The sequence below is a fragment of the Acipenser ruthenus genome, chromosome 19, assembly GCF_902713425.1.
Source record: "Acipenser ruthenus chromosome 19, fAciRut3.2 maternal haplotype, whole genome shotgun sequence".
Lineage (NCBI taxonomy): Eukaryota > Metazoa > Chordata > Actinopteri > Acipenseriformes > Acipenseridae > Acipenser > Acipenser ruthenus.
The window spans coordinates 18094945-18216840 of NC_081207.1; the positions used below are offsets into that span (position 1 = coordinate 18094945).

Genomic DNA, 121896 nt, shown 5'->3' on the forward strand with positions numbered 1-121896 from the left:
GTGTCTTATTACTATTCACTCTACCCCGAGGTGTGCACTTTTTGAGCAACACAACCAGTAAAGCGATAAACAGTTTGAAAGCCATCTTGTCTAGACATGGCATACCAAATGAGGTATTCAGTGATAACAGACCATAGTTTGCAAGTGCTGAATTTAAGAAGTTTGCTACAGATTGGAACTTTGTCCATACCACTTCAAGTCCAAATTTACTGGTGGAAAAGTCAGTGCAAACAGTCAAAAGAATAATGCAAAAGTCTAAAGACGGAGAGTGATTTGTACAGTGGTCTTGTGTATCGCAGCACACCACTAGAGGGCGTATTGTCACCAGCTCAACTTCTCATGGGCAGGAGAATAAATGGCAATCTTCCAATGAAAGAAGAACTTCTGAGACGGGAGAGATGGTGAGAGAAAACAGAGTGACGGAAACTAAAACAAAAGTTGTGCTTTGACAGAGGAACTGGCAATCTACCAATGTTGGAAATGGGAGATAAAGTCAAAATCGCTGTGACATCATCAAAGAAAACCAGCCAACATTGGAAATTCCTGTTGAATTTACTGTAATTACAGAAGAATCAACAATGAAACATAGATTGTGAAGATGAGAATTCTGGACTGAGCATAGCAGTAAGAAGATCAGCTCATTAAGTGAAACACCCAGGAAGACTGATAGACATATTAATAGACTTGCAAATAGTAAGGGATGTGCGTGGTAAAGGTTAATGATGAGTGAAGTGCTAGTGCAGCAGTGTGGAGTAGTGGTTAGGGCTCTGGACTCTTGACCGGAGGGTTGTGGGTTCAATCCCTGGTAGGGGACACTGCTGCTGTACCCTTGAGCAAGGTACTTTACCTAGATTGCTCCAGTAAAAACCCAACTGTATAAATGGGTAATTGTATGTAAAAATAATGTGATATCTTGTAACAATTGTAAGTCGCCCTGGATAAGGGCGTCTGCTAAGAAATAAATAATAATAATAATAGTAACCTCTCCTCTAAAGCGAGTAAATGAAGCGAGTGCTTTTGTTTAGGTACTGTCTAGTGAATTGGAAAATTTCTATGAAAGGTATACTTTTTATAAAAGATAAGTTGCTTAGTTAGTCAAGGGTAAATTAGATTAATTTTTAAAGGAAGGAAGATGTAATGATATGTGATTATTTGTAGGTGAGCCCTTGCATATCTAAGTACCAGTGTGGGAATTGGGAGACGGTCCCTAAGAAGGAGCCGAGTAGGAACATGGCCGTTTGTATGTGCATTATACAAAATAAATGAAGTTATAATTCAGTTCAGTTATTTATTGAACCCAGCAACGAATAACAACACGACAGTATGGACAAATATTTTTGCAAATTTACACAGTAAAAACAAAAATTCAAAAAATTCAAAGGGCATAATAGGAGCATGCTATAGACCGCCAAATTCAGACGCTGAGCAAAATAATCTGTTATACAATGACGTTCGAAATGCGTGTAGAAAAGGAGAAGCCATACTAATGGGGGATTTCAACTTCCCCCGTATAAAATGGGAGAACCCGGTGGGGACCACGACGGACGAAATTGAAATGGTGGAAATGACAAATGACTGCTTCCTAACGCAATTTGTCAAGGCACCGACTAGAGGGGAGGCATGCCTTGATTTAGTCTTTTCAAATAATGAAGACAGAATAACTAAAACAGAGGACAGAGAGCCATTGACAAACTCAGACCACAACATGGTCTCGTTTGAAATATTTTTTAAAACCCCAAAAGTAATGACTAAAGCTAAGGTTTACAATTTTAGAAAAGCAAACTATGAAGGTTTTAAACAAAGACTAACAAAAGTAGATTGGAGTAAAATAGAGAAAACATCCACAGAAAAAGCATAGCTGTTTTTTTAAAAATGTAGTACTAGAGGCACAAAACAATTACATCCCAAAAGTAGACAAATCTAAATCTAAAACAAAATGGACAAAATGGGTTAATCGATCAATTAAAAAAAATGTTGAGCGAAAAAAGGCACTTTACAAAGCGTTTTAAAAGGGACCAAAAACAAAGTACACAGAAAGAGTACTTGGAACTGCAAACACAAGTCAAAAAGGAAGTTAGAAAGGCCAAGAGAGAGATAGAAATCAATATTGCGAAGGGGGGCTAAAACCAATTCCAAAATGTTTTTCCAATATTATAACAGCAAGAGAACATTCAAAGAGGAGGTTAAATGTCTAAGATACAAATGGCAAAATCATAGATGAAGAAAAAAAATAGCAAATATATTAAATGATTATTTTTCACAGGTTTTTACAAAGGAGGACACAGACAACATAACATGCCCCACATGTCAACCTGTTCCTATCCAATTTTAAATAACTTTAGCATAACAGAGACAGAAGTGTTAAAGGGACTAGGAGCTCTTAAAATAAACAAATTCCCTGGGCCGGATGAGATCCTCCCAATAGTACTCAAATAAATGAAAAGTTATTTACAAACTGCTAACCAAGATCATGCAAGTCTCTTGACGCAGGGGTTGTACCGACAGACTGGAGAGTTGCAAACCTACCGATCCACAAAAAGGGAGACAAAACCGAACCAGGTAACTACAGACCAATAAGCCTGACTTCTATTATATGTAAACTTCTGGAAACTATAATAAGATCTAAAATGGAAAATTACCTCCATGGTAACAATATCCTGGGAGACAGTCAGCATGGTTTTAGGAAAGGGAGATCGTGTCTAACTAACCTATTTGACTTTTTTTTGAGGACGCAACATTAAAAATTGATAATTGCAAAGCAAACGACATGGTTTATTTAGATTTCCAGGAGGCTTTTGACAAAGTCCTGCGTAAAAGATTAATTCTCAAACTGAACGCAGTAGGGATTCAAGGAAATGCATGCACATGGATTAGGGAGTGGTTAACAGGTAGAAAACAAAGTACTGATTTAGAGGAGAAACCTCAAAATGGAGCGAGGTAACCAGTGGTGTACCACAGGGATCAGTATTAGGTCCTCTGCTATTCCTAATCTACATTAATGATTTAGATTCTGGTATAAAGCAAACTCATTAAATTTGCAGATGACACAAAAATAAGAGGAGTGGCAAACACTGTTGCAGCAGCAAAGGTCATTCAAAATGATCTAGACAGCATTCAGAACTTGGCAGACACATGGCAAATGACATTTAATAGAGAAGTGTAAAGTATTGCATGCAGGCAATAAAAATGTGCATTATAAATATCATATGGGAGATACTGAAATTGAAGAAGGGAACTATGAAAAAGACCTAGGAGTTTATTGCTCGTTTGATTGTTAGTAGCTTATTGATCCCAGAATCTCATCAAGCAGCTTCTTGAAGGATCCCAGGGTGTCGGCTTCAACAACATTACTGGGGAGTTGGTTCCAGACCCTCACAATTCTCTGTAGAAAAAAAAGTGCCTCTTATTTTCTGTTCTGAATGCCCCTTTATCTAATTTCCATTTGTGACCCCTGGTCCTTGTTTTATTTATTTTTTTCAGGTCGAAAAAGTCAGCTGGGTCGACATTGTCTATACCTTTTAGGATTTTGAATGCTTGAATCAGATCACAGCGTGATCATCTTTGTTCAAGACTGACTAGATTCAATTACTTTAGCCTGTCTGCATACAACATGCCTTTTAAACCCGGGATAATTCGGGTTGCTCCTCTTTGCACTCTTTCTAGAGCAGCAATATCCTTTTTGTAACAAGGTGACCAGAACTGAACACAATATTCTAGGTGAGGTCTTACTAATGCATTGTAAAGTTTTAACATTACTTCCCTTGATTTAAATTCAACACTTTTCACAATATATCCGAGCACTTTGGCCTTTTTATAGCTTACCCACATTGTCTAGATGAAGACATTTCTGAGTCAACATAAACTCCTAGGTCTTTTTCATAGAGTCCTTCAATTTCAGTATCTCGTATATGGTATTTATAATGCACATTTTTATTGCCTGCGTGCAGTAACTTGCACTTTTCTATATTAAATGTAATTTACCAAAACATCATTGAACTTCTCAATTAACTTACGCAGCTCTCTTTGCTGCTCTGGAAGTAACTGTCTCTGGTGCTAGGGGTCTCTGGACAGGGGCCTAAATCATCCTCTACTTCGCCTGGGGCTATAAATAAGGCCTCCCTTGCCTGCCAAGGCTTTACCAAATTCACATGATACATTTCTCGTTCATTACGGCGATCGGGCTGTTTAATTTCATAATTTACCTTTCCTATAGCCCGAATCACCTCATGGCCCCTGCCATTTAGCACAAAGTTTTGATTCCAAAGAGGTAAGAAGCAGCATTACTTTGTCTCCTGGTTGAAAGATCCAAATTTGTATGTTTTTATTGTAATGTTGCTGGTGCTGAGCCAATTTGAGATTCTCCTGGGACAAACGACCGACCAAATCCAGGCGATCTCTAGGTATCGAGGATGCCGCGAGACTGTCGGCCGTATAAGAGCTTGAAAGTGGAGAACTGTGCGGCACCTCTCTCACTGCAAAAAGGAGGTAGGGGAGAAGCATGACCCAATGTTTGTTTTTTACTCTTGGTTCACAAATTGTCTCGGCATTGGCTTTAAGGTCTGATCCACCAAACCATCTGTCTGTGGATGATAAACGGATGTCCTGATGGGACGTACTTTTATATTTTATATACTTGCTGTAACGTATTAGACAGGAAGTTAGTCCCATTATCAGTCAGTATCTCTTTGGGGATCCCCACTCGCGACATAATCTGCACTAGTTCTTTGGCTATTGCAGCTGCATTAGTGGACCTCAATGGAACTGGGTATCGCGTTGCATAATCTACCACCAAAAATAGATGCGTATACCTAGAATCAGAAGGTAGCAAAGGGCCCACTATGTCCATTGCAATGCGCTCCAAGGGAGTGGAAATAATTGGCAGTGGGATCAAAGGGGCGGGGCACACTCGACTCTGCGCTACTCTCTGGTAGTCTAGGCATGTGGCTACATGTTTCGACACTTCATTATTAAGCCATACCCAATAAAATCGAGCCAATATGCATTCCCTTGTTTTATCAGCTCCGAGGTGCCCCACAAAAGGGACATCATGCGCCATCTCATGACCTTGAGCCGAGAAGACGGGGAACCATAAATTGTTACAGGCTGTCCTGTGCCCGTGGCAAGGTTAACCCTATATAATAATTGCCCCTTGATTAATGAAGTGCGGATATACTAGCGCCCAAGCCCCATCAGTATCCTTGCCTTCAATAGGCCGGACCTGCTCCTAAGCGTGCACCAGTATGGGGTTGTTGCTTTGGCTCCACACTAGGTCCGCGCTTGAAGCACACGTCTAGTATATTGAGAGGGGCTGGAGTAGCCTCTGCCCTAGATGGTCCAGTAACCTCGCCTTCTCGGTCACACTGCGTATCGACTCTATTTGATTGGCGTTTGTTACAATCTAAGCATTCTCCCACCAGACCCCAGCCTCGTCTCATTGATGCTCCCTCCCATTTTTCGATCCGTCTATCTTTTTTAGTTTTTCTAGGACAAAAAATAAGGGAAAACATTTCAGCTTGCAAGGGACAAATATCACCAATCATTTCCCTTTTTCTGCCACGTTTACATGTGTGGCCATTAATTTCACTAATTTTTTTATAGTTTGTCCAGTCTTTGCCTAGAATTACTGGGTGTGGTGGCCTTTCTGCCACCCCTACTAAAAGGTGACGTCTCACCTATAAGTATACTTTTAGTGTGGAGTATGCCGCCGTGTCTCCATGGATACAGGAGATAGCCACCTGACCTTGTGGCTGCCACGACATACTGCCCAAGAGAGCTGTCTGAATTTAAGGTCTGCTCACACCCTGTGTCCACTAATGTGTGGGTTTTCACATTCCCTAAAACCACATCAACAATACAAGGCCCCTCCTGACCATTTCCCCTTTGTTTACCCACTTCTGATGCCCAATTACAAGCTGCCATGTCACACTCAAACGCAGATGGGCATAACCTGGAGTTGTGTCCCGGTTGCTGGCATTTAAAACAAGTAGGAGGGGTAGAGGAAGCAGAGGTTAAGTATCTGTACCGTTGCTGGTATTCCAATGGGGCAGGGACAGCAAATCTACCCCAGCTGGGGGCCAACCTTGGACTCCATGAAGGGGAGGTAAGGTTGCCCATTGGGGTCGGCGGTTTAGGATGCCTCGGTCCAGGCCCGGGTGGTGGTGGTGGAGCATAGAGAGGAGGAAGGGCTCAGCTTCTCCGTTGGGCTGGAGCGGTGAGTAGGCCGGTTTTGGTGGAGACGAGAGAGTCTTCGAAATCCTCAGCCAGTTTCACAGCATCTTCCAGGTTGTCGTGATTGTGGCGCTGTATCCATACCTGGGTTTTGGCACCGACCACATGGCAAAACTGCTTGATCAAGGAGGGCCCTAGCTGGCTCACCCAGAACTCCTTTGGCCAGGACGCGGTGGTAGCCAACTGCTCAGATTCTGTGTCCGTGCTTTTGGAGCAGTCATCATGGGTCCTGTTGGTGCATTGGGCATCATTGCAAGACTGACCCTCTCGATGAGAGCCGTGTACCGCTCCTCTCTCCGTCGTTCCTCGACCTCCTGTCTGCCACCCAGTGCCTCTAACAGCGCCGACAATGTAGCGTGATGCATCCCACTTCTATTCCCACTTGTGGCAAAGTGGTTTGCAGTGTGCAGGTGTAGTGGTGATGTGATTATGAAACAGAAGACGGACAACAAAGTTCGTGATCCAAACACGTTTTATTTTTATAATCATGGTCTGGCAACCACAAAGAATAACCCCAAGCAATACACAGCAATGTATATTGCATTGTTTCAAAACAACGGGTTGCAGTCCTGAAATAATAAGACACAGTTCTTAAATAATAAACACAGTAGAACACACACAAAGACACACATGTTCACAAGTCCAGAATAAGTGCTATAGTGCTTGTGGTGAATTGCAATTCATCCATGTACAATGGTGCAGTGTTGTCTGGGTTTAGAGCTGCTCTGTAGCGACAGCTCCGGATCGTGTTAGCTGTCTAATAACAAACAAGTAGATTTTTAGACACGACAAACAAAACACTCACGATTCCTCACAGTACTCCTTCCGGTTCAGCTTAACCATAACAAAGGAACAGAACACCTCGCTACGTCCCCTTTTGTACCATCAGTCATGCCCCCTTGGTTAGTGAGTGCAACCGTTTCTTCTCCAATCTGCGGTTTCCTCATCGCCTCCCTTCCAGGTCGATCACTTGGTGTACTGTAGCTCCGCCCCCTTTCTAGATGGCCGACTTCCACCTAACCCTGGGAATGAATTGTCAGGCCATCCAGTCCAGGGCACTCGGTTCCCTTTACACAGTGCCCTCACAGGGCAGATTCATAACAAAGATTCATTCTTTCTCTGTCACAAGAAATAATAAAAAAGCAAGAAGGATGCTTATTGGGGGCAATGTATAAAATACTGACTTGCCTGTCCTTTTATGAAATAGTTTGATTCATGATTTTTCCTCGCAAGCACATGTTGTCAGCACTTGGCTGCGATTGGTCAATCCACCAACAGAATCCAGAAAAAATCACTCCTGGATTCAATTTGAGCGATAGCGCTCTGTGTCCCCGCGGTACTAGAGGTATTGTCCTGCACTAATGTGTCCAACACCATGAAAGCAATGACAGCAATACAGGCGGCACTGCATCACGCCTGTCTGTCCTGGGCTTAAGTCGCTTTGGATAAATGTCCAATTAATAATAATATCTGCCCAAACCATCTATCCGCCATGATCAAGCTCTTCAGCAGTGTTAGTTTATTATTGAACAGAGAGGACTGGTTCCAAGATGGTAGATCCCACCAAAGTTTCCGTACACTGTGTTGTATGTGCTCCACTCGCTACCATTGCTGGTAGTGTCACCTGTCACTAAGCAGTGAATGCACTCACCCAGATGGCAGACAGAACCCTGTCACAAGCATTAATACCCTGAATCTTTCTAAACAAGGAATTTAGGGGAGCTCCCTAATAAAAGCTGACTCTCAAAACAATAATTGTGTGAATATAGTAATTGTTACAGCTGTGTACAATGGTATTTAAAACATGATTCTTTTATCCGACTTTTTACATATCCGCCTTTACTCTGATCCCACCGCAGTCGGATACGCAACGGACTACTGTACTTTTCTTCTAAAACTTTTAAAGTGAAGTTTTAATTAAAGCATCTTCAAAAAACACATTGAAGGCATGTGGCAATGTGCCCCACCCCTGTGTTCATTTCTGTGTTATATGTTGCATATAGTGTGTTAATGTTGGTGTATAGATATGGCTGCATGGGATATAAATGGGTGTGTGCAGCACGAGTTATTTAAAATGTATAATTGTGTTTAGGCACGGGGATTGCACTTCACTTCACGTGCATTTAAAGTATTTAATAATATGTGAGCACGGGGTTGCACAGAATTAGTTCACGTGCTGGGATTCAAGTGAATAATTAATTGGTAATTGAATCCCGGCACAACAGTATATATAGATGCATGTTTCACTCACACGGTGTTGTGTGTTCGGTGAGTGGAGAACGGGTGTGGAGAGGAGGTAAAAGAAACTAAAATAAGTGTTTAGACTCACGTATTTGTTTGTCTGTTCGTCCAGTTTGTTTAGTGTTAATCTGTTTTGTTTTGTCGATTTATTTTGGCCTCAAGTGCCGTGTCCTGTTTTCTGTTTAAACCTTTTATTTTGTTTAATAAACGTGCTGAGCGCAGCCATTGCAGCTCAGTTTCACTCATCATTACTGCTTCTGTGCGTGATTTTTTCTGGTCTGACGTCATCACTGCAGCTAGCCTGTCACAAGGCACCAGTCAAAAAATCAACTCCTACTTTATACCGTTCTCTATACTAACATGCTTTGAGTTTGCATGGAGAAGGTCACAAGATCATTTATGGAATCAGGAATCTCAGATAAACAGCTATGCCTAAACAACACTGCCCTATTCAAGCAAACTAATGATAGCTAAGTTGAAAAAGTTTGATATAAATGGACATTACGAGGTTTATTTAACAGAGCCAAACTGTGTTGTGGTCCTTTAAACATAAAACAATCAGTAGACTGTCGGCAAGAGAAAGTAGGCATAGCGAATTTCAATTAAAAAAACTGATAGTAGTTCTTTAAGGAATTAATTTTTTTAGATAATTAATTTGGAGGAGTTCTGAAGTTTACATAAGAAAATACTTATGACCGTATCCTTTTCTTTCTTTTACTTCTCGCTGAGCTAAGTGAATCTTCATCACATAGCTCAAATGGAGACACCATGGCAGATATATTGCAAAGCTACTGGCAGTTTAAACAGGTGATTTGTAGGTTGCCATAAGAAGCTGTTTTAGATGATCTGAAAATTTGCTGATCAGATGAAAAAGGGTTCAATAACTGTCATTTATAGAAAAGAAAGTGATTATCACGTCACCACTACTGAGATTTATACGTTTTGTGAAACACGTGTTAGATTCAGAGCTTGTATTCTACCCACATCCCAAATCATCCACAGATTCTGTATAAAGCACCATTTTTGTATTTTTGTATTGTGCTAATATCTCATAAACCCACATCTTTCATAACGCTTTGAGATGTGCATATTTGGTACGCAATTGTGTTCTATGATTCAAGGTCAACTGTGGATAACAGGAAAATGTAACCCTTTTGTGTCAGTAACTTTACAAAGCTGCCACCGCCAGTGTCACAGCCTCATATCCCAGAGATATATAAACACTGCCTGCTAAATGCATTGGTAACCTAATTGTGCCTGACATATTGAGGTAATAGGACTGATAGGACACTTTTGAATTGTTTTTATTTGGTACACACTGCCACATTGTTTCAACCTCCGGTCAAATCAATGACGTGACTATTGATCTTTGCTGTGGATTGCTTCAGAAAGATTCAATCTCTGAACCTTGAAGTATTTTAAACTCCAGTAATGCTTCATATTTGTTTTTTAATTGATTTTGATCTACACAAAATAAGACCCTAACCAATCTTCATGGTACCTTTTTATTATAACCAAAATTGCATTGTGAATGTCCCTGTAATGTCTGTTTTGCATCATGTTATCCATACTGTAAAATCCACCTGCTTTAAGGTAAAGATATATGGATAACTTAAACTACAGCAAGAAAGACTCTAATCAAAGTAATCTATGATTTATTGTATACAATTCTGATGCAACAGTCAATATGTGAGTCGCGGCTCTCTGCTGGTATTATGCCTCTGTGTGCAATCAGTGTCTTAAGATTAAATAATTTCTATCACAAGGGCAGTTAAATTTGAAGACTACAAACCTGTACTCACTCTGCAATGTACAGCATCCCATAATAAACGTGCTACTTGACTGTGACAGAGATCAAATAATTCTTGGAGTTAGATCTCTCTCCCGACCTGTGAGGGCGCTGTGTAAAAGGAACATGGCATGACAATTTATTTCTTAGGGTAGGTGGAAGTCTGTCATTTAGGAAGGGGGCGGAGCTACGGACCCAAACTCAATGACCCGGATGGTAAACGGCGTGGCATCTGAGGATTGGAGGAGCGGATATGCTCGTTAACCTAGGGGTCATGAGCGAGGGTATAAATAGGGGTCATAGTGTAGGTGATCTGTTCCTTTGTAAATGGTTAGAATAAACCTAAAAGGAGAAGAACCTGGGATTGAAACCACTCACCACTTTGCCACATTGACCTATAAGCACACATTCTTGATTTATGGTCTGTCTGGGTTACTTGTGTCTCCTATATCCTGTAGGATCCCAGTGCTGATATGAAGTAATTTGAAGTTGGTAATCTGAAAACTGGATTGTCTGAATACAGATTCGGAGAACCTGCAGTGCAATGTATTTTAAAATGGATACTGCACCTTTGGCTTTCAGTAGTGATAAAAGTAATTTCTTGTACCAGGTGTTAGTAATAATGATTTGTAAGTGCATTCGTATACTTATAATGTATAAGAGTTTATGGTAAAAAGAGTTGTGTGGTGGGTGTTTTTTTTTTTCCCCATAGGAGATATTTTTTGGTCAGTTTTTAGTCCTTTTAGAATTGAACCTGCACAGAGTTTATTTTCCTTTTATAATTGGTGTTGCTAATCTGGTAGAGCTACAAATATGCATGTACAGTATTAATCATGCTGACCTTTACAGAGAGGATGACTGTCTAGACAAAATACCTTTTAAATAAAGCAAACTTAAATAATTATACCATAGGAAAACGCCACATTTACTCTTGTCAGTCTAGATGATTGATGTTTCTGGTTATTAAGGTGGAAAATTAGGTTTAAATAATTCATATAATCCGTAAAGCCATTTGGGGTATGTATTTGTGTATTGTTTCCATGCAAATACATGTGCTGAAAATATAGTGCTTGAGACAGAGTGTCTTGAACAGAGCAGGCAAAATTTACAAGCTTGGCCCACAGTGACATGGGGGAGTTTTGTGTGTGGTTATTTACAATGCGCGTGCACGTTTGGGAGAACCGCTTGAGAGGATCAAGTTTGTGTCCAAAAACTGCAACTGCAACTGTAATGTATAGGACAATTTTTCATTTGGCTCGAGCACAATGTCTCGAGTAACATTAGAACACACATGGAAACTCCTCCATTGACACCTGAATGCAATTGGATTCTGACATGCCCCTGGGTGTGTTTAGATGAAGTGATGGAGCAGCAGGCTTATTCACAAGCTTTTCATGGCTTTCATCTCTAGAGACCAATAACACTTAGTTTAGGTGTCCATTTCTAAGTGATTTATAAACAATATAAAAAAAAAAAGGCAAACATGTAAAATAACTATTGCAAAACAGCCCATACAATTGATGAGACAGACATAGAAAGACAAACAGACTATATCCAGTCTAACTGATTATAAACAATAGCACAAAAAACAATGGCAAACGTATAATAGTATAATTTTTAATAACACAATTAATAACACATGTATAGATTGCTTATAATCACTTATAACGGATACCTAAAACTAGTGTTACCTAGAGGCCCAGGTTCGAAATTGTATTAAATTAGTGGTCTCAACTAGTGGTCTCAAAGAAGTAAACAAAAAACACTTGTTAGACCTACATCTGCAATAGATTTCCATGTGTTTTTTGTTTTGTGTGTAATTGTATTCAGACACTGAATTTTAAAGTAAATCTGACAACATTGTCAATCTCTTCATTTAAGTCTTTGTTTCATAATGTCCTCACTCGTTAATTGCATAGAGGCTACCAAAATATAGCCTGTAATATAAACACAAATGAGCTTGAGATAGAAGGAATTGAAATCACTGTGTGATTGTAATTACCGGTATTGTGTTTTTGTATCATTATATAACAATACCACTCAGCATGTTGTGTTCGAATAATACGAAAAAGTATTGAGAACACAAGCAGGTACTAAAAATACTGAAAAACAACAACAAAAAAAGGCATATATGAATGAGCATGTAAATTAGCTGCAATTCCTAGACATACAGTTTTTGTGGATTTATAAAGAAGTTTTTTTTTTGTTTGTTTTATAGCATTACCGTTTTTCTTCAACACACAAAAGGGTGCTAAAGAGTAAAGACCATGTTAAATAAGCTAGTTTTGCAATATACATTGCTGATTTTTAAATCTGTTAATTTTGCAATATACATTGCTGATTTGAAGTATTGCATTGCTCTTGTAAATGTATACCATGTTAAATGTGCAGTTAACTAACTTTTCCCACGCTTTACCATGGATAACCTTGGGGTTTCCAATGCTTTACCATGTACCAGGCCTACCTCTTTTCTGTTATACTACCAGGGGCGGCTCCAGAAATAATTCCCCGGGGGGAGTGTAGCCGAGGAGAAGATGTTGGTGTTAATAAGCTCTGACAACCTAGAGCAACCTCATTTTTGCTTTTGTAGCGGTTATCTCTGAAGTCATTTTCATGACTGAGCTATAATACATATACATACATTACTAATGTAGCTGATCCTGTATATTGTGCTGTGTTCTTGTCAGTGTTTTATATGAGAAAGGACTTTAATCAACACATGCTAAGTTATGCCATGCAAAGTAGACATGAGAAATAAAGACAGCATTTGTTAGTGAATTCATTTTATTACCTTATTAAACCAAAATTAAATGAAGAATAAAACACATTTATTGCATTTAACATTTGTATAAAATGTTTCACTGTGCAAAATTGCATATGAACTTCTGTTCAACTTTCCAGTTACAACAGAATTATGCGTTGGGAGTTAAAAAAAAAAAAAAAAACTCTGTGATGCCTGATTTATAAGTGTTGAGTGATAAAGCTTAATTAAAAAAAAACAATTGGGTGTAGGCTCTACAGAACAATAAAACATACTAATAAGCATTGAGTAAAACTGTTATATATCACATCCATTCTAATAATCCATTTTCAGAAAATGTATGCAGTAAATGTCCACTAATACTGGCAAAAACTTGAGGTACAATTTCCGTAAGTCTTTCAGCACTAAGGAGTTACACTACCCTAGGAAACAGTCCCCATACTGGAAAAAATTAAAACAGCCGTAGATATACACATAGTATATTAGATCAGTTTACTGCTATGTTATTTTTCCTAGACCTGTATACAGGTCTACAGTGTTGAAATAGTTAAAACTAAATAACTCACCTTGGGGCCATTTGATGCAAACTGTCCCTGGAATAAAAAAAAAAATGTTTCTACATTTTCAACTGAAATGCAATGTACTGCTACTGGTATCACTTTAAACAAAAAGAAAAGTGTTACAAGAATAGCGTTGCATGATTTGCCTTCATCGTTAAATGGATATCTAACTGAATAATGCTACACACATACAGTACACCCTCGCTATAACGAAAAAAAAGATAATATAAACACACGCTGTCAACATCGCAGTTTGTACGCACAGGATGACGCCTTTGCAGTCAAGGCAACTCTTTTATTTGGGTGGGGGTGGAAGTAATTTCAAAATAAAGCTTTTGCGAGAAATTCTTAGGTAATACAATACAACAGGTAAGCGGGCTGTCCTTCCACAAACAGTCAATCTAAACTGCCAAAGCAAAGGAGTACCTGTATCCGTGGGTGACTGCCTAGGCCATACTTAAAGTATCGCTTTACTGTCTCAAGAAGTTATACTGCAGTTAAGTTTCATAAGTATTGGTGTACTTCAGACAGAGACAGCTTCAAACCACACAGTCGTCGTATTGGAAAGGTTTTCTGTCACTGTGGATTGGACAGGGCCAGAACTCTTTCTGGTCTTCACAGTTCAATGCATGCGCTATCACAGTTACCATGGCAGCTTTTAGACAGAGGGTTTGTACAAGTTCAAATCTGGCCCTTTGACACAGAAGGCCTGACCTGCATGCGATAGTGAATGAAACGAAAAGCAGACTTAGAGACAGTTTATGAGCCATGGCTGTCCATTCCCAATGTGTTAAATCCATACATATTACCGGCCAGTGAGTCCCAGAGCAGGTTTTTCTTGTTTCAATGCTAGTGAATGTGAGAGGCTGGCACTTTGAATAAGCTGACAACAGGCTTCAGCATCATTATTCCCAACACCTGGTACAAGAAATGGAACTTTTAAATCGCTACTGTTGTACCTGAGGATAGGCACAGTGTATCTGTAGGTACATTTTTACTGTTAGTTTATATTGGGGTGTAAGATTCTCTTTGATTGCCTAAATATTTCAACTTTAGGATTAAACACATTTTAAAGTTTAACATATTGGGATTTGTTGTAACCAATACAAAAATATGATGGGAAGCTCTCAATTCCTGTTTTTATTTTTTATGATGCACAGTGGAAAGTCAATTATCTTAACTAATTGCGACCGATATCAGTTCATATAATCAAATTCTTTGGTTAAATCAAACATATATTTTAGACCTGGCATATTGTCCCTAACTGCAACATGTGTAGCAAATACCCATGGCTTACTCTAATAACATTAATTTGAATATATGTACTACTGTACTAATGTATAATACATGGGCAGTCTAGAACTGAGCAACACTGGAAAATGAGTGTTCTGATAACCAGTTTGTATAACAGAGGTTCGGATGATCGACTCTCCACTGTACTACAAAATTAACATGGCTCAGACTACACGTGTACAAAATCTATGTTCAGTATTGAATAAATAAACTTGCACTGTACACATTGTATATTTTACATGTTTACATTTGACAATTGCTAATACTATCAGTTTCGTTTGTATCTAAGGAGCTATATAACCAATGTCACCTATGCTGTGGACATTTCAGTTCTTAATTTCCTTGCATTTTTTTTTTTTTTTCAGTGGATGCAGACTGTCAGTGTTTTGAGTTGTCTCATGAGAATGCAACAGTACTCAATACAGTCAAAGAAAGGTATCCTCAAACCCTTTTGAATGTACTGCTGATGGAATTCAGATTCAGTTAAAGACTTTTAATTACCTTTTTTTTTGCCTAAGCCTCTTTGGTTACTAAAGTTACTTTTTTTGTTTTGTTACCATGGGCTGGTAAGAGTTCATAAAACAAACAGTGTTGTCTGCTGATTAGTGGTAATTTAGATTGCCATAGTAATGCTGTGTATGGAATTATAAACCTAACAGATCTCAGCCAATCACGTTCCATGTAAAGTTGCCCACATTCGAGGCTTGAAACACTCCAAAGTTAGTAATTGTTGAAGCACATGTTTATTAGTCATTAAACAGAAGATGATGCCAATCTAGAGGTTTATTGTCCTTTTAATAAGCCAGACATTTACAAATGATAATTAACATGTTTGAGTCGTGCATTCTTATGGAGATAATTAATATTGAAAAATATCTGGCTATTTACAGATTCATTTGTGATAGGAAACATGTGTCTTTTAATGAGTTTGTCTTAATTAGAAACAGGAGGAATTAATTGTTCTATGCTGATTTATTCCAGTCAAGCAACTAAGAAGTGAAAAACTATAAAATGTCTTGCATAACAAAGCTTTTTCCAGTTTGTATGTGCTTTGTTACACTTCCCTACAGCATTGGGTAATTAGTATTGCATGTTTCAATTACACTAGAGGCAGTGGGTCATTGTGCTGTGTGACAGAATAGGAGATGTACAAACCTTTGGAGATTTATGTTAATAGGTCTTTTTCTGAAATGGTTCATCATATGACACAGAAACAGTTTAATTGTTACTTTCCTCACCGTTGAGTGAGCTTTGTGGGATCATTCAATAGTCTCTAATCAGCCAATGTATTATCCTGTGAAGGTTACAGGACACTTCTCCCATCTGACACTCTGCTCCTGTATCTTTAATTATATCATGCTGAGAATGTTTTAGCCAGTCATCTAGCAGTGCTTTACCAGAGGACAGTGGCACCCAAAACAGTCCTGTGATCAAACAAGAACTCTGCTGCCCATTGAGTCATTACTGTACCATCTGTTACCAAAATAACTTGAGTACTTTTATATAAAACAGCTTGAAACTTGTCAAAGTCTAATGAAAACTAGGACCAAAACACAAAGTTTCTATTTTTTTTTTTTTTTAAATGGTTAACACTCTTGAGTGGCTGACTGTTTGCGCCAGCTACAGTAAAAGTAATTTATACTTGTTGTTCTGTAGCCTGTAATACAAAAACACCTTGTAAAGTACATCTATGGCCAAATGTTTGTATCACCTAGAATTTTAAAATTGAGACAGTTAAAAAAAAAAAAAAAAAAAAAAAAAAAAAAAATAGTATATGGACAACTACAAAGCGGTGTGTCGTTCAATAAGGCAAAATTAGTTAATTTTATAGGGTGATGCTAAAATTGACCATGGCTGTAGGTTCTGCATGTCTTTGCCAATGGTACACAAACATTGGATGGTCTGGAGTGTAGACAAATCATAGCTCTAAGGCGTTTAAAACTTGGCGTCTGTCAAACGCTGACTGTTGGCAAACGTGCAGCAATAATGACTGGTTTGTAATCCTTGAAGCAATGAAGTGAATGACTTTGACTTATCAGTTAAAGCTCTGAACCAATAATAGCACTGGCTACCATTCTTAAGCTTGCTGCAGATTCATTCAATTTTGTGCTCATAAGGGATTTTTCCTTCGGACAGTACCTACTGGATGCTACAGTAAACTTCATCTGCATGGTAACAGAACAAGACTGACAAAATGCATCTTGAAATACAGTACTGGTACAAAGTGTGATTTACAGCAAGAGTAGGTGTGGGGATTGTATTGTCCATTTTTCTTCCCTCAGACCCTTTACTTACTATATATCTTGGTGTCGCTGAATAGATAATCGTCTCCACATCAAAATATTTTAATTGGCAAGACATCTCATAAGTAGAATGGTACCCTGAAACGCTCTCCTTTTTCCAGAAAAGCAGTACAACTGGGGATGAGGAGTTTGCTGCCGGATAACTCGGACTACTTTCTCATTAAATATCTTGAGATCCCTGAAAATAATCGTTTTCTCTTTTAAAAATATGAAAACTTTTAATGAACTGTCTCTCTCAAGTGCTGTGGTACCCCAAATATGATCCATTTACTACCAATGCGGAATGACTGGGTATAAAATGTTCTTTTCATTTTACCATCAAATAGGTTTCTGTCTAAGGATTGCCAAGGAAAACACTACAATGAATATTGTACCAGTCTTGGCAGTCAGCATTCATTTTCTGGGTAAAATAGAGAACAAATACTGCACCCAGCATTGTTAGTAAATGAGTCATATGTAGAGTACAACTGAACTTGAGAGATTGCTCATTAAAATCCTTAGCATATTTTTAAAGAGGCGACAATTATCTATTCATGGATACCAAGATATTTAGCGAGCAAGTAATCCGAGTGGTTATCCGGCAACAAACTCCTCATCCCGAGTTGTACTGCTTTCCTAGAAAAAGGAGAACATTTTGCAGCATAGGGCAGCAGTGTGGAGTAGTGGTTAGGGCTCTGGGCTCTTGATAGGAGAGTTGTGGGTTCAATCCCAGGTGAGGGACGCTGCTGCTGTACCCTTGAGCAAGGTACTTTATCTAGATTGCTCCAGTAAAAACCCAACTGTATAAATGGAGAATTGTATGTAAAATAATATTCTGATTATAATTGTAAATTGCCCTGGATAAGGGCGTCTGCTGAGAAATTAATAATTTTGGGGTACCATTCTATGCCTTTCTTATTAAAATATTTAGCATATTTTTAAAGCGGAGACTCTTAGAAGGCTCCAATATGTCCAGAATGCTGCTGCTTGTATCCTAACAAGATCAAAATCTCGTGATCATATTTCTGACTTAACTTCTGTTAACTTTAGGATTGCTTTTAAAATTGCAATGCTAACCTATAAAGCTCTAACTGGCACTGCTCCTTCATATATTGCTGACCTGCTTACTCCCTATGTCCCTGCTTGCTGGTCTGTTGGTTGTCCCCAACTCCAGGCTGCGCATTCAGGGTGACAGGGCTTTTTCTGTTTAGACTTTGGAAATCCTTGCAAAATTATATTAACAGTTCAGACTCTCTGGAGTTTAAAACTTCTTTTAAAGACTTACTATTTAAAATTGTCTTTTAACTGTACACTGAAGTGCCTTGGGATACTTGCTATGAAAGGCGCTGTGTAAGTAAAATGTTGTTGTTGTTGTTGTTGTTGTTGTTGTTGTTGTTGTTGTTGTTGTTGTTGTCGTTGTCTATTCGGGGATACCAAAATATTTAGTAAGTAAAGGGTCTGAGTGAGGAAAAATGGGCAATGCAATGCCCACCCCTAGTCTTGCTGTAAATCATTTGTTTCAAAATTTTGTACAAATACTGTATATTCCAGTGAGTCTAATAATGATCTATGTTAAAACAATGTGTTTATTTATTTTTACTTTAGCACTAGTACAATAGATGGGGTTGGAAGAAGTCACCATGAACAAGGTTTTTAATGTAATAATGTCACAGGAAATGTACACAATAACTACATGATTAAAATGTGTACATACTGTGCCATCAAAAAGTATTTGCACACCCCCTGCTGATTTGCTTCTGGATAGATCTAGAGAAATGCTTGTTGTGATGAAAGCTGCTAGAACCGCTCTTTAATCACAAGTTACTGAGTATATCTCAATAAACATGTTCAGTTTATTTATCCAAGATCAAGAGTCTCATTTACAATAGGGTACTGTCTGGTTGTCTTTGTGCCACACATTATGACACTATACAGTGCCTAGTGAACTGCTTATCCAATTGTGATACATCTTAAAGGACATTCTTTAACACGTTACTGTATTAATAGTAGCTGAATGTGGTTGTAAATAGAGGTTGTCTAGTTGCTTGTTCAGTATATTAAATAATGGTGGGGACATCTAGTGGTCAAAGCTGGGGAAAAAAGCAACTGCAATACAGTGCTCAAAATTTATCATGGTTTTTGTCCTACAAATGAACTCAGGTGTAACAAATTATATTTAAGAAGTGTGTTGACCTTGTAATTTAGAAATATAACTATAGATGCGTTTCCTGTCAAATTTTATCATTAACAAAAAAAACAAACATACTTGGTGAAAAAAATGACAACTTCCTTTATTAAAAACAACCTTTTGTTGAGTTTTAACAGAGATTGTTGATTTTATCATAACCTTCTAATGCAAACATGACGTCTCTCTGAGCACAGTAACCAAGTGTGTAACTAACAAAATAAGTGTTTTGTATAGGTCTGAGAATGGATATCGTCTAGTTTCTTAAACCACCATTATCCCTAAGGTAACATTAGATAGTCCATATTTAGGGCTGTGAAACTAACCAAAGCTTTATTAGAGATTGTAATACATGAAGAGCATATCTTTATATACTATATGCCATAGAACTGTAGTTTTAGTCTATCCCAAAGCATTCAGTACAATTAAATAAAACCATTTACATTAATATTAAGCTATTAAATACCAGGACAAACACAATAGTTTCAGTAAATGCATTAAACTTTTATATTTTTTATATGAATTAATTTGGTAGCTTCAAATGTCATTTTTAATCGATTATTTACATTATTTTGAATTTGTTGAATGTAACCACTGTAAGGAGTTATCCAATATTGAGTGCTCATCATTTCTCCTATGTGTTTTTAACTGGCTCTGCAGTTGCTCTGAGCTTGCAGGTAAACTAGTTGAGTTGGTGGGGCCAGCAGAGTTGAAAGGTCCCCTTGTCACATGACTTGTATGGAATGCGGAATGTTCAGAACTGGCAGTTAGGATAGCCAAGCTCAGAACCAGTTCAAGACAGATGTTGTGAAAAATTGTAACTAGATATCAGAGCAACAGAACCCGGAACAGCTTACAAGGACTGCATAAATCATAAAAAAGGTAATGGAGATATAAAGTCAATTAAAATGACATTTGAAGTGGTAACTGCTTTGTATTTAACCATTCAAATTGTGTGGGGTGTGTGTTTTTTTTCCTATATGTGCAGACAATGTAATATTTCATCCTTAAAGTCTAATGGGAGACTTTCATGATCTTCATCCCTGATTTCTGTAGTACAAGGTAAATGACAAATAATGTTTCTTGGTATATGGGAGACAGAAATTACTCATTCAAGCACATTGATTAATGATAAATGGATTCATAATGAACAGTTATTTTGATTCGTTTCTGCACAATGTATTTATTTAGTTGTCATTTGACACAGTATTTTGTGTTCTGTATCTGAGTGTTGACCCAGAGGCAGCAGCATCTTTTATAAAATGCTACCACGTTAAAAGGAGGAGTAACCAAGATTTTCAAATCTTACTAGCCTAAACCACATTCACTGCCCTTAACTCACTGGGATATTTTGTTTTTTTTGGCTTGATTTTTAATTTTGGGATTGACGTTAAACAGATTTTTACAGTACAACAAAACAAAGCATCCCACTGCTGCATCTGCGAATCCACAGCCTGTCAGCTTGATTACAAATTCAAGGTAAATCTAGGTTTTAAAGTGTTGCTTCAAAGAAAATAAAAGAATAGTTTTTTGTTTTTTTTTTACAGGAAACCAGTTATTGAACTTGACAATCCTAGAAAATCTAAGTGTGTGTGGTTGATAAATCAATCAAAAGAAAGAACCAAAACATCTTCAGCACAAAAAAAAAGGACACCAGTGCGAACAAATAGTAATGCTATATGACATTCAAGAATGCAATGACTTTTTACATATTAACCTTAAATGTACCCTATCTTTTCTATTTAGTTAATATTTGTTTTCATAAGTTTGTGCTGCTAAATGATTGTAGATGTACTGTATTGGTGAAACCTAGGTTTAGTGTACTGTAAGTGTAATAAAACTCTACATTTCCCATTAAAAAAAAAAAAAACTCTTTGGGATATACAATTGCAAAGCCCCTTAGTCTTGGATGATGTATTAGTTAGACCATCTCAGATTTTAATTGTAAAGACAGGCGGTCTAACTAATGCATCCTCTTTTAAAAAAAGGTTTGACCCTTGTATATACCTAAATGTTACAACATGTATATTTGAATACCTGTATGGAGGAGGGATGTGAAATGTGCAGGAGTTGTTCCTTGTGTTCTCATAGCTTGGTACAGTAAAACTTTGCTTTAAGGCCACTTCTCAATTAAGATCACTATTTTACAGTCCTAATCTTTTCATATTGATGTAATGTAAAGTTCAATGCAGTGTTAACCAGTTAAATAAATTGGTTAAAACAATAACTTTTATAATAATCAATCTTACCGTATTATTTTGTTACAAGAAATTCTATTTTCCCTCATTAGTAAGGCCACATGTATATGTGCTTGTGACTGGGCTTAATACAGAGCCTAATCCATATACTGTACAGCTATGGACAAAAGTTTTGCATCACCATATAGAATGAACTCATTTACCTTCATAAAGTCAAATTAAACCTGATGAATAATGTTACTTTAACACATTGAATTATATACCGCTTTGTAGTTTTCCATATACTTAGCGAAAAACTGACAAATTAAAAAATGGGACATTTCAAAATTTAACATTAAATACTGTATTACTATTATGGCTTCCGGTAGACTTTTGCGTTATCATTTTGTAGTTTATTTGATTTATATAGTGTTAAATAAAAGATCTAAGCGATGGTTCTACATACATACACACACATACTGCTTATGAGCATCAACAATTTACTCAAAGCCTCCACTAGTGTTTTCTACTATTATAACAACCTTGACTTGCATAAAGAAGGAAAAACATAACATGAAATATCTTGTATCACTTGATTTTCAAGGTGTGGTATCCAAAGCATAATCAACAAGTACAGAGAGACATCATCTGTAACTGACAAACCCAGGACTGGAAGACCCAAAAACCTGGCTAACAAGGAATAGAAAGAAGACAAGCGTTGAATTGACAACAGAACTGGCAGAAGGCACAGGTGTCGTTGTCCATCCAGTCCAGAGCACCTTTGACCATTGTTCCATAGTCCAATTTCTGTGTTCTTGTGCATATTTTAGCCTTTTAGTCTTGTTCCCCTTTCTTAAGAGGTATTCTTACTGCAACACATCCTTTGTCTTGATTTCAAGAGTGACCTTCGTACTGTTGATTTGATGGACAACGACACCTGTGCCTTCTGCCAGTTCTGTTGTCAATTCAACGCTTGTCTTATGTCCATAGCTGTAGGTTTTGTAAAACGCTGCACTAGTGAAACACTGAGATTTTCAACACAGCAGTCATGCTCTGAAATAGAGTAAAGAGACACAATAGATTGCAGATTGCACTTCAAATGTCCGACTGGACCCTTTATTTTCATGCATAGCTTGGACAAGTGTGTAGTGGAACTTCTGTATAGATACAAATTAAATCCAACATTCATTCTCTCACTTTTTTATTTTATTTTGATTATTTACAAAATAATCATTACTTAATTCACCAGTCCTTCAGTTAGGTTTGGACATAGAAAAGTGCTGTGTTAGAACATAAATACACTACAAAAAAAAAAAAAAAAAGCATCTACACTACAACATTCAGCAAGATCTGTACAACACAGTGCAAGAGGTGGAAGAAAAAAGTTATTTCTTTTTTTTTTTCCAATTTAAAACAATCTGATCACTGACTTTTTCAGATGTGAAACTCATATGAAATGCTTTCTATATAAAATAAAGGTTATTTTATATAGTAACAGTCTAAAATATAAATAAAACATCTTGCAGAACAGGAAGATAAAACAGGTTCCTTTATAAATAAAAAAAATTATATGCAGATTTTATTTATTCCAGTCTTTTGCAGTAGATCAGTAATGAAAACATGTTCATTTTCTTGCGTTCTTAATCTCGGATATAAAACGCAAGTGTAAGGGTTTTGCTATATAATGACTGAGAACTTATTTGTTTAAATAGTATCATTTTAGTTGTGAACTGTAAATCAATACCAGAACACCCTTTGTTTCAGAAGGATTTAACAGAACCAGAATAAGGCTTTCTATACTACATCAACACTTATAAAGGAGTCAGTGACAGTTTTAACAGCGTGCCAAATTAACAAGCATACGGAAACAAAACAACAATATGCAATGTTTTTAAAGATACCCCTTACTCTGTGTGTGTTTCCACAATTGCTCCCCCCCCCCCCCCCCCGTTTTATGGAACAGATCATATTCGCATTACTTGCAGCCTTCATAAGGAATTCAAAAATGGAATTAGTCAAGTAGTCAAAACTATTCAATTTTCTGGCCACCAGTTTTCCAAACAAACTGGATTCAAGCAGACATGTTGAGTTTCCAACCTTCATCATCAACTAATGTAACACTGATGCCATGTGATCGCACAAAATTATAGATTTAATATGGCTGACTCCAGCCTTTTTTTTTTTTAAAATCAATGACTTTCACTGAAAAGTCTTTTCTACATATAAAACTGTGCCTTAAAAAGATAGGATGTAAAATATCATATTGACATATCTACTAGGTAGTTTATGTTTATAGGACATTTGTAAGTATTTACCAAAAAACCACAACAGCAACAACAACAACACTTTGAACTCTGTTATATTCATTTTCTATAAAATAAATATTTAGCCTTTTCTTTTAATTTGCTGGTAGTTTTCTTCGGGCAGCAAGAACAACATCTGAATTTAAGACTAGTCTGGATATCTATGTGATCACAGACAGTTTTGAATAAAAATGTAAATAAACTTGTTTCATTTTCTGTATACACTTACAGTATTTTCTAATTTAGCATTAATAAAAACACAATGATCTGTTTAGGAACACTTGTCACTGGCTGGTAAATAGCAACCCAGTGTTGTCAGATAATAGGACGGTCGAGGGAATGCATAGTTTAATTACCAGTGATTGACAGCAATTAGGCCATTGAGATGAATACCAATCTCTCCAATAGTTTACATAATTATTTCTCTCCTCAAAAAGGACAAAAAAATCACTATAACAAAAAAAAAAGCCTCCTTGGCTATATTAGGTGAGAAAATGCAGGACACAGATAATGCTGGTAAACCCTAACTTCAACACTCAATACACTCTCCATTATTCCATGACAGTTTGAAACCATAGAAGGCAGTGCACAAAGCTGTACTTGAATGTAGTTTCTTAGTGTAGACTTGTGAAGCCCAAAACTTGCACTCAAATCCTGGAAGGTTACTGTAGTAACAATAAAGTTAACAAGGGGAAAACAAAGAGTGCAGCCCAAACCCAAAACAAGTAACAGTCTAAGACCCTTACTGTGGGTCTCCCATTCATACCAGAGCCCTCCGTGCATGGACCGGGCTTCAAAAGTATTTTAAGGAAAGCGTGTGAATTTGGAGTACAGTCTGTGATACAGTTTAATACAAAAGTCCCTTTCGTGGATGTAGTGAAGGATTAGGAGGAACACGCTTATTTCACGTGTTCTGCACTGTGCGAAGAGCAGTAGTACTTCTTATGAGCTATAAATGTGGAGAGACTGCTGAACTTGATGTTGCACAAGCGGCAGTATCTATGGTTGCCATTCTGCACTGGGGAGACAATAGCCTTGGGTGAGGAGGTGAGTTTGTCTGCATGGAGAGGGGGTGTCACTGGTTTGAGTCTGAGGGCTTCAGACACGGAGGAGATGTTCACAGGAACAGCAGGAGAGATAGGAAGAACAAGCTTGAGTGAAACATTTGTCCCTCCTGGGCTTCCATTCAAAAGAGGAGACGCTGCATCGTTTTGTTCTCTGCCATTCAGGGTGCTCTTGGATCTCAGTTTTGAGGGGGATGTGGGGGTTACCCTTGGTCTTAGGGTAGGGCTGGCTCGGCTGCTCTCCTGAGATCTGCTTGGTTGTAAATCATCCTTCATATTGTTCTGTGCTGCATGTCCGAATGCATGCATAGTCAAAAGGAGACCATGCACGTTTTTGAAATGCTCTAACAAGTCCCCTTTGATGGCCCCATTGAGAGGACAATAGGGGCAAACAACCAGGGAAACATTCGGAGGAACCTGTAAGGCCTTCATGTTTGGAGACTGGTGCAAGTTCACTTCTGGGCTCAATGAACAACCACCAGGTAAACTAGTAGTGTTAGTGCAAGCGGTTGTTGGAACTAGGATTCCTGAAGCGTTATTTTCTATTTTTATTACCTTAAGGTCCAAATGTTCTTCAGGAACATCTGCATTTTCCAATACCCTTGATTTTGGTGAACTGGAAACGGCTCTTTTCATTTTTTGAAGCTGATCATGCGCCTTCTGCTGCAGCTGGGTTGCAGGACAGTAGTACTTCTTATGAGTTAGGTAGTTTTCCACGCTGTTGAAGCTTATGCTACAAGCTGTGCATTTGTGGTAGTCAGCCAGGGGTAGCAATGGAGCCACCAGTTGGTCTTCTTGAAGACGGGGTTTCTTGCTGAGATCAATGGGACCTTCTCCATCTGGACTGGAGCTTGGAGACGGGACGGCATTGCTCCCTGCTGTGGAGACAAGGGAGATGGGTATTGAAGGAGGTTCTAGTGGTCTCCCTACTAGGGCTATGGGCTCTTGCTTGATGCTTACAGGTGCAGTTTGGTTGGCAACTGCTTCATTCTGGGCCATGTGTATCTCGTACAACTTCCTGCGCTTTCTGGTGCGCACCGGCTGTGGCAGGAATGTCACTTTTCCAGATCTTGGCCTCTGGTGGGGTGGATCATGCCTTGAAGCACAGTAGTAGCGTTTGTGGACCATGTAGTTATCATGACGGCTAAATCGAATGTTGCAGGCCTCGCAGAAGGTCTTAGTAGGGTCGTCCTCTGCTTCTTCAACAGAGTTACAAGGGCTCTGGCTGCCCTCACTTACCCTGCTCCCACTCTCCCCTTCAGAAGAGGGGTCCTTCAGGCCAACTTCCTCCGTTTTAACCGCAACCATCTTAGCATCATTGCTGCCGGTGGTTGGTTCAGGTTCAGTGTCACTTTGGGGAGCCGAGGCAATCTGGCTTCCCGCAGCCGACGGAGAGCCGTGAGTGGCAGTGGCTGTCACTGTCACAGCCGCGCTGTCCTTCACATGCGGTACATTAACGGAGTTGTCACCCTGCTGGTGGCGGCCTGAGCAGTACAGCCTCTTGTGCACATAGTAATTGTTAATGTTGTTGAAGTTGATGTCGCACTCAAAGCAAGTGGCCCCTTTCTGGATGGGGGAGCCAGCGTAAAATGGTGGGACACCACCTTGTCCTTGTTTTAGTCTGCTGTGCACCATCTCTGACATTTTGGCAAGGATTTCCGAAGCCTGGGGAACAACGGAGGCCTCTGGACTAAACGTGTACTGGGGCAGAAAAACTGTTCCTTCAGGTTGCAAGGAGCCTGTTCCAAAATTCACTGGACTAGAGCCTGGGGTTGGGCTGGAGAGTTCGGTTTTCACCTTGACTGAATGCAGGCTCCGAGGAGAGGAGGTCCTGGAGGACCGATCACTTGCAGGGTTTGCCTGGCCCTTCTGCTCCATAGCGTCATCAGTTTCACTTTCGGATTCCGAGTTCTGGGCGGACTTTGGCTCCTCTTTAATTCTCATTGCTGTAAGAGCCTCTGGAGAATTGCATTGGCTGGGAGTTGCGCTATTGCCATTAGCTCTTGGGCTGGCAGAGTTGTAGTGCAATGCTGATGATGTAGCCCCTTTATCCTGCTCCTGCTCGAGGTGCTCACTGGGTTTAGGAGATTTCTGCAGCTGGACATGGCTCAGGTCACCCTGTGCTCTCCCTTCCACGTGTGCCAGTGCATGCTGCTGGAGGCTAGCAGGAGAGTCTGTAAGGAATCCACAAAGGGAGCACTTCACTGATGATGCAGGGTCCACCAAATTCAAACCTAGAATGGCAAAAGTGAAACAAATGAAATGGATCATGTTACAAAATGTCTCACTATGCAAATATATATTTTGCGAAAAAGAAGAATTCTATAATATTGCACACCCAGACTATTAACTATACTAGAAGAGGCAGACTCTTGAGGTGAAGTATGTTTTTATACAACCCATTTTTAAATTAAGTCAAGATAGCATTGCCATTTTGTAAACCCGGATTGGGAAGAAGTCATTACCTGCAGTTAACGGCAGGACTGGAAGTCCTGGACCTGGGGTATATACTTCACTTTTTGACCCTGGTTGGCACAACATATGATTGGTTACAAGATGGCTGTACAGAATATCTCTGGTGGTCGAGACAAATCCACAGCCATGGCATATACCTGGAAAACAAACAGGAGGGCATTGGAACATGGAATTCTAGAAGCACATAGAGATAAGCTTGGTAAAAAGGTTGAGACTAAAAACCTCCATCACTTAGTTTTCTTTGGAAATGCCATTCATTTGGAAAAAGGACACTCAAGTATACCTATTCCATTTTGAATATACACAATTGCATTGAATATATTGTATAAAGGGACACATATGTTAGATAATCCATATGAATGTGTATATTGTACATGTAAATAAAATATCAAAATTGGGCCTTTGAACAATAACTTCACTCAAAACTGTGGTCCACTATCACAGTCTAGGAAATAGAACTCCACTCAGAAAAATGTTACTATAGAAATAAAACACTTTTTTGAGAGACTAAATCCTGCAAATTCTTACATCGGTACATGCAAAAAATATTTTCCAGTCATATATTACCTCCTATGTCATGACGTTACCCTGCAGAGGCATCATTAGTACAGAGTAGGAAAAATAACCTATGGTTAAAATATATTATCTCTCAATAACGTATGCCTCTAAGGGTTATCTTTCTGTAAAGTTACTTTGCCCCGAAAGAGTTAAGCCCGAATTTACTATTGTAGGTTTCTGGCTAAAATCTAGTCGATTTTATTAAAAAAAATAAAAAAAATAAAAAAAAATCCATGTACTTTTTAGATCAATCGTTTTTTCTTTTATTCTCCTTGAATACATTTTAAACTGAAATAAACCAGTATTTTCATACGTGTAAAAAATAATTTCAGCTTGAAATAAAATATTGGTGTGACTCAAATTAAAATTACAAATGCATGCTCCTCGGCACTCAAAATTGGCAATGAAATGAGAAAATGAAAAACAAAATTGCCAGCCAGACATAATACACAACTTCAGTTTTTATAGGGATAGATTATGGTTGTCCTTGGCATTGTCACACTGCTTGAACTGCCAAGAAATGTTTGTCACTTCCATAGTTCTAGTTTAAATGTGTGTGAAAAATTAAATATTTTAAGGATCTCTTGTAAATTTACAATACCAAAAACATAACAAAACTGGATTTTACGAATTTTTTTTATTTATTTTAGTTTTCCCCGTGGTATAACAGAATAGTATTACAGCTACAGTAATGTACATTAAACAGCATGTGGTGTTAGTGGGTTTTTTTTTTTTTTTTTTTTACGATGGCATTTACAGGGGAAAGGGAAAGATAAGTGTACACACACACACTCGCACACCAAACAATCTTATTACATTTATAAAGTGTCCTTCATGTACAAGGATCCTAGGGCACTTCACAAACCATTAAGTAAAAAGTAGAAAAAATGTCTTTAACTTAACCTTAAAAAATATCAACTGTTTCTACACTCTGGAATAGCAAAGTTGGGGAAGACTTTGTAAGCAGCTAGCACTGATACACACATACACACAGATATGTTTTATCAATTCCCTACCGTTGAGTGTGTCAGTGTGGACTTTGAGGTGACGCTCGCAATTGGCCTTCGTTGTAAAGGCAGACAAGCAGATCAGACACACAAAGGGCCTCTCTCCTGAACAATACCAAACCAAGGCAGTCATTAGTTTTGGGTCGTGGTCTTTGGTCAAATCTTATTACCTCACACAAGAATGATTATTCACAAAGCAAAGTTGTAAATGTTATTAACTTACATACTATGTGCTAAAATGTCTTATTAATAATCCATTAAAGTGTTAATACAGCATTAAACATGTCCTTCTACCAGGGAATAAATCTTTTTGTAATTGGCAGCGGCAATGCAAAGTTGTTTGAAAACTGCAATCCCACTGCCACCTGTACAGCTAATGCACAGAAAAAAAAAGTTTAACTAGTTTAAATGTGTTACTACAAATCACCTGTAAAACATCTGCAGAATTATTACAGTTAACATGAACCTAACAAGGTAGAAATGTAAAAGGATTGCGCATTTATCCCTTGGTGTATCTCAATACAATGCATCCCTTTCCAGGATTACAGACAAACATATTTCAACACACATAACCCAAATAACCTTGAATCCTGTATAACCTTGAACTATGAATCAGTTTGCAATTGCAACCTTGTTGGCTTCAGTCTGGTCTTTTCATTTGAAGAACCTGCTCATCACTTGACCACTGTGTGAGTCTGTCCCATTCAGTTGGAGATTCTCTCTATTAGAAGCAGTTCCTTATGAAGGGCATTTTACTGTGTCTTACCGCTGTGAGTGCGCATGTGTATCTCCAGGGAGCTGGTGCTGGGGCAACTCTTGTTGCAGTGTGGGAAGGGGCAGACCCGCTCGTTGGGGTACGAGTCTTTGGGCTTCTCTGGTGGAGGGGAGGAGTTCTGCTTCTGCCGGCTGGCACAGTAATACATCAGGTGGGCCTGGAGGTTCCTTGCGCTCCTGTACCATATCCCACAGTCCTTACAGGGGAAGATGTCCTCTGGAATACATTTTTATTATTTTATTTAGACAGACCAGTCATAAATATTATAAAATGTCAGTTACCTGCTGTACACATCACCAGAAAATGACTGGCTATAAACCCCACGCTACAGGTGTCAATACCATGACCTGCATCCACAGTTAAAAACAAATGCTTATGCCTAGTTAAAGTGGCTCCCAAGATGTAGCCTTCGGTAGGTTAGACAAAAATGTGTCGGCTAAAATGTGCAACCATTGTACACAACTGTCCAGTATATTGCTATTTCTTTGTCAAACAAAACTAAATATTTTGCATCTGTTTAGAACTGAATTAACAGATGCACATTAGATGAACTATTTATCTTTTTTTTGTATTTCTAGTCTGAGAAACACAGTATATTAATTCCAGCTTTAGGCATTTTTCAGAAGCTTTTTGAAGGTTAGCAAAAGAGGAATGACAACCATTTTGAGATGCTGTCTGGCAGATCAGCAGTTAAAAGCATGGGTTGAAATAACATGCCCCTACACTAACACACTGCTTGAGGTCCTTGAATGAATTCAATGCAATATATATTTTGTCTATTGAGATTAAATGAAAGTGATATCTAATGCCGAATTCCCTTAAATGTTAAACTCAGTTTCTATTCTCTACTTTTCCGCTCTACGGACACTTTTAAAAAATATATATAGAAAAGACTCGGCATCACAGCAGGTTCTCTCCCGCACGAAATGCTCTTTGAGAAATGTAATTAAACACTAGGACCACAGCAAATGAATTTCTTTAGATCTATATTTGGTATTTTGAAAAAAGAAAAACATGTTTTAATAATAACAAGGGGAGACTGTACTAGCTTCTGTCAACCTGTATCGATATAATTAATGATACATAAGCTGCTCAAAGTCCCATCATAGAAAATGTGGCTCTTTAAACACTTAAGACAAAAGAAAGAACCTCCTGTGTATTCAGTATACCTGTCTGTACAATACAACAAACAAATAAGCAAACAAACAAACAAACAAACAAACAAGACCAACACACACCAATACTGACGACTGCTACATACTCAATCTGCAAAGATACAGACTATCCAGCTCTGTGTGGTAATGTATCAGTTTTATTTTCTAAATACTATCATCTTTATTTTAGTCAAACCAGGCACAGTTATTAATTAAAAAGTGATGTTTGAAGATTGGAAAACTGCAGTTTTACGTGCAAAGACCCTTTAAATGTATTATATTAGCTTAAAACATTGCTTACAACACATTCTGATAAGGATGTTGCCATATATTTATTGAAATTTGAACAAGTTTCCAGTCTTAGCGGTTAATATGCATGAAGACGGATGTCCAAATGAAAATGGAACTCTTCATTACTTGATTATTTCATAGGAAACCATTCTGAATATGTGATTTGTCATTTAAATTCTTATTGTAGTACATGAAATATACAAGATGGCCATTCATGAAATAACAGGGATATAGAAATATCAGTTACTTGTCAATATGTAGGCCGATGTTTAGGTTATACTACCACCAGGTGGATTCAATCTGGAATTACAAACTCCATGTTCAAGTGGGTTCAAATCTGATGGTAAGATTTGTTTTCTCTGACAAAAACTGTGAATATGTCTGTTTAATCTTCATCAATATTAAAACGTACTATTCTTGTAGTTAAAAATATTGCTTTTCAGGAAATACACTATTTCCCCCAATCAAAAAAAGGTAATGCTATAAAGGATTATATACGTTTCTTTTAGCATAGCATTTTACAGTAAATTAAATCAACAGAATGTTTCCTAAATGCAACATTTGTCAATTTAGCGTTAATGTAAGAATATTAAAATATTGTTTAATAAATATTGGCAAACTCACTGTTGACAACCGCAGTAGCTAGGATTGCTGCCATCCCGGCCTGCTGGGGCAGGAGCTGAATGTCAGGGTGCAGGGCTGCTGGGTAGGTGGACTCTGTCTTCAGTGGAGAGGACCCCTCCCCCTGACCAGACACCAGGACGGCCGTCACACTCTCCCCTTCCGGGATCACCTGACTCGTCTTACAATACAACTCATCACCTGCAAACACAACAAACACGCCGCTATCAACTGGCAAGCGGGTTCTGTATTACCCAAGCTTTACCTCAAGAGGGAGTGTCGATTCAAACCCTTTTTCAATACTAGCACCTCAGTGAACACCTTGATTGTATTGGTCAATCCAAGCACACCTCAGTTTGTTATTGGCTTTTTCTTGAGTGGTAGTAGCAGGCACCTCAGTGCTCCACAGACGCTTTAGCTAATACAATCAACCAAATATCATAATTTCAACATTAATCTCCTCCACACCAAGACAATGCAGTAAATTAATTCTCAACTATCATAAGTCGGTCATATCACTGAAAATCGCTTATAGAAAACCGATGCATTTACTGAGGTGCCAGAATTGAACATTTCTAAAGCATACCTCAAAGGGAGTTCATGAGTAGGGAAAACAGTTCAGACCATCTGTTTGGTCGTGGATAAGCAGTTGAATATGAAAATGAATGGTACCAAAGCTAGGAATTCAGGAATACGACTGGCCCAGTTTATGGTTGAGGCACTTGGTTTCGGATTGGTGCAACGTTTCAATTCTCAAACCAGACAAAACCTACCTTTGCTGTAGATGACGACATTTGCTGCTGTTCCATCAGAAGTCAAGGAGAGTCTGGTGATCCAGCAATCTTTGTCATCTGTCACAAGTGTGATTCTGGGTTCCTGGTGAAAAATGCAGAATGAAGGCTTGGGGTTGGAGCACCAGAAATGCATAGACATGTCCAAGTCTAACCTGCTTTACAGAAGAGCAGGCTGGTATAGACAAGATAGCACATTATACACAGTCATTGGATGTCATTTAACATGTAAACAAATTAGGACAGGTTTGACTGCACAAATACATACACTCAAGTTACTCAAACATAGCCATGGCATCCCACACAACAGTTATTCTGCAATGCATACAGTAGGTGGCCAATCTTTCTCTTGTAAAAGATTAAACACAATACATCTGCAGATTGACAAGCTTTTTCCATGCATATACTGCTGAATTTACTAAACCTTTTCTGTATTTCTTTTGGTGTGCTCTTTACTGTGCTTTATCATAGTTAAATATGGCTATTACATACTTGGATGGTTTACCATGCTTGCACTATGTTTTACTACACTTTGCTATGCTTTAATACCAAGGTAAACTTTTGAAAAATACAGCTTACTAGTGGGGTTCAAAGTTGAGTTCCTTTAGCAACATGCACCCACAAGCGCTGCACGGTTGTAACCATTTGTTTCAGACTAAAATCGAACAAGATTGTTTAAGGAGGTAAAATAACACATGGTGACACAATAATAGAGTACATTTACATACAGGTTCAAAGATTTGAATTTTAGTTTTGAATGAGCAACAGCCATTGGATGACAATCAGTTCTGCTAAGATTATTCATTAGTCTCTGATTAAACGTAATCTAGTAACTGTTCCACACAGAGACAAAATAACTCATCCCAGGTGTTTAAGGTAGAATAACATAGTAAAGAAGGTTTTAGCTGAAGCACACCCAATTGCATAATGGCCTCAACCAAGGTTACTACTTCAAACTCAATACAAGACATTGAAAATGAGAATTTAGTGGGGACATTTAATATAGTAATGAATATGTGGAAAATACAGAATAATTACGAAAAAAAATTGGCAAGCATTCCAATCAGAAAATAGTTAATGTGTGGTAATGTGTGTAAAAGTATTGCTATATATGCGGCGCTGTACTTCCTAAATGATTCACAGTTCCTGATGGATGTCACCAGTCCAGAAGGTCCAAAAAATGTATATAGTTTAATAGGAATTCAAAAGCAACTCAAATGTCAATTCATACATGAATACTGTGCATTTGAATTTCACACATACACAAACTGTTATCAATTAATCAATTAATGTTTGTGGGTTTATCAAATACATCTGTTTTTATATATGTTTACCAGATATATTTTTTTGATGGTAATATTGATGGCAAAATGAGGGGAATGGGGTACCAAGTATTGCAGGAACCCCCCCTTCCCCGCGCAAGTAACCCACTATGATATTTCTATTGTATTTGTTTTTCTACCTAACCCACAATAGTACAGTTACCAGACTTCCCTTTAATTATTATTATTTTTTAAAAATAAATCAGTTGCATATCTATTTGAAGTGGCCATGCCAGAATTTTAAATTACATTTCTCTTCATTGCATGACCTCCCAGGGGGAGGGGCTGAATCCGACACTGACACCACTCCCAATAATATATATATACCACTACACACAAATGTTCTAATCATAATACCAATGAACTGGACATGTTTATTTAATTGTATTACAACTGCATAGAGGTAAGTGTTTCAAATACCACATGACCTGCCTAGTCAATGAAATAAGATGATAATATTATATATATATATATATATATATATATATATATATATATATATATATATATATATATATATATATATATATATATATAGACACACACACACACACACATTATATATATATATATATACACACACACACACACACACACACACACACACATACACACTATAATCACCAAGAACTGCATCGGTTCTTCACCAGAACTAAAATCTTAAGCTCTTGTGAAAAATTCTTTGAGGTGAAGATTAAGCCACTCTTTGGCCTGTGCCTCTTATGAATATTATTCAGGGGAGAAATGTTTTAATCTCTCTGATCCCTCAACTGCTGCCTGGGTACCGATACGAAATCTAATTATGTGGTCTGATATTAACCCCCCCTCAGACTGAGACTGTCAAATCCTCATCAACTTCCGCTTATCACACGGAGCAACACCCTGTTCAGAGTACGACAAAACAGGAATGATAATTTTTATTTTATGTTTATATATATATTTATTGTTATATTTTTACATGTCTTTGTATTTACTTTCTTACCCCCCAACTGTTATGATTGTTTTTACAGTTTGTGTAACAAATGACACAAAAGAATCAAACATTTTTCAAAAAAACAAAAACAAACACAGGAATGCTAATGATGCACGATTGATTTATTTTTGTGTTTATTTAAAAAACAAAACAAAAAAATTCTAATGTGCTCTTGTACTGGTACTTTGGCAACAGCCTGGGAAGTAATGAACTTGTTGCCAGTGTTTAACTACTCAACTGCTGCCGTTAGACTTGTCCTGTACTTACAATAATGTACCTGCAGTTATGAACAGTATAAACACATGCAGAACAATAAAAGGCATTTGCTCAAATACAGGTGTCCATGGTTTTCTCCATTCCTGTGGTTTATGTCAGCAACTGAACTGTACACATTCTTGTGTTATGTTTGCAATAAAAACATTTCATAGGAATAAAGGCGTTGTCCTAATTACATTTGAATGTAATGCAATTAGACTTGATTTGTCAATTGAAGTAAAAAGTGTTCTGCTTTCAGTTTCCAAGCTGCCGTGATGCAAGTATTCTCCAATATTGGCTAATTGTACAAATTCAAGTTTTGTACTGTAAACTTTCAAACAATTTGTACTGCAACACACACAAAAAAAACATAGATACAGAGTCATGTTGTGGTAACTGAGTAACTGCTGGTGCCACTACTACTTGGCTAGATCAATTACAGACTTTGACAAATGGCCTTTGTTATAGAAGTAGCAAACTGCTGTCCCTTTAAATCACAAATAGATTGGAGAAACTGTATCGTCCCAAACAAAGGGTTTAGTGTCTGGGCTGAAACACTCGGACCGATAACTGTCTGAAACTCTATCTGCTATACATCCGCTGCTGCAGTTGCCTACGACAGCCCATGTCTGCCCCCTCCCCCTCCCCCTCCGCCTCGCCTCCCCTCCCCTCCCCTCCCCTCGAACTTTACAGCACTTCTAAGAAAATATAATTAAAATAGATGAGATGCATGCAAATAATATGTAAAAATATAAAACATGTTTGAAAGAAAAAAGATAAGAAATTCAAAATGAAACCACTCTTGGGCCCATGATGGGCCCGTCTGATATAATGGACAAGTCACTGTTCAAATGCAAATGATAAGAGGCGGTTTGGACGTCTGCAGTGCGGTTGAAGTTTAGCGTTTCCTGAAGACAACAGGAGCATTTAACATACCTGCTTGTCATCAGAAACCTGGGTTTTAGGAGTTAGACATAACTACTAGAAGACAAAGGCTACTGTCAACAGCCACGGCCACAGCCAAAACCAAAATGCACTGATCCAAAGTACTGTGCCATCTCCCTGTCTACAGACTAGGGGGATCAGAATCTCAAAGCCAACCATTGATTTGTATAAAGAAGGAAAAACATTGAGTGAAATAGCTTGCATCACTCAATTTTCAAGGTGTGGTATCCGAAGCATAACACTATGTAACACAATTTTTGTTCCTGGGTAGTAAGTGTTATTTCCTAATTGCTTATGTCTCAAAAGTATAGAAAATGGCTATTATTCCCCACAAACTTTGCTTTTGTGACCAGGACAGTGATATTTTGAAATTTACCTATTTCCAATGAGAAAACGGCGAATTTGTGTCTTTCCGTTTACATAAAGTCAGAAAAAAACAACATATGAATCCAAATTAACATGTATTTATACTAAAGTAATACAAAAATGACTACAAAAGATTTAGAAGTGAGTAGTGTTTTTGGTTGGGGTAGTATGGGTTTCTCTCCTCAGCTCCACCTCTGAAATTGTCATCTGGATCTACAACGTCTTCCTCGCTCTCTGACTTGCTGCTCTCTTCTAAAGACGGCTGCTCTCTCTCCGGAGGAGTGGGTACGGGGAGCTCATGGCAGTGTGGCACCGGGGCGATGGATGAAGGAAGGTCCGGATACGTGATAGCAGGTGCATTCTTGCCAGTCCGACGTTTGGAAGGGTCCACCATGCAGAAGTAGCAGTTGCTTGAGTGGTCAGTGGGTTCCCGCCAAATTCTTGGGATAGCGAACTTCATGGCTCTCTTTTCCGCTCTGTACCATCCTACAAAAATACATTTATTTCACCCATGACTAATGTGTAAGAGATTCTCGCAACATTTTTCATATATGATATATTTTTTTCAATAAAATTGAAAATTGTAAAACATTTTAAAATTAAAAACTTTTACCATTTAAAAAATTTTAACAAATTTTATAACATAAAATTCCGAGCAACAATTGTCCATCTTACCTTCCAGAGTTTTTTTGCAGTGCTCGCAGGTTAAATGAGGTGCCCAGGGTTTGTCCTGATCCCTGACAGGCATGCCGAAATATGCCTTGAAGGCCTCACACATCTTAGCAGATGCTTCCACGGAGTACTTTTTCGCTGTTTTCTTGATAAATTGGCCGCAGACATAGCAAAATGCGTCTGCCCGATGCTTGCAGCCTCTTGATGCCATCTCAGAAAAATGCAGATATGTATCCACTTAGGCAGCTGGAACTAAACTGAACTGGTGGGCTTAAGGCCCCTGTATTTATACTACTATTTATATTACTGGAAAGTTCTAGAAAGTTCTAGAAGTTACTCCAAGTTTACTCAGCACTGAATCTATCTGGAATGTTCTGGAAAATAGGTAAATTTCAAAATATCACTGTCCTGGTCACAAAAGCAAAGTTTGTGGGGAATAATAGCCATTTTCTATACTTTTGAGGCATAAGCAATTACGAAATAACACTTACTACCCAGGAACAAAAAAAATAAAATAAATTTTACACGGTGTAATCAACAAGTACAGAGAAACATCATCTGTAATTGACAATCCTAGGACTGGAAGACCCAAAAAGCTGTCTAACAAGGATGAGCAATAATTGAAGATAATATCCTTAAGGAATAGAAAGAAAACAAGTATTGAATTGACAACAGAACTGGCAGAATGCACAGGTGTTGTTCTCCCTCCATCAACAGTCCAATGCACCTTTGACCATTATTCTATAGTCCAATATCTGTTTTTTTTGTGCATATTTTAGACTTTTAGTCTTGTTCCCCTTTAACAGAGGTATTCTTACTGCAACACATCCTTTAAGTCCTGATTTCAAGAGTGACTTTCGTACTGTTGATTTGTTGGACAAGGACACCTGTGCCTTCAACCCCAGAGCTGAGGATAGGTCCTGTGGACTTCTCCATTTACAATTCTCCACATCTATGAACTGACACAACTTTGTAACCCCAGCTTTTACTATTAATTTTATGAAAGCCTCAGACTCTAATAACTGTACTTTAAAAATAACAGGATCCTCTAACAACCAGTAAAAATCAAGAGCTTCTTCACCTATTTTCACCCTCAAACTCTGCCACACCCTCAGCAGACTCTGGTAGAAAGGGGGCAGTTTAGAGTAGTCAACTTTAGCAGTATCCATGAGGAAAAGCTGTTTGTCTAAACCCAGCCCTCCAGTCTGACGCAGTAAAAGCAAAGCCAAGTCTGTCCAAGGAGGTTTCTCACTGTTATATAACAGCTTCTTTACAGTTTACAGCCTGAATGCTGTACTTCTACTGGACAGGTCCATCAATCCTTACCCCCCTTCCTGCAGAGGCAGGTACAGCACGCTCTGCCTCAACCAATGTAACCCATCCCAGAAAAAACTCTGCCACAGCACAGAGGCTGCCAAGTTATTTATAATTAAAACTCTTCCCCTGTAAGAGAGCGTTGGTAAAATCCAGCGCCATTTCTGCAGGCGCCCTTTCACCTTCTCTAAAATTCCCTTTTCTCAGCTGCCCTCTCATTGCCCAGATACACTCCCAGGTACTTCACCTCCTCCCGACTCCACTGCAACCCACCCGGCAAGACCGGGGGCCCAGATCCCTGCCAATCCCCTACTAAAAAAGTTTCACTTTTTTGCCAGTTTATTTTAGCTGATGAAATTCTCTCAAAACTTTTCTGGCTTTCATACAAATGATTTACATCTGCCTGATTATTTACAAAAACAGAGATGTCATCTGCATAAGGGTAGTTGATGTGGCGTGTTGTTTTTGCTTTCCATGGAGCAAAAAACAATTATAACTTAATTTTATTTTGATTAAAACTGTGTCACATAGTAAAAGGCTTTGTATTTAATCTAAACTATATGAAAAGTTACAAAATGCACAACAGTTTTGGGGGGAATTTTGAACTAAACATGATCAATGTCCACTGGTGTGACTGTTATGAAGGGCCGCAAAATTGAAAAACATTGATAATTTTAAGAATAATTAGTAAACGTCCACTCTCAAATTCCTGGCATGTCAACACAGAAGTGTATTTATAATAATGATATTCCTCAAGTCTATACATGACATTTTTAAATAGTTATGATAGGTTATGTGTTGTTCGCAAAGAGGATGTCCTGCGGTGTGACACCATAATGTGATTTTAAAATGTGCATTTACTTGGACACCATTGCAGAGAAAAGGGTCCTTCCTCAATCAGGAAGTATAGATGACATCGCTGGAGCACATGGTGTGGCCAGGGGGTGAATTTTTTTTTATCATAAATGTATCAAAATATTGCACTTTTCTAACACTGCCCTTTGTGTCCATCTGTTACATCCTTTGGTGTGACACCTTTTAAATGAGAATGCAAAAAAGTATACCTTTTTAAATCATTAAACTATGAAAAACAATGAGAAAAAAGTCCAGTGAGTTAAAATGGAATGCTTGAGAATCACCACAAGGCCCCAAAATGGCCAAACATCATGAGAAGTCCATTGGTGTGACAGATATGTCCACTGGTGTGACACCATTTTCATGTCACTCCAGAGGACACAGCTGTCACACCAGTGGACATGTTCTCATAATAAACCAGTGTAAATGGTGTTTTACAGAGTTATTTGCACCAATTGAATATCATGTTGAACATTTTAAGTGATGTGGGGTACATTTTATGCAAACTAATTATTTTTCAAACAAACATTAGCAAATCATTACTTGTTATTCCTGTTAAACCTCTAGTTTCACAGAGTTGGCACATTTCACAAGTCTGCTAAGAAATAAATAATAATAATAATAATAATAATAATTTAAAAGATTGTATGGTGTTCACACACTTTTGAGAGTTTCATAAAATATATTTTTGAAAGGGGAAAATCTCACTGCTTCTTGTTTCTTCCTTTGGTGTGACACGGTGTCCTTTGGGGTGACGCTTATAAATAAGAGGGCAAAGAAAAGGTTAAATCCAAAATAAAATATGAAAATAACTGTGGAGTATGTGGCAGGTAATGTCATTATACCGCACAAGTAAATTCATGGATTTTTAACAATGTGCAGAAAAATCGCAGCAAATCTTTCTCAAAATTTAGTGGGAGACACCCGGGTTTCACCATTATAACAGCAAATTCTGTCTCATTTCATTTGATAATCAAAAGATAGTCAATGATCTAGAAACAGGAGTAGTCAAGGATGAAGATAAACAATTTTGTTATCAAAATGAGATTACTTGAAATGTTACATATACATATTTTATGGTGTCACACCGCAGGACAAATTCAAGGCACTGGTGCATTAAAAGGTTCATAAAATTGGACTGAAATGTAAAATCCAAGGTTACGACATATTTGTTTGAGAACTTCAGACTCAATGTAATGCAACTATATGATTATATGAGAATTTTTTTTTTTTTCAATTTCCGGACATGTCTTTTTGTCAACTACCCATAAGAAGATACTTTTATTGGCTGGGCTGGATTCCCTGGGAGCCCTGTTAAAACCTCTCTAAGTCTGTTAATAAGAGGCTCAACAGAAAGAGAATAAAGCATACCTGAGAGAGGACAGCCTTGCCTAATACCCGTGGACTGGGAAAGGTGCACTCAGCACCCCGTTGATCTTCAGCAAACTGAAAGTGTCACAGTAGAGGAATTGCATGTGGGATATAAATCCCGGGTCAAATCCGAAGGCTTCAAATACCCTCCATAAGTAACTGTGGTCGACTCTGTCAAAGGCTTTCTCTTGATCAAGACAGATAAGCCCTGCAGGGAAACCAAAAAGCTTGGAGACAGCCAATGTGTCTCGAAATAAAAAAATATTACCAAAGATGCATCTATTGGGCACACAGTAGGTTTGGTCAGAATGTATAACATGACCCAACACAGTGCTTAGCTTAGTCTGTTTGTGTGTGCCTTTGAAATTATTTTACAGTCCGTACACAATGACACAGGCCTCCAGTTCTTTATGCTGCACAAGTCTCCTTTCTTTGGCAATAGTGTGATTATTGCTCTCCTACAACTCAGAGGCAACTCTCCTTTCTCCAAGCTTTCACAGTAGACTGCATGCAGATCATTTCTTAACAGAATCCAGAAAGTTTTAAAAAATTCAACTGACAGCCCATCCATTCCTGGAGCTTTTCCTCTTTTCAGACCCTGGAGGGCGTCAGAGAGCTCCTGCAACATTAAAGCCCCATCCAGCACTTCCTTTTCCTGTTCAGGGATCCTCGGTAGTGCCTCCAAGAAATGTTGGGTCTCCTCCGACTGACCACCAGCCTCCGCTGTGAACAGTTCAGAGTAAAGATCCATAGCATATCGTCGGATCTCCCTGGGCTCCATCAACTCTTCTCCTGACAAAGTTTTTAGACAGTGGATGGCTTTTCGCTGCGCACTCTTTTTCCCAACCCCCCCCCAAAAATTGCGTAGGTGCATGAATTTCTGTGAGGTGCTTCACTCGGGACCTCACCAGCGCCCCCTGCACTTTGACATTCAGCAGCTCAGCCAGCTGCTGTTTTTTCACTTTGAGGTCTTGAATCAACCTGCTATCGGGATTGGACTGCAGAGCTCCCTGAAGCTCCATCACGTCCTTCTCCAGCTCTTCCAGAGTCTCAGTCATCCTCTTTGTGACATTAGCAGTGTATTACTGGCAAAACAACCTGATCTGCACCTTTCCCACATCCCACCACTGAGGTAGGGAAGTAAAAACAAAACAGTCTTCTGCTCTCTCCACCTTTCCCAGAAAAAAAACACACTTCTTAAAATGGGTGTCTTTTCAAAAGCTGAATATTAAAATGCCAGTAGGACTGTCCTGGCTTCAGAGAGGATAGCAATACATTTATACTTAAAAGGGAATGGTCAGATAACCCAGCTGGGGAAATAAAACACTTTTTGACCAAGTTAAAATGCTGTTTAAAATATAAAAATGGTCTAACCTGGCCATGGACACATCATTATTATTAAATTTAACCAGGTATACTGTTTATTTCAACCATTAAAAGTTTCGCACACATCAGTCAACTCGCATTTGTTTAAAACCAATGCAAGCTCTCTGGCAGACTGAGGGTGTGGCTCAGGATGGTTTAAAAGTACAATTAAAATCACCTGCTAAAAACACCCTGTCCTCACCATTACAGTCATCTAAAATTTGATCTCAAATCTTTTAAAAAATGAACCGTTTCTCTACCATCATTCGAGGCATAATCATTAATAAAAACAAATGAATTGTCACCGATTTTCATTTTTACTTTAAGAAGCTGTCCTTTCAAGACTTGATTAAAACCTTCTGAAAATAATACAGCCATCCCAGCGCTTACATTGGACCCGTGGCTAAAAACAATCTCCCCCTTCCAGTCTCTGGTCCAATCTACTTGATTTTTAATATCAGTGTGCGTTTCTTGTAAAAGGTCACTTTTACATTTTTCTGACCAAGATACTCAAATAAAGCAGTTCTATTTAGTTGATCTCTACACCCATTAATGTTTAAGGATCCAATTGTTATAGAATTCACAACAGGTAGAGAAATAGAAAAACAAACAGGAAAAATAAACAGCAAGCACACAGAAAAGAAAAATAATATTTTCCAATCCATTTAAAAAGCATTTTTTTTTCAACTGTTTACTAACTTTTGTTATTACATTTTTCAAGCGGCAGCGCTCTTTTTCAGTGAGGTTAGAATCGGACGCTTTTTGTAAAGTGAAACTTGCCGATAATAAAAACATTAAGATTTGAAAAATGATCCTCAACATTAGCTCCTCTTCTTCCTTTTGTAATCTCTAAAAACTGTTCTATACTGCTGACGCTATACCCTGCTCCAGAAAGAGAGGAAGCTGATGTCTGGGGTCAGTCAGTTAGACTAACCTCCTCACTGTCTATCTCTGAGCTCTCCTCTGGAGTCCTGCAGGCAGCACTAACACTCCACGGCACTGTCGCTTCACTCTGCTTAAGCTGAGGACCTGTATTCAGTTCGGCCACATTATCATTTGACACATTTACTTTTTTCTTTGCAGCTCCGTCAGCTGTCCTTTTCCTCTGCCACTTCTTTATAGCAGTTTTAAATTCAAAATTTGACCCTACTATTTACTCTTCCATTTGTTCTACTGGATTTTCAATACCTCCTGTTAATCTTGTCTGTTCCTTATTCAGTGTCTCCTCACTTTCCAAAAGAATCTCTGTTTTCTGTTTCAGCTCTGCAGACACACCCTCTCCCTCTGCTTGTTTGCTACAGCCAGGTTTCTCATGGCGCGCTCCGCTTCAACAGCGCTACCAGCTACAGTCGGAGCAGACTTTCGCCCCTCCTCACTGCCTTGTTTTTCAATGACTGTCAACTCACCCACAATCGCCTCAGCACTACTTTCTTGAGCCAGCAACTCATCACCCTGAGTTTTAGTTTGCATCTCACGACTACCACTCTCTGAATTGCTGGGGTCCTCAGAGCCACTCCTGGCTTCCTGCACCTTTGTATGCCCATTTTCCTCTCTCTCTCTCTCCCTGCCTGTGCTCACTCTCTTTTCCTTCCTCCTTTTCTCCTTTATCATTATCTTTTTCGGGGTAATTCCTAACAATGTGCCCCTCTCTACCACAGTACAGGCACTTCATTACATCAGTGGCTGCAAAAATGATGTACTGAGTTTCCTCTATTTTAAAATTTGAGAGCTACATTTAGTTCTCCGTTCACATCTTTTAAAATCATATTGACTTGTCTGCGAAACGAAACAATATGCTTTAGCTTTGGGGATTTACAGCCAAGCGGGATACTCTTGGGATCAAGACAGTGCATTCTCTATTAGATCATTTTTTTTAAAAAGGAGGAACATTTAAAAGAATTACCTTTCTGGAGGGTAAAGCCAATGGAAAGACTGTAACAAAGGTATCATTTACCACAATTCCTTTCTCCACAGCTTTAGCAATGAGATCAATCTCGCTCAAAAAAACTACAATTGATCTGCTCATTCTAGACGCAGATTTAATGTTGTCACACCCAACAACTTCACCGAACGCCAAAACACACTGTTCTAAAGAAACAAACCCCTCCGTCACTATCTTTACCCCATGACGGCGGCTTAACTTTTCAAAAGAACAGTTTGGAGGAGCTCCCCTCCCCCTTGAATTGGCTATGCTGACCTAAAGCTGACAAACATGGGGTTTCCATGCGGGTCAATTTACATGTGAAATGGCAATGCACGTGCACGTTTGGGAGAATTACTCGAGTAAATCAGGTTTGTCCTTTTTTTGATCCCAGCTATGTCCAAAGACAATGTGCGGCTGCCCTCCACGTTAATAAATATGGTTTGTGAACTGGATGTCATAAGCCAGCTCGAATCACCCAAAACAACACAACAACATCCAAGTTGTTGATGCCCTCTCAGAACTGACCAAATTGATTGTGTTTTATTTGTTTGCATCATTAATATTTAACACAGCAGTAAATGCAACACAACTTAAAAGAAAGGAGAGCATCTCTGACAGCACCAGCCTCCTCACATCGCTGCTGTCCAATTGAAACTGGTGGCTGAGGTAACCTTCACAGTTGCCAAGTCCGCTTATAATACATTTTTTGAGTCATTGGTTGTAATTTGCATAAACACCCACACTCTAACATGGGTTGTGCTTGTTTTGGACTTCTTGTGAAAGACAGTGGCGCTTTTTTTTCTTCTGAGACTATAACCTTCCCCGTCTGTCTACCAGGTAGCCACTGATTCCTGAACACCTAATTTTGTGCAGATGACGTCGGGTGAAAAGCCCGGTTTACTCAAGTAAAGTAAACTGAGCGAATGGAAACCCAAAAAAGCATTGTACACGAGACATGTAAATTTCTTGTGTAAATGTCTCTAGTTAAAAAAAAAAAAAAACTTGCATGGAAACCCCATGAGAGTCAGCTTACTTTGTCACACAAAAACACTAGACTTTAACACTTAAGTATCATAAATAAATAAATATATAAACATAAAATAGATAAAAAGGCGCTCACCTAATCACACCAAAAAACTCTCCACACTCACAGCAGCACACACTCCACACTCACAGCATGCACCACTACACAGAATAGATAGATAGATAGATAGATACTTTTTTACTTTTTCAAAAAAACTTTATTAAATCTTTTAACATTTAACAAAGAACATTACAATATCACATTTTTCTAAAATAATATTATTTCTTAAAAACTAGTATAGCAAAAAAATTATAAATAAATATTAATCAATTCTTCTTCAGTTTCACATAATACCCCTCCTATACACCAGTTCATGTCAAAAGTTTCTAAATCACTCACCATTTTATTAAAATTTAAATCTAATTTAATTCTGTTAATGACTAGCATTCTAAAAACAATAATATCTTCTTCTCCCACTCCAGTTACTTTAGCTTTCCTGGTTTTTAAAATTGACTATTTAGCTTGTCCTAACAAGAAATTAGCCAACTGACACAGATATTTCTTTTTTTTTGTGTACTGTACACCAAAAATAAAAACACTTTCAGAAAAAACTAACCCCAGCTGTTTAAAAAGATCTTTCATCAGTCTAAAAAGAGGGATTAGTCTATTGCACACATTATAACAATGGAAAACAGTTTCTCTAGCAGCACAAAAGGGACATTGGTCATTTATTGCAGGGTCAATGATACAGAGGTAGGAGTTAACAGCAAGGATTGTATGCAGCAGCCTTCACTGCAGATCTCCTGCTCTCTTGGGCAGTGGGGGCTTGTAGAGGGATCTCCAGGCTGGTTTTGCCTGCTCCTCTACCCCCAGCCGCCCTCTCCAGTGTGTGTCTGGAAGCCCCTGCAACTGGGCTTTGTTTTTCACTTTTGTACAGATTTCATATAGACTGTCACTGTTTGTATTTGACAGGGGGGGGATCTGTCAAATGTTTTACTTTTAGCAACAGTCTACCCTCCTCACTATCTTGACTGATGTTTGGGGAGATTGATAAAAAAGGAAAAGGAGTTTCTGGAGGGGTCTTTATGTGCTCAGTAAATGCTCTTTGCAATAATTCTTTATACTCACTAGGCATCGCTATATGAAACTGAGAGAGTAACCTCGCAGCAACTCTCTCTGAGCGCATTCCCAAAACTGAGGACAAGCTCTGCGGGCTCTGCCAGTTAAAAGTGTCCAAGTCCAGTACATGGCGGAGTTTTGTGACCCCCGCCTTCACCATCAAATTAGAAACAGTTTGAGAATCAGTCAGCTCCACTTTAAAAACAGGGTTAAAAAGCAAAGGATTTTCTAAAAGCCAATAAAAGTCCAGCGCTCCCTTGCTCAACCCCACTCTCAGATTCTGCCATGCTCTCAGCAGACTCCGGTAAAAAGATGGGAGGCAACTAAAATCAACCTGAGCAATGTTCATTAAAAAGAGTTGTTTATCCAGCCCCATCCCTCCGACTTGTCGCAAGAACAGCACCGCCAGCTCTGTCCAGACAGGTTTCTCTGCACTGTACAGCACCTTCTTTACTGTCTGCAGCCTAAAAGCTGCAGTCCTGCTAGATAGTTCCATTAGCCCCTATCCGCCCTCCACTAAAGGCAGGTAGAGAACACTCTGCCTCCGCCAGTGCAGTCCATCCCAGAAGAAACTCAGAAATTCCTTCTGGATTTCTTTCAGAAAGGTCTGTTGCGGTTCGACACATATAAGTTTATGCCAAAGTGAGGAGGCTGCTAGGTTGTTAACAACGAGGACTCTTCCCCTGAAGGACAGCTTTGGTAATATCCACCGCCACTTCTGAAGACGCCCTCTCACCTTCTCCAGTACCCCCTCCCAGTTCTTCTGTATGGCTCTCTCATTCCCCAGAAAGACTCCCAGGTATTTGATCTCATCCCTTTTCCACAGTAATTCGCTTGGCAAGACTGGGGGGCCAGCATCTTTCCAGTCTCCTATTAATAAAGCCTCACTTTTTTGCCAGTTTATTTTAGCAGAAGAGATTTTTTCAAACATTTTCTGACTTTCACAAAAACTGTTAACATCCTGTTGGTTTGTTATAAAAACAGCTATGTCATCTGCATAAGCAGAAACTTTTATAGGTTGAAACAGACTTCCAGGGATGGATATTCCAGTCAGCACTTGTCTAAGTCTGTTGATTAAAGGCTCAATAGAAAGGGAATAGAGCATCCCGGAAAGAGGAGCAGCCCTGTCTAATACCCCTGAGGACTGGGAAAGGTGCACTCAGCCCCCCATTGATTTTCAGCAAACTGAAAATGTCACAGTACAGGAGCTGTATTTGGGCAATAAAGCCTGGGCCAAATCTGAAAGCTTCAAATACTTTCCATAAATAATTTTGATCGACTCTGTCAAAGGCCTTCTCCTGATCAAGGGAGATAACCCCAGCAGGGAAACCAAAGAGCGTGGAGGCAGCCAAAACATCCCGAATTAAAAAGATATTGTCAAAAATGCATCTGTCTGGGACACAGTAGGTTTGGTCACGATGTACGATGTTGCCTATCACAGTACTCAGTCTATTTGCCAGGGCTCTAGCTATTATTTTATAATCCGTTCCCAGCAACGACACAGGCCTCCAGTTTTTGATACTGCACAGATCTCCTTTCTTTGGTAACAGGGTTATAACAGCTCTCCTGCAACTCAAGGGCAGTTCTCCTTTATCCAAACTTTCAGTGAACACTGCATGCAGATCATACTTTAGCAATGTCCAAAATCCTTTAAAGAATTCAACTGGCAGCCCATCTATTCCAGGGGTTTTACCCCCTTTCAGCCCCTGGAGTGCATCAGAGAGCTCCTGTACAGTTAGGGGACCATCCAGATCCTTTTGTGTGCCTTCAGAGATCTTCGGTAGAGCCTCCAGGAAGTGCTCGATTTCTTCAGGCTGCCCTCTAGCCTCCGCTGTGAACAGCTCTGAATAAAAACTTGTAGCAAAACGCCGGATCTCTCCGGACTCCCTCAGGTCTTCCCCTGCTGGTGTCTTTAAGCAGTGTATGATCTTCCGTTGCGCACTCTTCTTCTCCAGACTGAAGAAAAACTGTGTGGGCGCGTCGATCTCATTGATATTCTGTACCCGTGACCTCACCAAGGCCCCTTGCACTTTGACATTCAGCAGGTCGGCAAGCTGCTGTTTTTTACTTTTGAGGTCTTGAATCGACCTACTATTTAGATTGGACTGCAGAGCTCCCTGAAGCTCCATCACGTCCTTCTCCAGCTCTTCCAGAGTCTCAGTCATCCTCTTTGTGACATTAGCAGTGTATTGCTGACAAAACAATCTGATCTGCACTTTTCCCACATCCCACCATTGCGCTAGGGAATTAAAAGAGGCTTCCTGCAGTCTCCTTTCCCAGAAGAAAATCAGACATTTTTTAAAATGGGAATCTTTCAAAAGTTGTATATTAAAGTGCCAGTAAGACCGCCCTGGTTTAAAAGAGGATAAAGTTACACAAACAGTTAAAAGGTTGTGATCAGAGAGACCAGTAGGGGAAATAAAACACTTTGTTATCAGGTTAAGACATGGCTTAAAAATATAAAAGCGGTCTAGCCTGGCCAGGGAAATGATGTTATCACAAATTTTGACCCAAGTGTATTGTCTGCTTTCTGTATTAAAAGCCTTCCATACATCTGTTAAATCGTGCTTGTTTAAAACACTTAAAAGCTTTCTAGCAGACTGAGGGTGTGGTTCTGGATGATTGCGATCTTCTGTATGTTTCACAGTACAGTTAAAATCACCTGCTAAAAACACCCCCTCTTCATCACTGCAATCATCTAAAACTTGGTCTAAAATGCAAAAAAATGTGACCCTTTCCTTCCCATCATTAGGTGCATACACATTAATAAACACAAAGGAATTATCCCCCACCCTCGCTTTCACTTTAAGCAATCTTCCTTTTACTACCTCAGTTGTATTAATCCAGTCAGGTTTAAAAGCCTCTGAAAATAAAACAGCAACTCCAGCACTTAAGTTTGACCCATTGCTAAAAACAATCTCCCCCTTCCAGTCTTTAGCCCAGTCTGTCTGACAGATGGATAATAAACATTTTGTCAGGTTTTCCTGTGTGTGATTAACATAAACCAGAACAATCGATGTCTTGGTCATACAAGAAAATGAATCGGAATCATGTTTGCTTTATCAAAGTGCACTCCCATTAAGGAGCATTCTCCAACTGTAGCTAACTCTTTTCTTGGAATATATTTAGAAAAACAGGAAAGCTCATCCAAAGCCTATTGTGCTCATTCAAGATGAGGAACAGGCTGCAGCAGAAGATGACTGTTTTTGTGTGTGATATTTCTGAACATTATTTGGACAAGAACTTTCTATACCATTAGATGAGAATCACATTGCAGTACACAGAAGCTCAGCTTATGTCCAGTGGGTAATCAACAGTATTTTCCAATATAACAACTGCAGTCGAGAATGTACACTATCATCAATCCACTATCCATTAAAAATCAAACAAACAAAAAAACGTAGACGTGTAAAATCACTTGTAAAACTTGTTTTTAAACTCAGCATGCCAAATTGCAGGCAATTACGTGTTCTGAATGAATTCATCTTCTATAGAAACGTCCTATATGCAATTTTCTGAGGACTGTAAGCAGTTCGGTATTTTACCACAAAAGATTTGACAGTAAGGCTATTTCAAAAAGAGATATAGACCACTTAATAGACCATGCAAATTAGTGATTTTCATACAAATAATGGATCACTTATAATGGCAAGATATTTGGATAGGCAAGATCTTTAGGATTAATTGGGGAGATGCTGAAAAACAAAACATGGTCTGTTCCTCTCCAATGGGGCTAATTTCCTTATTGTGCAAAAACAGATCATAGACAAGAAGACAGTTTGTATGATTCATGGTAAGTGCCTTCCAGAATTAGCTTTTCCCCCCCGCAATATCATTTAAATATAATTATTATTTTCTGGGCAGCTGAGCCTTGCCTCGGACCACTATTATTATTATTATTATTATTATTATTTATTTCTTAGCAGACGCCCTTATCCAGGGCGACTTACAATCGTAAGCAAATACATTTCAAGTGTTACAATACAAGTAATACAATAAGAGCAAGAAATACATATAAATACTATATAAATGATGTGAATTCTCAACATGGAGAGGTGTGGGGCTTGGTTCCAGCAGGTTACTTTAATGCACACCCTTATGCACTGGTCGTGTCAGTCTTTCTGGCACACCCTACATGGGGATAACTAGGGGTGTGCAGACACTCATTACTCATTCTTCAATAAATCCATTCATTTACATGTTGATTTCAAAACAGCAAATACTATCCTCCCCAAATGTACAGTTGAGAACTAATCAATGGCAATTAACTTCTGTATTGAGTGCTATAAAAGCAGATTGAAAGAATATATTCCTCTCATCCAGGGTGCTGACATTTTTACTGCCGTTCCGAGGCTGTAAACTGACAATAGAAAGTTTTACCCTACACTGCCAGCCTCCTAGAGACAATCTAATAAACTCTCCATTTTATTGTAGTGCCTCAGCTTGTACCCACGCTACTTCCTTGAGCAATATTAACAATATCACACTTGTAATAAATGATATGAGAAAAAGTAGCTGTTACAAACTATCCTTCCCAGATACTGTGCGATTATGAGGACACTCTGAATGTGCCTGTACAGCTTTTAAATCATAACAGGTGGCTGTCAAAAGTGTATTGAAACTAATTTAGGGTAGGGAAATTAATTTTAAAACCTTAGTTTCAATGCATTCTCAATAAGTCCTTAACAGTTCCTGAATCACAGAACAAGGGCAGTTTATAATGTACTTAACTTGACAGCAAGTCCACTGGCCCCTGCAGATCCTCACATTCTGACTAGTTCTTCTCAAGACACATTCCACACACAGAACACTCCCTAACTGGAATAAGATCTGCAAAGGATTTCAAGTGAAGGATAAACTGACTGGGACCTGGGTACAGAACTGAGCCAAGAGGAGAATGTGATGTTGATACATTTGGAACATGTGACTAGCAGCTATCTCCAACAGAAACTCCAAATCCTTCCTCTGTTTGAGCTCCGGGGTGGGGAGGGGAGCTGGTCATAGCTGGAAATCATCAACAAAGCAAACTTGATAAGGAGTTACAGCTGAACATGAGCTATCCACAAAATATTCTGATAGTAAAATGAAATCTTAGAACTGGGCGCCTATCAAACAGGAATCAATCATTCCGGACTCCGAGTCCAGAAGGATGGCGCCAGAGAGAGATAAAGAGAAATCGGGGGAGATAAGGGTTAAATCAAGGACTGCATTTTAAATAGATAGAGAAGCAGGTTTGCAAAGAAGAAAGAAGAGGAATCGTTTCAGAACTTTTGAGAGCTCTTAATAACAGATGCGGAGGCATTAACGCTGATTTGCACATTTTAATCTGCAGTTGAGGATTTCTTAATAAGAGAAAATAGTTTAAACATTCCTTTAAGAGTGGTGGGAGTAGAACTGTCTGGTAAAGGCTTGGTAAAATATTCTCTTTCACAATGAAGAACTGAACAAGATTAAGCAGAGACTGCCCAAATTTACTTTCCCTGCAGAAAGTCCTGTTTTTTTTTGGTTTTAACTGCTTTCCATACTTATGTTTATTAGAGAAGTGATCAGATAGTATTAGGGGGTTCCTGTCAAATCTGAACTGGGTAAGGGAAACTGTTTCCACTGCATTGTTGTCTCATCTTCTAATCAATTCAAAGCAGGTTTAGCAGGACCAAGTACTGGGTGGGAGTGAAGTGAATGTGTCCCGTCTTGCATTGATGAATCAGTGTTTGTTAAAGCAAAGGACCCCCACAGAGAACTATAGAGAGTGGGTTTAAAGTTCAGGTAAGGGGTCCTAATACTTGCTGCACAGGATGTGAATGTGAATCTACCGCATGGTGGCAGGATAGTGTTGGTTATTGCCCCACGAGGCAGAATACCCACATTATTAGCCAAGGGCTAGTGAAAGGCACCAGGAATTTGTTTGTGGCCATTGAGGCTTCCTGATGCCAGGAGCCAACACTGCAGCGTGATTAACTGAAATGAAGGACGTGTCAGATAAGTGGATTGTGTGACACTGCACAGACAATTAAAATATACAACTTGGAGCAGAAACTGACAATCACTGCAGATTACTATTGGCTGCTTGAGGTAATCAGCTCACAGTGGAGGTCATTCTGGCCTCAGCCAAAATACTGTATTCTTCAGGGAGCTGTATTGGAGAGTGTTGAACTGAAATCCGTTTATCTATGCAGATAAGAGTCATACATAGCTGAAAGCCATGACTGTGCCTTCTGAAGAATATTACAGCTTTTAACAAACTCCCAATATATATATTTTTTTTTCTTAAACCAGATAGGTTGCAATTAGATGGCTATTACTGCACATTATAGTACACACTTAAATGAAGCAAATTACAATACACATGCTGTTTATCTCTTGTACAAGCTTGTAAAACATCTCAAGAACAATACCAGACCTGTAATTTAATGAGCATTTGATGTCCGTGTTGATGTCCACAGTTTCCCAATATGCTCCTCAGTGAGATCTCTCTCTAACATACAAATGCAAGTTGTCTACAGCAATGTCATTCGACTTCTATAACAGACCCCAAAGATGTGTCGTGGCTTACCCCTCCTGCCAGCTCCACAGCCGGGGCTTCCACCTGAATCTTCCCCCTGAACGGACCCCAGGTGGTCTCGTGAAGAAGGCCCTGCTTGGTACGGACTTTACTGTCTCCATCACTGCCAAACAGCTCCAGCTCCTCTGTACAAAACAAAACAACGTCAGCAAAATACAACTAATTTGAAGTCGCAAAGAGAAAACACTAGGCGACTCCGGAGCAAGCATTGTGTGTGTCCACCGTTTTGAATCTAGTTCATATAGGCTCAGTGTTTAGTTAGGAGTGTTTCCTGTCGACCTCTCACGGCAGCTCCCAGGCAGAGTAACTCTTTGCGAACTAGAATCTGAAATAATTTTTTAAATATCATGTATGGTCTTGATTTTATACAAAATTGTTTGACAGGTCCACATTTTTACCGTTTTGAGGTAATTGGCAGGATTTTAGCTTATTATGTGAGTTAATGTATATATCAATTTAAAGTATAGTGTGATACCTTTTTTGAGTGCCTGTAGAACCTGGACATACCAAGGGTTACACTGACATTAAATCAAATCTTAAATTTACCCAACTAGAAAGCAAAACAAAAGTAGAAAAAACATGCACATCTTTGACTTTATTTTTTGAATTGCTTTAAAAATATTTAATTCATAACAAATATCATCTGTATACTTATGTATATACATATGTTAGAATATGAAATGTCTGAGCAACAGCAAATAAAATAAAATTCTGATTTTAACAATTTGTTTCAGAAAAATACTTACATAGTGCACCTTGTCCGTAAAACATTTAAAACAACAACACGTTTTCAATAGAAATAAATAATAATAACTACTTAATAATAAAATAAATTATATTACTAATTAATAATAAACTAAGTAATTAAAAGTAACATACTACATTGGACCAAATTCATAAATGGCAAAATGAAATAGGAACCAATAATGTAAAATAAATAAATAAATTAAATAAATAAATAAATAAAAAGTTAACACTAACAGCAAAGTTCACATAACTTACATCTATTGACAACGTTTTGTTCTCTGACACAAATCTGTGACAAGAAGGTGGTCTTTACATAAAGTGCATAAAGTGAAGTTTTGTGGAGATTCACCAAATAAACAAAAATATTAAATCGAGGTCCTACTATTCTATATGTTGTAAAACAAAGCCAGTAATACGTTTGTATTCTATACGACACATCCCAACATTACCATTGAAGATTATGAGCCATATTTATAAAGCACTAGCTGAAGTACTCGGCGTTGCCCAGGGAAATTCAATATTTCAGTACTTCATGCATGACAAATTGGGGAACGGTAGCCTTATGATTTCCTATAAGCTACCGATCAAGGGTGTCACACAATGCGCTCGGACCCCTTTCCCTTTTTTTAACATTTATTTTTTTTGGTTTTTGCCATTTTTATTTATTTTTTTTAAATGTGTTTTTTATTTATTTTTCTACTGTAGTGATCCAGCTATGGGGTTACTAAATAAAGTACCCCGGGGGTCAAAAGACTGGGTCCAAACACAGCCCTGGACCTTCCCCTGGATGAAAGAGGAAGCCATGCAGAGTGTGGTGCAATGGCTCCTACGGGGACCGAATGCATAAAGGAACAGATAGACAGACAAACTTTCTTCTTTATATATAAGATTTTCTGTCGTTCACCTGACTGTTTTAAAAAAAAAAAAAAATAATAAAAGTAAATAATAATACAAGTGGTGACCTGCGCATAATAACACATAAGGAGGCTGTGTGGTCCAGTGGTTAAAGAAAAGGGCTTGTAACCAGGAGGTTCCCAGTTCAGATCCCCCCTCATTATGTGACCCTGAGCAAGTCACTTAACCTCCTTGTGCTCCGTCTTTCGGGTGAGACGTAATTGTAAGTGACTCTGCAGCTGATGCATAGTTCACACACCCTAGTCTCTGTAAGTCGTCTTGGATAAAGGCGTCTGCTAAATAAACAAATAATATTTTAATAATAATAAGATGGTAATTATGTCGTGCTTAACAACAACGTAATAATAATAATAATAATAATAATAATAATAATAATAATAATAATAATAATAATAATTACTTTAAAAAGTTAATAAACAAAAAGGATCAATGGTGGAATTTGTAAAGAAAACACAATTGAGATTGCAGTAAGTTGTATATATAAATGTATAACAATAAAATAATTTTGTTGAACATATCAGTTCAACTATACTACTATTGTCCAGCTGTCTTCCAACACTACAACTATACAATTACTACTACTAATGATAACAATACAACTGTTGGATATATAGGGACGTTCAATAACTCTGATCTATAGATTTTATAAATAAAGTCCAACCTTTATTTTTCAGCGGAGTTGCCGGAGGTCAGGGTGGTAACATTTGATCAAAACAGGACCTGTTTTGTAATGGGACAGCCCATCTCTAGTATGTCCAATAGGAATGTACGGGCGGGGTCATGTATTTATTTCCAATCTTCTGGATCGTTTCCAAGTCACGTCTGGTGTGGATTGAACATTATGCGACTTCGCTCGAGTCCAGGGTGGATGCAGTTTAAGCGTGCAAATCGATTTAGGTAAAGAATTGCGCTTTGATGCCGTGGTCTATGGTAATCTCGAGTAAACACTGCAACCATAGATACTGGAATGCTGCACTGCGTCCAAAAACTCAACTTTATTGGTTAGAGACGTATGTGAAATACATTTTGATTGGTCTGTCATGCCTGAAGTTTGTCACACAGATATTTCATTACAGTAAATCTTTTGTTTGTTTATAAACTTTTTGGGCAATTTAGTATGCTGTCAGGTAATTCTCTGTACTTGTGGTCGCTGAATCGCTCGGTAGAAAAAAAAAAAAAAAAGAAGTTGCTAAACAATGAAATACAAATAAAAACATTGATATTGAACTACAGACCGGACTAACTGTTGTTTGTTTTATTGTCTGAAGTCTGACTAAGGTTTGTATGCTAATTTGAAAAAAAAAAAATAATAACACACTTGTCACTGCGTAGTAAGTAATTACGTCATCGATCGAAATTATAATGAGCCGTCTGCAATGGGTTAAACAGGTTTGGTTGCGATTGCCATATCAACATTTTACTAACACGTGTTAAAAGCAGGTATACAAGTAGTTTTTATTCTCTTAAAATATCAAAACTCCAAAGTGATACAATTGCGAAACCTGGATTTACACTCTTATACAACCCTTAAATGAACCATTCGCTTCAGTGGGGGAAAAAACAAACAAAACCGAAGTGATCCCATGTATGTCAAGTCTTATGGTTTACCCGTGAAACTTACGGTTTTTCACAATTTTGAGTGTCTCGCTGCCGTGCAACGGATTCTCACGTTTGTGCATAAGTTTGTTTTTGTTTGTGAGGCTCTGAAACCCTTTATACACGATACAGCGGTAAAACCAAACCTGTCCAAGCGTATTATTTCATTTTGGGGGAGGGGGTCACCATGAAGAGGTGTACATTGCCATGCTATATTTCTGTAGCTGCTACGCAAACTCCCCCCTTACTCCAAAGATAGAATTGCCTTGTCTCAAAATGACTGTGTGCGCGAGCCTTCTATGTTTCTGTACACATGTCATTACTCAGGCAGTCGAAGGAGAGACTGTCACTGTCAGACTGTCGCTTTATTTCACCTTCATTTTAGTCAAAGTGACGTGGAGTGCCACACACTGGTTTCGTATTTCTGTAAAATGACGCTTCTTTGTTTTAATAATGTTGACCAATAATAATAATAATAATAATAATAATAATAATAATAATAATAATAATAATAATATAGAAATAAGTAGATGTATTATTTTTTAATGAATAATGTTAAACCAGATCACATATAAACATTCGCTGTTAAATGTGTATCTATCTATCTATCTATCTATATATATATTTTTTTTAGTCTGTGGTGTACCCAAACTATTTTTGTTTAATTTATTTTATTTCGTCTCCACAAAAGGAGCAAAAGCAGACAGTATTTTCTTTTCATGACTAGCTACAGTTTTTTTTTTGTGCTCGTGCTGTATTCGTGTCGTTTGCTTTGCTCCCGGTGTGCATAGCCCTTAGTGTAGTCAGTGGCGTAGCTGTCAAGTCATGTGCAAAAATCTTGATCCGTCACCTGCATCTCCCCCCGCCCAAAACAAAATTTAGTGGTCTTGGTCAGGGGTAGGCAACCCTGGTCCTGGAGTGCCACAGACACTTCTGGTTTTTGTTTTACCCAAGCCCCTTAATAAATTAATTGATTTAATGATTGGCTTAATTGGTTAGAATTACCATGTGTTCCAGGTATTTAGAAATTGCCGATTAAGAGATACCTACAAAGCCTGCAGGATTGTGGCACTCCAGGACCAGGGTTGCCTACCCCTGGTCTAGGTTAAGGTTGTTCATCAATCCCAACGTTTTTCAGCAGGGGTCTCACTGTTGTGAACACTTTGGGGTTGACATGTCAGCGATCCTCTCAACTTGAACTCAACCATTTAAAATTGTCATTTGACAGCATTATTAATAGGTAAATTCAAGTCCCGAAGAAAATAGTTTTGTCAAATGCCTATTACTGCAGCTACCAGTCTCCGTTCTAACCAAGGAGTTTAAGTGCGCCAAGGTCAGACTGGAAATGACATTAGTAGAGTCACGCGACAAATGCATAAGGGAGGCAGCTCCTGGGTTGAAAACTGGAAGAAAGTGGGCGGCAAAGAAAGCTGTGGAGGATGCAAAGGCTGCCCTTCGAATTGGTGATATCATGGGGCAAGTTCAGCATGGAAGAGGGGGTCTTGATCTCAGTTCAGCTCCTCCTACATGGCACAAGGCAGCCCCAGCTCAATGGAGGAAGCTGGTAGTCAACGAGGTGCAAAAGCAGGAGGAGAGGATGAGGTGTATAAAGGCCATTTCCCAGGCCAAGCAGGGAGAATGGATGAGATGGGACAGTGTGGAACAACGCAAGATTGGCTGGCAAGACCTATGGTCAATGGAACAGAGCAGGATCAGTTTCCTCATCAGGTCAACATATGATGTTCTCCCATTACCACAGAACCTAAACCTCTGGGTAGGAGAGGATCCATCATGTCCTTTGTGTTTCCAAGTCGCGTCTGGTTTGGATTGAACACCAGGCACATTTTGACAGGATGTAAAGTGTCTCTTAGCCAAGGATGGTTTACATGGCGCCATGACCAGGTGCTGCGATGTTTGGCCTTAGCATTGGAAGACAAGCGTAACATGACCAATAAGTTGCCACCTGTTCCATCAAAACATTACACACAAAAGACAACATTCCTCCGCCCAGGAGAGCAACCACCAAGAAAAGGTGTTAAAACCAATCCTCGCCCAGGACAACTGGAAGCTGCTAGAGACTGGAAAATACTGGCAGATGTTGGTCAACGGCTTATTTTTCCACCTGAGATTGCCACCACTAACCTTCGACCAGATATTGTCTTGTGGTCTGGATCAGCACGCCTTGTTCACCTGGTAGAGTTAACAGTGCCATGGGAGGATGCTGTAGATGAGGCGTATGAGAGGAAGAAACTGCGGTATGCTCAACTAGCCACTGAAGCGGAACAGCGAGGATGGAGAGTCCGGGTTTACCCAGTGGAGGTGGGTTGTCGAGGATTTGTGGCACACTCTACAACCCGGCTTCTCAGAGATGTCGGATTCAGTGGCCAAGAGTTGCGTCGCGCAGTGAAGAACTTATCTGAAGCAGCAGAGAGGAGCAGCAACTGGCTGTGGTTGAGACGGAAAGATTCTGGCTGGGGATCTCAAGCACAATAGAAAGAAAGAAATGCTGATGTACAGGTAAGTAAGCTGGGCTGAGTTGAGTGGGGGACAGAGGGGGGTGATGCTGGGACGCCAGAATCACCGTCAAGCCCTCTTGAGGTGTCGTGGGCTAGTCGACGAAACACCAAGGATGGAAGGTGCCCCAGAGATGTACTCTACTTAGCTCAATCCAGACAGTTGTCATGCTGATGTGCTGGGGAGACCGCACTGTGGTTGATCCCCGGAGCCAGCATCGCAGCCGTTGTGTGTGCTGATGCGCTAGGGAGGCAATAAGCTGATCCCTGGAGCCAGCATTACACTTCAGCCATCAACACCAGACAGAAGGATATCTACGTCATCATATGGAAGGAAACGCAAATGGATGGAGACACATATAGATCAAATTAGTTTACGGTAAAGCTATGTCTTAGTTGGTGCTTATCTTGGCGAGAGCCGAGTTCAAATCAGCATGAAGTTTTAACATCTACTCTTGTGTTATGGAAATCTAAAAGTTCATATTATGGAGGAGGATATTAAACTCTGGGCATAACAGTTGGGAGTTCTCCGATGTTCAAATGGTAATGCACTATGTTTTTAATATTATTATTATTATTATTATTATTATTATTAGTTGGTAAACCACATTGCTATGGTGACCGCACACGAGATAGAAATAAAAGTACAACTTAAAAAGCAGAGGATTATCTTGCTGGCTGTTGAAGTGGTTTGTAGAATCTGAGGAATTTCATATGAAAAGGGTGATCTTATTCAGCTTGGAAATTCCCCATCACTCCCCACATAAAAAAAGGAATACACTTTTGACCTACATGAAGCATGATTTCCCTGAACTGTTCCACTGTTGATTTTATTTTCAAGTGATTTCTCTTGCTGATAACCATAGTCATGGTTTGGACGATGCTTCAGCAGGATGGAGGTATAGTATGTGGTTACTTATTATTTTATTGGGTTTTTTTTGTTTTGTTTTTTATAATTGACAAGATTTTAATCTGTCTGTTAAACTGTTTGAACAGTCAGCACCACCTACCTACACACACCCAACTGAAACAAATCGAAACAAACGGGAATCTGAATGCTATAAAAATAAAGGCAGAATATATTTTAACTGTTACTGTATGTATGAGGCCAATTGATGTTTATCACTGGTGCATTAGTACTAGTACACATACTAAAAACACACACCTGAAATAGGATATCATACTGGTTTACCAGAATCAGGGATTAGCATACCATCATTTGGTACTACCACTAGAGGGAGTATGTTTGTAAGATCTGACTGGTTATCTTGACAGGCATCTCAACAGAAGAATCCAAAGACTCATGCAAATGAAACAAATGTTTTGTTTCCTTTAATAGAAGGTTGTAAATTGGCATGTCAGCCACACTGTAGTTATACATATTTCAAACTTCATGCAATTGCAAAATTGGCTGTATTTCTTCCTGATTATATTGTAAACATACCAAACGTATTTGGATTATATATGACAGCTATAGTTAGCTGTATAATAAATATTAAAAGCTGTACTATAAAAATGGCAATTTTATTTGTATGCCATTGAATTTTGCAATGTGCAGTTCGCCCTTCTTTGCTACATTTTATTCTGTTGAAATTAGTTTCTGAAGAAAAAAAAAAAAACCCAGTGTCATGCGGGTCGGCTACGCGATTTCACATTGCGTTTAATAAAGCAGGCTTGACCTGGGTGACAGACTCAAGTACACACTGCGCGTATCAATGCCCCGAAAGCAGCTTGTTACAGACGCTTCCATCCAAGCTTCTCTGGATTGAATCGTCGGCCCAAATGTGGATTAGAACAAATGTTTCTTTTTCCCTGCTGCGATCTGGCTCATGCTGTGTCTCAATCTCAAAAAAAATTGGCTAAACAGAATAAACAGAAATGTTCCTTTCCATTAATGTCTCATTCAACCCGGGTCATACTGAGGTGGGTTGCTGGAACCCAGGTCAACCCAGATACGTGGTTTAACACTACACAGGATTGTGACCCGGGTTGCCAGAATCCGGGTCCGGACCCGGGTAGGAGTGCCAGTGTGAAAGGGGCTTAAGTAGACGACAAGTATAGTCTCCAAGCATGTGATATTCTTCTACTGTTGTTGTTTGATGATACAATAAAACATACCTGCTTTGTTTTTAACACCTACTTTGTGAAATACAGTGAATTATAATGTATATTTCTCTCATATCCATAATGTAAGTTCATGTTAAGAATACATTGAAAATACATTTCAGAAATATAACTGATAATACTTGATATATCCCAAAAAAATATTTATATGGGTGTTAATAAAAATAAAGCCAGTATAATTGTCTTTAACCCTTTTGGAGCAAGGACCTGGAAATGTAGCTGGTATGTTTATTTGAATCCCTGGCCTGTGATCTATCCGGAAAAGTATGATTGAGAAAAAAAAAAATTAAATAGAAATCATCCACACCACCCCACCCCACCCCACCCCCCATGCTGCAAAACTCCCCTCCTTTGTCTGTTACAGATCCTCCCTCCCCTCGGCACAGTTCAACATCTCATTTCGGGTCAGGATAAAGTGGTGGAGAGATAAGGCTGTTTGTCTAACACTCTCCATGTCAAAACACTCATCTATCTTCTGTGTATCAATCCCCACCAGAGAAAAACATGCAGCCTATGATAAACCGACTTCCCAGCCAAGTCGAAGAGAGAGGAGAGAGAGAAGGAGAGGCACTGTGTGCTGCAGTTACAATTCTTTCATTCTGACAATGCACTGTAACTGTTCTGACAAAGCAAAGCTATCTCAACTTCTAAAAACACTCCCCAAATACTATTCCATTTGTTCCCTGTGATATGATGAAGGACTGCGCAACTAAAACAGACTTCTTTAAAAATAGTTAAAAATGCCCCTTAAAAAAAATGTACTAGTGGATAATGTCAGTACACTGTGCACCTAACCAAACCCATCCCAATTAATATTTCCAGAACTGTTTGACTATTCATGCACAGAAGTTGTTCAACTGTAGCCTTTAAAAAAAATCAATTAATTAATAAAATTAATTTCCATAACTCTAAAACACTTCATAGTAATACATTTGGAAATACTAAAAAAAACTTTGTAAAAATTAATTGACAAAAGTTAAGATTATAATGAATGCATTGAGAAAGACAAATTGAATTTACCCACAATTTTATACAGTTTTAACCAGGACAAACCAGTGCAGGTCACCGACACAATTTAAAAAAACTGCTGTGCCTGCAAATGCACCTACACTTTCTACTTATTCCTGCCCCCATGATTTCCAAAAACACCACATCTGGATGTGTTTAGAATCCACTCTATTGAACAACCTGTAGTTTAACTGCTTAACTTTAAGAAATGTCCCAAATAAATGCTACAATATTTCACATGTTAAATTTAGGTTAGGGATTTAAATATATATTATTTTTATATTTTGAATATAAAATTCAAATAAAAGTTTCTGAACTGTATACTGTGTCATGGCATTTTTCGGTTTTCTTAAAAGTTTAAAACACTAAGTGGGGCCTATTCACAGTGTTAAATAATGTTAGGACTGCTTTTTTTAAAAGCCCATTCAAAGTCCAAAAGCATCATGAAACAAAGAGGAATCCACAGCATAATAATGGTGAAAGCATCAGCCTAAAGTTTAAAAAAAAATAAAAATAAAAAAAAAAGTCTGCTCATCACTGTTTGCCATGCTGCCAAACAGCTTGGAGAGTGGAATAACACTGCCCTTTATGACAGGAGGAGTGAAGAGACCAGCGGTTAAGACAGCAGATGTGCATGTCATTTTAAATTAATGAGGTGCAGTTAAGATACATTAAAAATGTTAAGCTGTAGCTGTTCACTGAATCATCCATTAACCTCGTCCAGTAATCTAAACAGACAGCAGTCTTTCTGGTTCAGGCACTTCCCTTTTATTAGGGAAGGCCTTGTCCAAGACCCAGTATCACATCAGTCTTGTCTTCCATTAATGCAGGTTGTGACACAAGCTTACAACAATCCTTAATCATCACTCGTTAACTGAAGATCTGGGACGAGCAACAGGGGAACGGAGCATTTCACTTTGCAAGGGAATCTCTTTAATGCCTTTCAGTCTGTTTAAAATAGGAGCCCACATATTTTAGGTAGCTTCAAATTACAATTTTCTTAACTTCTACCTTTGTATGATATCTGCAATAATTCGGAGCAGTTATTCTTGTTCTATTACTCAAGTGTTGTGTTATTTGTTTTTACTGTTTGCTAAGTCTGTGCAGTGCTTCGACTAGGAGTTCAGGAGGTGCTCTTCGGTTCTATTCGCCTGCCAGACATACAGTAGGTTAGATTAGCCAGTGTCTATTTTAGTAAGCGCCTGCTAGTGTACATCAATGTGGATGGCTAGATGGCACTGGCTATAGCTATATATATTATATATATATATATATATATATTACACAGCTCTGGAAAAAAATAAGAGACCACTGCAAAATTATCAGTTTCTCTGGTTTTACTATTTATAGGTATGTGTTTGGGTGAAATGAACATTTTTGTTTTATTCTATAAACTACTGACAACATTTCTCCCAAATTCCAAATAAAAATATTGTCATTTAGAGCATTTATTTGCAGAAAATGACAACTGGTCAAAATAACAAAAAAGATGCAGTGTTGTCAGACCTCGAATAATGCAAAGAAAATAAGTTCATATTCATTTTTAAACAACACAATACTAATGCTTTAACTTAGGAAGAGTTCAGAAATCAATATTTGGTGGAATAACCCTGATTTTCAAGCACAGCTTTCATGTGTCTTGGCATGCTCTCCACCAGTCTTTCACATTGATGTTGGGTGACTTTATACCACTCCTAGCGCAAAAATTCAAGCAGCTCGGCTTTGTTTGATGGCTTGTGACCATCCATCTTCCTCTTGATCACATTCCAGGTTTTCAATGGGGTTCAGGTCTGGAGATTGGGCTGGCCATGACAGGGTCTTGATCTGGTGGTCCTCCATCCACACCTTGATTGACCTGGCTGTGTGGCATGGAGCATTGTCCTGCTGGAAAAAACAATCCTCAGAGTTGGGGAACATTGTCAGAGCAGAAGGAAGCAAGTTTTCTTCCAGGACAACCTTGTACTTGGCTTGATTCATGCGTCCTTCACAAAGACAAATCTGCCCAATTCCAGCCTTGCTGAAGCACCCCCAGATGAGTCCAATTTTCAGCTTTGCCCAACACCTGGTCGTCTAATGGTTAGATGGAGACCTGGAGAGGCCTACAAGCCACAGTGTCTCACACCCACTGTGAAATGTGGTGGAGGATCGGTGATGATCTGGGGGTGCTTCAGCAAGGCTGGAATCGGGCAGCTTTGGCAGGAATCAAGCTGAACCTGAACCCCATTGAAAACCTCTGGAATGTGATCAAGAGGAAGATGGATGGTCGCGCCAGGAGTGGCATAAAGTCACCCAACATCAATGTGAAAGACTGGTGTAGAGCATGCCAAGACGCATGAAAGCTGTGCTTGAAAATCAGAGTTATTCCACCAAATATTGATTTCTGAGCTCCTCCTAAGTTAAAACATTAGTATTGTGTTGTTTAAAAATGAATATGAACTTATTTTCTTTGCATTATTCGAGGTCTGACAACACTGCATCTTTTTTGTTATTTTGACCAGTTGTCATTTTCTGCAAATAAATGCTCTAAATGACAAGATTTTTATTTGGAATTTGGGAGAAATGTTGTCAGTAGTTTATAGAATAAAACAAAAATGTTAATTTTACCCAAACACATGCCTATAAATAGTAAAACCAGAGAAACTGATAATTTTGCAGTGGTCTCTTAATTTTTTCCAGAGCTGTGTGTGTATATATATATATATATGGCAGTCAACTGGAACTGAGGTGCAACTTGTCAAAAATAATAAAACAAATAATTAAAAACACATTAAAACACAGTAATTGAACCACTCAATTACAAACACCATAAAAAGGTGATGGGACTGAAAAGAAATCAATTGAAATGGACCCCTTTAATGTAAACACAAAAAAGTGTTAAAGTTAGGTGTAATTTTTATTGCTGAGCTAATTTTTGATGCCTGGAACTGATCCCTTTTTGTTTATTAATTTGTTGTTTATCTAGGGCAAACTGTTAAAAGTCGTTTATAAGCTACTCCTGAAAGCAGTTTCAAGTGGGAGGGACCTTCTGTCCCTGTTTCTGAGCTTACATGGAGATTGTTAACAAACCAAGACTTTCTGTTTGGTACAGTAGAATGAACCAAAGGCTATTATTTTATATGCAGAATAACCAACAGAGCAAATAGACACCCATGCATTTAATTACACTGCTTGGTTACAGATAGACAGCACCATACAGTATATGCTAAAGGGTATAAGACAGAATCTAAACACAAAGAGGAAAAAAAACTCCCTATCAAAGCACATTCCCCTTGTTATCAAGCAGCCTCCAGGAGACTTGGTTTATCTTAAAATATCAAGTTTCGGCGACATCTTTTGCCAACTATGGAGCTAGTTATTTATTTATTTATTTACATGTATGTATTTAACTCCACAGGATAATTTCACAATATACAGATTTCTGACACATAGATCTGTTTTATTATTATTATTATTATTATTATTATTATTATTATTATTATTATCAGCAGTTGCTTTGCCAACAAGTGGACAGTAATTCGGTTCATCATCAGTAGAAGCAAAGTCCATTTTCAAGGCTTATCTTTCTATCTACAGTGCTGGGGCTTTGTTTCAGCAGACTCCATGTTAATACAATTCTACTATCTTATCAGTTTATCAGCTGCCCTCTCGGAACGCCCTCTCATTGGATCCCACCAGTCAGATGGTCTGGGTATTCTCAGAATTTTTTCTAATCTCCAAGATCATTAACCAAAGTATGCACATATCAGGCTGTTTGCTTTTGATAAAAGTTGCAACAGGCCAAAATAACCGGATCTACCAAGTGTGATTCATTTCTATTTATGTTCCCTTGAACACGCTGTTCTGTTCTCACAGAATGATGAGCCCCCCTTTAATCCCAGTCTGAATATTGTGTAACCAGTGCTGGTTACAGAGTGGCTGTGTTGTCAGCTACCTCAGAAGGAGGCTTCTGCAGTTTATCATCCAGTGTGCTCCTCAGAATCCAAACCCGGTTGGCTGTCCAGTTTGTTTACATGCCCTAGTTTAAGCTGCAAGTACTAGCTCACTGCGAAATGAAGCGTCTTGTTTCTGCTACCACCTGCAGCAGCAGGAGGTTATAAGTGTGACTCACACCCCCCTCCTTTAAAAAAAAAAAAGTACACTCTTTAAACATGCAGAAATATATTTTAAAAATGGTATGGGGACTAGAGGTCAGTTATTAAACTTCTGTTCTGTTGTTTGGAGAAGCTGAGGTCTATTCAACTGATCTAAACAATGGCTGATCTAAATATTAACAAATAGGAATACACCTGTTGTCATTTGACTTTTAAATACCAAATAAACTAAAGTCCCCTTCTATTTAATGATTTAAAAATACAGAAGTTTTTATATTCACCAACGACTGGATCCACAGAATGATATTTAATATAATTTGTAATGACTTAACACTCAGGTGTATTTTGAAGGGTCCCTTCAGGTAATCTCTATCTGTGTCTCAACATGCACCAATACCCAGAGAGAGGTGCTTCTGTCCATCATCCATCTTGTGTTTCAATACCAAGGGCACTTTGCTGTCATTTTTCATATATTTTAATTACATGTAAAACAAAATATATTTCCAATAACAAAAAAAGTCTGTGTGCAAACATCAAAATTCAGCAATATGTAACAATTCTTTGTCTTACAAGAGAGAAATGCTTAGCTATTAGGGGGTATAGATTTAATAAAGACATGTATAACAAAAATGAATCTGGTTTTCTCAATACGTCAAAGTATCCAATGCAAACTCCTCTTGTTTAGAATGAAATTGCTGTAGCTCTAAACAGTGTGCCCAATTCTATTTGTATTTCACAAATAATTTATGACTTCATGCTCACCCACATTGCTCTTCCCCCTTTACAACTGCCATTTGTCTGGGGTTCTCTATTCAGAGTCTTTTGGCACCAGCCCTTAAAATACATGTAACTTAAGAGCTAGACAGGTTACTGGTAACAGGATAGAAGTAAATGAACACTGTGGATGACTGCATAGCTCAAGAATGCTTCTGGAGGCACAATGGACACACCAGACACAGAAGCGCAATGCACTCTGTCATATTATTATTATTCTGTCGTGAGACTTTCATGTCTTCCAACTACAAATACATGGCGCTAGATACTCCTATAAAATACCATTAAGACTTTTTTCAGATCGTAAAAAACGCACATAATAAAAGTTCCCAAACCACAAATAAACAACTCATTTATAGGCTTTCAGGTAAAATAACGCAAATGACGATTTGAGTAAAGAGCTAAGCCCTTGATGTCCTGGAATACATTCTTTACCACCGATATCAAGATAGAGTCTAGTTACCCAGCTCAAAGCAAATGAATCACATGCAGACTGTGGCAGACTCCAATGATGAAGGCTGCTGTTGCAAGACTCAACTGAAGACAAGCAGCACTTGGCAGACCTTGATGACAAAACAAACCCTCTCTGGTGGGAGAAACCCTGCTCTCTGAGGCTTCTCAGTTCTCAGTCACACAGCAGCCCTCTCTTGATGTGTGTGGCACTGTAACTCCATGACTCAAAGCAATTCTGAATCTGGAAACTTACTGCAGCAGCTCATAGGAAATCACACTGAGATTTCAAAATAGGAAAGGATTTAAAGATTCAACTCCATTTAAAAAAAAAAATACTGTGTGGTCTTTTATCTTTGTAGTTTTGTATTTTAATAAAACTGTGGTGATCTTATTGAGATGTAGAGGGGTAGAGTCATCAGGTTTTTTTTGCACAATCATGTGCTTTGTGTAAACATTACTATTTGCTACCTGTGTAGCTTCATTCTTTACAATGATTGCAACAAACTAGATGTTTACTGAGGTTGAACTACTGTGTTTGGAGGCTATATACACATTAGCACCCTCCAATACTGTATTTGTTAAATCGGATCATGTTCTCACTGTAACACGACTATTATGAAAATAATCATTCATGTACAGCTATGGCCAAAAGTGTTCACCCTATAGAATTAACTCATTTTGCTTCATAAAGTAAAATGAAACCTGCTGTTACGTTAACATATTGAATTACATACCGCTTTGTAGTTTTCCATATACTTAAATGGATAAATTGAAAATGTGATATTTTGCAATCTAACATCTATCCCACCCCCCCACCCCCAACCAGTTTGGAACATCTTACAATTCTTAAAGCATAGTCAGCCTGCACTCTCTAATGCCACTCTATATTTCTTTCGGCCTACATAGCATTGTGCTTCTTATTTATTTTGAACCTAATAGTAACACACATGCATTGTACTTTTTAATAACTTCCTTCACAGAAGTCATGTGGTCATTATCTAGGGTGTATATTCACACACTAATGTCATTTACACATACTAATAATAATAAAAAAACAACTATGTACACCATTATACTAATGTAGACACAGATTACCCAATTTATTTTATATTGCTCATATACACAGTTTATATCAATTATATAAGTGGTGTATTCATTTTTATCATAATACAATTATAAAATGTAGCAGTTTAATGATCACCCCAGCTACATTACATGCAAACATTATGTAGCAGAAGTAGTAGTACATCTGTGTTTTTTTTCCCCTCTGTCTCTGCTAATTGATTTTTAAAAAGGCTATTGTTGATATCAAATCAGAAGATCACTCCAGGGGTATTGATTTTTTGACACAGTACAACAGAAAATCTTTATCAGGCAGTACTATGACCCTCGCTAATGGGGAGGGGGGCGTCACTTTAGTGGAATGACAAATTCCAGATTGGCCATTTTAATTATTCCTTCTCCTTGAAACACTAAGTCCCCATACCAAGTACCAACTCCACATATTGTTTCAGAGAGTCATGACCAAGGTTTTAATGCCCTCTACTTCCTGTGCTTTAGGTTACATTCACTGCAATCCAAGTGTGGTCTATAGGTACCAGGAAGCAGCCAATGCTTGCTAACAAATTAGGTTTTCTGGCTCTCTCTATACAACTGTATTAGACGTTCTTAAAAATCACTGCTGACCAATATCTTTTCTATAGGAGAATCCAGAGTTTAAGCTCAAAGTTCATTAGCAGCAAAACAATTCTGGCATTGTCTATATCCGGTAAGTCTCTCTGTCCTACACATAGAACAATTGCCTTATAACACAATGAAATGCAGTAGAACTATAGCAAGGTACAAACTTGCACTATAGTAAAAATTACCTAAATTAACAGAAATAATTAAACAGTAATTTGTCTTCAGACAATATTGAAACCGTAGACTGTCAATCCCTTTATAGCTATACCTCCTTCAGTCCTGGGCGTCTCTCAAGCAGAGACCTGACTCGTGTAGTGGTTTTGTGAGGTGGACTAAACCAAAGGCAAACTCTTTTCTTTTGGAATATGAGAAACTGGGTTTGAACCTAGGCAATCCCATCCCTTAAAAATGAAATTAACCTGCTATCTGCGCCACCTAGCCACCCCTACAATTGTACCAGCGTTAAACCTTTTTTCATTAATTTTGCAGCTAGGATTTCCACCAGTTATAGAAACAAAATCGATCTTTCTTTGTAGTCACTGAACCCCACAACCTGGTACTCCTCTTCCTAGAAGTTGCAACATTAAATGAAAGAAAAAAAAAAAAAAAAAAAAAAAAAGGTAGGTGCCCGTTGCTCCAGATGAAAAAAACAATGGCCTTTTGCTTCGTTATCAAATTCTCTTTATCAGCAAGGCGCATTAAATGTACTTTCAAATGATTTCTTTGAAATGCAAATTTTTTGATATGCATCAGATACTCAGGAAATACTATATATATATATATATATATATTGCTTTGTTTGACATCACCCTTTGCTTATTATATAATGATCCAATGAAAACTTAAGCATTTTGTCAATGTTGTTACTACAACTCACGAATGGACATAGTATCTCATTATTATTATTATTTATTTATTAGCAGACACCTTTATCATGGGCGACTTACAGTCGTAAACAAAAATACATTTCAAGAATCACAGTACAAGTATTAATACAATTAAGAGCAAGATAAAATACAATGACTTTGGCTCTAGCAAGTACAAGTATAATACACATTACTCCATCTATAACTCAGCTATAAAGTGCAATTAATAAAAAAAAAAAAAAATACTACATTTGTATTCTGAACAGCCTGTGTTATTACAAATCATGTAATTACGAACAAAATCAATTTACAAGCTTGCACTTGCGTTGCCTACATCAGGGGTAGTTTTTGCATTATGACACAATAAAACTAAAGCAGTCCAAGAAAAAAAAAAAGAGAAATTACCATACCATGTTACCTAGCCAGGTACAAATATCACATTCAATGTCTTTTACACCGATAATGCTTTAAAAGACTGCTAAACATGAACTGTCGTTCATAATTTGACATTAAATGGAGGGGTGGGGTGCTTTCATTAATGCTGATCCTAATGAATGGCTCCCAAGACAACTGCATAAAGCTTATTCCAGTGTGTTTGGTACATTTAGGGTTGGCGGCCATTAAAGGAAAATGTGGAACAACCTTTTTTTATTATATATCGTGTGGTTTTGTGAGAGTTTGTCCAACACTCTTCTAGCTATAAACCAAACCAATGTGATTCCTCTGATTTTGAAGTTAAGTAAGAGAGAAGTAAAAGGTCATAGTGAAGGAAATGCATCTGATCTAATCAGCAAACCATTGTTTTCCTATCAACCTTGCTTTGGTTGATAGGATGATGTTAGTCTAAGAATACATTGTTCCCCTGCAGGAGATAGTGAAGTGGAATCCACTCAACACAAAACATCTCATGGCAACGGTGTCAAAGTTAGAGGACACAGGACCTCAAGGCATGGACCATTAAAAAAATGATCTTCAGCAGAACTGTCCAATCTTTCTGGTTACCTGTGACAGACAGCGAATTAATCCTAGTCAACAATCTCCCTCCTGACCTGTGAGGGAGCTGTATAACAGGAACCTCGTACTGGATTGTCTGGAAGTTCATTCCAGGGTCAGTCAGAAGCCAGCCATCCAGGAAGGGGGCGCAGTCACAATGCCCAAAGTCATCGCCCTAAAGTGGTATGCGATGTGTCAGTCATGGATTGAAGGAAATGTGACTGAACTAGCTATCACAGGGGGCGTGACTAAGGGTATAATAGGGGATGTGATGATGTAATCTGTTCCTTTGATGTGGTTATGATAAAGACCAGTAAAGGAACCGGACTGTGAAAACTATATTGTGAGTGTTAAGTGTTGTGTTTGTTTGTCTAAACTAAACTGTCTGTGTTTGTCACTGTTAGACGGCTAACACAAAGCGGGAGCTGTCGCTACAGGCCAGCATCAAGTATGGACTACAATTCACCACTGTCACTATAATTGCCTTGCACCGCACCTGCACTAAGAGTACTCACTATCAGGAGAAGTGACCGTGTCTGTGTTGTGTGTGATTTTTTGTATTATTATTTCGGGACTGAACCCCATGGTTTATATGCGGGCAATACACATTGTTGTGTAGAGCCAGCATTATTTTTTAACAGTCTCAAACAGAGAAAGAAAGAAAATAAAGAACTGTTTTTAACCGTGAACTTTGTGTCTGTCGTTATTGGAGCACCTGCATCACCTGCACACCTGCGCACTGCAAACCACTCAATCACATTACCCTATAAAAGTTGACCATAGTAAAAGCATAGTAATGTGTTATAAAACATGGTGAAAGCATGGTAAAGCATAGGTAAGCATTTTAAAAACCAAAGAGTTGTGGTAAATTAAAGCATATTAAACATGGCCAAACCTTGTTAAACTATGGTACTGATGACCAGGAAGCTTTTAACCCATTAAGCCTCTTTGATCCACAAAATGATCCACTAACTTCACATTCAATCATTTGAGAGGTTTTGAAGCTTTCAAAATAATTTGAAAGGGTACAGCACTTTAACTGTACCTCCTACTAGGTTGCTTCTTTCTTGTTTTATACCGTTAATGTTTAATTTGCCTTCTGTTTTAGCTGCCTTACATAGCATTACCTCATGGTGTACTGGCTCTATCTCTCAATACAATGGCCACACCCAAAGAAGTACAAAATTAGTCAGGTAAGGAGTAGGACGTGTACTACACAGTAATGAGAACAGGAAGAGGAATCATTATTGGGTGTTTTTACTGCAAGGCACATCACAACATCCTTCCTGAATGTGTGTTCCTAACAATTAATCAATGGCAGACATGAGCCAAGAAGACAGTGATTGCCTTCATTGGTCTTCACAAGTGGGAAATGCCCAGTGGGATTAGGTTATACTGTATGTAGGATACCTAGAAGAAGCAGTTTCAAAACACAACACTATTAAATAAAGTATTAAATGATCGAAGACTGAAGAGGATGGCTACTGTTTACTGTTCATACCAGTAGACTGCGATTGGATTTTGTGTAAAACATAAAAGAACTAGATCGAGCTATGTGCGACATTATATGCAATAATTAACTAACTTCAAATTTCATTTTAATTCATGCTTTTACATTCCCCTACTATGTGCTGTTTGAAATAATTCTGAGTTGTTCTGAGTTATGTATTTTTTCTCTAAATCTTACCTAAGTTTTGTGACGATTTAACCTTTGAACTGTAGCTGCCACGTCTACTTTCTCTGCATAATAGAATATATGTGGAGTAGGTGGGACTAAGAGTTGAAAGGTTTCATTGTCACATGATCTGAACAGAAGGAAGGGTGTTCAGCACTGGCAATTAGGATTCTTTAGACATGCTCAAAACCAGTTAAAGGCAGATTTTGAGAAAAATGCAAACTTAATATGGGAGCAACGAAATCCAGAACCACTCTAAATGATTGAAAACACTATAAAAAAGTAAATGGAATGTAAAAAAGAAAAATGAAAAATAAGTGACATTTGAAGCTAAATACTCTAATACTTCAAAGTTATTCATCAGTTCAGTTCCAGAAACCTCCAAACTTTTAAAAGGATGGCAAGCACATTGATGTCTTAAAAACATCAACCAAATCACAAGATCAGAAGTCCAAGGTTTCTTACACTTGACGCTGCTGTGCTACATAAGAGGCAAGCGATACCACATTGCACAATAAAACCGTACTTACTATAGAAGCAAATGCTTGAAGACATGAAAGCTTTTTTCTTTATTTTTAAACATGAAAAGTTTTTAGCACTGTGTGCCATTTCCCAGATATAGCATCAAAAAGTCATAAAAAATGTCAAATAGAAAGTGCCAAGCTGGCCAGCACGAGATACAAGGGGATGACTGAAATCCTAAAAGTGAGGGAGGATGTGGTACTTGCTGCAGTGAACGTGCACTGCGATACAGGAGTAATCATGAGATCCTGTCCCGGAAGGTACTCCACATCACTGATGTAGCTGTGCTCCTGATAGCAATGGGAAGGCTGTGAGAAATGTTCCTTTAGATTACAGGCCTAGCCCATCAATCATCACTAGGGAAGAGAGTGACAGATGGAATAAAATAGTTTGAAAGGAAAGAGAACTAGGAACTGTGCGTGCCTGCTGTTCTTTTAACTCTTTCCTTGATGCAGAAATCTGATACGCAAAAGGACAACCCAGGCTACAGAATTAGAAAACTTTGGAGAAAGGCTTGCTTTAATCTTGGATAGAGTTCGGTGTGGATCAAGGTTCTGAAAGTCCAATTTACGCATTTGCTACGTCAGCTTACACCAACCACTGCAGTTCTCTTTTCACTAGCCTGCCGAGAATCTAAAACTAAAATGCAATATGAATTTGGCTTCACAAACTTGTACATTTACTGACAATCTAACTATTATTGCAAATCTTCCCTGCCACCAAACACTGGTCAACTGATCAATAACAGAAGACGGTTTCAAATTATCTCTAGATGATTGTTATGCAGAGCTTTTAACAACCAGGCTCTGTACATGTGGAACTCTTTCTAAATCAGTTGATGTCTGTCAAACGTGGTTATAATGGTTTGCAAATGCTTTTTAGACTATTAAACACTTTGTATTGCATTCTATAGCAGCTATAAGTAATCCAACAAATGAATTCAGTCGGCCTGCACCAAACAAGTCCAGGATACTTGTTTCATGGTCAAATGTAAAAATGGTTTCAAGAAAGTTTGAGAGGAAAAATATATTTTCACACTGTATTCCAAAGTGCATTTGGGAAAAGGTTAATCTGGGGATAAGTTTCAATGCAACCGACATCAATGATTATTCTATAGGAACTTTTTCAAGAACGTGTCAGTCTTCGGAAGCGTATGCAGAGGGAATGACCCGGATGTTTAAGGGCTTCCTGAAGAGTATAATAAATGTGGAAGTCAAGTGACAAGAACACACTCACTGAACTGTATGAAGACGTTCAACACAGAAATCAAGAGCACAAGTCATTTAAAATACTGTTAGTATGTATTTCCATCAAAAAAATGTAATAAAATGGCTGCAGTTAAGCACTGTGGTTAAGTAACGACTTTCTACAAAGTACAGCAAAATACATGGACAGTCTTAATTGTGGGTTGATTACGTGTAGTGTGCATGAAAATACTGTATAAAAACTTTCACTAAATATAAGAGAAATACATATATTTCAATATACAAATTGGAATATTTAATATATTGAAATATACTGATCTGAATATTTAATATATTGAAAAATACAAGTCAAAAGATGAACTGTCGTCAAAAAACTGACAAAAAAACAGCCCCCTCAACAGCACAACACTGACACACAGACGGGATGTTGGTATCAGGTTATTAAATAAATTGTGGCTGCTTTTTTTTTTTTTTTTTTTGCTTTTTTCAGAAACCTCAAATGATCAGAGTTGTTTTCTGTGAAAAAAGTTACAACATAATTAAAACAGGTGTGTTAATAAATGATTGAGATAGAGTTCTCCGCACCTACTAAATCAAACAGCAGATCAATTACTAGACAAAACTACACAGAAAATACAAGGACAAGCACAGAATTACAAATACAACACTTGTCAGAAAACATCTGCACTGAACCACAGCTGCCTCAACAAGGATTTCAAACCAGTTACAGATCTGTACCGACAAAACAGCTCCCCTCAGAGAACACTGCTCAATCTAATAAAACGACATCCATCCAAAACTTTACCTTCAAAAGAAGGGTTTCATATTTCCAACATCCAGCTCATTAAGATAAGTTAACTATGCCAATTATACTAATCATGCCATTTGCTAAAATATTGATCTATCGTGCCACTGCATCATTTTTGGTCAGGCTATTCAGTAGAGGTTAATATTGTACTGCATTGGTATTACTGGAAAGGCAGTAATGAACATGACATGAGTTTGCAATGCTTGTTTAACAGAAGCTTGTTTGTGCAGTCTACACGTTTAAATATACTGTGGTTCAGTCTTTCACTGTGACCAAAGTAAACCTCATAATAGTCCATGAGCCAAGTCTTTTGAGTTGCACTGCATTGTCTGGAGTGGAAAGTTATTATTTATTTTTTTGGCCAATCTACATTCAAAAAAAGACAGGCTCTTACAAAAAATGATGATAGATATGCATATTAGTATTCAAAATTAGTTTTAGAATTATAAAATATAATTTAAATATATACTTGCATGTAATTGCGGATCAAGAACTGGAGATGTATTTGTAAACCATATTAATAGACATTTATCCCATTCTATTTATTACATTTTCAATATTTTTTTGATATTTACTGTTTTGAGGTGCTTTGACCTGTTATGGTGCTGCTTTTCAGTGTCAGTCATAGACACCTGCAACCCAGGCTAGGTCAGCCAGTGTCTTTATAGAAGTACATAGTTGTGTATTGTCAGCCATACAAAAAGAAAATGGATCATGAATACGTGTTCACTTCTAAAAATTATTTGGCAGATCTAGTCTGGGTTACATATATCTATGGCAGATAACTAGAACACTGACACATAAAATAAACACAATATTAAATACAATGCAAAATGTCTTCTTAGTTAAATAAATAAAATAAAAAAAACTATTAAAATAATTACCCTCAAATTACGGTAGAATAACCCATTATAAAATGTAGTTTCCAAACATTACCAAATAATTAACTAACTATGTAATACGTGCCCTGTCACTGAAATAACACATTATTATTATTATATAAAACCACTTATCGTTCTGCTTTTAAGCTTCTTAAAATTGTGCCATTTAGAAATACACATAGATATATTTTACAGATTATGTCTGGTTATATGCTTATACGTTTTACGCCTCTGATAATTAATTATACCTCGTGTCAAAGCAGGCATGAAACGATAAAGAAAAATAGCTCCATGATTTCCCCACCCACGCATACCAAAGTGAAACAAACAAGGGAACAATCTGGAAGATCTCTCCCACCCTGTCCATCAGCGTGAGCAGTTTCACCTCGGACTGCTCTGTTCCTTCGCTGATAACAAACCTTGAGGTTTTTACACAAACTTTAGGCAGAGGGAGATTACAAAAAATGGAGTAAAATAACAGATAAAACTGGTAACTGAAAAGAGTTTCCATCATTTTAATTACAAAGTATAAAACTGCAGTCAAAGTAGCATATTTTAATGCATTCGGACCAGGAGGAATGGGCAGGAGAAAGACCCCTGCCCCCTCCACCCATTCTGTTTCTCCAGAATCAGGCATCAGCTTTTTCCTTAAGGAAGTACCTGCCATAACTCCTCTCTCAATAGGATGCAGGGCCACTATGGCCAGTCCAAAGTCACTGATTTGTCAGCATGCCGTTAAAAGTGTTCTGGAGGGATACATGATATTCCTCAAGGATTAAATGGATACATTTCTCTTATATCAAGTCTCATACCTGTTTAGTATCTTACTGTGGGCGTTTGTTTGATTCTAGCGTTGTTTCTGCTTCAATCATTATAAGTCATGGTTACTAAAAAATATGGGGGAAGTGAAGAGGGGAAGAATATCAGTGTAGGACAGGTTGCAGTGCTTCACCAATGGGCTTCAGTGCACAATGCAACACTAATATGTTTCCCCATCTCACATCCCCACAGTCAGTATTGTGGAATCAACTAATTATGTGGTGTTTGTACATATGGTAATATTAATGTTACAAAGAAATGGAAACCATGTATGTTGTTCTATGTACCAATCTATTACTCAGAATTTTTTGAGGGGGGATGATGTATATGCAAGAGGTTTAATGTACTGAATTACAGTATTGTATGTATGTATGTATGTATGTATGTATGTATGTATGTATTGTAAACGAATCGCACCCACTTGGGTTCGTTGCCCCTTTAAAAATACGACCCAGCACACACAGAAATGGATTTTTCAGCGCGGTTGCGCTATATTTTTAATAAAAATAAAACAAAACACACAAAATAAACACCTAACTCCGCTTGGAGCACTGACTCAACTGAACAGGTATTTCCCTGACTAACTTGCAGGACGGCTAAGCCGTTTACCTGACACCACAAAGCAAAAACCACACAGGCTTACCACCGCACTTACTTCAGCAATGACTGCTCGGAAGCAGAGCACCTCTTCTGCCTCCTTCCACTCAGCAGCCCTGAGCAGACTGCCTGCACTCCTTTTAAACTCCCGCACCTGAGTCTAATTCCTTACTAGCCCAGGTGCGGATAATAATTAATAATAAAACAATTAACAAAACAATAAGCAAATTAAATGAAACAATAAAGCAATACAAAACTGTGCATTCTCACATGTTTCTTTCTTTTTTCCTTTGCAGGGAGGTTTTAACCCCCTCCCTGCTGTCTCTCACAACCCGCTATATTACAGTATGTATGTACATATATACACCACACACACACACACACACACACACACACACACACACACACACACACAAATCTTGGAGTCTTCTAAGAAGCCGTTTTTGCTGAAATAGGTAGTAAGCAGGGCAATGATCCGAGCAAAAACAAAGGAGAACCATATAGAATACACGTAATAGGGTGTCAATAAATGAAATAAAATGAAGATGACATAAAAAGTGTACTGTATCTTTAACACCTCCAATTTGGATTTGCCAATTTTCTTTCTCATTTGAAAGAAATGCTCTTTTCCTCCTACACTCCCACACAGCAGACCTCTATGAGACGGTTAAACGCTTCATTTTTTATCATTACGCGGCATCTAAACAAATAATTACACATATGCAAATCTTCAACATCTGAAACGATATCTTTCATGGAAATAATAATTAAAATAAGACAAACAATAAAAATATATAAAAAAAAAAAAAACAACATTCCAGTGGTTGATGCTTTGAATAACGATGTTTTTCAGCTACAAATCCCACAATGAGTATGTCCAAAAAGGCCCACACACCAAGCCAATTTATTTTGTGTTTGTCTCTTTGGCTATTTTCCAAACTGTCATTAATGATTTTTTACTCGGTTGGGTTTACATTTTTATTTTATTTTTTTTTAATGCCTCAATTCTTGCCTAAATAAGAAGAGACAAAGAGAAATGACATGACTTTCTTTGGGACTCCAAATCTTGCAATAAACCACACAGCAGAGGTTGGATAAATAAACATCATAAAGAGTCCACTGAAAGTAAAATAGTCTGCTTTGCAGGTATAAAATCCTTAACTCTATCTCTGATTGTATCCAATTGGAAGACAATGATGACATTCGATGGGTTGTTTTTGTTTAAATATTCATTAAAAGTTCTAAAATAGTCCAGTTTTCTATTTATTTTTTCCTTAGGAACAAAAGCATGGGGTAAGACATGGTTTTATTTTTCTTATTGCAATTTATCCCATTTAAATACAAGATGGTTTTATTTAAAATCAAGAGATTTTTGAGCGCAAGCTAGTATTTGTCTGGTTGGTACATCCTTTATTTACACTGCAAAGAAATAGCTGTCTTTTTTTTTTTTTTTTTTTTGGCAAAATATCTACTGAGTGAAAGTCCCTTATAACAGCAGACCTACTATGTAGCCTTGCATGTTTGAAAAAAAGTACTGATATTATAAAGACAAAATCAAAAATACACATATAAGAAATGTTTATACAATTCAATATTTTTTTTATGTTTTATGAATTAAATACTGTTTGATATTCTACATATGAAAGAAAATATATGTTCTGAATATTTATGTGCGTATATCATATAATTATATTATATGGATTTACAATAACCTACATTTTAAATATATGAAACACAAACATACCAGCATTTTTTAAATATGCAATAGATAAATATTTAAGCAATACATTTGAAAGCATCCATAACTATAAAACACCCAATAGTGCTAAATTATGAAAATGTAACTCAAATTATTTATTTTAGTTACATTTTTTGTTACAGCCTTTACTAATATTGTATTTTTTTTTTTTTGGTATATTGGTCACAAAACTATTCTACATATTGATGGCTTCATCAATAGCAGTCTTCAAAAATTGAATAAATATGAAAACTTTGTACCTTAAAAGGGTTAAAACACATGTGTGTGTAACAATGCTTAAACAAATATTTCTTTCAGAACAGTAAAACTGTATTGTATGACAGTGTAAACGTGATTTACCCGCATTGCTATATCCACTTACTTAAACTGATCCCAAACATTTAAAATGCCAGACTCACCATAGAGCTACACTTATCCAAATATCTACTTACAGAAGTATTTCCCTCCAATTCTTTGCTTGTTTAAATACGCATACAGGTGTTGCTTTTCATAAGAAAAGAACTTACATCTGATAAGCGGTTCTAGATACGCAATAGCAAACCAAGCAGGTTAAAAATAACAACAGAACCCTGCAATAAAAATAATATGCTTTAGGAAAGCAATTGCTGAGACACATCATCATGCAGTGAATCTTAAATATCTATTGCATTTGGTTAATAAAACAAGCCAGTATCCAATTAAAGGGGACGTCACATCAGCAATGCTCACACAGACCAGGGATTACAGCTATCATGCATTTGCATATCAGAATTTTAAGCAGAAAGAATATCAAACCCTCCAGCGAGCAAGGTCATTTTACAGATATATATATATATATTTTTTAATAATTTATTTTGCATATCATGCAGCAGACATGTTATAGATTAAAATTGGTCTCTTTCTCCACTACGGTTAAGCTTTCCCATATCAAATAGTTCTTGGTATTTTTGTACTTATTTTTTGTATTATTTTTAAGATGTTTTTTTTAAATCTTCTGAACAAAAACAAGACAAAAAAGGCTGTGAGGGACTTTTCCAAGAATCGAATGACACCAATAGACATATCATTTGCTATCAAAAATGGATTATGGAATATATAAATATGTTTGTAGGGACGAGGGGCTAGAATAGTGCTTTCTTTGAAATACATTCTTTCACAAATATTAGAGACTATCATTTATGTGTAACGTTTTATATAACTGATACTGTATATACATTTTATAGCATATTTTCCTAGGCAATAATAATACATTTCCCTAAATATGTAAATATTTTAATTAAAAAGCATAAATCATGTCATGTGTTTTCTTTACCTTGAACCAATATTCCAATATTGCTGTTTTACTCACATTTGGATCAATTTTAATGATCTAATAAATGGTGGATCTAAGTACTGTTGTCCTTTAACTATATTTTAATCTGGATGATTTACTTACACAGGGGTGGTATGTAGACTCGCTTATTAACAGTGAAATGCGGTCAGTGGAAAAAAAAAAACACAAAGAAAACAAAACAGGTTTCTACATTTTAGGGCAGTATTAAGACCTGCCATTATTATTATTATTATTATTATTATTATTATTATTATTATTATTATTATTATTATTGACCCTGGCTGTAATACATACAATTGAAACAGTACTAAGTAAACAAGCGTACTAGCCCTGACAAGAAGTATGAAGCACACATTGCTAAATATGGGAACGAAAGATATTTTTTTAAATACAAATAATAAAAAAAGTACAATTTTGCTTGTAGTCCAAGTCTGCAAAAAAAAAAAAAAAAGGATTATCACATCCAATGTCTCTACCAGTTTACATCCTCAGAGCTCTCACTTGCTGACATAAAAAAAGAGGATATTTTTAGATAAGCGAAACACTCAGTTTTCCTTTTGCCAATCCTATTCCTGATAAATGCAAACCCTGCAATAGGGCTGATAGAATTCCTATCTTGGTGGCTATTTAGAAGGAACACCCTATCACACTAACATCACTGGGCTGCCATCAACTCCCAACCACACAGCAATTAATATCTCTACAATTACTGTTATAGGGACAGGCTGGGAGGAGATGATAATGAAACATCTTCACATGAAGAATAATACAAAAAAAAAAAAAAAAAAAAAAACACATTCCAGTGGTTGAATGAAGTTGCTTTGAATAACAGAACAGCGTTTTTGAGCTACAAATCCCACAATGGGTACGTCCAAAGAGGCCAACTCAGCAAACATAGAAGGCATGAAAAATATTATTAAAAAAGATAATTCGCTTAATTTAACCCCTTTGTTACTGGGTCCTAAAGATGGATTAAACTACAGTAGTAAAACACATGGTGGAATTGAGGACAGCGATTTGTTAACATGTATTAAAAAAAAAAAAAAAAACACTCATTAATCCACTTTAATCTGAATACAGTATGTTCTATTGGAAGCCATCTCCTCTTCAGAATCAATATAAACTCCATCTCTAAACATACAATGCAACCGTACTTGTAACAAAAACGCCAACAGGTAAAGGTAAACACCTATCTAAGCATAAAAATATTAATTATATGTAAATATGTAATTGATGATCTTGACTTTTTCTGGGTCTCAAGAACAGCTGTAGTGGCCTGCAGTTTAGCTGAAACCAAAAGGCAAGCTAACAATATTTAAGTTTAAGTTTAAGTTACATACAGCATTCATTTTTAGCAACAAGAACGCTAAAGTATTTATACGTGTTGCAGGGAAACCTCTTATTGGTTTTGCCTCTTAGTGTCCTTTGTACAACCTTTGGTGTCACAAAGTATTCTAAATGTATGCTTTTTTTGAAATTGAAAGAATTTAGTCTTTCCAGTGTAATAGCCACCACATTTTAGTTTCCACAATCTGCCTTTTCTAGAAGATAGATAAAACAATATTATTTTAATTATGATGCTAATAATAAAGGAATATCAGTAGTTGTAAAAGTACAGAAAGTTATGAAACACACTTCTGCTTCGTTTGCGTGTCCACAGCTCTGACCTCACACAGAGCAGTCTTCATAATGTAACACTTCCTATCTTGTGTAAATGTAGCCGACAGTGAAAACTAACTAATAGAAGAAAAAAACAAAGTAAAACATCATCAAGAAAAGCTTGTTGTTCTTATTTAGGCGCGTTATCTTGGAGTTTTAAGACGTGGTTGACATTTGCTACATCTTAAAAGTTTCCCACATTAACTGGAAACTGTTATTTCTGTGGTACTTAGATACCACTATAAAAACCTTCACAGTTCACAAGATAGGACCATCTGTATTACCTTAGTATAGAAAGAAGTCCTCAGACTATAGTTTTTTGTGGAAATACTTGTAGAAATGTTATAAATGCATTATCTATTATATGTATTACTAGAAGTTAGTATACACATAAAATATGAATTTGTATCATTTTTGTTGAAGAAATTCAATATTTTAGTGGCATTCCAGTACCTTCAGAGTTAAGACTACACCACTGTGTATAACGGAACCAATCAAACTTTCATCAAGTCCCAAAATGAATGGGACATGGAAACTAAAGGTGGTGCCTTAACCCAGGGGCGTGCACACACACACACACGTTTCCTTGCGCTGTACTGTAATGAAATGCGGGATTATTTCAATATCTATTACCAGGGTATCAGAAACAATACCTGCAATGTTGATTTCCAAACACTGTAAGATACAATGTGTTAATAATAAGTTAATAAAAATGCCCCTAGAGAGTGCTTTACCTGGTCCGTTCCAATGGTTTCCATCCTCTTTCTGTTCTTCCTCTTCCTCCTCTTTCAGTCTCTCTGCTGGACCTTGATCTTCTTTACCTTCAGGGGTCCCTGGTGATTTATTTGCAGTTGGTTCTGAAAGAGAAGAGATTCCAATAAGCCAAGATAAGTTAATAAGCAAAATATATGCAACTGGTGCAGGGTTGCATGTGCTTAAAGGGGTTACAGTCAATACAAAAATATTCCATTCTTTTACCTGTTCCGCACGTCCATTCACTATATAACGTTCTGAAAGAAGGTAAGATTTATGGAATAATTTCATTAGCTATTTCCCTTTAAAATTCTTAATTCAGGATCTACAGCTTTTTAAAAGAACACTAGAGCAATAATGGTAATGAGGCTATTGCTAATAAGTAGCTGTTTCTAATACATATTTTTATAATCTCGGTAACCATGCTTTAAAGATTCCCATATAAAAGTTTACCAAGGTATTTCTGGATAGTATTTTTGCAGTTTTATCATGCTTTTCCTATGGTGCATTTGCCATAGTTTACCGTAGTTTGCAGTATTTGTTTATTTATTAAAATACATTACCATACCTTGCTATTCTTTACAATACCTACCCTATGATTTACCATGCTTTTACTATGATTTATGACACTTTGCTATGTTTTTACTAAGGGTGAACCTTTATAAGGGTTATGCAAATTCTAAGATATAATATTCTGTTACCCTTTATAAAATTATTTTGGAGGAGAAAGTTGAACTGTGTATGTGCTTTAAGTTTGTGGTGTATGGAATTGTTTTGTCAACTCAAGGTTGCTGATGAAACTTTATGCATGGACTCCAGCCTCTAAAGTAACCCAGCAAATAGATGGTGTAATTTGAGACAAAAACCCTTATATTACGATAAAACATACATCTTTGTTTCAAGCATTGATCAGTGCGATTGCCGTTGAGACTCTGTGCTTGCTTTTCCAAAGCCAATGGCGCATGCAGTGTATTCATGGCAACCCGATAATGATAATTTTCCGCATTAACAGCAGTTAAAGATTCCCCTCCGCGATAGACCTATCTGCATAGGACAACATTATAGAGGATCGCACAAAGGGCATGTTTGCATTTACATTTGTGCTCCGATAACGACTGATAATTCAAATCGATAAATGTCATAAACAACTCCCCATGTGACATCATTAACATTCACATTATTAATATAAAAGATGTGATTAACATCAAACAAATCAACCCCCCTCCTCCCCACCCCTTTCCCAACCATCTCCGGTTAAAAGTCCCATTATTTCAGCTATAAATCAAAATGAATGGCATATTGATTTTATCCTAGCAGTGAGTGTCTCTACTGGAACTAGAACACTAGTTATTGCTTTTAATATTATCTACCAATCAGCTTTATCAAACAGGCTGGAACCAGGTGCAGCATAGGAGAAAATCTCCCTAGCCTCAACGAGCTACAGCTCCCAAATCAGATAAAGCTACGAGATTCCCCTTCACACAGCACCAGGGCAAAGTCTGTTTAACAACTGAAACCCTGGCTTCAGCTGAACCCTTTCCAAACTCTTACCTCCCCCCCTCCCGCCCCCCCCCCCCCCCCGCCCCTCCGCCCCTATCCTCTCCTGAAGTACCCAAGTGTGCATGTAACCCATAAAAAAAACAAAAGAACTGAAGTCCATTGCGGCTGCTGGGTTCATCAAGATACACGCATCTCCAAATCGATGGGTTTATCAAGATTTGTGGGCATTTTATTGTTTGTTAATTCGGTCAGTGGGTCAACTAGGAACTCCTGTTGTATAATCATCAACATCATCATATTAGAAACTCCCAAATCTTTCATCAATCATTCAGAAGGCTCCACTGAAGGGCACTATCAAATCCCTCTAAATCAGGGTTCAATTGCTTAATTGCTACTGCAAACTGCTTCTACTGTTACTGAGAAAACTTTTTTTTTCAATGTATTTAATTTGAAAAAAATAAGACAGGTGTCACATTGCATTATTTCTTATTTACAAAAAAATATTTTAAAAAAAATCTACCTTAAATAAACAACATTCCTAATCATGATGAATGCTTATTGCTAATAAGTAGGTCCTTGTTACATGTTATTTCAGTTTTCTGGAGTGTTAATATTTTTGAATTACTGACATTTAAATCAGAAAGCCGTTCACAAAACAAGGCCTCCCAGACCGAAGAGTTTCTTAACAACACAATCGCTGGTCGATAAGCACGTGTGTGTATTTTTATTAGCCTCCAGCGCCCTGATAAAGGAAACGTTATGGAGGGTAGCTGAAAGAAAAGGTTCCTCAAACACGCCTGATTTATGGGTCCGTGATAAAAGCGCTGGCTAACAACGGAAGCCAAAAAAAACCCACCAATGGTGACGTGTCACATTGTATCTCTAAACTAGCTAGCCATTAGCGGAGGGTCAAGGGTCTCGTATCTCATCATATCACATCCCTGATTAACACCTGACAAAGTTTCCATGCTCATTATCAGACCCAACAAACTGGGTAAAACATTATCTAACTGCAGCTAAAATTAGGGAGAAATTAGGAATTCTAAGGTCAAAAGGAAACATAGGATAATGTTGACACTCGTATTAACCCTTTCATGCATGGCAACCTCATATGGGGATGGATAAAAAAAAAACTTCTAGTCTTTATACGGGGACATATGAGAGAGACAAATACATGACCCCATATGAACATGCCATTTCCCCCCCATATAAAGCAATGCAGGAAAAAAAAAAAATCAATGAAAAATATATTTATTATGGTGTCCAAAACTACTTTTTTCAGCTATTTTTAATATTTCATGCAGGAAAGGGTTCAACTTTCCATAAAAACATCTCTTCAGATTCCAAATACTTAGATTTCGACTAGTTATCAACTGTGAGAGAGCTACTGTAAAGCATGCTAGAGTGTGGAGCCACTTGTTCTGTTTTGTGGTGTGTGAGAGTGCTTAAAAAAGTAGCTACAAATTGCATGTCCTTAGTCTCTTAACACCGTATAATGTTTGACGTTGACTATGAGTTGGGGAGTTTTCAGTTTAGTTGCCTGCTATAGACATAAATAAAATAGCATAACATCACCCAAAAGTGTCCTTATAGATGTAAGAGCCATCAAGTGATCTGACACTTTTTGACTTATGTTTCCCGTTGTTTTACTGGCAATACACAGCAATGCTCCAGATGGAGCTGGTGCTTACTAATGTAAAGACACTTTGGCCGATCTAGCCTACATTACATATATCTACGGCAGGAAATTAAAACTAGAATAACAGCTCCTGAACTCAGATGAAAGGACTTTAACACAAACTTATCAAAATTGTATTTGTGTAACTGCAAAAGGCAACACCAAGAATGATAGCAAACACCCTAAGACTACTGATGTAAAGGGCTGAATAAGAGAGAACTCCAGCTGCAATATACAAAAGAAAACATCAAAATTAATTTTACTTTCAGTTTCGAAAGGGCTGATGTGACTGAAATGCACCTGCATCTCAACAGACAAAGACACAACAATACTAGAAAAACACTAATGCTCTGGGGAACAGCTGTCTTTGTTTTGTTTTTTTTTGATACTCTGTATTTTGTGCTTGATACAAAATAATAAATCCTAACAGAAATGCTGGAAGTTGGCAAGACCAAAGCCAAGGAGTCTGAGAGCATGAAGCAGACAGGGGGGAGAGACTGAAGAGATGTTTTCATGTCAGTAAAATGCTGAACCCCATAATATATTGGGTCAAGTGTGACATTTTTAAAGCATTACTTAATGTTGCTACTACAGATTACAGCTTGCACCAATACAGCTGGTAACAATATCTGTAACAAAGTGGCTATATATCAGCTACAAACATGTTAATGTTATTAACAAGTTTATATTATGATTAGAGGTAATAACACTGTGTATTAACCTGTATTGGAAAAATAATTTAATGGCAACCTAATTCGAACTCTATCATTTCTATGCCCAACCATTATAACTTTTCTTCCAGTACAAAAACACATCTATTCACTTGACTGACAGGATATACCCCAAACAAATGAACAGCATTTACTCTCCCCCCCCCCCCCCCCCCCCGATATGGAAATGAACGTATTGTTAGCCAGTGTCAAATTTAAAAGTAGGAAGCACATTAGTGCTCATTAATAAGTAGGTGACCGCTAAGCCTACCAGCTGGAGGATGTGCCACGCAGAATGGATTATGTTTGATGTGTGTCTCTGTTTGGCAAAACTCAGAATTACCAGATTACCTTCACTAGTGAGGGGAGCTGAAGCAGGGCTTGAACTGTCACACTCTGCAGAATCTTCCTGGTCCGAGGCTCCTCCCCCCTCTTCTGATAGGCTATGCTCATCTGAGAGATTGTCGTCACCCTCCTCCAAGTCACCTATGGAGCCTTCGAGAAAAAGACCAGGCAACAACTTCAGTACAAAACCACAACTAATATTGTTCCCACTGAAACTGGGCAAAAGTGCAACCAATTCCCTAATGGAACATCGGATAGGTGCTTATTGACAATAATAAATGCACCAACAACACTTCAGTATTTAAAAGCAAGAATAATGTGTCGACTTTTCAAAAATGTAAATATTACTATCCATAGTAATATAATATGCATTGGGATGACAATATTATTAATAAGCACATCAGATTTAGTCTAGCAACAAGCAAGTGAGGATACAAAAAGTGTTCCAGGGAGATTAATCAAATAATGATTGTTTAATTGCACAAAATGAAATCCATAGTTCCAATAAATCGATTAATTGCTGCATCTCTAAAAATCTTTGGAATTCTGCAGCCTTCGCTTGACTGTTAATAAAAGAGAAATGTCAAAAGACACCAAGTAAATAAAAATGGAGCATAGCTATACATAGTAGAATAGTTTAGAGGTCAGCGGTTTTGAATGGAGTTATCTTTCCTTTACTACTAGTTGTCTGCGGTATATAGACATTTCTACATGTCTGCAGTGCTGAAAGTTAGAAATACTTAAATTCTCTTGAAATAAAAACACTTTTTTTTTTTTAAATGATCAAAAGTAAATGAACTTAAAACACATTTGTAGGCGAAAGGGCTTAATTGCTGTCTCTTCATGAATAAAGTCGATTGTGCTTGTAAGGGTCACAAATTCAAACTCATTCAAATTAAAAGGCAGAGCCCAATACATTTGGTATCCTAGCTCACAGCAAACAAAGGTGCCTAAAGAGGTACACTTTTTATTTTATTATCAAGATTCAATATATTTACACCAATACCAGCAGACTATAAATCATCTTCTAGTAGCTTTACTACTTCTACCAAATGTCATCACTCTCATTAGTCAAAGCTTATAAAATCTTGGTGTATGAAGAATTTATACTGGAACCATAAACACAAAACATTAGGGTTTCAGGGGGCACATAAGGCTAAAGAATGAAAAAACAGTCTGTTAAACCAATGAATGATATTTTAGTAGCACTGGGGACAAAATATTAAAATATTCTAACAATCACCATTTGGAATGGAAATGTGGTAAAATTACTATTTCTGTGTACTTGTTCATATAACAATGCATAAATTACATCTGAAATAAATTACATCAAATAAATTACATCTGAAATAAATAGCACAGATTCTACTGTACCATGTTTAACACTGTTCTTTAACAGGTAAATGAATGGGTACCAAGAGATATTTTTACTGTAATATGGTACAAAACATACTTTTTTGTTTTCCAAATTTAAGAATATTCAAAAGATGAAAATCCCATCTTTTACTTCGCTTTATATGTTTTTTTCTTATGATGTCTTTGGACATATCAAGTCTTTCTTATCCTACACTGACCACAGGGCTATTGCCTCTCCTCATATCTGAGAGACAGCACTTGGAAAAGCCCTGTTGGCATTATTTAAAAAAAAATAATAATAATTATTTTGTGCTGCTCACTGGATGCTTTGATAACACGTCCCCTATAGGACGGGTTATCTAGACCATAGGCTGTGGGACAAGCAATCATGGCAAATTAAGAAAGAAAAAATGTTGAGATCCTAAAGTAATTTATTTTGTGATTTCGACAATTCTTTTTTTCATTTTTATCAATCAGATTAAAAAGTGAACCAAAACAATGTAGTGCTGGGACGGACTGGGGAATATCTCTTTCTCAAAATGTATTAAAAACATGCATGCATTTTTAATTAGCTAGAAAAAAAAGTAGATCATTATATATATATATATATATATATATATATATATATATATATATATATATATATATATATATATAACACGGCCAGCACTCCTGGTCGTCTGAGTGCTGGCCGTGACGCGCTATTTTTTTTTCATACACAAAAATGAAATAAAACAAAACAAAATCCTAACTCTGTGTTGGAGTACTGACTACACAGACAGGTTCCTGACTAGCTCGCAGGACGGCTAAGCCATTTATCTGTCATCAAAACAAAAATAAACCACACAGGTTTAACACTTGCTTTTTATATGACTGCTCGGAAACAGAGCACACCTTCTGCTTCCTACTACTCAGCAGCCCTGAGCAGACTGACTGGTTTCTTTAAATACCCTGCACCTGGCTCTAATTTACAATATTAACCAGGTGTAGATGATTATTAAACAATACAACAATTAACAAATGTAATTAAACAATAAACAAACAATTACATTTCTGGCAGGGAGGATTTTAACTCCCCCACTGCCTTATATATATATATATATAGTAAAAGGTGCACAAAGTACAAGAATAATACTAAAGTATTTAGGACATTTCGGACTCTAGAGTCCTTCATCAGCTAAATTGTCACAGATTCCAATGAGCCATTTAATATAGCAAGCATTTTAACAAGAACAGCCTCGGCATTCACCATTTGAGATTGTATTGCAAATAACTGAAGACAGTTATCTAGTCAGGGACATCAAGATATTTAGTAGGCAAGAGGTTGGGCAAAACATTCAACAAATGTTTTATATTTGTTTTACTAAATCACAGTTCTCTGAAGCACAATAACTATTGATTACTGTACAAAAAATGTCAAATGTATATTTCCACAGCCCCCGTATCCCAGGTGATTACAGGTACATCACAGCGCAATCACAAAAGCATTGTTCCCAGGATGCATGTGGAAATGCAAAGGTTCAACCTAGCACTTAAAATATACCTCTTTATAATGAGTGTGTAGTGACTGAAAATGCAGGAGGACAGCCATAACAAAACAGCGGTAAAAAAAGCACTGATTTCACACTGGTTGATTTTGTATATATTTATTTTTTTCATTTTCATTTAAATTCCAATTAACAGGGATTCTTCTAGACCAACGCTGTGACTGCAGGCGTATACATTTACGCCACAAGAACAAAGAACCTGATAATCTATACAAAGCACACAACAATACACGTGAATAAAGCAGCTTGTAGAAAGACCATTTTTCTAATTCTGTTAATTACACTTCCAAAGCAATTAAAATGGGGGTGTTTTGATAATGCCGTGAAACAATTGCGGCTTGACAAAGTGTTTTTCTCTTTGTAAATTAAACATCTTTAGGCTAACCTCCATGCCTGCATGATTTATTGCAATTTTAGATAACAAAAAAAACTGAGTCAGATTTGGAACATAATAAAAAAATAAAATCCTGTACACAATATTTTTAGAATAATATAGCTTAGCTCTGAGATCTAATTTTCAGTATCATGACTTTTTCTACAATTAATTTTCCTTTAATCCTGACTGTACAAAGGACTTGTGTGTTTACAATTATATTCCATGTTATAAATGTAAGTTTGAATTAAGATATATGTTTTTTTCTTCTAGGTTTTGGGTTAATGAACCCACCAATGCATCACTATGCACATAAAAAAATATATATATATTTTTCTCTCTCTCAAATTTAAGAAATGTACTTAGTAACTTTATTTATTTATTTATTTATTTTTTGCGTAAAGAGCAGTACGTCACCTAAAACAAATACACTTTTGAACTGCACATGATTCTTGTCAGATCTCAGAAGCTCTTTAGATTGGACCAGGGTTTAGCTGGATGAGAAGCTACAGGAGTTATGTTTTATGTATCATGGAGAAATACATTGGATCTCTATGCTCTGAATGTTTAAAAACATCAATGGGAGACAGCAGACCAAGCTCAGAGCAGAAGTTCCACATACAAATAGGATGGGAACCCCTGGTCGATCTCAGATCCACTGCCTGCATTAGTTTGCAAAGGGGGGCTTCTTCAGCGACTTGTTGCATACCTGCCCCCTTAAAGAATAATCGGCCACAGGGTATATTCAATTGATTTAAATACAGACGTTCTTTACTAGCACTAAAAATGATTTTTCCTGCAATTTCCAATAGACAGAAATGCACTGTTGGTTTTATTTTCATAACCCTTGTACATTGAATAGACCCCCATGTTTCTCATTCATGGGCAACAGTCCAACACCTACAACACATCCTTTCCCAATACTACAGAGTTAGGGAAGGATGAAGACATTTTCCTTAAGACAGACTGTGATCTCATAACATTATGATAAAGTGTTTACTGTAAATTTAGGCTAGGCCTAGACCCACACTGAGGCATGGGTGTAGAGTTGACCAAGATCAAATGTACAGTACCTGTGTTGTGGGGTAAACCTGTAGGAGTGATAAAGCCAATGCAAGTGACTTTCATACCACGTTGTATAAAGATATTGAACTACTTGGACTGGCTTTTGAGAATTAAAATTTCTATCGACTAAGTATTGTGAAAAATAAAGTGCAGTAGTGCTTTGATAAACAAAGATATTGGTGAATCTTTCTTATACAATTTCCAGGATGAATACAAATAATGAATTTGTCCATAAGGTAAGGTTTTAATGTACAAAAGCAATATTTATTTTGAGTAAAGTCTACTCTGAATTTCCTAGTTCTGCAATGGAAAGTAAACAAAAAAAAAAAAACCACTCTATGCTGCTCTCACACAAGCAACTTATAAAAAAAAAAACCTTCACAAGCTGCAGTGTGTGAACTTTAAAAAGAAAATGCGTATCTCAATCTTCTACTAGGTAACTAAAGGAATATGAGAATTGAACATAAGAACATAAGAAAGTTTACAAACGAGAGGAGGCCATTCGGTCCATCTTGCTCGTTTGGTTGTTAGTAGCTTATTGATCCCAGAATCTCATCAAGCAGCTTCTTGAAGGATCCCAGGGTGTCAGCTTCAACAACATTACTGGGGAGTTGGTTCCAGACCCTCACAATTCTCAGTGTAAAGAAGTGCCTCCTATTTTCTATTCTGAATGCCCCTTTATCTAATTTCCATTTGTGACCCCTGGTTCTTGTTTCTTTTTTCAGGTCAAAAAAGTCTCCTGGGTCGACATTGTCAACCTTTTAGAATTTTGAATGCTTGAATCAGATCACTGCATAGTCTTCTTTGATCAAAACTGAATAGATTCAATCCTTTTAGCCTGTCTGCATACGACATGCCTTTTAAACCCGGGATAATTCAGTTTGCTCTTCTTTGTACTCTTTCTAGAGCAACAATATCCTTTTTGTAACAAGGTGACCAGAACTGAACACAATATTCTAGGTGAGGTCTTACTAATGCATTGTAAAGTTTTAACATTACTTCCCTTGATTTAAATTCAACACTTTTCACAATATATCCGAGCATCTTGTTGGCCTTTTTTTTATAGCTTCCCCACATTGTCTAGATGAAGACATTTCTGAGTCAACATAAACTCCTAGGTCTTTTTCATAGTTCCCTTCTTCAATTTCACTATCTCCCATATGATATTTATAATGCACATTTGTACTGCCTGCGTGCAATACTTTACATTTTTCTCTATTAAATTTAATTTGCCATGTGTCTGCCCAGTTCTGAATGCTGTCTAGATCACTTTGAATGACCTTTGCTGCTGCAACAGTGTTTGCTACTCCTCCTATTTTTGTGTCGTCTGCAAATTTAACAAGTTTGCTTACTATACCAGAATCTAAGTCATTAATGTAGATTAGGAATAGCAGAGAACCTAATATTGATCCCTGTGGTACACCACTGGTTACCTCGCTCCATTTTGAGGTTTCTCCTCTAATCAGTACTTTCTGTTTTCTACATGTTAACCACTCCCTAATCCATGTGCATGCATTTCCTTGAATCCCTACTGCGTTCAGTTTGAGAATTAATCTTTTATGCGGGACTTTGTCAAAAGCTTTCTGGAAATCTAAATAAACCATGACATTAGCTTTGCAATTATCCATTGTCTATGTTGCATCCTCAAAAAAATCAAGCAGGTTAGATAAACGCGATCTCCCTTTCCTAAAACCATGCTGACCGTCTCCCAGGATATTGTTACCATATAGGTAAGTTTCCATTCTGGATCTTATTATAGTTTCCATATAATAGAAAGGCTTATTGGTCTGTAGTTACCTGGTTCGGTTTTGTCTCTCTGATTGTGGATTACGTTTGCAATTTTCCAGTCTGTCGGTACAACCCGTGTCAAGAGACTGTTGCATGATCTTGGTTAGCGGTTTATAAATAACTTCTTTCATTTCTTTGAGTACTATTGGGAGGATCTCATCCGGCCCAGGGGATTTGTTTATTTTAAGAGCTCCTAGTCCCTTTAACACTTCTGCCTCTGTTATGCTAAAGTTATTTAAAACTGGATAGGAACAGGTCGACATGTGGAGCATGTTGTCCGTATCCTCCTTTGTAAAAACTTGTGAAAAGTAATCATTTAATATATTTACTATTTTATTTCTTCGTCTATGACATTTAACCTCCTCTTTGAATGTTCTCTTGCTGTTATAGTATTGGAAAAACATTTTGGAATTGGTTTTAGCCCCCTTAGCAATATTCATTTCTTTCTCTCTCTTGGCCTTTCTAACTTCCTTTTTGACTTGTGTTTACAGTTCCAAGTACTCTTTCTGTGTACTTTGTTTTTGGTCCCTTTTAAAACGCTCTGAAAAGTGCCTTTTTTCGCTGAATTTTTTTTTTTAAATTGATCTATTAAACCATTTGTGTCGGGGCAGTGAGGAGGGCGGAGGGAGTTGCATTACCCCATTGCATTCAAGAACGGTCTCCGACATCATTACTTAAAGCACAAATTGGTACGATTTGAGTCATTTTATTACTGTTGACAAGAGAAGTGAAAAGGTAAGTACAATATGTTGCGGAAGGTAAAAATCAGCAATAACATAGCTCACATGTATTTAATATGGAAATAAGCAATTTAAGGGAATTTGTGTTAAAATAGAAAAACAAAATATTCACACAGGAAGATTGTTAGAAAGGTTTAACCCTTTGCGGTCCATTGTCGGACTGGGTCCGACATTGCAATTATTCCTCTCAGGTCCTTTGTCGGACTGGGTCAGACATCATTATAGCAACGCAAAAAAAGGGTTTCTAGTCGTTTTTTCTCCGGAAAAAGCCGAGAAAACCATTCAATTGCCGAGTGGGAGCGACAGGAGCCGAGACAAGTCGAAAAAATAAATAAATAAATAAACGGCGTATCTCATGAATAGTCATACATGGCCTGGTATCAGATAACGGGTCGGTCGTAAGTAAACAAGCTGGCTGATCAGTGCATCAGCGCACAGAGAACACAGACATTTGCAGAGCTTTTTTGAGATGTTATAGTAATAAAATAATGACTTGGATTGCATTATTGAGGAGTTTGGTGATAAAACGAGTGATCAGGAGATGATTGATCGGTATGTACAACTATTATTTTTATTATTATTTATTTCTTACATAGGTGAAAGCTATAGCGAATGAAAGGGTGGGGCGGGGCTGGAGATGCCTAGTGAGTGCTTTGTTTATTATTTAGCTTTGTTGATATGCAGGGCCATTTAAACTCGTTTGACTGTGGAAAAAAATACTTTTAAACAGCGCGTCTAAAATTAACTGCGTGTGTGAAAATAAATTAGACCTGACGTGCCTGTCGTGCAATTAATAAATGGACCGCAAAGGGTTAAGAGTTCACAATGAAAATTAGTCAGAAGTAAGACAAACAAAAGATACTTAATACCAAAAATGAATCTTGTTGCATTGAATGCAAGCGGCATATATTAATTTGACCTTACTAATGAAAATTGTATTTGGACAGTAATTAGCCTAAAAAATACATACAAATTCAGTGGTAAAAAAAAAAGCATTAACCCATGAAGTACCAAATATTTTTTCTTTGAAAAAAAAATAAATAAAAAAAATTTATAAATTACATTTACGGTTAACACAATTAGAATAAGTTATCATTACATAGTTTGAAAAAAAAAAAAAATAACAGGTAGATGCCAGTTAAAAATACTGCAAAAAATTACTAAGCAGCCTGTCCTCAAATGAGAACAATGGCACTTAATGGGTTAAGCTGAAGTTCAGTTGGAAACGAATGACCATCTCATACTGCACACCTCATTGGATATATCTCAACAGAGTGTAACACAATTACTTCAGAACCCTGTTTTAGAGTTATTGAACTGTATGCCTATTGTATATTAATGTTACCAAGTTAAGTGACCCTAAAGGTTTATGGTAGCTCCATATATTTGGCAGATAATGGGCATGTGCCAGTATAATAGAGCTGACTCTGAATAAGTTGAGATGTTGGGAAGTTTACCACAGGATGACTTACAATAATATGTAGTTTTTCCATGTTTGAATATTCTAATATTTGTTTAAATATTGAATTTGGAATTGGCAGAAAGACAAAATCACAATATCTCTTGGCAGTAAAATAAACCCAGTACCCCATCAAATAAAAAAATAAATTTAAGAAAAAAAGGGAAACACTCGGCTTAGTCGAATGTGTGTTATTTATTTCAGACATCATTCATGCACAGATTTATTTTTGATGCATCTATAATTTATTTTATTTGACTAAGACTATGACTAAGAACATGGTCATTTTTGCCAATAAAATAAACATTGAAGAAAAGATTTCTAGTGAAAGCATTTCTTATTGAATATTCTTAATTAATTTTAATATTTCTAGTGTGCTGTGTTTTATAGCTATGGATGATGTTAAAAAAACACCCCACAGACAGACACCAATGTTATGTACAGGATGGCTTGGTGGTCCAGTGGTTACACGAAGGGCTTGATACCAGGAGGTTCCCGGTTCAAACACCGGCTTAGCCACTGACTCGATGTGTGTGACCCTAAGCAAGTCACTTAACCTCCTTGTACTCCGTCCTTCGGATAAGACATAAAAACAAGACCTATTGTAAGTGATTCTAAGCAGTGGTTGTTGCTGCATAGTTCACACCCTAGTCTCTGCAAGTAGCTTTGGATAAAAGCGTCTGCAAAATGACTTAACAACAACAACAACAACAACAACTAGAATAAAGAGCGAATTAGGAGACATTTAAAAAGCATGGCTTGGAATGCAGAAAGTTTAGCAGCAAAGAGGTGAGGAAGGAGTTAAACCATATTCTTTCTGTCTCAAAAAAAAAAAGAAGAGGATGAAGTGACTGGGATTGCTGGAAGCCTTGCATGGTTATCGTCTCATGCAGACACCCTCAGCTGGTCTGATCTGTCTATTCTTCATTAAGGAAATACGCCAAAATGGAAATGAAAACATAATAGCTATTTGATTTCTAGTGAGATATTTTGCATATTGGTTCATAGCTGATAGTGGAATTTCATCAGCTCTTTTTTTCATGCTTTAAAAATGAAATTACTGAGCTGGGCTTTGCTGGAATTCTTCACATAGGGAGGATGAGGGGGAAAAAAATAGTTATCCTCCAAATTGACTACTTAAATGATTAAATAGTCCCCATTTCGATAAAGAAGAAAATGTTAAGAATTCACAATGATTTAGGTTCATTGTGTTAAATCAGGAGATAAGAGATAGAAAATGAACTCCTTAATGAACAGAAGTTGCCTTAATTGATAAGGTTCTGGACGAAAAATCTTTACACCACAAAAAATAAATAGCTTGCCATTGATTTTCTTTATTTATATTTGTATTTTTTAAATCAGGATCATGGGAAAATTAGCCTGCATGTCTTTAAAAAGACAGATGATAGGGGCTTAATGCTAATGTCATGGCAAAAGACTGCCGGGGTAAAAAAAAAAATGAAAGAAAAGTATAGCAAATTACAAAGCGGATGCTGCAGAATCTGCAGTGCCTGGTAAATGGAAGACATGACCAGTGAGCCATTGGGTCCCAACCAGTGGGCTGAAAGTAGTCAGTCATTCAATCATTTAGATTACACCCCTGGCAAAATTCTCCATTCCTTCATTCTCAAATACTCCTAGGTCACCATTGCAGTTGATCTGCTTTTCCATTGGCGCTAAAACCATTTCACTAAGATGATGGGTTCTAAAACTGCACTGCTTCGGCCACACAATAATATTCAAATAAGCCATTTTTCTTTAACTAAACCAGAACCAGGTTGTGGTACAGATTTCTCCATCAGATCCTCCACCCTAAATACTTCACAAATAATGAAAATTAGCCAAATACTTAGAAAAGGAAAATCAGAATTAAAAAGCTGCTTTGAACTCACAGTGAGCAAAGGAAATAGAAACAGGTTTTTACATGTAAGGTCTAAAAGTGTTAGCACTGTGTACTCACTGTATGTGGACTGAAGCAGAGGCAATTCACACTCACACACATACTCCATTCTTGTTGCTTAGTTATGCTGTAGCTTTGAATTGGCACTATCTACCTTGGGAAGCCAAGTTCAAACTGCACCCATTACTCAATGTAAATGAGTGGGCTTTGTTTTCAAGATGTGAAGTACGAGGTGCAGCCTGTTGCATTTGTTAAGGACAGCAAAAAAGAGCATTGGAGCTCTGGATTTGAAATACTGCTTCTTAGAACTGGATAACTTTTCATTTTACCAGTGTGTAGTTTAAGTGATACATTATAAACATCAAAATCATAATAATTTGTTACCCATATAATATCCAATTATATTTTTCTCCCTATCATTTTCCCCTCATTTCCCTGACAGTTAAATATATTCACAGCCCTCATGTTCTGTCTATATATATATATATATATGGCATGGGCAGTGTTAGGTTTGCTCCACACATAGCGCTTTGAGTTTTGGCCAAAAAGCTCTATCTTGGTCTCATCTGACCACAAAACCTTTTCCCACATCGCAGCTGGGTCACTCTCATGCTTTCTGGCAGATGGTACTTTTTGAGTAACGGCTTCTTTCTTGCCAGATTCTGTAGAATGCTCATTTTCCTTCAGATTCACAGCCTTACCAATGATCCTTCAACAGTGGGATTTTTATCCAGACAATGTGACAGCAACTTTAATGCTTCACAGGTGGAGGCCAATGGTAAGTTAATTGTGTCCTCGTTAGGGCAATTTCTTTCATCGGTGTAAACTGGGAGCTTCCACAGCACAGGGGTTGAATACTTATGCAAGCAAGATATTTCAATGTACCATTTGTAATTCAGTAATATGAGAGAATTGGTCAGGGGTCTGAATACTTTTGCACGGCACTGTATATATATAATCTTGTTGTTTTTCTGTCCGAGACTTAAATCTCTCCTCTCGCCTCCTTCTCATTGTACACTCATTAGGTAACTGCCACCATCAGCACAAGTTGCAGAGATTGAGTTCTGCCAGTCCACAATCCTAACTGGGGTACCAAATAAAAACAATTCGATCTGCTGCTGCTGATGGAAATGAACATGTCTGATTTGAAATTGCTTTCAAGTCAGTCCCAGTGGTAAAGGGAAACGAATAGAAAAACCCAAAGTACCGCAGGCCCATTTTACACACTGCTTATATTATCCAGGGCTGGAACCTCTGATCCCCCGGTTGAGAAGCAGACCCTCTCCTAATGGTTTGTTTGAGACAGTGATCCCATATAGCAATTTGAGGTTGCACAATCACTCCCTCTTTGCACTCGGACAAGAAACTGTGTACATGGTTTTGTTATGATTAATCTTGCCAAAGAAGTCTTAACTGCAACAAAACTAAAACTGAGCAAGCTGCAATTAAGATATGGTGTTAAAATGTTCTATTTAGATGGCATAATAAAAAGTTTTAAGAGAAATCTACTCCAAAAGGTACGGTTCTTAATGCTTTATAATAAACTGTCCTAGCTTTTATCATCTCCAGGGCTGTTTTCATGGCTCCACTCATCATTTCAGAGTTGAACTATACAAGTCTAATCTGTTTCTTTATTAAAAATAGTATTTATTTGACCTTTGAATGACCAAAAGACTGATTTTTACAGTAACTACACACTGCAAAAAGCACAGCTTCTTAAATACCTTTCATTTTGAGCAATACGTCTCTTTATAGTATTCACTCTAGGTATGCTGTCTAATCTGACTATCGTACTTTTTACTTTCCCCAAGTCTGGAGTGCCCAATTCAAGTTTAATGGGGAAAAATAAATAATTCTACTAGTTGGAGCAAAGACTTGGACTGGCAGGGGTAACTTTGCCCACTTGTGGTCCAGGCCAGTGGTTTCCATCCTCTGTCAACGTATCTCCAAATCAAAGTTCGTGTTTCATCCAGGAACTGAATTTGTATTAAAACAAGCTCTGTTTTCCAGTGCACATAAAAACAAAACAACTCAACTCACAACTGCCACCGTTGCAGAGGGGGCAGAAATGAATTGGATTATTTGAATAGCAGCGGTAGGCAACTTCAGCACTTCCACGGAAAGACAAACCAGAAGCAGGAACCTCCCCATGAGGTGTGGAGTAGTGGTTAGGGCTCTGGACTCTTGACCGGAGGGTCATGGGTTCAATCCCCGGTGGGGACACTGCTGCTGTATCCTTGAGCAAGGTACTTTACCTAGATTGCTCCAGTAAAAACCCAACTGTATAAATGGGTAATTGTATGTAAAAATAATGTGATATCTTGTAAGTCGCCCTGGATAAGGGCGTCTGCTAAGAAAGAAATTATTATTATTATTATTATTATTATATTGAAACTTACAGTAACTGCCTGCCACTGTATCCATTGCAGGTTTAAGAAGGACACATGTGTTTTGATGAAAGTTACATGGGATTGTAGTCTATTTATTCTTTACCTTGTGAATTCTAGTCAAGCAAATAATTGCGTTAAAAATGAAATCTTGTGTGTCTGAGTAAGTTAGAGAGTGGGGAGGCAGTGTAATTATTTTACTGTTCCCACATTTCACATAAACTCCAGACTTAGTGAAAGAAAATACAACCCCATAAAAAGACGTTATTATCTGTATCTGAAAGTTTTTGGTTTTGTGTGCGAATGTGGCTTGCAATTTTTTTTCCCCACTAATTATCTGATCTATTCACTCCAATTAAAAATACATTAACTGAGCTCAACCGCTGGACAATCAACCTTTTCATAGAGGTCTTGTTTATCATAAGTGAACAAAAAAAAAAAAATTGCCAGCCTGCCAAACTCGAGACCCTGGACTATCCAAGTCAGGCATGCAGACAACAGCGAGGTGATAAGAAGGACTGATAACAGATAGAAAATAGCAGCAGATTTAAACTTTCCCACCAGCCAGGGATCAGGAGGAGACTGAAATGGAACCAACTGCTGCTCGAAGAATCCTATCTCCCCGCACAAGGCCACCAAGCAGGGCTCACTATATCCGCAGCCCTTTAGTACATCAAAAAAGACAACAGAAGAGAAACATTTTTAATTTCTCACATACCTAAGAGCTTATCTCAAGCAACTTATCTCATTTGTGTGAAATGTATGTTTTTTTAAATGAAAAAAGCACAGGGCTTTCGGTTGTTTTTACGACGCAACGTCACTAACAACGCTTGTTTCATGGACACACTCACAGAATGTGCAACTACCGCTAAAAAAAATGTTAAAATTAAAAAAAAGGACCCTGCGGAAAACTACGCCTGCTTCTTCACAAATATAATTTTAAAACCGTACATTAGACAGGTTTTGCATTGTAAGAAGCTCTCTGCCTCCCCACTACCTCGTGCGCATTGATATTTTGTTCTGTAGTCTGACAGTCCATAAATATCGTGACCATTCTTGAAGGTCTTTCCTAGTCTGATTTCCACAGCCCCTATGTCCCAGATTTAATTGCCATCAATTACAAATTAATATTTAATTACAGATCATACAACTCCACACCTACACCGCTGATCAAATAAGTGTGGGACATATAATTTGGGAGGGCTTTTGTGAACAGGTTTTACTCAGTAGTTTAATATACAATTAGATGAAAATGTATCACACAAAGCCTAAAATTTAATACTAGAAGACCAACCTAAATTTGCTTTAAACCATCGGTTTAGGCAACACTAAAACAGACATTTTAGAACCTGGAACTGATTTCTGTTCCTTTTAGAATGGTCTTAACCAGTTCAAAGTTGGCTACTCATTTTCAAAAGGAATTAACATTAAAAAGATATAAAACATTTTGTAATTTACCAAATGGCATAAACAAGTTGATAATGATAACTATTATGCAGTGTTAGCATTAAATATATGCACACCGACATAGTATGGATTATTCTGTAAGATTTTAAAAGATGCCAAGGTTAAAATTATAAGCTATATTTGCGGTTTGTTTATTTTATCCCTCTGGCTTTAAGAAAAATGGCAAATGTTACGCTTTTTTTAAAGAATAAAAAGCTGAGCAGTAAACAGTTAATTTTGTTGATTTTATCCTCTTGGTTCCCAGCTCCCTTCCATGAACTTGACCCTGAAAGCGGCGGGAGGAGTGATCGCGATGGAATGAAGCCGCCTCAAAACAGGTCCCCCCACAACGTTACTGCGCTTGACAGAAAACAGTAGAACACTTCTTTTCTTTGTCTCATTGCGGCCTTCAGAAGCTTATCATGACTCTGACCCTGAAATCATCTTCACATTAAAACTACAAAAAATATATCAACAGATGCTTTACATCAGACTAAATAGCCTTAAATGGCATGAGGGAAAATAAAAACGCATACACACACACACAGACCCCTTATGTAAATACATGTTACTTTATTTTGACAAGACGAGATATTTGCATGATTACAGCAATTACTGTAGAGGAACTCCCTGTCTGCGTAGCTACTTCCAACTTTTTATGCAAATACAAATAATGCCTGTAAATCATGAAAGTGGGTGATGGGTTCAAAACCAAATACAGAATCAAATACCACTGGTAACTGCAAGCATAGCTCTGCTCTTAAACTGCATTTACAACAGTAAGGGAGCCTTTTATTTAAAATAAAAAGGGCTTAATTCAGAAAAGGGAAGCCACAATACATTGTGAGATTTTTGTCTTGACCTATCTGTTTAAACTTATCAAAACACCCGCCTTTTCATAATTCCACTTTACCTGGGTATCGCCACCTGTTACACACCATTCTAGAAGCAGCTTATTTCATCTATCTGAAATATTTGACTGAATGACGCCAAAAACAGGAAAATAACAACAGTGCTGTACATGGTTTCCTACCTTTTTTCCTAAGCTTTGTATTTAAGGAGTAGTTTTAGCAGGGTTTTAATAAGTAGTATTCAGGTACACAGGCATACTACCAAATGACTCACTAGCATGACATAGGTAATTATGGTCATTCCAATAGTTCAAAATAATTGATAATTTGGCTCTGTTTTTTAGGCTTCTCATTTAACAATGACTCAAAGTACATTTAAAAAAAAATAAAAAATACTAACAATCCACAATTTGCAGTTTTAACCAAGGCTTCACAGACGATGTCTGTTAAAAACATGTGGGGAGGTGCGCCGTTTGAAATGTTATCAGAGTGTCACGCTGTATAGAGATTCTCTGAATGCTGAGATAAGAGTGAGTGCATTTAAAGGGGATGTTGAAGAGATACACGCTTAAATATAACCTATGGATACAGAGAAGAGAAGGGGTATTACTGCATTATTGTAGAACATTAGTTGAATCCAAATATGACCAAAATCATAGTAAAGACTGAAGAAATAAGTTATAATATTAATAAGTTCATATGTTTTAAAATCCCCCTGGTTATTTAGAATCACTTGACATGCTCCAAATCCTATTGGCCATCAACGATGACTCAGAGACAGGACTCGAGCTTGTGCTCATACACGTGGGTCTTTGATGTTGGGTAAAGACAATGTTTTAACTGATGGATCTCTGGCAAAACATTTTCAGATTAAAAACTGTGAGTTCTAGTTCTTTCATTAATTACAGCCCCAGACTAATATCTAGCCTCAGCCTCCAGGAGTAGGCGTTTTCTATTTAGCTGCACCTTCAAGCCTGCAGATAATTTTAATATCAGCCTGGTGTGGATAGCTGATAATGCTGGAAGCTAGGCCCAGTGGACAGCCCTGGCAGTGCCTATCTCTAATTAGTAACCATTCTCTATCAAGATAAGATAAACTGAACCTGACCTTTCTATTTGGGTTCCATGGCAACGAGGCACTCTCATTTTATATTATTTTAGTGATTAAACAGCAAATAGCTGGGAGATGTGAAGTGCAGATAAGGATGATTAATAAATGGCTTGGTTGGGGTGGGAGGGGCAGACATGTCAGAAGGGCCTTGCAAATGGGCTTGGCTATATATATATATAGATACACTATTATGAATAATGGAAATCCAAGATGAGTAGGCTAGTTACTGCCATTCCCAGACTCTCATTTACTCATATTATTTATAGGAAAAAAACCTGCTAATTTCCCTGGAGATCTCAAGTTGAGATGTACTGTAATGTGTATTTTGATGGCAATGTAAAGTCACCTTCAGTATCATGGCCACCATCAGCAGTTACAAATGTATCAAGCCAGTGTTAAATTACCTCTCTAATAAGACAATGAAACTCAGTCCTATATTTATTAATATATATTCGTTGGAAGGTCACACCACTATTAAGGCCATATTTTGTTGGTCCCTTGATGACAGCTCTTTTAAAACAAGAGAGACCCTACGCTTATTACACTTATAGTATGAAAAGTAACAACAAAAACAAACATGTTTTTCTACATTTTTGGAAATGTCCAGTATGTAACATTTTAGCATATACAGTATATTGCTGACACCAATTGTCTGAATGTCACATACTGTATATATAAAAAAGCAGCAACTACATGCATTACAGGTCAAGCAGGGAGAAAAAACAATGGAGTTAATCAAAGTCCACCATAGGCGCAGTTTGTAAACCACTTACCTGACTTGCTATTGTAACACTTTTCATAGGTTTTCTTTTTGAATTCTGACACAGTCTCATTTTTAAGTCTAACTTAATTTTACATTTGTGTTTTCAAATCAATCCCAGGTTTTCTGTTCCTTTGTTGCATCTGCTACATGCAGATGTGATTCCTGGCCTTGTCTAAGGGCAAACCAGTTAAGGTTTTGTGCAAAGTATGACTAACATGTTCTAACTTCATTTATCTTCTGATGACTAAACAAAGGCTGGTAAGGTCACATGCAAAGAAAATAAAAAAACTGCAGTTTTACAGGCGAAAGGGTAATTTCCATGTTATTTTTAAACGTGTTTGTTTTAGCACCTTTACCAAGATGTGATTAGTTTACAGCAATCAGCATGTGAATAAGAGATTTAGACTTTTGATAATCATTTCTCTTTTTCTTGTTAAACAAAGCAGCTTGCTTGTCACTCCTTCTTATAATCAAACAGCAGATGCTCAATTTTCCACACTCCTCTCAAGACAGATATTTTGTTTTGATAATCAGGTGCTTAGGAGGAATTTTTTTCACATAATGTATTTTTTTGGTTTGTTTGTTTGTTTTTTCAATCAATTTTTGATCATATTTTACCCGTTTTCTTCTACCCAATTTGAAATGCTGAATTCCAATGTCCCCTCACCGCTACTAGCCAATTCGAAGGACTGAAGGTCAAGAGGGGACCTCTGTTCTTGCGCTCAAGAACCTCTTTGCACCTGTCAAACCTAAGCAACGACATTCCCTGCAGCACCACTTAGAGGCCCCCACACTTACATGACTTGCCCTGCACTCCAACAGTGGTGCACTTACTAGGTGAGCCTTTGGGGACCCTGCTAATCTGCTTTTTGATGCCATTTTCCAGCTAAAGTTGTACCGAAGGACTGAAATATGTTGATATTCCTATCAAAAGTATGGCAGTGCCATAAACTTTGAGGCTAGGGGGGTTTTCTTCCACAATTCGTGTATGACATGAGAGAAAGCTGAACCCATACTCAAGATCAGGCACCTGTTTAGAGGGCACAAACTGATAATTCAAAAGGTGACAGGTAGCCTTGCAGGGCTGGGTAATCCTGCAGCAGGCCCAGTCCCACCTGTCATCCCCCCCCATCCCCCCCCCCCTCCATAATATACCATAATATACACAAAATGAAAAAAAAGACACATTTTATTTTACAATCAACGGCAGACACATTTTAGAGCTCTATGCTATCAGCCTGTACAGTCTATGATTGGGTTTTTAACTGAGGGATCGTACCTTCAAATTGTGAAGATGCAAGTTCTTAAAGCCCTATACATTATTGTTAGAGACAAAAAGAGACTGACGAGACAGGGACGGAGGGGGGGCACTGGGGTTGGAAGCCTGAGAAAACGAGACTCCGATATCAGAAAGATTGGTTTCAAACAGAGCCTGATCCTTCTGCCAAGTCCATATCCTATCTAACAAGGGTGTAGTTACTTAACATTCATCACCGTTGAACTCTGAAACTTTATCAGCTCCCAAGCACGGCGCCATCGCCAGGCCCGGCCATTCTACACTCTCAGATAGGCCTGATAAAACACTGATAGATTACAGAAGATTGTTTTACTTCAGGGGACACAGCTACTAATACTAATACTGACTTCACATCTGAGAGAAAGAGAGAGAGAGAGAGCGAGAGAGGGGGATATAACAAATAGAAAAAAAAACCAGAACAAAATCAACGCGAACAAAAGCTCCCGGCTGGGTTTCCAAAAAAATATTTTGCCTCCAAAAAAAAAAAAAAAAAGAGCTTTTATACAGACGTCGAAAGCTGTTTTTAGAGATAATGGTATTTTTCACCTGACAAAGCAGACGGAGAAATGTGAAGGGGTTTGCTCTTCCTGTGCGACATGATTTAAAGAGGAAACAATGAGAGAAAGAACAAGACAAAGGGAATCTCTTGTCAGAAGATTAACAATTTCAAGCACTTTTTTTAGGGGGGTGGGGCTTGCTGCTTTTCTACTGTTTTGATGTAATTACACACTCTGCATATTCTGTGCTATCTGATCTGTATATCTGCACGGCAAATGAATTGGGAAGAAGGAGAGCTTGAATGCTGATGTGAGAAGCACCAAGATCCCATAGAAATAAGACAGTGGCCAGGAGAATTCCACTGGTCTCAATAATAAATAGTTCACAATATGGAGTTTTAACAAAATGGATAGTAAACACACATCAATGAATTATATTTTAGTATGTGTGCATCTCTAAGCAAAAAGAGTTGAAAGTGACCTTAGATGGCAGCTAGGGTCAATTGATAGCTGTGAAATAGACGGCCAGGAGTCTGCAAGGGGGGGTGAGTGTAACTTTCAGCACATCACAGAGATCTGCTGTCTCGATCTAAAGCATGTAGAAGAATAAGACACGACAGAAGAGCAGGAAGATTAACACACATGCACAGATTCTCAGTTTTGTTATCAAACTTGATAAACACCCAGATAGTTAATTTAAATAAAAACCCATATGGAGGATACACCCCCATTCCACCTTCATTTAGTGTGTTCCAAGATTTGGACCTTGGTGTTTAGGGATCACCCCAAAAATACCAGCATAGCAATTAAAATCATACTTAAATCACTATCTGCACTATCTATAGGATTTCATTCCAAATGGCAGTTTCTGTGAGAAGTTAAAAGGCTTAAAGGAAAGTATTTATGCTTCGAGACATCGATAGTGCTACTATGTTTTAAAATTTTTCTGCCTAAAAAAATATGTCATAGCAACAGTCTCTCCAAGTTATTGCAATAATTTGTATTTGTTAAAAACAGCAGCTGTTGTGTACGTTGTGTTACAAAAAGCAAAAGAGAAAGGTATGTTTTACTAATAATTATGTTCAAGTGTTTATGATGTGTTCTGGGAACTTGTCAGTAAAACTGCTTAGCTTATAAGATCACTCACATCACAGCAACTAAGAAAACAGCAAAACAATATAGCCAGTGTAATTTAACTAATGGAGTTACTGAGTCGAAGAGGGGAATGAAAAGCTAAACTTGCGCCACCGGTAGTTTTTATTCTCTTTTTGAGGTGGTACAACTCAAAGTATACTTGCTATACTTATATATTACTAAAAATCATGAAGGTAGTCATCACTCTTCCGGTAACCACTGCAAGCAGTGAGCATCTGTTTTCTGTTTGGTTAAAACCTATTTACGAACTTCCACGACCAATCCTCGTCTGAGAGACCTGCTTGTAATGGCAACTGAAAAATCATTGGTAAATAAACCTTGATTTTGATGTCCTGGTTGATATCTTTGCACAAATGAAGCCGAGACGATATCTGTTGCTTCACTACGTTTATTCATTAAGTTTGTTACAGAGTTTTATTATTATGATGAGGGGCCCCTAAATGTATTCTTTGCCCCCACCCCCTCCCTATGCAGTTTATCTTTAAAAAGAAACAACACTCCAATGGAGGGTTTCTCATTATAGATTGATTGGTCTGAAGATTCCCAGTTTGGTCATTTAAATACACCATTAACTCCATCATTAATATACATAGAATACCATTTGAGCAGCTACATCTGATGAAAATGACAGTACAGAGACACTCCTTCCTTTCTTCCGGAAGGTAAAGCCATTCAGCATTCGGTCCCTCCGTCCAGCAATGTTGACCACTAACAATAACTAAATCTCCCTATTATTCATACAACAAAACCTAAACTTATGCATTGAAAGAAAAAAATGCCTCGTCTTTACTAATTATGTATTTTATAGAATATTCAGAATACAAAAATCAATGGGTACCAGACATCCATAATGGTGCAACAATTCTCGGGTTCTGTTGAAATGGTTACTGCCTTACTAGACGGCATTACAGTTTAGTGAGGAATCAAGCAGGTCACCTTATCTAATACAACCAGCAACCACACATCAACGTCTGAATAACTAAGCAAAGCAGAGGCTTTTCGGTTTAGCCTGCGAGGGGTTAAGTAACATAATACCCAAGGAGTCAATCATTCTCTATCTCATTGGAAAGGAAAGCAATTCATCCTGTATTTGTGACAACTTCATTTGCAAAGAAAAAAAAATTAAAACATTTTAATTTAATGTTAACATTTTATCGGAGGCCCATGAATAATCTGTGCAGTAATTTTTTTTATTATTATTATTTATTATTGTTCCTGGCATTTTGGTGGAGTGAGATAAGAGTAAAAAAAAACAACAGAACAGCTTAGAGAGTGAAGAAGAGAGATAGATAACACTGATATAAACTCCTGCACAAAACAGTCATGTTCTAATCTCAGCTTTTTATCACACTTCCATTTTTTTCCCCCTTCATACAGCCCAACTGGAAGGGACTACTGCTCTAAAAATGAAGTTTGCAGGTTTAGTATCAAATTAACCTTATGCAATGGCTTTTAGTCAGCTTTTAATGTGAATAATTCACAACTACTGAATAAACCACTACTGCAGCGAATGGAAGGAATACCTTTGCATTGGGAAGGAAGAAAACCTGGCAGATAACAGGAGGTTCCAAATCTTTCATTTCATTGTCTTTAATATCCATATTAGAGGTCACAATTTTTTTTATTTTTTTATAAAGATAAAACTGTTTGTGAACACTATGGGGTATGAGAAGAATAAGAATTTATATATATATATATATATATATATATATATATGCATTAGTATTCCTTATACAAGAAACATGGTACAAATATACAAGCAGGGACTCATTTCAGACGGGGAAATCTTCCACTTTCAATACACTGTACGGAGCAAAAATAGCCAGATCATAGCAAATATTTAATGATCAGGTGAGGATACTTTGGGAAATGTTTATTAACATGCACCAGACAATCCACAGCAAAATACTGTACTGTATTTGCACACAAAATATGAGTTTTAATGGTACGACTCATAAAAGGGATCTTAAAAGGATTGTAACATAAAATAAAAAGTTTCATTTAGCAAAACTTTTGTAAGTTACAATGGAATTCTATTTCATGACATAAATAAGATTTACCTAGTCTGTCAAACTAATATCTATCCCCTTCAAGTCTTGGAAGGACAACTTCTTGTACCCCATATTGTTCAAAAACAAAGGGGATAATTTTCAAAATATACCCTTTCCTCAGCATTCCTCTAACAGAAAAATGTAGGTACAGTATAAAAGTACATAAGCTGTACTGCAGTACAACCTACACTGACCTACACGCTCATTAAAACACTTGGAAAGAAGGCATACAAAAAGGAAGATTACAGATTTCAAACAGGAGAGTTTTTCTCCCTCTGTTGCTCCCTCCCAAAGGAAAGAAAAAACATAATTTATCTGCGTATTATCAAGAAAGGCAGACACTTTAATCAGTGAGCTATGAAGTCAGTATTTCCATTCTTATCTTTTAGAGGAGTGGAAATGGAGAAGAGATAGGGCGCTTGGAGCTGATCGGTGGAGGGGAATGATAATAGGGGGAGCGGCCAGGCTATTGGCCACCTCCGTCACTGCTATCGCCACCATTATCAAGCCCTTATCAATTCAACCATCACTGTGCAGTAATAAGGCCAGTTCAACTTTCTGCATTATCATACGGCACAAACCTGGATGAGAGGCCTGGAAGGGGAGAGAGAGAGGGGGAAGAAAGGGAGAGAGAGAGAGAGAGAGAGAGGGAGATACACAGCTAGTAACAGGGGGATTGTTAAAGGACAAAGGAGTAGTTCTACAAAAGGAGAGAGTAGAGATGAATGGTAGAAGGGAAATAGTGTATGAAAAGATTAAATAGGGAAATGCAATGACGCAAAAAGGAGTGAAAAGTCCATGGTAAATACCAACGGTACACTGGCACCAGCTGAATTACTGTATTCTCACTAAAACAATAATACATTTAGAGTATAAAACACAGTTGTGTATACATATTAGACCTAGATGTATTGCTTCCATAGGTTTCTGGGCAAACTCCAGAGTAAGCTACTATACTGGACCGGGGGGGGGGGGGGGGGTGGTTTGTCTGTAGAATATATATGGGGGGATGTTGTCTGTAGAATACACACATATATATATATATATATATATATATATATATATATATATATATATATATATATATATATATATATATATATATATATATATATATATATATATATATATATATATATATATATATATCTATATATATATATATATATATATATATAATCTCATTCTGGATACTACTGTATTGTCAATGGGATATCTACAACATTCCAAAGATCATCTTCTCCAAAAAGTAGTAAAGACTCTACGGACTCACAAGCTTAACAAATCCAGTGAGGGTGGAGTCTCTTGCGACAACAATAGCATCACAGCATAGTCTGCATCAATCAAACTTTTTTTTTTTAAACTTGGAAACAATGCCTCGTCCCTCTGAATTAACAAAAAAAGCTGGAAGAAGTAGTTGCAGAACAATATTGGTTGCCATTTTTGTATAAGGTTAGTGACTTAAGCAAAAAACCTCATGGATTGTTTCAGACAATCAAGTTCCAATATTATTTATTTATTTCGTAGCATATGCCCTTATCCAGGGTGACTTACAATTGTTACAAGATATCACATTATTCTTACATACAATTACTCATTTATACAGTTGGGTTTTTACTGGAGCAATCTAGATAAAGTTCCTTGCTCAAGGGTACAGCAGCAGTGTCCCCCCACCTGGGATTGAACCCACAACCCTCCGGTCAAGAGTCCAGAGCCCTAACCACTATAGTCAATATCCCACAGGTAGATGTCCTCTAAAAACTAACAGGCCTTAAAATGCAGATAAAACAGTGACATAACTTAACAAGCAACCAAAGTGACTGCAGCCCAAAATATAACCTAAAACACATGTATAAGTGTCTTTATTGACTGAGTGCAGCCCACAATATCCTAAATCATGTCACCTGACCATTCAGTTGTGTGATTATAAATGCCTGCATGTCTGGCATGCATACATACATACATATAAATAAATAAATAAAAAAATAAATAAATATACAGTACAAGTGTGCTTTTGTGTATTTATAGATGTATAAAACAGATGCAGCAATGTGTGCGGGGCGTGAGGTTTGTCATGTCACAACACCCAATTGCAAAGGCCAGATCTCACAGTCACAAACCAGAAGCCTACTTCTCTTTAATGTCTGCAGCTCTGCAACTTGTGTTTCCACTTACACGGTAACAGTACCCTGGCCAAGCAGAGCTCCCAGTAAACTGTCCTGATCTGGCTACTTGAAGGGCATGTAAACTGAGAACTTGTGACCAGCCTAAGGAGATTTCACCCCTGATGGGCGTTATTAAATAACTTTATTGTTTCCCTGCTTTCCTGTTCCTCATATAACTCCCCCTCCCCCTCCCCAGACATCGACGACAAAACAAAAATAAGAGGTTCCATTGTAGTGGCATCTGTTTCCTTTTACTTGGAAAGAACCGAGAAGACTCACCTCAAACTGTTTATTCATTGAAACCACTTCTCAAAAAAACTAGGGAACTCTAAATCCCATTTACTGTTAGAAGAAAAAAGAAGAAAAGATACTCCATTTAATAAATATTTAGGTAAGATTAATACCTAAATAGGTTTTACTGTTCACTACCCCACCTATTTATTTTATTTTTTAATTTTAAATACACCTTGTTATAATGCATACCCTAAAAACAGGTTATAACGCAGTATGGTCATGGTTTTATAAGGCGCTAGAAGGCAAACCACACCTTGCACAGTTTCTTACATATGGCTCCTGACTACAGAATGCTATCTACCTAAACAAGAATGAAACAAATTGTTAACTAAACTATTTTCACTGTCACTCATAAATCATGTTGTTGTGTGCGGTTGTGAAAAAAAAAAAGGATTGATTTAAGACAAGATTGCACCTCCCCAAATCAATTAAGGCTAAACTCGGTAGCGGCTATGGATCTCTTATCATAACTAAGCATCACATAGCAGAGACGTTTGCAATAACTGTACTGTTGTACTGCTCCCTCTTGAATTCCGACTGGAAATGAGCCTAAACAGATACACATGGACTTCTTTATCCCTCTAAATAGCGCAATCAGCCCAGGGTGCCTAAATTCCAGACAAAGTGCATTAGTACCCAGCCAATCACTGGTGTCATGCCTTGGAGCTGGTCAAATAAATCATGAAAAACACAGCAACTAGAACATCCATGTCCAACATGTCCAATCTAGTGAAAGGCATCACTTGGTCCAGGATTTTAGTCCCAGCTTGATGAAGATCCCAAACTGCAAGACTAAGCAAGAGAGGAAAGCCACAGATAGGGGACTGGCCTCCCCGTAGCCCAAACATTAATATGGCAGTACTGGAAGCCTCAGATGGCCAATGCCAAGTTAACAAACCTGGCGGTTTCCTGGTTTGGCTGGTGGCATCAAGGAAGCTATAAAACAATTATCAAATAAAACATACTGCTACTAAGGCAAAGTTTGTGATTAAGATGGTATACTGTAGTGCATCGACAGATATACAGGCACACTTGAAGACTGTAGAAATGAAAGGGGTCTGGACTACACAATAAATATTCGTCAATTCAGTAGGCCCTCTATCTGAACTTGGGTTGTGTCTCTTATTGTCCACCAGTGTCATCTGGGGGGGGGGGAGGTCCAAAAAAGTTATTCATACACATAATAATAGATATATTTATTACTCTGGTCCTTATGGCTTTCATTCCAGTCCCGTGTTACCTGTAAAATATTGCTGTTGACCTACAAGGCTTTGCACGGTCAGGGTCCTAGTTAGATAATGGACCTTCTTAGCCCTTACATCCCTGGGAGGCAGCTTAGATCCTCTAACTCGGGATTATTAAAATGAATGGTTCAAAAACGTGTTATGCTCGGAGGGCGTAGTTTTAGCTGTGTTGCTACCAACTTTCATTAGAGAATCCACAACAGTAGCAAAATTTTAAAATACCCTTAAGACACACTTATTCTCCGCTGTATTTCTTTTAACTTTTTGACTCTACTGCAGTCTGTAGTGTTTATTATAATATACTGTACTTTTATGATGATCGGTTTTATCTCTATTAACCTATTTTATTGTATTTTATTAATCTATAGAATCTGATTGTTATTTATTGTGTTTTTGTAATGTTGATGTGTGTTTTGTTTTGTACAGTGCCTTGAGACACCTAGGTGTGAAAGGCACTATAATAAATAAACTTCAATTTTTATATATTATATATATATATATAATTATTATTATTATTATTATTATTATTATTATTTCAAATCCTGTCTATTAAACAATAACGCCTGACAGACTAATTCTTTCCAGTGGTCATGCAATTTATAAAATAAGGCATTTGGTAGTAAATGAAGACCGCAGTCATTTTAATCTTTCCTAATCACAAAGTGGGGGTATAAAAATGACATGTACTAATACAGAAAGCCTATAAAATGTAGACTTCACTCTGACCTTTTAATCTAAATACATTAGGATTTACCTGATGGAATTGCTGACTGAATGCACAATTCTATTTCTGCTCCAGTTGTCTCAATATACAATTGGTTAATAAACTTGTTAATAAAAGGGGGACTGTGGCAGTGTGCCTCGCCCATGTGCGTTATGTGTTATATGTTGCGTGTGGTGTGTTAACGTTGGTGTACAGGTATTGGTGCACGGGATATAAATGGGTCTGTATAACACGAGTGATTTAAAATATATTGCTGTATTTAGGCACAGGGATTGCACAATCACTTCACGTGCAGATAAAGTATGTAATGGTATGTGAGCACATGATTGCAAAAATTAGTTCACATGCCGAGATTCAATTGAATAATTAGTAATTGAATCTCGGCACAGCTGTAGAGGCACGAAGCACTCACTTGGGGTTGTATGTTCGGTGAGTGGAGAGTAAATTAAATTAAAAGAAAAGACAATTGCTACGTCGTGCTGGAGGACCAGCATGGTACTAGTTTGTTTTTGTCTGTTCATCCTTGTTATGGTTAAGCTGAACCTGAAGGAAAGACGTGTGTTATTATTTGTTTTGTCATTATTAAATATACTGTTTGTTGTTATTTAGACGGCTAACACAATCCGGAGCTGTCGCCAGGCCAGCACTAAACCCGGACAACATCACTGCACTTTATTTTACTAAAGAACTGTATTTACACTACGAGTACTAGAGCACGCACTGTGGACTTGTGTTTGTGTTACGTATGGGTGTAAAAGATCGGGACTTTATTATTTTGGGACCAACCCGCGGATTAAAGTAAAGCAATACACGCCGCTGTATAGCTTATCATTGTTATTATTTACTGCTATTTCGCCACCAGGCAATTGTATTATAAAATAAAACACCATTGCACCTGGATTATCATTGTCTGTCTGTTTATTGATCACCTGCACCTGCTCACTGGTAACCACTCTGCCACAGGGACTTATCCATACCTACTATTATTATTTGTTTATTTAGCAGACGCCTTTATCCAAGGCAACTTACAGAGACTAGGGTGTGTGAACTATGCATCAGCTGCAGTCCCACAACTACATCCCACCCGAAAGTTGGAGCACAAGGAGGTTAAGTGATTTGCTCAGGGTCACACAATGAGTCAGTGGCTGAGGTGGGATTTGAACTGGGGACCTCTTGGTTACAAGCCTGTTTCTTTAACCACTGGACCACACTATATTAATTGAATAGTGTCTATTGTGTAGAGGAACCTGAAGGTTTTGTATTGTATATAATATATTATACAGTATATATTGCATACACAGAACTATCATAGCCACAAAAATGTCAAAATGACAGCTTGTCAGTTGTGGCCAAACATTTCTCGTCACCAGCATGCTTGATTTTCACTCAAGCAGGCCCTCAAGGCCCTGTTAGAATGACTGTTACTGGATGGAGATGTTTGATAGTTTTGCTGTGAAATCATAAGCATGATGCAGACTAGTGGTACTTGCAGAAAGCAAAGCTTCACAATGTTTCACTGCAGCTACAAAATGATGAGGTTACGACAGTGTAATGCAAACAAAAGGTTATCCTATAAAAAGATTATGCACTTTCCGATGCATACACAGTAGCACATACAAAAAGACATGCGATAGTAATAGTTGTAGACAGTATTTTATAGCAGGGTGCAATTGTGTAGCTGTAACGTTCTGTCTCTAACTACCTTGTCTTCTTGTTGCAGTAAACAATATTTGTATTAGCCTGCTGAAACCTGATTTCTGAAGGAACCTGATAGATGTTATGTCCTTTAACACTTTACAGATATCAAACCAAGTGACACTGTCAGCTCTACAATCTATCTTCATCTTTTTTAATCTTTTTTTTTTCTTCATCTTTTGTTTTTGGGTGTTTTGACTGTAAACCAGCCATGAGGTAGTGGTAGGCAGATTTCAGTTGCTTTAGCGCTTTCTTAAATGGGCTTTCCTTCCCCTCTGCACTCTGGTTACAATCTGCTGTTATCACCCACACATACAATATAAAGAGTAGTAGGACCCACAAGTAGATTGTAAGCTGCTGGGTAAGGATCGTTCTGCTCCTGGATTGTAAATCACAGGTGATTAAGTGAATCTCAGCAGGTAACTGTGCTCATAATAACCCTGTCGTCTAGACGTGGCACCCATGCTGGCCATATAGCTGACAGTTAAGATGATTACTATTTTATAGGTGGCAGAGTGGCCTGATTCACTGCTGGATTGCACTAAGCGAGGCCTGGGATTCAACCAAATTCAGGACACAAGTGAACCAAGCCTTTACGTCTTGTGAATATTTGTTTTTGTGAAAAGCTGGTTTCAGTGGGCCACATAGGCAGCTTGTGTTCCTACATATAAAAACTACCTGCTGGGAATGTAAACAAACTGGAATATGAAGGAATTGTATTGTATTGTAAAATTCTACATGATTTTGGGACACTGCCACTTTAAAAGAGCTGAACCTTACATTGTTGGAGTATAAGATGTACCAACATTGAATCATTTATTTATATAAAACTTAAATACCATCTGTTTTGTGCAGTTGTCTGATAACAAGGCTGTTTAAAATAGTGCATGGGTTCCTAGCTATTGCATTTCACTCTTCTCTGGGGACTCCTTTTGAACAATGTTTTTTAATTGAAGCAAAGGAATGCACCTGTATGGTATTGGTAGCCATGAAACACATCACCCTAATGCAAGACTGGCGTGCTCTGCTTTAAAGAAGATTCAAAACAAGGTTTGAAGCGTTAACAACCAGAACAGGAAGAAATTATACATTATCAAGAAAGTATGCTAATATACTATCACTCACCATCTAATATCAGTGAAGAATATCAACAGCACATAACTTGTTTGCTGGCTCTGCTATTTTTCTGCACACAAAGAAAAAATTCAAAGATAACAATCAAGGGGGAAAAAAATCCCTATCACAGCTCAATCTAACACGGCATCTACAGTTAGTAATTGGTTGTATTACTTTTAATTAAATTAATCGACAACAATGCATGCAATGAAAAACGTGCAGATTCACACCTATCATCTAATTATACAACAGCATGAATCACATTAGCAGTGGAACAGAATGCCAAAGCTCCAGTTTGCTGATTCTCTCCAGTTTGTAATGTTATTGTAGTCGGGTCCTGCTCCAGTCTGCATGACGGAGATAAGAACTCTTATCAGAGTTGGCAATCTTTATCTGCATGGAGATCCAGCCCCGGGGCTTATCAAAAGTTCACATCAAGCTAAAAGCAGAACAAAGGAAAAAACAGGCAACACAGAGCAGCTGCAGCTGCTGTGGCTTGATTTTCTCATGTTTATACATTGAAACTTTTAGACTATTATATTAACTTCTATCAAGCGTTTCAATGTAGCGCGAGGACAGTGAGCAAATCTAACCTCACAATGCCAGGCCCCATTTGTCTTTCTTTATAATGCAATATAAAACTAATAGAACATCTCATCTGCTTTTTTTTCTCCAAATAAATCCATCTTCTGTTCTATCTGTAATTCACACAATAACAAAGCAAGACAAACACATAAAAAAACTAAAAACAGATTAACTTTTCACATGCAACAAACAGAAGAAAAAGCAACCTGTTTGGACCAGACTTCACTCAACTTAATTCCACTGTCCAGCTCAAGATGAGGGAAATGGGAATGCAAAACGTATTGCTCTTCTCTTTCTTTCTGTTCACCCTCTAGTCTATGTTGCTAGGGCATACTGTCTTTATCTGCATTGAAAATCACCAGCTCCATATATTATCAACATTATAAATCTAACAGAAGACAGGGAGGCGTGCAGCATCTAGCTGCTGTTCTCAAATCTGGCAGTTTTTATGCTATCTGAATTGCCACCCAATTCCACTTTTATCATCTTCCTTATTATTTTTTGTTCAACTCGTGGAGATATCACAAGCCAGTCCCAGAACCAAATGGCAGCTATATGCAATTTAAATTCACATTCCATTTTTATCTGTTGCATCGGCCTCAGCAACCTATCGCTTCTGCCATCAGAGCCTCATTTATCTCGTTTCACATTTAACCGTCAGAATTATTTTTGAACTCGAAGCAGGAAGCTTTGGGTTTTAGCTTTAACAAACAGTGTCATTATTAGATCTGGTACCAATTATCAACAGCAACGATCTCTCAGCTGATAAGACGACATTTGAGTAGCAAACAAAATATGTTTAGTGTATGACAAAAGTAAAGTTAGTCTGTATGACTCATGTGTTAATGAAAATGGAAAACATAGCTTCTTATTTAAATTCCCTATTACAATTGCTGTAGCATGAATAGCTGTACTACTGGAGTCGTACAACAAAACATTACACAATCCTATAGAAAACACTATTTAAACACAGAAAAAAAAGTATATATTTGTAGAGAATCTTTTTTACTTGCACATTCATCCTAATTATCATTCAAACTGACTATCTTCTCTCCTACTGACACACAGTGAAGGCTACACAACGAATACATGCTACAGGAAACTAAGTCGCAAACGTTTTGACAAGCGGTCTTTTAAAACCCCTTCGCTGCTAAGGGTTTTTCCACCCCCAGTGCTAGAGGGTTTTCTTGGATTTGGGACTGAATTGTCCGATTTCTCACAAGTCTCCAAAGGAAACATAGGAAACCTATATATTGTTTTTTTCAGCACAATCTGAACTTTTCAATGATATAATTTACTTGGGCATATCTACTCAACTGATTAGAATATTGCAGATTAAATGGGGGAAAAAATGAAAAATTACAATTTCTGTGCCACTTTAACCCCTAAAAAAGTAATTTCCTAACATGGTCATTAGACAAATTGCATGTGTCTTGCATTGCTAATATGTTAATCTATGGAGAAAAACAAAATAGGAGTTAATATGTTTCTGTCATGGCTGCGTCAACATTTGTATTAATAATAATAATAATAATAATAATAATAATAATAATAATAATAATAATAATAATAATAATAATCATGTAAAACATAACATCGTCGGGTCAATATGTAAACTATGCATATTTTCAAATGTAGACAAAAACTAAATTCAAAATATAATTTCCAAAGACTAAATCCCCCTACCCATGCCCTAAAATGTTGTAAGCGATTGTTCACTCGCAGCATTTAGGGCACCGACATATGTTATAATAATATTATTACTGCGGATGGTGCAGCATGGCCTGGGACAGTATACAGCAATCAATAACGATTGATTAGTTCTGAAAATAACTGTTGAAAATAAAACAAAATTTGACAAAAAATATCTCCTGTGGGTCTGCTAAATGTTGTAGCCATCAGGATTTGCTCAAATCAAACCACGATCCGAAATATAAAACTCTTCAGTTTGTTTATTTTACTTACTGGATTCCAGACTGAACAACACGGAGAAATCCTATAGGCCAGTTTAGGCATCAATCATTCAACAATTGATTGACGTGATAAATCTACCATTCACATGTTGAGAGACTAAACTCTCCCATATTAGTACCGCATGCCACGATACAACTGAGACAGCATACAGTAACCAATAACGATCGATCAGTTCAGAAAATAACTATTGAAAGTAAGATTAAGTTTGCTAAAAATAGGTCCTTAAATCACCTAAATGTTGTATCCATCAAAAGTTAAGCCAATCAAAGCACTATACAAATATAATACAAACCTTTTTGTTTGCTTGTCGACATCGAATAACACGGAGATATCGTATATAGGGCAGTTTACACGTCAATCATGCACTTTTAAATGACGTGATCGATACACCACACACGTGTTTTGAGAGCTTAAACACTTCTACACGCTCTTTAAAAAATTTGAAATGATCGGATGCTCACAGTTGATTTATCTTAGGACGTACGGCGTACGCCCCCTAGCACTTTATAAGGATATTTTTAGGGCGTACACAGTACGCCCCCCTAGCACTGAAGCAGACACTTAAACAGATTTAAAAAAAAACATTTTTAGTTCATTTATGTAATCCTTAATTTAGCAAAACTGACTGTTTTGTAGTTGTAGTCAGAGAAGTGTTTTTAACTTTCAAAAGAACGGTCGCACAACTTTGTACCTACAATAACATTTATGAAGAGCAAATACCCCGCGTGTTTTCTTCTGCTGTCTGTAAAGGTGTGTTTTTAAATTAATGACAACCATGATCTAACGTTGCGAACTCCCTGCAGTCCCATTCTATAAAACTGCACTTCAGAGCGTGTATGTCGTCAATATTTATTTTGGTACAGTCCACCCCACCCACCCCACCCACCCCAGTCAAACCCAACCTCCAGAATGTTGCTACTGTACTTATCAAGCCCGAGCATCTTTTGGAAAGGGAACTGAAACAATACAGAATAGCAGCCAAGCTTTTAGTACTATTGAACCTTTAAAAAAAAAAGGCAAATTACAATTTATTTTTAAATTGTATCAAGTGTGAGATCACGCTCCTGTGATAACAGCTTAACATCTTAACAGGAAGGAGCGCACAGACCAAACCAAGTGTTCAAATAAAGAAAAACACAAGCATGACCCGAGCGCTTCAAACCACTATACCGAGTTAAAGAAATAGATTGAAAAAAAAAGATTCAACTGTTTGTAACCGTTATCAGCGAGGGAGATCATCTGCCCGTTTAATCAGGAGGCCCCATCTCGCTGGAAAAAGCGCAGCATGGGCAGAGAGAACACAACTCCAGCCTGGGAACAGCCTGCCAGCCACAGACAGAAAACAAATAAAAACGATCCAATTTAAATCTCTATCGGCCTTGTGATCAGATCGGCCTTATCTGTTTTTCACATCAGTCTTTTCAGAGAACAGAGAGGCTTCCAAAACAGAATTTAACAGGAAACTGGAGCCTGCGTTTCAACTGTGCTGTTCATGTGGTGGGGAGCATACTGAGAAAAATAAACGAATGAACGGTGCAGGCTCATTAAAAGTTAACGTACTGTGCCTACACACACCGTGTTTGATCATCTCAAAATTTCAATTTTGCAGGAAGTTTTCTTTTGGTATTGAGATTAAAATGTTGAATATTGTAAGGCTTAAAAAAATCAGACCAGATTCTCAACATTGTTTATCTTTAATCTTGAATATATTAGAAGCCGGCTGACAGCTGTTTTAATAACTGCTATGGATCGACACAAACAGAGACATAAGCTCCCCTTCTGTTTTTTAAACCGTATATTCCACAGCGGTGTTTGCTTTCCGAGTATTGTGTACACATTGTAACCTTGCAACAAAAACACGCGAAATCAAATGAAACAGCTATACATTCTGCATTTCAATTTAAAGTCCGTTTCCGAACAAGCGCATTTAATTGACAGTACGGCACAATATTAACGATGTATACGTTATGGGACTTTCAATGTGTTTTAACTGAACATAATTTCACTAGTTCCGACAGCCAGGTCGTGATCAGAGGGCTCACTTTAGCCACAATGTCATTAATCGGGGTTGTTTGTTTATGGCATTAACACTAAGTGGCAAGATAACTCACAAGCCACAGTAATGCATATTAAAATTCACGCTGTTACTATGATGAAACTAATCCTCTATGTAGCTTAAAGTATGAGACGCGTTCTCCGTCTCATGCTTAAAGAAAACAGGCACTGGTCTTTGCTTTTTAACACAATAACAAACCCGTTAAATACTAAGAACACTGTATTATCGCTCTGAAGACCCACCGCCACAGCAATACTTAATTAATAAAGATAGTTTACTTACGTTTGATCTGTCGAGGTTTACTCTGTTTTCTCCTGGACATTGCTTCTAGGATATTTCCTTTCTGTTTCGGTGGATGTATATTTTGGTGTGCTTACTTAAACTAGAATACAGTACTGTCCAGTCGTGATGATATCCTCATGTCTCTGCTTTGCTCCTGCTTAATAATACCTGGCTGTTTGCAAGCTTCTTTTGGATATGTTTTTTTTAGATTTCAGCCTGAGTTGGAATCCCAGGCTTCTCTCAATAAAACACTATCAGACTCCTGTATCTTGCTACTGACAGGGAATCGGGGACATACACACGGTTCTATTTTGATTTTGCCCCGATCCACATCCACACCCACACCATACCATACCACAGCGCGTAGTCCTGAACGGAGCCGGAACGCTCTAGCACTGAAATTGATACATTGTGATAATGGTAACCCCCCCCCCTCCCCCTGCCTGTGACGCCACGCAGCACGTGTGTATACGGTACTTTGTAGAGCGCTTTCACAGAACGACATCATTGCTCCGCCCTCGGGCTCTGAAAACAAAAAACGAAGATAATACTGTGTAAACCCGAAGGAAAACCTGTTGTTAAATCACTACAGTGATTGAAAGCAATTATTTGACAAGCAATGTAACGTCTTTTAAAAAGAGTGTACTGTAAACCAAAAACATAAGTGAGCGCTGTTTAGGGGATACTGTACTTATACAAGATAATAGCCTACGCTACTCCAAACCTCCGCAACAATAGTGTTCTTATGCTAAATGTTAAAAACTATATATCCACTACATCACTCACCATTCTCGAGCAATCCCAAACGTGATCTCATTTCTTCTATGCGTGATTTGCCTCTCTGCTCAGGCAATTTTGAAAACTTCACGGTCTGCAGTTTCAAGTCAGGTGCAATCAATCATACGATCCAAATGCTGTAAGGCATTGTGGGGATGAAGCCCCGATGTCTTAAGAATTCAGAATACTATGAATATGAAGTCGGTGATAGGATAGAATGTGTTACATGGTGTTAGAAAAACGATCAGATCGATGTTTGTTGGTTGTGTTGCAGTTGTTTAGTTTGGAAACAGGCAGGATTCCTAATAATTGGAAACAGGCAGTAGTGATTCTTAGTGGAAAGTCAGGTAAGCCCAATTTCTTTGACATCTGGAAAAATAATGGAAAGAATGATAAATTATAGATTGTTGTATTTCTTGGGGGGAAAAAATCAGCTGGCAAAAATTCAAAGGGGGATTTAGAAGTAATAGATGTACAATGGACCTGATTTTATGTTTAGTGTCAGAGGTTCAAAAGAGGTTTGTTAATAAACAGTATACAGCAGCAGTGTTTTGGGGTATTGAAAAGGCATTTGATATGGTGTGGAGAGT

At 37.6% G+C, this 121896-nt stretch overlaps 1 protein-coding gene across 3 annotated transcripts; it reads right to left on the reverse strand.

The window, feature by feature from the left end:
• Positions 1 to 19424: 19424 nt before the first annotated feature.
• On the reverse strand, positions 19425 to 121419 carry LOC117424609 (zinc finger protein ZFPM1-like). Of its 3 annotated transcripts, none has more exons than XM_058992558.1 (10): positions 121316 to 121419; positions 86615 to 86758; positions 82357 to 82479; positions 52614 to 52747; positions 32538 to 32640; positions 31768 to 31965; positions 29690 to 29914; positions 28933 to 29028; positions 27349 to 27495; positions 19425 to 27117 (listed from the first exon to the last, which is right to left on the reverse strand). In XM_058992558.1, exons 1-10 carry the CDS (start codon positions 121344 to 121346, stop codon positions 24719 to 24721), a joined length of 3600 nt encoding a protein of 1199 aa, XP_058848541.1. In that variant the 5' UTR covers positions 121347 to 121419; the 3' UTR covers positions 19425 to 24718. The 3 variants fall into 3 exon arrangements, with proteins under 3 accessions (XP_058848541.1, XP_033897031.3, XP_033897032.3); XM_034041140.3 differs by lacking the exon at positions 121316 to 121419 and adding an exon at positions 120530 to 120968; XM_034041141.3 differs by lacking the exons at positions 28933 to 29028; positions 121316 to 121419 and adding an exon at positions 120530 to 120968.
• Positions 121420 to 121896: the final 477 nt, after the last annotated feature.

Bases quoted from the DNA above. Each gene is read 5' to 3' on its own strand.
- LOC117424609 (XM_034041140.3), bottom strand. From the start codon at position 120,569: ATGTCCAGGAGAAAACAGAGTAAACCTCGACAGATCAAAC. The intron at 86,759-120,529 runs GTAAGTAAACTA...TTTTTCTCGAAG, and splicing joins TAAACCTCGACAGATCAAAC to GCTCCATAGGTGACTTGGAG. The intron at 32,641-52,613 runs GTAAGCCACGAC...ATTTTTCACCAG, and splicing joins CTGTGGAGCTGGCAGGAGGG to GAACCCAGAATCACACTTGT.